General features: G+C 41.2%; 4 protein-coding genes and 1 long non-coding RNA gene across 5 annotated transcripts; 3 read left to right on the top strand and 2 right to left on the bottom strand.

The window, feature by feature from the left end:
- The first annotated feature begins 38,311 nt into the window (after positions 1-38,311).
- Positions 38,312-134,015, top strand: LOC130698743 (MOB-like protein phocein). Its single transcript, XM_057521432.2, has 6 exons — positions 38,312-38,418; positions 38,477-38,640; positions 38,698-38,907; positions 38,967-39,078; positions 39,141-39,296; positions 134,006-134,015. Exons 1-5 carry the CDS (start codon positions 38,362-38,364, stop codon positions 39,279-39,281), a joined length of 684 nt encoding a protein of 227 aa, XP_057377415.1. The 5' UTR covers positions 38,312-38,361; the 3' UTR covers positions 39,282-39,296; positions 134,006-134,015.
- Positions 39,382-40,106, bottom strand: LOC130698744 (ribonuclease P protein subunit p25-like protein). The gene is made up of 3 exons (XM_057521433.2): positions 39,778-40,106; positions 39,601-39,717; positions 39,382-39,526 (listed from the first exon to the last, which is right to left on the bottom strand). Exons 1-3 carry the CDS (start codon positions 40,050-40,052, stop codon positions 39,424-39,426), a joined length of 495 nt encoding a protein of 164 aa, XP_057377416.1. The 5' UTR covers positions 40,053-40,106; the 3' UTR covers positions 39,382-39,423.
- LOC130698748 (mitotic checkpoint protein BUB3-like) lies at positions 41,106-42,935 on the top strand. The gene is made up of 9 exons (XM_057521436.2): positions 41,106-41,278; positions 41,402-41,549; positions 41,606-41,675; positions 41,731-41,812; positions 41,893-42,146; positions 42,249-42,369; positions 42,428-42,488; positions 42,554-42,721; positions 42,789-42,935. Exons 1-9 carry the CDS (start codon positions 41,232-41,234, stop codon positions 42,816-42,818), a joined length of 981 nt encoding a protein of 326 aa, XP_057377419.1. The 5' UTR covers positions 41,106-41,231; the 3' UTR covers positions 42,819-42,935.
- LOC130698750 (uncharacterized) lies at positions 46,271-46,959 on the bottom strand. The gene is made up of 3 exons (XR_009003328.1): positions 46,845-46,959; positions 46,462-46,786; positions 46,271-46,392 (listed from the first exon to the last, which is right to left on the bottom strand). It is a non-coding gene; the product is annotated as an uncharacterized LOC130698750 (long non-coding RNA).
- On the top strand, positions 80,110-81,642 carry LOC130698742 (uncharacterized). Its single transcript, XM_057521431.2, has 5 exons — positions 80,110-80,429; positions 80,497-80,773; positions 80,840-80,998; positions 81,063-81,260; positions 81,324-81,642. Exons 1-5 carry the CDS (start codon positions 80,307-80,309, stop codon positions 81,542-81,544), a joined length of 978 nt encoding a protein of 325 aa, XP_057377414.1. The 5' UTR covers positions 80,110-80,306; the 3' UTR covers positions 81,545-81,642.
- Positions 134,016-144,179: the final 10,164 nt, after the last annotated feature.

Genomic DNA, 144,179 nt, shown 5'->3' with positions numbered 1-144,179 from the left:
AATAATAATGATTCTTTATTTTCAAATAGGTTTTATAAAAAGCTAAATGTCCGCCCATCGGTGCGTCATGTAATTCCTTGAGCACTAGATGGCGTAACGATGCAGGCAAGACTAACTGATGGTTAGTTTCATTTCTTTTGCTATCGGTAGGTGGCAGCACGTGCCGGTAAAGTGTACCATCAATAACTTCGAAATAATCAATTTCTTTAACCCAATCTGGCATAGATTGAAGAAAAGATTCTTCGAGTTCTCCGTTATCCAAATAATTACGAATGGCCATGAAAAGGTCGTCTTCCAATTTTTTCTCGCAAATTAAGGTAATTTTGCTTTCAGTTTGGATACTGGCTACTTTTAAGCGTGACAGGCAATCTGCGTTTTGGTGAACACGTCCCGGCCTATATTTTAATTCATAATTCGTTGCGGCCAATAGTATAGCCCATCTACCTAATCTACCATTATTATCTTTTTGTTCTTTAAGCCATTGCAAGGGACGGTGGTCACTAATAATTTCAAAAGGTTTATCCAATAGATAATGCCTAAAATGCTTAATGGCATCTACGACTGCTAAGGCTTCCTTCTCTGTCGTACTATAATTCGATTCTGCTTTTGTTAACTGTCTACTGGAGTAGGCTATGGGATGTTGCTGGCCATTTTGAATTTGGGATAGCACTGCTCCAATGCCGTAATCGCAGGCATCGGTGAAAAGGATAAATTTTTCATTGAAATTGGGGTAAGCAAGAACTGGTGGCGTTACTAGAGAATTGCGCAATTTCTCGAAAGCAACTTGTTCCTCAGGTCCCCAACTAAAAGGCTTCCTGCTAAGATCTTTATGAGTTAAACGAGTTAACGGTTTGGCAATCGATCCAAAATCTTTAATAAATCTTCTGTAGTATCCAGCTAATCCGAGAAATGATCTGATTTCGTCGACTGAAGTCGGTGTTTTATAATTGACTATTTTGTCAATTTTGCTCGGATCAGGCTTAATACCATCGGTCGATATTACGTGACCTAGATAATTTACTGAGCGTTTAATAAACTGGCATTTCTTGAGTTTCAATTTCAGATTGGCATCTCGTAATAATTCAAAAATTTCTCGAATATCACGTAAATGATCTTCGAAAGTGTCGGAAGAGATTATAACATCATCCAAATAAACTAATGCTTTACTTCCCAAAACGTCTTTCAGTACGTAATTCATTAGCCGTTGGAATGTGGCAGGTGCATTGCACAAGCCAAATGCCATACGTTTAAACTCGTAGAGGTTGGTTTCCACTACAAACGCTGTTTTCTCAATAGCTGGACCATCAATTTGAATTTGCCAATAGCCTGAAGCTAAGTCAAGAGTTGTGAAAAATTTCTTCCCATATAATTTGTCTAATGTTTCGTCTATTCTAGGCATAGGGAATGAATCTTTTTTCGTAATGCTATTCAATTTTCTATAATCAACACAAAATCTTACTTCTCCACACTTCTTTTCTACTAAAACCACGGGTGAAGCCCATGGGGAATGCGAATATTGAATTACATCTGCATCAAGCATTTCTTGAATTTTATCATCTAATAATTTCCTTTGGTTATTCGTTACTCTGTATGGGCGTTGTCGAATGGGGCCTCGTCCTTGTGTATCAATCGTATGTTTTATAAGGTTGGTGTTTCCTAATTCTGAATCTTTGGACGCGAACAAGTCGTGAAAGTCGATTAATAATTTTGAAAGCGGTTCTTGAAATTCGGAATCTACTTCTGTGAGTAAAATTGGCTCAATTACTGGTTTAGGATTATCTTCTAATTTCGCTAAAGAAATTTTTCCGATAACACTTCCAACTATTTCAATTATGCCTAATTTAGTGTTTCTAGGAATTTTGATTTGATGTAGTGAATGATTCTCGACCAAAATTTTATAAGTTCCATCTCCCGATACATTGCCGATAAATTCTTCGATATAAATGCCTGCTGGCAGATCTTTTGCTGGGGTAAATATAAACGCTGTATTTTGTTGGACATACGGAAATGAACCTTTCATTTCCGCTGCAATTACTATCGACGTCTGACGAAATAGCGTCGTCTTTTTGACCGTAGTAACTGCCATGTCGGGTACCTCAGACATGGCTGATCCCTGCTCATCCCTCGCTAGGTAAATGCTCCTGGCTTCTCCGTCAAGCCGAAATCCGTGCTTCTGGATTGCATCCCATCCAAGGATACAGTCCTCAGAAACACCATTAGTAACAATAAATTCTTGCTCAAAAACTGTTTCTCCGTATCGTACGGGTAAAATAACTCTGCGTATGTCTCTCCCAGCGTATGTAATTTTTTCTCCCCTACATCATATAAATCGAAGTCAAGCTGACTGCAGATCACCTGACCTCTAGGGGGTAACTTATTAAATAATCTCTCATGGATAATACTTTTAGACGCGCCTGTATCAAATAATGCTTGTAACGGGATCTGAAAAATTTTCAATGGAATTCTAGGGGTCGATTCATTCGTAATAGTGGTTAATTTTGCGACTTGTCGGGGTTTAATATAGGGCTCGTTATCAACTGACTCGAAGCTACAGTTGATAGCTACTGGTTTCCCTGGTGTTGAGGGGGCCCTGGAATATTAGGTCTTTGCGAATTCCTATATTTTGGACAAATATTAGACTTATGCCCAATTTCTCGACAGGAATAGCAGATTGGAGGCTGGGCTTGTTTCAGAGTGTGACGCTGAAATTGACGACAATTGGAGTGAGTGTGACCGCGGTAACCACAAAAATTACAAGTTATGATCTGCTAATCTGACCTGTTATTATTATTATCGCTAGGTGGCCTCGAGAAAGAGGACGCAACTGGCGTCGGTCTGTTTGGAAATCGAGAAGGTTGGTGTTGGTAAGGTTTAGGATTAAAATTATTATTATTATAATTGTTACTGGGACGATGCTGGGGAGGCCTCCAGTTTCTGTCTTGATTGGCGTTATTCGATTGGAATGAAACTTGTTTCCTAGAAGGAGTGCCTGGTGTAGCCGCAGAGTAATCTTTCCTATCTTGCTGGAGTCGATTAACAGCCTGTATGAGTTCGTGAAGAACATCCATAATCTCATCTTTGTCCGACTTTGAATTATCCCCTTGCTTATGGCTATGGTGAATATTGGCAACGGCACTGCTTACAATTTCTTTCTGGTCACTTAACATTTGCTTAAGTTCTTTTAATTCCGAATTTTTTGTGCTAAACGACTCGTCAATTGCCCTAACAAATTCATGTTTCTCATTGTCTGTTTCCAAGGCTTCCAGCCGAACGGCGTAAACGCGAGTTGCTGCTACGAGCTCGTGAAAATCTTTGAATTCCTTATATCTGACCTTAGCTTGCAATTTTGAATCCAATCCTTCGATAAATTTCTGCATGAGAATAACTGCGAAAGATTTTTCCATATAACCATCAGGGTATGCCTTTTTAAAAATTTCTTGTAGACGATGAGCATAATCTACAATTTTTTCCCCAGGTTTACGTTTAGCTTTATTGAATTTCTTAATGTATTCATCAACATTTTCATCCCCGTGAAAGTGATCGAGCAAAGCCGTTTTAATGGAGCCATAGTCGTATGGATGCTGTTTAATTAAGGTTTGTATGAGTGAAAAAGCTTTATCTGTTAATTTTGCTCGCATCATCTGAATAATCTTTCCTTCAGACCATCCTGCCCCATCAACTATACTCTCAAAAGATTCTAGCCAAGAGTCAAAGCGAGTAATTGGACTACCGGAAAAGGGAGGGAGTAATTGTAAGCGTGAAAAGGTATGCTGGTTGTTTTGTAAATCATTTAAATCGTTTACCGTAGCTGCCCTGGTAGGGGAATAAGAGTAAGCCATATTGTTGGTAAAAAAAGTTATAGGAGAGTTTGGAGCCCTGTGATGGCGAGATTGCGTGATGCCCGGAATGCGGTTCGAAACTGGCCGGAATTCGTCAATATTGTTGTCGGTCAGTGGTATCGACGGTTTCGGAATCGTAGTCGGTCTGTCTTGCGCTTGTCGTTCTGCTGCGATGATGTCGGACAAGTTGGGGTAATTTCCAGCTCTTCCTGGGTTTCCCGAATGGACGATAGCAACTGTTTCAATTGTTTGGCAGTCTGGGCGAGGAGGTCTTTGACGATGGCCGATAGCTGCTTGTGGCACGGTCTTGCCACTCTCCGGAAGTGGGTCAATCTGTTCCCGAGGAGTATCAGTTCGGGTAACAGTGATTCCAAGCTGGTGATTGATTGTAGTTTTCTTATGAACGAGAGTAGGTTTAGTATGGCCGTGAGAAGAGACAGCTGGAATTCCAACAAGGTTTTCTCTAGGTGGATCGAGAATTCGAACGTTTCCAGGATCAGAAACTCGTATCGCCTCTCCTCCTCGCTGATTTGCGTCGTCGCTCTCGGCACAAAGCCGAAGAGGGTCGTGTCCTTCGCTGGTACGAGCGTCTGTAGTTCCTCTATGCTGTACGTCTGTCCTAGCAGGAACGTCGTAAACTGCCTCGCATACGTCGTAAAGGACGTCGTCAACTCGGACGCCTGTTGATCCACCTTCCGCGTCGTCCGCTTTATCTGCCCGCTGGCCCTCACTTCTTGAATCGCAGCTAAGTATTTCAGGAATATTGTCGGCGTCTCCACGTCCGTCAGCAACTGCGGTTTGCCCAGGGGGCGGTCCCTCAGCCCGAAATCGTTCAGTAGCCGGTTCAGCTGGTCCCAAATTTTCGGGTCGTGTGACTGGAAGTCCAACACCCTCTCCTTCAGGCACTTGAGTGCTAATATCAGGGACGGAATTGGACTCGACGGCGTCGGAAATACTTTGGACGGATTGCTCTGGATCTCGTGGTATAGGTGATGGAGACTCAAGTTGAGGTGATCGTCCATTAACTGGGCTTTTCTTTTGAAAGAAGCTTAAAAGAGTACTCGAGAGGAGACTAGCCTTTGATTCGCTTTTCGTAGTTGATTTTGGAGGAGCAAGACGAGAAAAGAACTTAGCATAAACCTGTAACGAGCCCACAGGTTATCCGAAGACAGCCACACCCTCAACATCCCTCAAGCGTTTCACAAGTGAAAGTAAACGTGTCCCCTCCCTTTTTACCTTCATTTTGTATGTGTGTTAGTAGTATAAATACTGCATGATTGTAACATGTAATTCGGACTTGTTACGACAATCCACTGCAATACACGAGGTTTGAAACTTTACAATTGGAGGTCCCAACGAGACTCACACTTGTTGTCCAGTAAAAAGTTTCTACCCGTACCTTATTTCAGTGATTGTGCTCTACACTTCCCCGACGAGTCTCCAACAACTCTACCAGACCAAGGAACACCATCAAAGGTAAGCGAATGCCGCTTGATCATATTGTATCAGAGACTACTCGTAAGGAGAATACTTTGTATCCGAACATTGCTGACGACTATCTCCACCGTTGTACCCCGTATTTCCCGAGCCAGACACAACCAACCAAAATCCCAACTACTCTCGAGAAAAATTTTTAGACCACTGGAAAACTCTTGTGGACTTAGAATTTGAACAAGAAGTAGAACAAAACAAAACCTATCAGACTACCACGACAAAAGCAAAAATCCAACAAATAGAATCCAAAAAACAAGAAGTTATTAAAGAGACCCACAACGCATTACAATTGTATTCATATACGTTGTTAGAACCATCGTTGCAAGTACCAAGTGGTATAACAGCAGAAACTATTACAAACACCACAAAGACAGTCAAAAATTACGTAGAATCCCTTGGTGGCAACACCGAAAACCTTGACAGTTTATTACAGCAAATTAGCATTGTACATGGTAAAGAGAAAGAATTCTTATTAGGTACCAGCCGTATTTTACAAAGAGAAGTAGTACTTGCGCAGATTACAGAGAAAAAATGTTCGTCTGAACTCAATTTTGAGTTACAGAGCTTAAGAAAGCAGCTAGAGAGCAACAAGAAAAAGGCAAAGAGTTCCAAATACACCTTAAGTAGCTCCCTTGAACAACTCCAAGAAAGTAACGAAACTCTAAAAAACTCCCTTGAAAAAACTGCCAATCGAATAAGCGAATTAGAAACAAGCCTTGAAAGTGCCACAGCAACAGAAAACCAACTACAAAACCTGTTACGAAAAAAAGAAGCCAATATCATAGCAGTTGAGAGAGAAGGGCAAGAAATAATTAGCAAACTTGAAAGTGAAAGAAAACAACTGGTTACGAAGTTAGAAACCGCCGAGCAACAGATAAAAGCAGCTTTAGAAACAAACAAACAACTTCAGACAGAAACAAAAGAAACAAAAGAGATCCTTGAAAAAACCTTAACAGAAAAAGTCGCCTTACGAAGAAGTCTGATAGATATTACTACAAAGAATAAAAATCTTGAAACAGAATTACAAAAAATCAACGCGCAGACAATAAACCAAGAAGAAAAGATTAAGTATCTGGAAAACAGGATAAGAGAATATAGAAAGCAACAGGTAACATTCGCTGAAACCGAAGACTTAGACAATTCCAACGAACCAGGAGAGATAACGAAATTAGTAAGTGAGATAAACGACCTAACCTCAATAACAGAAGGAGACAAATCCCTTCACTTCGAGTTAGAATCTGAACAAGTTGAAAAACTACAGCAACTCAACAACGACCTACAAAACCAAATCGAGATCCAAAACGACAACCTTCTTCAACTAGAGCGAAAGTACCAAACTCTCAAAAACAAAATCGAAATGGGACTTTCACACAAAGAAGCTTCAAGAATTGACCGCGACACAACAGATACCGATAGCCTTGATACATCCACAACCCAACCAATTGTAAAAGCATTAGGAGAATTATTTTCCAGAGAAGACAAAAAGTCAATTCCAATCTTCAAAGGGAAAAGTACTGATAAACTAATAACAGAATGGCTGAAGGACGCCGAACATGTCGCACGCAACAACGACTGGGACGACAACCAAAAAATACGATTCTTCTCTGACAGACTAAAAGGCGATGCCTTAGAATGGCATGGAAACTACGTGGAAGAGCAAGGTGACGAATTAAGTTATGACGAATGGAAAACTGCCATTATTGCAAGATTCCAGGATGCATACGACTTAGCAGCACAAAGAAAAAAGTTATCCACGCTAAAACAAAAACCTGAAGAGAAATGCAAAGCCTTTATTTCAAGAATCAACAGTCTCTACGAGTCCATTGAAGGCAAAGAAGAAAAATCTGACCAAAACCAGACCATAGTTGAAGGTCGACTCATAAACACAGTCAAAAGAATGAGAGATTATACCAAAATCAAAATTCTGATGCAAGGCATTTTACCAAAATTCAGAGCAGAGCTCTATTTTCGAATGCCCGAAGACCCTGAGGATTTTGATCAGCTTTGTAAACAATTAATCATATCCGAAGGTATCTATATATCTATATAGCAAGGAAACTGCAGAAGATAAGGAAATAAATGCGGTGATAGCAGGGATAACGCACCACGAGAAACAACAAGACAACGAACTTTCACAACAAAAGACAGAAATTGAATTCTTAAAACAAAAAATTCAGGAACTGGAAAAAACTAATAAAAACCGTAACTTGGCACAGGATACTGATATAACCATAGCAGCAGCAGATCGATACGAACCAAGATCCTCACGATCAAGTGATCGGTACTCCAGATCACAAAATCCGCGAGTTCGATTCGACGAGAGATCAAATAGCAGAGGCCCCAGTAGTGACCGAAATTTCGGCCGTAGCAGGGAGAACAGCCCATACCGCAACAATTATACTTCACCACGAAGACAAGGTACTTCCCCAGGGTATCGACAACCCAATTACCCTTCATATCAACAAACACAGAGACCTTCATACAACAACGGACCGACCCATTACAATCAACCGCACTTTCAACCGAGCAACAATCAACAAGCGTATCACCAAAACCCAGGTTATCCACGACAATACCCGCAGCAACGACAAAACCAGCCGAACACCCACGACACTCTTGGAAATAAGATTATTATCTGTTACAAGTGCAATAAAAAAGGACACATTGCACGAGAATGTTGGACAGATATGGCACGTATCAACAACCCGAACCACCGTCCAATGCAGTAAACACAATATCCCTACCAACCAACCCTCTAACACAAAATTTAGAAATAGCGATACCCAAACTAATCCGTATACCAGTAAGAATTTTTGGACAAGAAATTAACGCTTTAGTAGACACAGGAGCAGCAGCCAGTTTAGTATCAGATAAAGTATTTTTTAAGAAAGGGGAAAAACTAGAAGAAATTAAAAATACCCCATCGCCGATATTTAGGACAGTATCAGGAGAAATATTAAACTCAAAAGGAAAATTTAGATTTTCAATTGTCATTAACAGCAGTCACGTCATTAAGCATGATTTCTTTATCATGGAAAACTTAAATGAAAATTGTATCTTAGGATTAGACTTCTTATCAAGCAACAATGTAAAAATTAATACCAAAAACAGGCAGATCAATTACGATCATTCCGGAGTAGAACATAACTTTAGAAATAACATACTCCCAGTATACAGCATAACATTTGGCAAAGTCGGCATTCATATTCCACTCCGCCCAAACCGTTCATCAGACTATAACGACAACCACGATTTAACAGAAGCAGATTATCGCAACCTAGAATCTTTCTCCCAATCAGAAACTGACAAGAAAAATAAGCGAATTGGACAAACCCAAGAAAGTACAGCGACTAACATTTCCGACGAGATACAAATTAAAATTGAAAATCTATTGAAAAAACACGAAACCCTATTTGCTGAAAGAGAATCAGATTTAGGTCTAGCAACTGATGTAAAACACTCCATTAACATAGGATACAACGCCCCAATTACGCAACGATTGCGCAGAACACCAGAAGCATTAAAACTAATCGTCAAGACAAAAATAGATGTAATGATGAGTAACAATATCATTAGAGAAAGTCACAGCCCATTTGCAGCAGCAATTGTAATGGTCCCCAAAAAAGATGGAGAAATGCGTATGTGTATTGACTATAGGGCACTTAACAAAATAACAGTAAAAGACAAATACCCATTACCAAGAATCGACGACACCATTGATGCATTGAGCGGATCGGTTTACTTCTCAACATTGGACTTACTGAGTGGCTACTGGCAGATCGAGATAGAAGAAAACGACAAACACAAAACCGCCTTCATTTGTGAACTTGGACAATACGAATTTAATAGAATGCCATTTGGACTAACAAATGCACCAAGCACTTTTCAACGAGCAATGAACAACATATTGAAATCAGTATTGTTCAGGTTCGCATTGGTTTACCTGGATGACATCATAGTGTTCAGTAATAATATTGCTGAACATGTGATACATCTAGAAGCAGTGTTTAAACTTCTTAAAGACGCAGGACTAAAATTAAAAAGAAAGAAATGCGAATTTTTCAAAGAAGAATTAGACTATTTAGGATATATTGTTTCGAAAAAAGGAATAACACCGAGTACAAAAAAGTTAGAAGCAATCATCAAATACCCAGCTCCCAAAAACGTGAAAGAATTGAGCTCATTTCTAGGTTTGGCTAGCTATTACAGAAAGTTCATCAGGGCTTTTGCTGATAAAGCCCACCCACTGACAGCGCTAACGAGAAAATCAGCCGAGTGGAAATGGGGAGAAGAACAAAGGGACGCCTTTGATTGTATCAAGAACTGTCTCATAACTAGACCTATCCTAGGGTATCCAGATTTCACGCGCGAATTTATCATCTACACAGATGCCTCAGGATACGGTATAGGAGCAGTCTTGGCTCAGATGCAAACTCTACCTCAATCAGCGGATTCAGCGGAGTCCGACGTACAGGAACCCCGTGAATCAGACGGCGCGGAAGTCGTCATAGCGTATAGCTCTAAACATCTGAACGACCGCGAAGCCAAGTGGTCAACCACAGAGAAAGAGGCTTACGCCATCATCCACGCAATTGACGTATTTAGAACGTATCTATACGGACGCAGATTCACCGTATTTACAGACCATAGACCTTTAGAATGGTTAATGAGCAAGACAGAACCCGCAGGAAGATTAGCTAGATGGGCACTAAAAATACAAGAATTCGACATCGTCATTGGGTACCGGCCTGGGAAGTCGCACCAAAATGCAGACACCCTAAGCCGTATTCCCATAGTGCCAATAGCACGAGTAGAAACAAGGGCAATGGAAAGAGGAACTGTCATAAGAGAGCTAGAAAATATTCGAAAAGAAGGTGAAAATCTAAAAGAAAAACTAAGGATTGAAAGATTAAAGAAACAAGAACAGCTGGAGAAAGAAAACGAAAGTATTCAAAAAGAAAACGAAAGTTTTGAGAGGGAAAGTCAAAGGAAGAGCGTAGGTTTCGAAAGAGAAATTGGAAGTGAAAGTAAAAGGTCTGAGAAAGAAGACAGATGGATAGAATTACAGCAAGCAGATAAATATTGTCAAAAACTAATGATGGAAATACAAGAAGATAGCCAGAAAAATAGAAATAAAAAATTCTCAAGCAACTTTATAATCAATGAAAAGGGTCTATTAACAGATAGACAAGGAAAATTAGTAGTCCCTGTACCGTTAATCGACGGAATTTTACGAGCAAATCATGATCACATGATGGCAGGGCATTTAGGAATCGAAAAAACAATAGCCAGACTTAGAGAACAATACTTCTTCCCATACATGCGACAAAACGTAACAGAACACATCAAAAATTGCCTTAAATGCGCAAAACGCAAGGCTGTGGGAGGAAGTAAAGCACCATTGCAACCTATGCCCCCAGCCGAAAGGGTGTGGGAAAGACTTGCGATGGATATTGTGGGTCCCGTTCAAGAAAGCGCAAAGGGACATAAGTATATTTTAGTCCTATCAGATTATGCCAGTCGTTTCGTCTTCACGGTTCCAATGAGAGATCAAACTGCCCAAACAATTGCTACAATACTGGTTAATGATATTTATACAAAATATGGATCCCCCGAAGTAGTACTAACAGATCAAGGAACTAATTTCCTGTCGAGCTTAATCCAAGATATTTGCAAATTATTTAAAATCAAACAAATCAGAACAACAGCATACCATCCCCAGACAGACGGATTAGTAGAACGATTTAACAGAACCCTATGTGACATGTTGGCTTGCTACGTAACGGATGAACCAGAAAATTGGGACAAATATCTACCATTTGTCACATTTGCTTACAACACAGCGAAGCAATCAACACTGCAACAAAACCCATTCTTTCTATTCTTCGGGAGACAACCAGTGCTCCCAAACGACATCAAAATAGACAGGCGATACGAAACATACGAGGATACCAGTGTAATGTACTCACACCAATGGAAGAAGGCTCAGCAACTAGCGAAGGAACACCTATTTCGGGCACAGACAAAACAAAAAAGATACTACGACAAAGGAACACAAGAGCGATCAAATATAACATTGGTGACTTTGTGCTACTGAAAGCTCCACCAACTGCCGGAAAATTCATCAACAGGTGGAATGGACCATTCAAAATCATCAGAAATTTCTCAAATCTCACTTATGAGATTCAACACGCGAGCAATGAAAAACTAAAATCAGTGGTACACGTCAACCGCCTAAAGCTCTACGTCCCGGCAAACCAAGAAACAGAAAAATTATCTAGTGTTCCACAACAACCAGGAAGTGAAACAGTGCGACGAGGACCAGGCAGACCAAGAAACAACTTCATCAACAACAAAAGAATACCTGTCCGTAGAGCGTGTTGGCATCCGCATCATCATGCAGCAGAAACGGAAAATTGTAAAATCATCGCACCAAATCTCCCCGGTCCTATACCAATTAATCCTGCACACACTAGAATGACGAATCCACGATACAACTTACGGCAACGCAACGAAGTCTCGAGATTCTAAAACGTCCAAATTTTCTTTTCGCAGATGGAACTGATACTATCACTCATCCAATTACTCACCATCATTCCATCCACATATCCCATCTATTCAACCGTATGCGACTGCCAGAACGTAAAGACCAGAGGAATTTTAGATATAGAGGCACCCTATTACTGCAATAACAAAGAATCAGATACAGCTCACTTACCCAGAATACCCACGTTGTACACTTTAAAAACAACACAAAAACCAGCAGCCTCTTGGAAAGGCTGGACCTGCAAGCAATGGATAAAAACGAAGAAAATAACTGGGTCATTCTGGATCGGATCTTTCGACACCATATATTCACAAGAAACTAAACTAATTTCCCCACTGGAATGCTGGAGAATGGTGAACGACAAGAAGTGTGGCGATAATAACATGCAGACCGGACCAGCGGGTCTGAGTTTCACAGCCACCCCGACAGGCGAAGGGCAATGGTATGCCATAAAAACATATCACACCCTCAACTGTGTTGCAGAACAAATCACCTTACGGCAGGAAAAACAAGACGACCCAATTGAAAGCCCATTTGGACCATTAAATACTACGCAGCAGGAAGGACACTTCATCCAAAATCAAAACACAATAGTATGGGGAGATAGGACAACAAATAATTCATATTCTCAAACCTTGATCAAAGGAAGCGGTTATCTGGAACTTCCGAGAATACCGGAACGCGAAAACACCAGCCGTCTTTACGACACCAATCGACAGATCGAGATTTCATTCTTCAACAAACCAGATCGGGACATAACACCACAAGGTTACAAAGTTGTGGGCGTACCGCTCACATACCTAATCTTTCCAACCGAAACAACGAGAAAATTGTACGAGATGTTCAAAACAACTATACATACATGTATACAAAATACTCACCTAGATACATCGGTGTGCAAGGACTACAGGGAACTCCAGTTAACCAAGCGGAAACGATCCATTCAACAGGAAGTTACATTGTTGCTCAACACTCCCTCGGAAGACTCAGAAAAACGTCTGTACAGCATTTCGTACGCCTGGGGGCCAATAAGAATGGGATATCAACAGGCAATCAGGATCAACGAGAAGGACCGGAGTGTAAATTACAACGCCACTATATACATAATATACAAACCAGACGAAAACACTCAGTTAACCGCCCACTTTCGTCTCAAAGACGATGATCCACTTCCTCAAGGATCAGAATTCGAATACATCGTTGACCAAACAATAAGAATCCAGAACAGTAATATCTGTATCACGGAAGGAGAAGCAGGCCGACTAATTGTTGCTAAATGCTCAGAATTTTCAACACGGTGGATTCTAGATCAACAAAACCATCAATTAATTTCACAAGAATTGTATCTCTGTATTACACTAGGAACATACCAAGCTATCATATTGACAGAATGCAGAGATGATAAGAACAGCGTAACACAAAAATGGATCTTTGAAACTGTCAACACCAATCCAGACATCATAGAAAATTTCCCAGACACAACTTTAGCAGAAATGCAGGAAATTCAACAAGAACAACGGAAGGCAATCACAACCACGATTAATTCGCCGCTATTTGGAGGAATTTTAAAAACTAATCACGGTAGCGGAAATATAATCTGGGATATGATTGCCTGGGGCCTATTGAAAAACGGAAAAACACCAAACGAAAAATGTCTAACACACCATGGAGTAAACAAGCAAAGCAACAGAACGAGGACAAGCTTTCGAATATACATCTGATTTCACCATCAGACCGTTCAACACAAACACCTGTATCAAAGCCAATACGACAATGCTAGTACTTCAAGAGTGCGCTACCACCAGCTCAATCTGGGGCACATTTGAGCACACAGGACAGCTCATGGCAACAGATAGAACTGGGCTACATTCACCCTCATCAGACAGGAAGTGTCTCACACAGAGAGTAGGACGGGTGACCCTGGGGCATTGTCACAGCTCCAGCCAAAAACAGCACTTTAACTTTGAATATCGCAACCCACACCAAATACGGACTCTCTCAGCGGCAGCCATCATAGCACTGCACACTAAACAGCCATTGGACGGGAAAACACTCCCAACCATACCACCACTAATGAAAAGAGAGGATAACAACCAATCAGAGAACAGCAAAACTTTGGCCACACCCCCTGCCACGCCCACAACAGAAAAACACACAACAACGACAAGCGTTACAACGACTACAAAGCCCACAATAAAAACCACATTGGGAACAACAGCAAAAACAACAGTAAAAAGCACTACGACAATTAAACCAGTTACAAGCACAGCAGCTAGCAAACCCACCACAACACAGAAAGTGACAACTAAACCCAGTATGACATCAACGTCAACAAAACCCACCACAACTACAAAACCAATAATCACATCGACAAGCACTAAACCCACCACTACTACTAGACCTACGGCAACTGCTAAGATAACTTCAACTTCAACAACCACTACAACTACAAAACTTACGACAACAACAATGGCCACTACAACAAGTTCCACAACAACAGAGAAAACAACAACGCCTACTACGACAAGTTCAACAACAACGAAGGAAACAACAACGCCTACTACGACAAGTTCCACAACAACAGCGACAACAACGACGCACCAGCCAAGCTCAATAACGCCGAGCACAAAAACAGTAATCGAAAGTTCGACGACCCAACAATCATCAACACATACTGCCGGAGTAACCCCTTTAGCACTAACGGGAACAACGTCTACAACAGAAGGAACTCAAATTCAGGCCATCGAAGAAAGCAGTATTCGAAACTTGCCGTTAGCTGATTCTTTGATAATTTCAATGGATCAAAAAGCTGAAGATACATCAAACAATGAAAATTTAGAAGCCGATTTACCCAAAAACATTGAAGAATTCAACGACAAAATTAAATACGAAATAAGTAAAATGCACGACCAATATAAGATAAGCATCGAAACTGAACACGAAAACAAGTTGGCAAAAGAAATTCGGGACGTTTATTGTCAACTATCAGCAATCAAAAGAACACAAGCAGTTATATTAGCCCAAACCAACGGAATTTTAGCAGCAGCAGCAGTAGGTTTACCAATCTGCACAAGACTACAAGGCTTCGGTCAAGCAATGACACTTCAACAATGCGAGGCAAAAAGAATTTTTATATCAGCAAACGAAACCAAATGTGGATTTCAGCCGTTTTTTACTTACGAAGGAAAAAACTGTACGATTGGAACAGATGGATGGTCAATTCATCCATATTCTGATTGTTTCTGGAAAACAGCTTTGGTAAATTTAAATGGAAATCCACACACATGGGAACACAATTCTACGACAGGAGATTGGATACGCCAGACACCTAGCATTCACATGCCTAATTTAGACCTCATTTCAGAATTTGAAGAACTCCATCTTAACGATTTCGACTTCGCGCTGAAAAGCCATCCAGCACACGAGACGAAGGAAATGGAACAATTAAATATTCTAAATGACCTAGTTGGCAGAATGCAAGAAGGCAACTCCAATTCTGTTGGAGACATTGTAATGTCAGAACAACAAGATAATCAAATAGGAAACATGTTCTCATGGTTCGACAAACTAAAAATAATTGGTCTATCAGCGATAGGATTTGTACTATTCCTCGTATGTTTACGAATCTTCATTATTTGCAACCCCATCTCGAAGATAAAAGAACATATCCGCAGAAAACGGAACTTTACAACCAGATACGATGATGGCGTAGAGGAAGAACACGAACTCGCATCAATGATACCGGCACGAGAAACAAATTACCATTCGGAAATAGCAATCGAACAACCGTTCCTAAGAACAACCGCCCCTGCACAACTAACAACAGAAAGACAAGGTCAAATGCGCCCTCCCCGACCAAGTGCACCAAATTCATTAATTTACCCCTCTATCGAAACAACTGACACAATCACACGATGTACAGGAAAACACACCATGTGCACTTACGTCGTCGGATATGGCATGGTTTGGGAAGACCTATGCCGTTGCATGTCAGAAACAGACAATAGTAATTCAGCCAGAAAGTAAAAGTCCCAAGGTCATTGAAATTAAAAGTAGCCACTAAACATAACCCCTGACAAATTTAATTAATTACAAAATAAATTAGCTCCCAGAAAATAACACACTTATCAGCATTTTTTTTTCTCTCGACCAATTAAGTGATTTTTAAAATATATCCCATACTCGTAACTTTATAGTAAAACAAAGAGTAGAGACAAACCCGAATAACAATTTTGTATTCCAAACTAACATTAACAAAAAAATTTCAAAATAGAAAACCTTTGGGATAGACAAAACAAAAATTACAAACCAAAATAACATTTTTTTGTTTCCTCAACTAAAACAAACAAAAAAAAAAAAAAAAAAAAAAAAAAAGTCAATAACAAAATAATCGAAAAAAAGCAGTGTAGTGTAACAAAGAACGACAGAAACTAACGCACGAAGAAAAAGAGACACAAGAACCTCTATAAGAAAAGACAATGACTTAAAAAGGAAAATAGAAAGTCAAAATATAACGATATATTCATCAATTCGCCCCACGGCGAAATAGAAGACGGAACACATTAAAGTAGAAGAAACTACCTGTTTTGAAATTAAGAAGAGGGGAACAAGAATTTATGAAAAACTCTGCAAAAGAAGACTTTTCAAAATATAAAAACTAACCTCTTCCCAGTGTCTCAACGACATAATTCAGACAAAGTTCTACAAAGAAAAGTGTCATCACAAGTCAACCTTTACTCTAAAAATGGAAAACAACAACATCACTCAGGATAACGCAATGGACGTAACCATCATCCCACAAGAAGAAAAAGAATACGAATTAATATTCATTAGTGATACTGAAAGTGAGAATAGCCAGCAAGAGTACAAAGAAAAGGAAAGTGCTAAAAGTGCAGATGTAAACAAGCTGATAGTGAAAAATATAGAATGGAACGGAATCAAAACCGAAAAGAACGATTTTTCTGAGCTAGAGAGAAAAAATAAAGACAGCAGTGAAGCGAGTGACGACGACACCAAGGAGATAAATGCATATAGTAAAATAGAACCCGACATGGAAAGTGCCTACAGTACCGAATATATATTGGAAAATAACAGTGACACCGGCTTCCAATATGACCCACCCCATGGTGCCGAATTAGAAAATAACAGTGACGCCGACATACAATGTGAGCCGCCCCAAAAACGGAGCAGGCCGAATGACGAACAAAGAGAAAAGAAAGCCTGCGAAAACTGTCGGATGAAAACGATAGCACCACTTTCAACGGAGCGAGCGGAAAAAATTCAGCTGCATCGACAGGCCACTATTGACCTAGAAGCCGGAAAACTTTGCTTATCCATGATGGAAGCTCCAGTACCAACTATAAGGAGGTGCATCCAAAGCAAATTAGAATCGCTAGGATGTTGGCCAAGGCAAAAAATGGCTATATTCCTAGATAAACGATACGACGAAGGACGTACCCTACTTCACACCAGTATAGAAAGGAACAGGTACGACATAACGGATGCCTTACTTTCCTACGGAGCGAATCCCGAGATAATGTATCAAGGGAACACAATCGGACATTGGGCAGCAACCAACAACGATTTATTCTTGATAAGAATATTAAAAGACAACAACTGCGAATTCACAAATCGCAATAAAGACGGAGAAACCCCACTGATGACGGCAATATCACACAAAAATGAAGAATGCGCAAGACTAATTTGTACCCCAACAAACATCAAGATAGCAACAAACGAGGGCAAAACCGCCTTACACTACCTCGCCAGGTACGGTCTCGAAGACTTGGCAACGCAAATCTGCACAAAAAGAATAATCGACGTCAACCAACAAGACGAAACGGGCACAACCGCCCTACACGATGCACTGAGATACAAACAATCAGACATGATCGAGTTACTGCTTCTACACGGAGCAGATACAAAAATAAAAGACAACCGTGGACATACAGCTATGTCAAACAATGACAGCACAAACGCACTATAATCAAGACGAAGATAGAACCGGTTTATTCAACCATAGCCATCATTAGTATTCATAGAAGCAGCTGTAGTTGGTGACAGAAAAAGAAGAAGGAGAACAATTTCTGCTAAAAATTCAGGTGAAGGAACAAGTTTTTTATATTATCCGTAAAACAATAGTCGGTGATGGAAACACACACATTGGAGGACCAATTCTTCTCATCGAAGAGGGGAAGGAATGTAACGAGCCCACAGGCTATCCGAAGACAGCCACACCCTCAACATCCCTCAAGCGTTTCACAAGTGAAAGTGAACGTGTCCTTCTCCGAACCCTTTTTACCTTCATTTTGTATGTGTGTTAGTAGTATAAATAATGCATGATTGTAACATGTAATTCGGACTTGTTACGACAATCCACTGCAATACACGAGGTTTGAAACTTTACAAACCGATCGTGGACGTTGAGTGGCTGCGGCAGTAGACTTAGCACGTGTACCAGTTTGTTTATTGGTGGGTTTAACGAACGGAGCGACTTCCTCATAAGCAGGATTCGACCGTAATTTACGTAACTGAGTATTATCTGTCTGCACTTCAGGTTTCAAAACAGGGGAAGCAGATTTCTTAACGGCCTCAGTGTCTGCTTCTGACGCTTTATATCCCTGAAACTTATCTAACGTGGACGAAGAACGACCTGGTAGTTTCTCAAAATCAATTAACTTAGCAACTGTTTCGTCGGTTATTTGTACCACTGGCGTTAGGGGAACAAGGGGGGTGCTTACAGGCGTGCGAGGTATCCTATGTCCGCCAGAAATAACATCATCCGTCATTGTGGTTGAGTTCGAGAAACCGCTGCCACCATAATGTAAAGCATCTTCCCGTGTGGGAAGATGAACTTTACGGAATTAAGACAATAAAATGATATTGAACTCAGAGGCGTTTTTACCCACAATGACGTCTGTGTTTATTATAGCTAAGATACAAGAACTAAAAAGATAAGAGAGTAACAGATAAGAAGGAACATTTGAGGAAACAGTTAAAAGAAAGAACAAATAACCAGGGGGTCTTACCGTGAACTCACGAGTGAAAGAATGGAAGAGAAACGACACAAGGCGAACTTGAAATTCGGCTTCTACACAAGCGGTACACGACAAGAGTTCAGACACTTTAGAGTGGACAACAATGTCCGAAAAAACTTGGGACGAGAACGAGATTTTACTCAAAGGTTTAAGTATGGAAACATTAACTAAGACACAATACTACTCAATAAGGCAAGGAAGATAGGCTTAAGGCAACTACTTATCTCGGCTGCAACTACTTGTCTGATCTTCATCAATAGCTGGGTTCATCACGAAACTTTGCATCTTGCAAAAGTGGCGTGATTGGGCGGAGCTTGTGTAACTCACGCGTGCAGCCAATCAGAGGAACACAAACACCAATCAGGCAACTTCTCTTCTTGGTGAAGTATAGTTGGTGCGGTATGGGCTGTTATCTCTGCTTCGATTGAAGTTTCGGTCACTACTGGAGCCTCTGCTATTCGGTCTCTCGTGAAATCGGACACGCGGATTTTGTGGTCTGGAGTAACGATCACTTGATCGCGAAGATCTTTGCTCGTATTGATCTGTGGCTGCTATGGTTATATCGGTATCCTGTGACAATTCACGATTTTTATTAGTATTTTCCAGTTCACGTATTTTTTTGTTTTAGGAATTCGATTTCTGTCTTTTGTTGTGAAAGTTCGTTATCTTGTTGTTTCTCGTGATGCATTATCCCTGCGATTACCGCGTTTATTTCTTTCTCTTCTGCAGTCTCCTTGCTATATAGGATGCCTTCGGATATGATAAGTTGTTTACATAACTGATCAAAATCTTCGGGGTCTTCGGGCATTCTGAAATAGAGTTCAGCTCTGAATTTTGGTAAAATGCCTTGCATCAGAATTTTGATTTTGTTATAATCTCTCATTCTTTTGACTGTGTTTATGAGTCGGCCTTCGATGATGGTTTGGTTTTGGTCAGATTTTTCTTCTTTGCCCTCAATGGACTCGTAGAGACTGTTGATTCTTGAGATAAGGCTTTGCATTTTTCTTCAGGTTTTTGTTTTAGTGTGGATAACTTTTTTCTTTGTGCTGCTAAGACGTATGCATCCTGGAATCTTGCAATAATGGCAGTTTTCCATTCGTCATAACTTAACTCGTCACCTTGCTCTTCTACGTAGTTTCCATGCCATTCTAGGGCGTCGCCTTTTAGTCTGTCAGAGAAGAATCGTATTTTTTGGTTGTCGTCCCAGTCGTTGTTGCGTGCTACATGTTCGGCGTCCTTCAGCCATTCTGTTATTAATTTATCAGTACTTTTCCCTTTGAAGATTGGAATTGACTTTTTGTCTTCTCTTGAAAATAATTCTCCTAATGCTTTTACAATTGGTTGGGTTGTGGATGTATCGAGGCTATCGGTATCTGTTGTGTCACGGTCAATTCTTGAAGTTTCTTTGTGTGAAAGTCCCATTTTGATTTAGTTTTTGAGTGTTTGGTACTTTCGTTCTAGTTGATGAAGGTTGTCGTTTTGAATCTCGATTTGGTTTTGTAGCTCGTTGTTGAGTTGCTGTAGTTTTTCGAATTGTTCAGTTTCTAACTCGAAGTGAAGGGATTTGTCTCCTTCTGTTATTGAGGTTAGGTCGTTTATCTCACTCACTAATTTTGTTATCTCTCCCGGTTCGTTGGAGTTGTCTAAGTCTTCAGTTTCAGCGAATGTTACCTGTTGCTTTCTATATTCTTTTATTCTGTTTTCCAGATACTTAATCTTTTCTTCCTGGTCTCCTATCTGTATGTTGGTTTTTTGTAATTCTGTTTCAAGATTTTTATTCTTTGTAGTAATATCTATCAGACTTCTTCGTAAGCCGGCTTTTTCTGCTAAGGTTTTTTCAAGGATCTCTTTTGTTTCTTTTGTTTTTGTCTGAAAGTGGTTGTTTGTCTCTAAAGCTGCTTTTATCTGTTGCTCGGTGGTTTCTAACTTCGTAACCAGTTGTTTTCTTTCACTTTCAAGTTTGCTAATTATTTCTTGCCCTTCTCTCTCAACAGGTATGAAATTGTCTTCCTTTTTTTCGTAAAAGGTTTTGTAGTTGGTTTTCTGTTGCTGTTGCACTTTCAAGGCTTGTTTCTAATTCACTGATTCGATTGGCAGATTTCTCAAGCGAGTTTTTTAGTGTTTCGTTACTTTCTTGGAGTTGTTCAAGGGAACTACTTAATGTGTATTTGGAACTCTTTGCCTTTTTCTTGTTGCTATCTAGCTGTTTTCGTAAGCTCTGTAGCTCAAAATTGAGGTCAGACGAATATTTTTTCTCTGTTATCTGCGCAAGTACTACTTCTCTTTGTAAAATACGGCTGATACCTAATAGGAATTCTTTTTCTTTACCATGTACAATGCTAATTTGCTGCAATAAACTGTCAAGGTTTTCGGTGTTGCCACCAAGGGATTCTACGTAATTTTTAAGTGTCTTTGCGGTGTTTGTAATAGTTTCTGCTGTTATACCATTTGGTACTTGCAACGATTGTTCTAACAACGTATATGAATACAATTGTAATGCGTTGTGGGTCTCTTTAATAATTTCTTGTTTCTAGGATTCTATTTGTTGGATTTTTCCTTTTGTCGTGGTAGTCTGATAGGTTTTGTTTTTTTCTAACTCTTGTTCAAATTCTAAGTCCACAAGAGTTTTCCAGTGGTCTAAAAATTTTTCTCGTTGATAGTTGGGATTTTGGTTGGTTGTGTCTGATTCGGGAAGTACAGGGTACAATGGTGGATATAATTTGTCGACAATGTTTGGATACAAGGTATTCTCTTTACGAGTAGTCTCTGGTACAATATGATCAAGCGGCATTCGCTTACCTTTGATGGTGTTCCTTTGTCTGGTAGAGTTGTTGGAGACTCGTCGGGGAAGTGTAGAGCACAATCACTGAAATAAGGTACGGGTAAGAAACTTTGTACTGGACAACAAGTGTGAGTCTCGTTGAGACCTCCAATTGTAAAGTTTCGAACCTCGTGTATTACAGTGGATTGTCGTAACAATTCCGCATTTCATGGTACATACATGCAGTATTTATACTACTTAAGAACACACAAATTGAAGGTAAAATGGGAGGGGATACGTTCACTTTCACTTGTGAAACGCTTGAGGGATGTAAAGGGTGTGGCTGTCTTTGGATAGCCTTTGGGCTCGTTACAAAATACTGAAGTGAATTTACTTACTTGCGAACGAAGATCTGGTGAGCTCAGTGAAGATATGCAGGAAGTTCAGAGATAAGCTGCGATGAGCGGTGGCGGCTCAGGCGGACTGTGGCGAGTAGCAGGGCGAGGGTGGGCGTCGATGGAAGCGGGTTTTCCGGCTCACAAACACAACAACTAAGCTAACTTCAAAATGAAGCAAAATTGTACCAAGATGAGGAGGAACCTTCCAGCTTTCGGTGCAAAAATGGTGTACGTATTTTTCAGGCCTAACCGGCCCTTATATACGCATGCAAAAACCCACCGTTGACACATCAATAATTTAACTAAACATAATCTTAAACGTTGGCCCAGAGGTCACCGCCGATCTTCTTTCTTCTAGCCGCGGGATGATCCCTTCCTGCTATATTCCAACCTTTCCTCTTCAAGCGCTCGAAGGGATTTGCCTGTGACTACCATCCTTCTTCCTCCCGCTGGTTTTTGACATCGTGATCGGTCTTCTATCGCTAGAGACCGTTCTATATAAATGTGGAAATAATTGTTATATTACAATATCATGGCCCGGGTTACCGGCCTTTCATTGTTCTGTTATGCGGCGCAGTCGCTCTTTCCCCCGGCCACGTTTAACCTAATGCCGTTATACGGCGTATCTGTCCTACGTCGTTGGACTTGGGCTGGGTTTCCCCGGTAGGAGTTTCGGTCTCGTCGTTCACGACTCCTCACTTTTGTGGCCCGTCATTTCTATTGTTACCACAGACCCAACCCTTGACTGTAGGCGTCGGAATTTCCGACATAGATAAAGGGCGGATGGCTCATGTCTGAGATAACCACTTTTTTGTTACCCGTGACAGGTCCCCTTCTGTTAAGACTGGTGACCCGACTGTACTAGTTTACCTTGGGTGACGGTGAGAAGGTCACCCTTGTTATCGGTATTTTTCACAAGGGAGTTACTATCAGCAAAGCTTACCTTTCCCGTACTAGCCCCGGTACCATCAGACCTGATCAACGAGATCAAGTTCTTCAACAGTTACCGGACCCAAAACCAGGCCCACCCAAAGAAGCGAACGGTCCCTCATCAAGGAAAACTAAGTTCGCAGCAGCCGAGATCCCTCTGAAGTGGAAATGAATCGTGGGAAAAGAGAAAATCAAGAAACAGCTAGCACGGAAATTTGCTAGAACGGGCTTGCTATCATCATCCGACGAAGAAGAAATCCTCAGATCGCCATATTCCGCTCAATAATATATCTTTTTCCTTCATACAACTATTAAGTGGGAAATAAATAATTTACAAGCCAAAATATGCAGAGTTCACTTTAAAAAAGAAAAGTTGTCCGTACCGCCAAAAACACAGGGCAAGCCGCAGCTTGCGCAGAATTCTCCGCATCATCGGACGATCACCAGTTCAAAAATAGAATTTTAACCATCGATAATGAAATCAGAGACGTTAGACCTGATTTTCTCCTTGGCGATCATCCACGGTAAGTCCTTTGGCGACTCGTCTTCCATCTTGAGAAGGAACTCGGGGCCTTCCATCCGGACCTTAGGTAGGACTTCTTCATCGATTGCTGAACGGGTTGTGGCATCAGCTGGGTTCAAGCGCCCGAGTACGAACCTCCATTCCCCTGCTCCGGTGATGGTTTGTATCTCATCCACTTTCTTGGCTACGAACACCTCACATGACGAGGCGGATGCTCTTTCTGCGGCGATCGGTCTGATATTCCGTTCAGAAATTCTCAGTATCGCAGAATCGGCATAACTTGTTTGCAATTTTCGTTAGCGAGCTACTACTGAAAACCTGATGTAAGGGAATGTGAAAATGGTAGGTTCAAACACTGATAATACCTGACACAAACCTAAGCAGGTACAGGATGCGCCAGTTTCATCTTCTTTGCCAACCTGGATTCTAGCGCTACGACCAGGTGACCATAATCCATTCCGAGTAGAATGTCTATTCTTCCACCAGTAGTTCCAATCGGTAGACCGGCCAAATGTGACCATCCTATCTTGAATTGAGCCCAGTCAATCACTGGCGTCGGGCTTGCCGCCGTTGAAAAGGGGGAGGCCTAGAGGTGAAATGTTTCACCGGAGTCAGCGCGGAGCTTAATGCCCGCTCTCTGTGATCGGTAGTGGTTCACCACATGGCCAGCTCCGTCAACCGCCAATATCTGCCGATCACCGCGCAATTTCAGACGGTGCGCGAAATCCTCCCTAATCAGAGTCGCGTCGCTCCCCTCATCCACAAAGACGTTGGCTGGAAATGTTGATCCATCTTCTGTGATGACGTTGAGTCACACATTCCCGTGACGACTTGGCGCCGTTTGAGTTGCTTGGACCGCAGGGTGTTGCTTCGAAAGCTATCAGTCACGTCCCAGGATGGATCATGTAGAAGGAGATGGTGCCATATCTTGCAGTTAGAGTAGCGGCAAGCTTTCTTGACTCGACAGTCTCTTGCAGAGTGCTTTCTACCGAAACAGATATAGCGTAAACGATGTCTGCCGCAAAAGCTGACTCCATCTCCCATAAGAAGTTTTTTGAATTCATTGCAGTCTTATTAACAAATGATTACCTTCGCATCTTAAAACAATACGGTTGAGTAGATCCTGGACAAGTCATCTTCTTGTCCACTTGGGACTTTGAGGAGCTTCGATGAGTGCGAGCTGGACGCTGCCTATAGTTGATACTTCCGGCGACTGATTGCAATTGGTCTGCTGCCAAACTGTACGCGTTCTGGTAGGCTGATGCGCGTAGGCAAAGCCAATTTCCAAAATCGTTAAGGCTTCTTTCATCTAAAGTTTCACTTCGATCGGCATTCCAGGCCAATTTATCCCGTAACAGGAGCTTGAGGCATATTCTCGCGATTACATCCGATTAAGATGTTTCACCAATACGAAGGGCAAAGACGTGGGTCGGGGCTTCTCGGAAAATCGTTTGAAGCTGGAAGGATCATTTTTTTAACTCCACCTGCAGATAGCTTGGAAGTGGGCTGCCCTCATAACGTCTCTTCTATCACAGTTTTGCCTTAGCCTCACCAATGCCTCGATGTATGCCGCTTCCCCTCCACCAAGACCATGAGCAATATCAACGCAGTCACATCTCGAACTGCGCTTCAATAACGCAAGCATTTCTCCTGGAGATTTTGGGGTTTCGTGGACGAGCGCTCGAAAGAGGTCTATCCAGCAAAACCATTCGAGTGCTTTCCCACTATAAGGTTCTAATTCAGCCTTTACAGAGGCATGAGCTCCTCTTCCGGTCCAAAAGTGAGGTGGCAGTTGTTTCACACTATAAAGATCGATCCAGACGTCGGGTGCTTGACCGTGATCTTTATAAAGCTCCTTTGTGGGCCATCTCAGGCGATCGGCACACCATCTTTGAACTTTTCTATTATTCGGGGTTCCAAGAGGAATCCCAGTTTCACGATTGGCATTTAAGCTTTGTGGGTTTAGTTCTACTTCTCTCAACTCTGCCTCTCGAGGATCGAATGAATTCCGGCGACCACGGTCGGAGATAGGAATCTGGATCAAGATTCTGAATTGATGTTCCAACGCTGCTACCGTGACTGTGGATTCGTGATAGGCCACCCAAAGCTCTTCGTTTAAAAGTGACCATCCTCTAGGTATTCGCTGATGGACTTTTTTCGCAAATCGCGTTGAATGGCGCCGACGAGACGATTTGGGGAGCTAAATATCGTTTACTAATAGGCTCAATCCTATGTTAAGGCTGTCGGGCAGTTGGTGTAACCCTTGTACGATTTTGTTCATTGCTTCGAATGGTATCGCCCAACTAGAAGAAGTACTAGAAGTGGTTTAAATCAAGTTCTTCTAGCTTCGCATTCTGTTCTAATAATATTGCTGTAATACTTTGTAGGGAAGCGAATTGGGCCTCGGAGCTCTCTAATCAACTAGACATTGGCTCTTGACTCCCACAACGATTCGTTCAGGTCAGTTTTGCCTGTTTGCCTATAATGTTGATCATTTCTTTTTGATTTAGTTTAACTTGTTGTGCTTGATTGTCTTGCTGTGTTGGACATCAAAAGCCATTTGATAGCTGATGCTCCTCCGTCAATAAGGCTACGTCGATTCCTATATTTGGTGTTGAAAGCTTCTTCAACAGTCGTGAAATGATCTGTCACGCTTTCTACCTCCTTGGAGAACCAACGTAGTGTAAAGCATCTTGTGGAAAGATTGACTTTACGAAGTTAAGACAAATAAAATATAATGAACTCCGAAGCGATTACCCGCAATGATGTATGTATTATTTCAAGCTAAGACATAAAAATTAAAAAGACAAGAGAACAAAGAAGAAGAAGAACATTCGGGAAACAAGGTAAAAGAGACAATTATAATTTGGTCTTACCGTGATCACACGTATAGAGAACGAGAAGAAAAACGACATGGGGCGAGCTTGATAACTCAACTTTCACACGAGCGATACACAACAAGAGTTCAAATAGTTAAGACTAGCCAATCGAATGTCGAAAATATTTCTAAATGTAAACGAGTTTCAAGTGAACTGACTTGGTTAACAAACATTAAGTAAGGCCCAATACTACTAATAAAGCGAGCGGAATGCCTTTAGGCGACTACTGGAATCGGCTGCAAGTTCTAGTCTGATCTTCCTCGGATGCTGGGTTAACTACGGAACTTTGCATATTGCAAAAGTGGCGTGATTGGGAGGAGCTTGTAGGCTGCACGCGGTAACCAATTAAAAGACGCGTTCAATATGGCGTGATATTGCTTACGTATCGTCTGCATGAATCAGCTTGCAGGTGTTTATCTAGGTCAGCCGAGCTGCGTACATGATGTTGTAATTTCCATGTCCAGACTTGCATGTACTACTGAAGCAAAGCGAGAGAAGTTAAAAAGTATTGTATTCGGCTTCGTTACATTACTCCCGGCGGCGTCACTAGAACATTCAATGCTCTGTATTTGTGGCGTAACGTTTATTCAGGTGGAGGATGTTCGTTTATCGCGGCGGCTATATCGGCCATAATGTTCATGTGATTGAGCATATTGTTGGTATATGCCGGGTTGCTTTGATGTTCGTAGTCGAAAAGCTCAACATTTTCATACCGAAAAGAATGCGCAAGCGTCTGTTCCGGTAACACGATATTGGCTTCGATTGGTTTCCAGGTGTCGTTACGATATGCATTAGGTTTGTCATTAAAGTTAACAAAACCATTAGTCCAATAACAAGTGGAATATTTCACAAGTTCCCATCCGTCAAGATTAATCGTGTAATTTTGAAATTTCGGTTGCGGTCCGTAAGACGTCAGTACAGTCTCAAATGTGACATTTAAAGCCTTACATTGAATCAGTATAGCCGTTTTCCCAAACGCTTGTAATTTCGTGTACTGTGGTAAATTTAACTGTGAAGCTGCTAACCATCCGTTATATTGGGCAGTTGTAACAGCCTTTTCGTGTTTGGCTTTGCGAGCGTCACATTGCATTAGTTTAATTTGTCTTGCTAATTCATTTTCATGATCAGTAAGGTCATGGTCTCGAATATATTGTATATTCGCGGGTACGTTTAAATTTTCGTCGGTAGGTGGCGCTGGAGTCTCCAAAATTGCTGTAAAATTTTCCATGATGGCCGCCGTCGAAACGGTGAGTTTTGATTGGCCAATGATCCCAAACGACGAAGTTCTATTGGTGCATTCGTTTTGTATGGAGGCACAGCGTTGAATAGGGGTTAAATGGAAATCAAGTTGTTTGGCATCGTCCTGTAGTCTGAAAGTTTTTTCATCTCCCGCTAGTTGAACCAATGTACCTATTCCATCTTCCACCAATCGGGTATTCAATTTAGTCTTTTGAGTATAGGTTTTGTCCCAAATCAGTGTTAAATGATTATGTGACAAATTTTCAGTGGTAGCAGAAGCTGTTCCGATAGGTGTTGCAAAGTCTACGTCTTCATTTTGTCGAAAAAGTTGGATTTTCTCGAGAACACAATTTATAATTTCGGAATCGATTGCTTGTAACCAATATCCAAAAATGTCATGGTTCGCGATCAAATACATATTTATCGTCGGAAACAGTCACACGATTATCATCACATCGCTTATGGCTTATCATTTCGTTGCACACGGCGGGTGCAGTATCAATAGAAATTTTATCTGGCACTATCACTAATTGACCGAAAAAGTTCATTGTGATGCGCCGTATATTCTTCCATCTTGCGCAAATGTATCCGGGAAATTTAGCCGCGGCACGTTCTTCACTATAGATCGCATATTTCACTGTAACGGCCTTGTTATCAGGGGTAATCGGTTGACAATTAGTATCGGAGAATTGTAGAATTCCCATCTTCGATGGCTATGAACAGGCGCATACGGTTGTTTCAAACGCCTGCGGGTGTAACCCGTAAAGGCATAACAACAGCATGAATGGAAACGGCGACATTTTCTATAGATGGAAACATATAGTGAGCATCACAATCAATGTTAAGCAGCGCAAAAAAAAGCATTTCGTGACATCATGTGGGTTTCTTAAAACTGGATAGAGTAATATAAAAGAAGGTAAAATAATAAGCAAGAGCGGAAAAGTATATATGACGGCAATTGGAAAGGTCAACGGTCTTCCGTAGGCTTTTCAACAGCTGCCGATGATAGCGAGCGAGTAAAAATACGTGTATAGGGCATGGAAAAACGTGTGTTATCTGGTATAAGGGTAAGTATTTTTATGTAGTGACTGGTGCCATTGGAAAGAAGAATGCACAATCTCAATGATGGAAAAGAAAAATTCAGAATCATTTAGGCAGGGGAATAAGAAGATACAAGTTACAATTTTAGCTACGGAAAGATGCACAGGGTTCGTTTTCATTTGAGTTACAACAAAGGGCGGATACAGATAGGGGAAAAAGGCATGTGAAACATGAGCAGGTAAAAAGGGCGCGCTTGGTGGGCTAAAGGGTGTATTACTCCTAAATCCTACGCAAGACGTAACATATTCGCTAATATCTAAATGACAGAGTGCTCAGCTGTGATGCGTGAGGTCTGAGTTTCGAATCCTCAGTACGACTAGATAACTCATTTTACCTTACGAGTGCTAAATTACGCAAAAGGGGACAAAATTATTTATGCAAAAGGTTAAAATAAGACGGAGCAAAATTAGTTTTTATTTCCAAAGTTAGTTTTTATTTCCAAGTCCAATACATGAGAAGAATAGGGAAAAGAAGAAAAATGGCGCGAGAAGGGAACGAGACATATGGCAGGAGAAAAAAACGGCTCATGTGAGACAAGGGAAATTTGTCCCAGACACGAGAGGTTGGGGAAAATAGGGGTATATTTTCTTGTCCTTGTTGGAAGGGCGGCTGGACTATATAGATATATATATATTGTCTTTAGTTTTAGTGTATACGAAGGAGGGTTTAAGAAGAGAGAAAGAAGAGAGAAAACAAAATTTGTTAAAAGGAGGGGGTGAACGGGTGCGCGACAGCAAAAGACATATTCAGAAGGAAAAGGGAAAACAAAGTTTAGAACGAACTTAGAAAAATGTTTCTTGTAGGAAAAGACTTAGCAATAACGCGGGGAAAATCCCTATTTCTACTTCGTTATCATTCGTTAGCTATAGGCATATCCCTCTATATTTAAGGTTTTACCTCCTTTTGAAGGTTACGTCCCTGCTTCCTATATTTTTCATATTTTTTATTTTCTCCTTTTTACCTTATGATGGTCATGGGGTGGTTTATCTATGTGTCTATATACCAGACGGGTGTGAATTGCCGCTCTAATTTCTATAACATATGGGTAGTCTTCGATTCCTTAGCGGGCGTCCGGTAGCATTTTGGGGTGTCAATTCTTCAGCTTGATCGATGGCGGGTGCCACCTGTCGAGTCTCAGATTCCAAATCTATGGCAACTACATTGTTTTCGGGAATCAGGGTAGTATTATGCTGATTTACCAACATGTCATCAACGATTGATTCATCACCGTCTGAATCATGTGTTTCTCCAGTTTCGTTTTCAAAGCATAAATGTTGTTTATCGTTTTGATCGGCGTCCATTTGCATTTCCCCCGGTTCCGATTCCACTGTTTCAAATTCCGCATTTTCCACATCCACTCTTTCTGGTTGCCTCTTTTCCTTTTCCACGTTTTCAGCTTCCATAGTTTCTAATTTCACACTTTCCGATTCACTCGTGTTCAGTTCACTCGTTTTCCATATTTTCCGCAATTTCCATCGTTTGGGTCGAAATCGATTTACGGAATCGATCCTCGAACTTCGATGGCGTCTCGATAGGGAGACAAGGCTCTTTTTTCATAGCATAGTTTCAAACAGGGGTTTAACCGGTTAACATGTGTACGTTGGGAAATATATGAATTATCGGCAATATCAACTGTATTGTTTGAATATACTTTTACAACTCTATAAGGGCCTCTATATTTGGAAGTAAATTTCCTACTATCGCCCTCTTTAACTACTCTAATGTTTAATAATACTCTATCTCCTACTAAATATTGTTTTTCATTTGCTCGGTTATTTATATTGTTCCCTCTGACGTTTTCTTGCTTTTTCACTCTCCTCACGGACGCGTTGGAAACTATAACGTAAGCGTTCTGTTAAGTTGCCTACGTAATCTGATGCAGAGATAAACGATTTTGGGGAAGCGTAAAGGAATTCATTAATGGGTATATTAGGATCTCTACCGTGCAATAAGTAATATGGGGTGTTCAATGTAGAAGAATGGACAGAACTACGATAAGCAAATAAAACATCAATCATAAATCATCCAGCATATCTTCCCAATTTGCATGCTTTCCATCTTTTAATTCATTTCTCAACATTGTGGTCAATGTTCGATGAAACCTTTCTGTTTCTCCGTTACTAGCTGGATTATAAGCATTTCAATGCAACAGCTTCCACACATCGGCTAAAATAATCTGTAATAACTAAAATATAACTGTTTCCATTGGGAGAAACTGGAGTAATAGGACCTAAAAAGTCCATTCGGATAACTTGAAAAGGTTATCGGCCTCTGCAATTTCATGAGGGTGCAATAATGCTCTATAAGTTGACGAAGTGTTGGCAATGCATACCTCACAAGCTTGACAATACTCTTTGATGTCCTTTCTCATACTTGGCCAATAATAATGATTCTTGACTTTCAAATAAGTTTTGTAAAAGGCTAATAATGTCCACCCATTGGCAGTGATCGCCCGAATCAATGTTGATTCCAATCAAATTTTGATTCGAATCAGTGATACCAATCAAATTTTTATTCGAATCAGTGATTCCAATCAATTTGGCTTGATTCTTACGATTTTTTATTTTCCCCAAAATTTGGTTTGATTTTTTATTCTGATTCTATGATTTTTTAACAAAGTTTATTCAAATCAATTATTTTTATTAGTTATTTTTGCAACCATGGAAACGTTTTATAATAATGTGGGCTACGTTACACAGCTGTCTGTTTACTCTGTTTCATAGCAGACGAATTATATTTTCAAACGCGGTACATTTGTACTCTGAACAACGTGACAATTTTGTCATATCATGACCAATTTGCAGTTCTTCAATCAAAGCATGGTCCTGTGGAAGAACATCTAGTTGTGATGTGGGGGTACCGGGTTCGATTCCAGCCATCATCTTTTATTTTTTATACATTAACTTATTTCAAACTTTGCCTTTGCTAAAAGCTAATGCTAATTAAGAAAATTTAGCTTTCATTTCACTTTCTGTCATATAACTACTCATACTAAATACAATTTTACACAGATAATTAACTTAAACAGTTTATACCTTAGTAACCAAGAACTCTGATTTTCATGCTGCTTCATTTTCATTCTGATTTTTGATCCTCATTTTTGATTCTGATTTTTGATTCTGGTTCAGTTTCATCGATTCTTATTCTTGATTCTTATTCTGAACCAAAAAAATTCTTTATCTATTCTGATTTTTTATTCTTGAAATTAATGGAAGCGTTATTCTATTCGGATTTGATTCCAATCCGATTTCAAATTGATTCGGCCGATCACTGCCCATCGGTGCGTCATGCAGTTCCTTGAGCACTAACTGGCGTAACGATGTAGGCAAGACTAACTGATGGTTAGTTTCGTTTCTTTTTCTGTCGGTAGATGGCGGCACGTGCCGGTAAAGTTTACCGTCAATAAGTTCAAAATAATCAATTTCTTTTACCCAATCTGGCTTAGATTGGGTTGGACACAAGTTAACAGGTAGATTGGATACAAGTTTCCTCAAGTTCTCCGTTATCTAAATAATTCCGAATGGCAATGCAAAGGTCGTCTTCCAATTGTTTTTCGCAAATTAACTTAATATTATTTTGTTCTGTTTCAATCCTAGCTACTTTTAAGCGTGACAAGCAATCTGCATTTTGGTGAATGCGTCCGGGTCTGTATTTTAATTCGTAATTTGTCGCTGCCAAAAGTATAGCCCATCTTCCTAATCTTCCATTATTATCTTTCTGATCTTTAAGCCACAAGGGTCGATGATCACTAATGATATCAAAAGTTTTATCCAACAAGTAATGCCTGAAATGTTTGATTGCATCAATGACCGCTAGAGCTTCTTTCTCCGTCATGCTATATTTTTTTCTGCTTTTGTTAACTGTCTACTGGAATATGCAATAGGATGCTCGTGGCCATTTTGAATTTGAGATAAGACTGCTCCAATGCCATAATCGCATGCATCGGTGAAAAGGATAAATTTTTCATTGAAATTGGGGTAAGCAAGAACTGGTGGTGTTACTAGAGAATCGTGCAATTTCTCAAAAGCAAATTGTTTTTCAGGTCCCCATTTAAAAGGCTTTTTGCTAAGATCTTTATGGGTTAATCGAGTTAACGGTTTAGCAATTGATCCGAAGTCCTTAATAAATCTTCTGTAATATCCAGCTAATCCGAGAAATGATCTGACTTCATCTACTGAACCAGGTGTTTTATAATTGACTATTTTATCTATTTTACTCGGATCAGGCTTAATACCATCGGTCGATATTACATGTCCGAGATAATTCAGTGTGCATTTGATGAACTGGCATTTCTTGAGCTTTAATTTAGATTAGCATTCCGTAATAAATTAAAAATTTCTCGAATATCACGTAAATGATCTTCAAAAGTGTCTGAAAAGATTATAACACCATCCAAATAAACTAATGCCTTACTTCCTAAAACGTCTTTCAGTACATAATTCATTAGTCGTTGGAAAGTGGCAGGTGCATTGCACAAGCCAAATGCCATACGTTTAAATTCGTAGAGATTCTTTTTTACCACAAACGCTGTTTTTTCGATAACTGGATCATCAATGTGAATTTGCCAATAGCCTGAAGCTAAATCGAGAGTTGTGAAAAATTTCTTCCCATATAATTTGTCCAATGTTTCGTGTATCCTAGGCATAGGGAATGAATCTTTTTTTGTAATACTATTTAATTTCCTGTAATCAACGCAAAATCTTACTTCTCCACCCTTCTCTTCTACTAAAACCACGGGTGAAGCCCATGGAGAAAGCTAGTATTGAATTACATCTGCATCAAGATTTCTTGTATTTTATCGTCTAAGAATTTCCTTTCGTTATTTGTTACTCTGTATGGGCGTTGTCTAATGGGGCCTCGTCCTTGTGTATCAAGCGTGTGTTTAATAAGGTTTGTGTTTCCTAATTCCGAATCTTTGGATACGAACAAGTCGTAGAAGTCATCTAATAATTTTGAGAGCGACTTCTGAAATTAAAACTGGCTCAGCTTCTGTTTTAGGGGGTAGCCGGTGAAATAGGACTGAAACGAAATAGGACTGGAGAAATAGGACTGAAAATTTCCAGTCCTATTTCTACCGGAGAAATAAGACTGGGAGAAATAGGACTGACTTTTAAAAACTTTTAGGACAGTCCAATTCTCCATGGCATCAGTCCTATTTCTCCTTAGAAATAGTCCTATTTCATTTACCTTGTTCCAAGGGGAACGATGGGCCTCCAATTCGGTAGGCAATGTATTACGTAAGACCGGCGGCTTACATCCATTTCCCTTTTTAAAAAACCGATGGTGTTAACTCATTAGATAAATGGTTCACAAAACTTTTTTTTCTTATCCTATTTTAATTTAAATTACAGGAGAACATGAACTATATTGTATTTAATAGAGTTCATTTAACAAACTACTATTAGACATACTATAGAAATATTTATTACTTATATCGCACATTATGTGGTCATAACCAACTTTTCCAATTGAACTAATGTTTTACTATTTCATACATCTTTCGTTTTATACAGCTCTTACATATTCTGATTTTGCTCTAATAATATTTTATTAAATGAACTCTATTGGATTCAAAATAATTCATGTTCCCCAGCAATTAAAATAAAAATAGGATAAGAGATAAAACATTTGTGAACCATTTAAATAATGAGTAAACGCCATTGGTTTTTGAAAAAGAGAAATGGATATAAGCCGGCGCTCTTGTGCAATACATTGCCTATCGGATTGGAGGCTCATCGTTCCCCTTAGAACAAGGTAAATGAAATAGAACTATTTCTAAGGAGAAATAGGACTGATGCGATGGAGAAATAGGACTGTCCTAAAAGTTTTTAAAAGTCAGTCCTATTTCTCCGGTAGAAATAGGACTGGAAATTTTCAGTCCTATATCTCCAGTCCTATTTCGTTTCAGTCCTATTTCACTGCCAATCGTTTTAGGGTTATCTTCCAATTCCGCCAGAGAAATTTTTCTGATAACGTTATCAATTATTTCAATTACGCCTCATGTAGGGTTTTTAGGAATTTTGACTTGATGTAATGAATGATTTACGACCATAATTTTATAAGCTCCATCTCCCGGTACATTTCCAATAAATTCTTCAATATAAATGCCTGCTGGCAAATCATCTGCTGGGGTAAATAGAAATGCTGTATTAGGGGGGACATACGGAAATGGACCTTTCATCTGCGCTGCAATTACTATCGACGTCTGACGAAATAACGTCGTCTTTTTGACCGTAGCAACTGCCATGTCCGGTACCCTAGAGATGGCTGATCCCAGCTCATCTCTTGCTAAATAAATGCTCCTGGCTTCTCCGTCAAGCCGAAACCCGTGCTTCTGGATTGCATTCCACCCAAGGATACAATCTTCAGAAACACCATTTGTAACAATAAACTCCTGTCTTACAACTGACTCTCCGTAACGTACGGGTAACGTAACTCTTCCCAGCGTGTGTAACTTTTTCTCCCCTACATCATATAAATCGAAATCAAGCTGACTGCAGATCGCCTGACCTCTCGGGGATAACATGTTAAATAGTCTCTCACGAATAATACTCTTAGAAGCGCCTGTATCAAATAATGCCTGTAACGGGATCTGAAAATTTTTAAATGCAATTATTGGGGTCGACCCATCCGTTATGCTGGTTAATTTTGCGACTTGTGGGGATTTAATATGAGGCTCGTTATCAACTGACCCGAAGCTACAGTTGATATCTATTGGTTTCCCTGACGTTGAGGGGGACCTGGAATATTAGGCCTTCGTAAGTTTCTATATTTCGGACAATTATTAGATTTATGCCCAATTTCGCGACAAGAATAGCAGATTGGAGGCTGAGCTTGTTCCAGGGTGTGACGCTGAAATTGACGACAATTGGACTGAGTGTGTCCGCGGTAACCACAAAAGTTACAAGTTACTATCTGTTGTTCTGATCTGTTATTATTATTATCATTAGGAGGCCTCGGGAAAGAGGCCTCGGGAAAGAGGCCTCCTAATAAGTTACTACTCCTATAAGTTCTTAAAATTTCAAATCTTTTGAGCCAACAGACTCGTCAATGGCTTAACAAATTCATGCTTTTCTCGATCTGTATCTCAAGCTTCCAACCGAACTGCATAAACTCGTGTTGCTGCTACGAGTCCGTTAAGTCTTTAAATTCCTTATATCGCACTTTAGCTTGTAATTTCGAATCTAATCCCTCAATAAATTTCTGCATGAGAATGACTGTGAAAGATTTTTCTGTATAACCATCAGGATATGCCCTTTTAAAAATTTCCTGTAAAGATGAGCATAATCTACGATCTTTTCTCCAGGTTTACGTTTGGCTTTATTGAATTTCTTAATGTAGACATCAACATTTTCGTCCCCATGCAAGTGATCGAGTAAGGCTTCTTTAATGGAATTATAGTCGTATGGATGTTTTTTGAGTATGGTTTGTATGGCTGAAAAAGCTTTATCCGTAAATTTTGCACGTAGCATCTGAACAATTTTACCCAATCTCGATATGACGTTAGCTGGAGCGAATGACAACAAATAAGGTCCCGAGCCAAATCCGCAACTTCCTGAATGCTGATTCTCTTGACGGGATTAAGATTCAGCCAATCTTAAATCTGTTTCCTAAAGCATATTTAAATGGATCAAAGACGGTGATGTCCAACGGCTGAAACGCATGAAAGCCGTGTGGTGGAAACGTCAACAAACGAATTCCGCTTTCCTTTGCGAAAAATATGACTTTGTAGTCCATGTGGCTGACGACGGTTGTCAAGTAGAAGGAGAGTAGGATTGTCGACGGAACAGTCAAACAACTTCTTGAAGTGCTGAAGTGCCATCAAAAAGGTGTCGGCGTTGATACAACCACAAGGATGGGCAATACCAATACAACCCAGTGGTCCATGAGAAGACATTGACGAAAGAAAGTTTTTATAAGGGAATATGTAGACGGTGGACAATGAGTTCCAGCATCACCATGGCCATGGCCAACCATGGTAGTGCTAACTCCACGCTCACTTGAATCCGTTTGTTGTACCTGCTTTACTCCCTTTGTAGCGACGACATTAGGAGGTGACAAGACAGTTGGAATGTCTGCCTCGTTTGTGTTCCAGATCCCGCCGGGTCGGATGCGATATTTTTGTCATTATTTCTATTAAATTATTTTAATACTTGGCTACAGCGAGTGTGTTAAACGCCCTAGCACGTGCCTGACTTCTCGCTTCAGGTGCGTGGATGGACAAAGACGGATTCCGATTTTTTTAAAATTTAAACCAATCTTCGGACGCCTTTTCTTTCTACATTCAGTTTTTTGGCACGGTTAAACCGTTAGCGATGGCAAATTTAAAGGCAAAGTACCGGGATTCTCTCGGAGTGAGGCCGTGGCTCATCAAACAGAAAGTCTTCAAATAATTTGCCAATTACGTCTCGAGACCAATCGGGATAATTTACGAGTGTGTTCCAGTCGCTGAACAGCCTGTGTTGAAAGCGGAGGGCCACTTTCGCGAAATTTCTTCTCGTACCTGCCCAATGTGGATTTCTTAACAATGAAAAAGGAACTAGCATGCCGGATCGAATGTCCTTCCGCTAACACAGAGACAGCGCGATGCATTATCTCTTCTTTTGGCGGAGAATCTGACCACATTCACTTATAATTACGAACCATCTAAATTAAATGAACCAAATAGAGCTGCGTATCAATCCAATATCCTTAACTATTTAAATCAAATGCACTTGTAATTGTACTTAATATTGTGTGTGTATTCCAATTATTTCAAAAGTCACAGTCATTTTTTGATTGAAGGATGAAAATAATTAAAATTTATCAAAAAGGGGTAGCCTCGAATTTTGATATTGGTGTTTCGCCAAACGCGATGGTTACCCACCCAATATCCTTAACTATTTAAATCGAATGTACTTGGTGCGGATGTCCTCGTTAAGGGCTGCTCGATAGCCATTTCCGGGTGACACACTGGTTCGGTTGTCTTGAAGTTAATTCGTGTTCTTCTTCCACGTTGTTTACACATTTGAAGTACTCCAATTTTTTACCCAAAACAGCTGTTCACCTGTACCGAACCCCCTCCCCAGAAAAATTATTTTCTGTAGCCTAGATAACTAGCTACAAAACTATATTTTTTTTTTGCTTAGTGTGACGATTTTTGTAATCGAGGGACAAAAATTATTTTTGTTTTCTGACCACTACCTCTCTCTTCTAACTCTATAACCGGCACGCCTTAATACATTGTGACGTTTCATACGAACTCACTTTTCTGAAAATGTAGGATAATAAAAGTACTCAAATAAGAATTGTTCGAATAAATATATTGATTTAAGCAGTTCCGTACAGTATTTGGAAATTTGTAGTCAATCAATAATGCGGATACAGTTACCGTACTTTCGAAGATTATTCCACGATATTTTGCCTAGGCTATTTCCACGACATTGTTAAGTACATTAGGCTTCTCCTTTTCCACGGTTAATTCCATGCAATACCGTTCCACTTTCCAAGTACATGAAACTGTTCACACACTGTACACTGTTCCTGATTTCACTGCAATTTTAACCGATCATATTGTTGTATAGGACAATATCGGTTTTTGTTTTGTCTGTGTAGTTATTTTAATTACGATAAAATGGCGGATGTTGAGTGTCGAACGGAGAGAAGAAATCGACCGGGAACGAAGACTGTTGTTAGTATTCGTTATTGGTACTGTATCCGACCATGTTTATTTTCATTTTACTCAAAAGGAATATTACCGTTGGCCCGAAGAACTGTTTGAAGAAATGGACAGTACCTTGGCCGTCCAGCAATACATTCAACAGCTTATTCGTAAGGATTTTACTGCAATCGATGAAATCCTTAAAGCCCCAGATTCTCAAGACGAAGGTGTTTGGAAATATGAACACCTAAGGTTAGTTATGATTTTGCGAAAGTAAACTAAACTGTAATATTATCTTACATACAATAGACAATTTTGTATGGAATTGAATGGAATAGCAGTCAAACTTCAAAATGAGTGCCATCCTGAATCTTGCACACAAATGACAGCAACTGACCAATGGATTTTTTTGTGTGCTGCACACAAAACTCCTAAAGAATGTCCTGCCATTGATTACACTAGGCATACATTAGATGGTGCTGCTTGTCTTCTTAACAGTAACAAGTATTTTCCAAGTCGGTAAGCCTCTTCATGATATGATAATCTATATTGTATTCGCTAACGCATAATTTGGTTAGCATAAGTATTAAAGAATCTTCAGTGGCAAAACTGGGATCGGTATGTCGTCGAGTCTACAGAATTTTTTCTCATGCGTATTTTCACCACCGTAATCTTTTTGATGAATTTGAGGTAATATTTTTAAATTCAGAGTCAAGACCATTACAATACATTTTCAGTTACTTTCGACGTAGAACGAGACTTTCCTTTGTCGGCGTTTTACCGAATTTGTAACAAAATATAACCTCATGTCGAAAGAAATATTGATTGTGCCGATTTTCGAGGAAGTTGATGCGAGTGGTTTTATAGGACATGCAGCAGAGTCTGAAGCATAAGCAAGAATGGACAAAGTTTCTAAGAGGTAGATATTGAATGCAGTAATGGAACTTATACTCCATGTTGTGTTTAATAAATTTGTGTTTTGATGTCAGTTCGGAATGTGTACTTGGTAATAGTTTATTTCCAGATTTTTTTTCGTTATGGTGCATTTGTTTCCTGTTTGTTTTTCAGTTTCCGTTTTGTAGTTGTTTTCTTTACATGCCGCAAAGTAGAATTCTGAGATGGCTGGGAAAACTGATATCTGAATCACGAAATAGAATAAAATACCCATTTCATGTTGCCCCAATAAAAAAACATGAAATCTTTAATTTTTACCCTGGCACAGTAGAATCCAATGGATCAGATGACAGCAATACATGCAAAACTGGAATATTGCGAACAATTCTGATTTGATCAAGTTCATCGTTCTTGGGGTTCCAATACTCTTCACATCTAAACAAAGATAAATAATGATGTAATAGGGTACTTTCATCTTTTCATCTTTAGCTCTACTTATGGTATGAAATTTTAGTAATCTGATGCAAATTTGGGATTTTTCTTTTCATGATTTCCACACAACTAATACATTTCCCAATTGCAGGTCCCACTCCTGTCCATACTTGGCTTCTACTCTCCTCAATAGATTTTAAGGCATATTCAATGAGGTTGGTCATCTTACTCCCTGGCCTTACTTTCATCCAAACTACGCCAGGGTGCAAATGATTGAAAGGTAATTCAGAAAGGTCCATTTCTGGATCTTTATTAACTCCTTTCACGTAATTTTCCATGTCGACAATTTAGAAAAACGGAAAAGGTAAAAACTATTAGTCTGTTATCTGGACTTCTCTATTGTCAATTTTGCTATTCCAATCCGGCGCAAGATGGTACTAGTGTTGCACCGCGTCCTACTTCTGTCATTGGTTTTCTTTACCATGCCTGAGAGTCTGTCAGCTTACACTGACAGTGACGAGATACCAACAAATACCCGAAGATTAATTGACTAAGAGAAGAAGGAAAATTCTTTGTATGAAGAAAAATGGCAATGGGAAATTAAAAACTAATGTGCTCATAGACCTCTTGCAGGGTGCGGATAGCAGGATGCTGGTTGGACGGCAATGGAGAAATCCGCTTTGTTCTTTTGAACGAACTCTTTTTGCTGTTCTGTGACTCTGATTGTACTTAAAAATCATACCATAGGTTTTATTCTTATCAATTTGTGAATCAGGTTCGCATTTCGTTTCAGAATTGATGGCAAGATCCCACTGATATTGATATTTCTAATTTTCAATGAAACTTTAGAAGATTAACGACTGGATTCGGCCACTGGTCCCGGGCCTATCGCAGCGCTTTTTTGTCAATCGCTGTAGGCATTTCGCGCGGGGTACAAAGAATTATTGTTTTTGTTCCGAATCCAATCGGGATTCGCAATCGGGAAGGCAACAAACGATTCTAACCAGTAGAATAATGTTAAGTCGTACAGATTTTTCATTTTTTAAATAAAATCGATGCGCTAGCTTTCCTCCGATTAGAACCCTGATTATGCCGCATTTTACCGTCCTATCCTGATTTCTAATCCAGAACTATTGAAGCCGCCATCTTTAGAAACTGGCTATGGGATTTCAGAGCACTCGTAATTTTTGCCTCATCCTCCCATCCTCCCCACGACTTTTTTTTTAAAGCGTAGCAGACAGTCCGACTGCAGCCAATTGAGGCTGATCGCCAGCACTAAATATATGCCATTAGCCTGACTAGAAGTGCAGTACTCAAAACCTTATATTTTGCCACTGTTTAGGAGGGGCCATTCCACATTTTCACAGTATAGTGGTACATAGTATGCGTACTCACTACACAATATGAAAGATTTAGCGGGACCTTAAGGCAATTCAAGTAACCATCCTCTGAACAGCAACGAGAAGTCAACGAATGTGTTTAGATTTGCCAATCTGTAGCCAATTTTCTTTGTAAAAATGGCAGAATCATCAGAAATCAAACTGAAGTCTACACCTGGAGACGGGTAAAAATAAACTGTCTTCGGTTTTGGCTTTATTGCTTGTCGGAAAATACAACAAAACCTATGAAGTGCTACAACATGCTGTGATCCTAATTTAACTATTGTTGAAATATGTGCTCTTTTAAGGATTTCTGCGGTTCGTTTTTGCCCTAACTCGACGCCGTACCTTATAGTGTCTTCATGGGATGGTTCTGTAAGGCTGTATGACTGCTTTGCTAATAGCCAAAGATTACGGTACAATCACGAACGTGCTGTCTTGGATGCATGCTTTCAGGTAACTTCAGTTAGATCCTTATGTGATGTAGGTAATACATTTTCAGTCTGATCTAGGACTCAACACATTCTCTTAGTGGTGGGCTAGATGGTATTTTGAAAATATGTGACCTTACCAACAACTCAGGTAGATTTTCTCTGTTTTGTTTTCATAATAACTGCTAAATCATTGTTTTATTCAGAGAGTGTTTTGGGTACCCATCAAGATGCAATCAGATGTGTTGAGTATTCATCAACTGTTAACCAAGTATTTAGTGGCAGCTGGTAAAGCTTTTTGTTTTAGCAAATTATTTAGGGTGCATTTATATTTTAGAGCAATTAAGTGCTATGTGTTCCATTAATAGGGATGCTTCTATCAAATTGTGGGATTTTCGATCAAAATCATGTGTTGGAACTCACATTCAAGGAGACAGTGTCTACACCATGGCACTGAATGAAGAAAAATTAGTTGTTGGTACTGCTGGAAGACGTACTTTAGTGTGGGATCTCAGAAATATGAGCACCCCTATCCAAAAGCGGGAATCTAGCTTAAAGTACCAGACAAGGTGTATCAAATGCTTTCCTAGTAGACAAGGATTTGTACTAAGTAGTATCGAAGGTATAATTTTACTTCACAAATTCTATAAAACTCATTCATTACGAAAACTATAGGTAAATATTTAAAAAGAACATCTAAAAAAACATTACAAACGTGTTGCAGGTCGTGTTGCTGTTGAATACTTTGACCCCAGTCCAGAAGTTCAAAAGAAGAAATATGCTTTTAAGTGCCATCGTATCAAAGAAGGTGACATTGAATGTTGTTACTCAGTCAATTCAATCAGGTAAAGGATATTAAAATAACGAATTTCTTAAATGGTGCTTAAGGTAATGGCTGTTTAGTTTTCATTGTGGCTTTAACACTTTTGCAACTGGAGGATCTGATGGCCATGTTAACATATGGGTGAGTTTCAAAACATATCTAGTTTGAAACACAAATTTTTTTAGTACCAAATTTCATTGGATTAGGATGGTTTTAATAAAAAGAGACTATGCCAATATCGCCGTTACCCAACTTCCATATCTTCCCTTTCATTCAGCTTCGATGGTTCCCTTTTAGCTATAGCTAGCTCATACATGTATGAACAAGGGGAACCACAGACAGGGATCCCAGAAGATGCCATTTATATACGCAAGGTGATAATTTTATTTTTATTATGCCTTCTAATCGATCAAACGGTTTCATTTCAATCCAATTTTGTAGGTTCAAGAGCATGAAGTTAAACCGAAATAGACGTATTTCCTTGGCTTCCATGACATCATTATTTTGTAATTTTTTTCTGAATTCAGTTTCGTGATGCTGTTAGATGTAATGGTCAATCATTTTGACAAATACAAGGCCAACGAATTATCCCGGAACCCAAAATGATTCTGAAAATCCGATAGTAAAACAAAAGTGATCGGTATGGCGATCATGGAAAAGTCTATTGGCTATCGGATCCAGATGACACTCGTTAGTGGGACGCTTGTCCTTCTCATCGTCTGTTATTATCTGATGCCTCCGTGTAGTCTTTCCACTGATATTCCGGCATTTTAAAAAGCTATGTTATTGAGGTATCCTTCAGTGGTCAACACATTTATTTGTTCAAAAGACGATTAACAGGTATCAACAAGAACTGACAAAACCATTTATTGAACTTATATCAGACATTTCATTGAGTACGAGCATTTTTACTTCCATCGGTAATAGGTTCTTCGATTAATGCTAACTCCAGATTTAGAAATAGATTATTATTTTTTTTTACTGACCAATGAAAAAGAAGTGTTGGAGTCTTCTAGGCAAAAAAAAGGAGAGAAAAAAACTAACTCCCTTTCCCGGAGCAGCCATTGTGGACGGCGGGGGAAGAACGGACAACACGGATAGTGCAAAGAAAGAGAAAAAAATTACTAAATAAACAAGGCGAAGCAAAGTTACACCTGCCAACTACGTGTAAGCCAAGCCGGGTTCAGTGTCGCGCGTAGCCGTTGGTCCAGCGGGGTGGACTACTCTGCCTCCCGGCTCTTGTTTCCACAACCTCTTCCGGCTGGATTTGTGGTGTACCTTCCACAGTTCCAGCGACAGCAAGCGGCGGCATATTTTTCGGCGACTCTTGCAAGTTATCTAAAGGCATTTCCGTCTCCTCGTCACTCGCATCATATCTTCTTTATTGTGATGAGGACACATCTCAAAGAGCGCCACAAATCAACAAGACTAACTGATAACCATCAGATGCCAACCTTTGTGCGCTTGCCGCCGCTGACATTGTTGCGAGGATAGTTATAACGAATACTCCAACTCCACATCGGCATCACGTGATAAACCGGTAGTCGTCACCTCGTTGTCACTCCATCATCACGTGATTACTTCTAGAAAGTTACCCCTTCATGTCCGCGGTGACATTGTCTTACAATTATAAAAGACGAGACCGCAAGTGTCTCGTGAGGGAGTTTTATACCGTCAGCATATGTGTAACATCAGTGTAGTAGCTAAATACACCTCATCATAATAACTTAATGTATTCATTAGTTACGCGTAGTAGGCTATACGAACATTACATTTGGTGAACGTGCCCATTTTTGAACTTTGTTCAAATTCGACCATCCCGGACTCCTGCCAAGCAGTATACCAGCAGGCCTACCGAACCTAACCGAACATCGCAGCCGACCAACAATCGTCTAGAAACTCCCCGCGACAAGGGTAAGTCACTTAAATGTCATCTGACGATTTAACAATAGATGTATATACACCATCCGCCCCAGTAGAAGAACCAGTAGAAGCAAAAGAGCGTCCTAAAAGACGAAGCATAGGTAGACTCTAAGCGAACAGCACAAAGAGTATACCCAACATTAGAAACCGAACAAAAGAGCGAGAGATTGCCGGAGAAATAGGACCTTGAGAAATAGGACCCGGAGATTTAGGACCTCAAAATAGGACCTGGAGAATTAGGACCCGGAGAAATAGGACCAATTTTCAACAATTTTTTGAAGGGTCCCATTTTTCCATCATAAGGGTCCTATTTCTCCTTGCTATTGGCCCTATTTCTCCTTCTTAAACATCCTAAATGTTCGCTGGTGGGGAAGAAGAACCGGACGGCTTATGTAGTCTTCCGCACTCCAAACACCGTTATCAATTGCTCGTGTAACTTCCATCATACTCTCCATCATAACTTTTTTGTTTGAATTCATATTTGTATTTTTTTTGCACGATTACATGTATTATCTATTGCTTTATACAGCTCATGTATAAAAGTTATATCTATTTTTACACAGTGTTTGGTTTTTTGCCCTTGACCTTTCGTTAGTGGCGTTTCCAGTCCTAGTATCGCCCTCCCCCTGGCTGATCCTTATTCTATGCGAGTTCCCGGAGGCGAGGGGCATGCTTTCCCGTAAGTACCCCTTAATACACTGATAGATAGGAAAAAAATTATATATATATAATTTAAGACAAGTACGTTTTGTAATAAAAAAACACTATTTGCCGCAAAACCATAGATAAAGACCTACGTGGCAAGAACGAAAATAATGAGTTCCGCTCGGCTTTAGGTGGGTGCTGGAAACGAATATGTTAACATGAATACTAGTTTATTATTATTAACATTTGATAAATAATGTTTATAGGACCAATATTACAATCTTTAACTAAATATCATCTGAAGAAAAGACAAAATATAAACTATAATTCACTCTTGATTCAAATACCCTTTATTTCTTCATCACATATTCAATTCTTTTCACAGTTACAAAGATTCGAATAATTATATGAAAATCAAACCCTACTGCTATAACTATGCCAGGCGGTGAAAGCTGTCTGTTGTGTAGGGTAGGAGCGCTTTCCACCAAAGGAATAAATTGTTTAAGCAAAACTGAAATGTACAACTTGCGTAGAAGCATCTATGAGTAAAATTTCAATAGTTATGGCGTGGCTTTTGTTGAAGAGGAAGATGAACTAATAACCTCACCTTTACTCCGAAAGGAGCACCTACATCTCTGGCAAGAATTCGCATTTTCCCCGCATTTATAAAGGATTTTTGACGTCCTCCGTGTCTTGTTTTCCACCTCACGCACATTTCCAAGGAGCCATTGATTACCTAATTAAACATCACATTCAACACTGAAAAGTTTAAGGAAGCTTTGCACTTGGCGTTACCAAATCTACTAATAATGGCAAATCCATTTTAATTATTTTCGACCAGGAACGACCTTTTTTTTTGTACGTCAGTGATAAACGAAGTCACTAATCCTTTTATAAATGAATATAAGATTTTTTTTTAAATTTTCAACGATCATGGAAGGCATGCCAGTGTATTGTTATACAAAACTATCATGACACGGCTGGTAAATAATGGAACACAAGTCAGCTCATCCATGTCAATATTGGCAATTCAATACGAAGTTTTTTTTTTCGCTAGTTTATTCAGATTATGCTTTTTTTCATTTTTCGTTTTCTTAATGCTGATTTATCCCTTTCCTGTTGTTGTTCCTTTCTCTTTTCCTGTTCTTCGGTGCGTTCAACCAACTTCTTTCTCGTTTGTGATGTTGATTTTATTCTCTTTCTTAATTGGTTTGGCAAGCTCGCAAGCAATTCCACATTGTTTTTTGAACCTATTGCTCTTAGTATTCTTTTACCTGTTATAATACAGAAAAGTAAAATTATTTGAAGATCTAAAATGTTTTTTGTCAAATTCAAAGTTTATCTTAGCATCTGTTATTTTTCCTGTTTAGTTTCTTCTTCTCCAACTTATCTAACTTCTGTTTAAGTTGGGTTTTCATTTTATCAGAAAAGTCCTGCTTTTCCCCTGAAATTAGATGGCATAAGCTGGCTTGCCTTCCTTAAACAAAAAGATTAGCACATACATATGAATTGTGAGTATACTTGCAGTACTTTCACTTTCTCTTACTTTAGGAAAAAAAGGAAATTTAATCATGAAAGCTTAGCTGCTAGGCACTCTTTCAGATCTTCAGGATTGGCAGAACGATTTCTGGTGTAAATTTTTTTGTTAGAACTATTGCAGTCACCACCAACCATGTTACTATCGAGATCTTGAACTGTAGAAACTGTAAGTTGGAATATTGGTCAATAAGCAAGAATAGTAAAGGTCTTCAGAAGAGAGTTTGATCCTCGCTTTTTATCAGGCTCTTGATTTTTTGGTTCCATTTTCTTAAAACTTTATTTAGACGATACTTTCAAGTACTTGTTTTCCGCTTTACCATTTACCAAACTGCCTGTTAAATGATAACCATTAAAATCAATCATTATATACCTTGGTGCCTTATAACGTACCTTGCTACTCCTTCAACATTATCACACATCACTCCGTAGATAAAACTATACAAATCTAGCATATTTTTATTTTCGTTAGGCAACTACATTTTCAATCATAATCTACACGCCAAAAAATGCCACAAACAATGGCGTCTACTGGAAAGCTGTTGTTTAAGCTCAAGTAGTGATCAAAACCTCCACCTGGGGGCAGTATAAGTAGAATAAGTATCCAAAAAATCATAGGAAGGGTAGTACAAATTTCTGCTTCAGCAGCTCATGTTATTTTTCTTATGGGGATAACGAACCAGTGGTATTTATCTATGGCAAAATATTGTGTGCATGTTGTACAAGAAGGGCGACACAACTCTCCATTTTAAGGCCTAACTCGAATGAAGCCTGTTTCCAGAGGAGGTGGGTGTGGCCTAATTGAGGAGACTTATAGCCAACGCCACCATTGGAACTATTTAGGAATTAGATCATTCGCCAACGGTTTTCCATTTTATTAGCACGACGTCAATGGCGTCGTGTAGTAAACGCTGTGATAGCGTTCTTCGAAAAATGGCGAGTAAATTGTGCCCCGTCGAAGGTTGTTAAACTCGGGGTAATCAAGTAAATAGCTCTGCAACGCGCTTCCATCCATAAAGGACAATTTCGATTAGTAGGAAACAATTTTCCTGAAGAAAAACCCTTCTAGCTATATTTAGGTTATGTTGTCGCTGTGTACTTTCTTATCATTATTATTTTTTACTCACAGACCCTGCTCCAAAAGTCAGAATATTCCTCAACCACTGACAACTTTTGAGTACTAATCCAGGTAAGCTACATAAATGATGAATGTAATACTTCTTCTCATGCCTGTACGATTTGCTAAAATTCTTATTTGCATTCTCTCCCTCAGTTAGGAAGACAAGCTTTCTTCCAAGATTGAATATCATGTGTTCCATTTTGGGCTCACCGTTTATGTTACCACCCACTGATATTGTAAGGACTTAAAGTTAAAAATAAGTTAGTTAAGTATTTCGCATATTGTTCATGTTATTTTTCCCACTTTCGTTGACCTCCTTTAACTCGAATTTCCCTTTTATTACCTTTTTCCGTTTGACCGAGGTGTCAACGACACCAACTTTATCAGTTGACCTCGCTTCCCCTCTTCACACTCTTTTCTGTTTTATTACCCCACGCTAACTTTAGCGTCCCCACGCTAACTTTAGCATCACCAAGCCAAAGTGTGGTATAAAACCCACGCCTGAGCTGTGCCGTTTTTTAATCTCTTTCCACCCTGCCGTTCGTGTAGTCGTATAGTAGCGTAGCAGCATTTTAGCCACGTTCGAGTGTGTCGCTTGCCTTGTGTTAGAGTGTATTAGATACCTTTTGCGAGTGTCGTGTAATCTTGACCGTGAGAGTGAATACACTGTGACCCAACACCCATCCACCGTGTTCCTTATTCTACCGCTACGAGTGTCTGGCCGAGACGCTGCTCCCACTCTTCCTGACGCCGCCCCCCGTGCTTCCCGACATCGCCATCCGTTCACCCGATGCCGCGTCGCGTCGCAACATCCCCGCTAGAGCTATGTCCCCTATGTAAGTATCCTCACACCCCCATCCTTCCTAACTTTCTACTATTGTTCTTTTCATATCCGTGCAGCCGACGTGACTGGCTGACGGATCCTAACAAACCTAATTATGCACCACACACCAAATGCTGACCAGAATATTAAATTAAGAAATTAACCTAACCGTTGTCAGTATTGTGTGTGTGCTATTATCCCCCAGTTGCGTCAGACGTGACTGGGTCTTGATTATTGCATCTGGTGGCAGCGAAGTCGAACCGTGACCTCGCCGCTCGAAAACCGACGTGCCCGCTACCAACGATCTGCCCTTCCGGAGCGTGCCGCGAACGTTACACAGTGCATGCGACTCTAAAGACGAAACGTGCGGTAGGTATCAGACGCTAAACGTGACTGAACGCGCGGGTCGTTTAATTTGTAGAAAAAAAAACACCCCTACCCTTACCTGTCCCCATCACCCGTGCACCCGCAATACGTCACGAAGACCTCACGCTGACGCCCGAGACTTACGCCGACCCCCGAGAGACTCACGCCGACTCCCGGAGAATCACGCCGACTCCCAGAGAATCAGGTCGACTCCCAGAATCACGCCGACTCCCGAAGAATCACGCCGACTCCCAGAGACTCACGCCGGCCCGGTAAGGAAAACCGGCGACCTCAGGAGGACCCCCCACTGCCCCAACCCCTCCGCTACAACATCCGAAGATATGTCAAAAGGAGTGTCAAATTTGGAGAAAAGGATTCCGCTCTTCAAAAGCCGGGGAAAGTCCTTCCGCCAAAACTTCCCCTCCTTTAGGAGAGGGGCAGGACAAAATCAGTCCGCTACAGACCAACAATACATTGAAAACCAACTAAAGGATTTCGTCGCAAGCTGCAGGACTGATACGCACCCAGAGACCGACTACTTCACTTCGCAAGAAGTACAGGAGCACGCAAACGAAGCCGCGTGGGAACGCCTAGCAGCCCGACTCAAGACTCCACACCCACAGCCGTCCGCGCGCACCCAACAGCCTGACATCCCCGAAGACCGCGCCGGAGAAGAAACCTTAAACATTCTAAGAAAAAATAGACTTTTGGATGTCGCCCGGCCCCTACTGAAGGACGCATCGGATACCGAAGAAGAACGAAGAGAATTGCTACGTCAGGCAATCACCCTCTTACAAGAGGAAGACCCTTCACTGTTACCAAGTGACGCCCCGAGAGCTTCGTTTTACAGTCAATATTGGAACACACCAATAGAAGACATCCCGGAGGAAGAAATCATCTTCGAGCTTCAGCATCACCTGGAAAGAAATTAGTTCACCAAATTAGTCCACCTTTCGGAGGCCAACTCCCCTTGAACCGGCTCCCCAGGAACGTTGTACCACAACCTCGAGCCGCTGACGCGCAGACAAGCGAACCACACCACGAAACCCTTCACCTCTATCATCGTTGGAGAAAAGACCGTACAACCCACGTCCACTAGCACCCCTATCTTATCTCCCACTATGCCACATCACCACGCCCTACATCCAACCCCCATGAACACCCTGTCTGATCCTTCATGGGGAAAGACGCCATCCAACCGGAAGGTATCATTCACGCCGGTATTGCCCACGTACAGGCCTGCGATGGACCCACGGTCGACGGAATTTCAAGGAAGTTTGGTGGACACGTGTGAGAAGGAATTGACCCGACTCCTAGAGGCAGGCGTCGAAATCTACACTCCGGTCAACACCGCTTTATCTCGAACCCGAATAACGCAGGGTAATTGCACCGCACCAGTACAACCAACAACGAACGAGCATTTGAAACCGCCCGGAGTCACATCACTACCGTCACCGCAGCCGGGACACAGTGCCCTCTACACTCAAGCCACGACGCCACCCATGACATCAGCACTACCCCCACGAACGTACCTCCGCCAGGGTATCGTAACGTCAACTCCATTGAACGCCCAATCGGCGACAGACGGGCCATCTCACCCGCACTGGAGAGGTGTTCAAGAACCCTCGACGTACGTACCGAACCAGAGCCACCCCCAGTCGTCAATCGCGCCCAGCATAACCATCGAAGACCAGCTTAGGTTAGCCCAGCAAGAGCAGGCCATGCAGGCGTTCAGCTCGGTAGCCATCTTTTGCGACAGACAAAGATCCGGTCGTTTCGACGATTGGGTGGCTCACCTCGAGGCCACCCTCGACTTGGGCAATTTTGAAGAGGCGAGGAAACTCCGCCTCATGCGGTCCAAACTCTACGGAGAAGCCGCCGAAGAATTCGACAATTTCGAACTAGACAACCCCATCCGCTCTCAGGATTACGCAGCCGTCAAAGAAAGGCTTCTCAAACTTTTCCAGTCGACCGAGACAAGGTCACAGAGGAGCGTAGAATTTCACAACATGAAACGAGAACCCGAAGAAAACATGCGACGTTACGCTAACCGTATAAGGAAGGCGTTTTACAAGGCCTATCCTATGGAAGGTGTCCTCGATGCCGCCACTGCAGCATCACGAACACAGATGATGATGGAAAAATTCATCGAAGGCCTCCAATACGACCTTTAACCAAGACTAAAACACAAGGAGTTTCACTCCTTCGAAACGCTAATCGACAAAGCCGAGTTGGCAGCGATGGCTATCGAAGAAGGTCAGGCAAGGGTGCACATACAGGCTGCGTATGCGTCACCTAACATCCCAAGCAACCACAACGCCGAGCTAGCAGGAGTACTGGAGGCTTTAGAAAAGCTGAACACAAAAAATTGAAAGAAACGCCTCCGACCAGAATCTAGAGTTACAACATCGTTTGACCAATTTGCAACGCCAGTTGACACAACAACAACAAACAGCTAAATCGCGAGACCCCATCGCCTCGCAGGCCGAAGCTTTCCGAAGAACAGCGGTGTTGTGTGAATTTCACAACCCGTACGGAGGTCATACCACGGAGAACTGCTTCGCCAAATTTCAACAGCGAAACGACAAAGTGCAGCCGATGCAACGAAGTTGGGCATCGCCACAGTTTTTGCCCCACGATCAAAAATCCTCCACCTCCACCACCATCGCATACTTCAGAATCGCCCTCAGCGCGACCGGGTATTCTGCGATCGCGGGCGGAAAACTAGACGCCACCGATCAGCATGTTGGGCCCCTCGGTGGATACCCTAAGCCCCAACAATTCGTCAAGGCCGTATCCGACACCCCAGCCACCCCCAGACTTAATCTATATGTAGGAGACTGCTCACTCCGAGCACTAGTTGATAGCGGAGCAGTAAAGAGTCTCGTCAGCAGCACACTCTTCAACAAACTCCTGAAGCAAGGAATCGATCTGGAACATTCAAAGGAGGTAGCCGTCGACCTCTTTGACATAAACAACAGGCCCCTGATCTGCCAGGGAACAGTAGTATTTAACCTTCTCGTCGAGGACGAGAGACCCTTCCAGCAAGAGTTCATCGTCGTTCAAGGGATTATGGAAGATTGCGTTCTAGATTTAGACGCTCTTTATAAACATAAGTTCATGACCGACGGTCGTGAGAGGCGTGTCTATCGTGTGAAGGAGTCTGATCAACTTTAGACCGAAGACCAGCCGACTATGATGGCGGCCCATCGAATAAAAGTACCTCCATCATCTGCGTGCGTGGTGGAGAACGAGAATAGTGACTTCAAGCTATCTCTCGACAATGCCTGTTTCTTCGTCAAAGACTCCCGTCTACCCCCCGGACTACGATTGGAACCTTTCGTTTCGACACCGTTGAAAAATGGGTTGTTTCGCATCGTGTTAATCAACGAGACCAACTGCACCATCAACCTGCCTCGCTCCACCACTCTAGGGCACGTGACTGTCAAACCACGTACCTACGTGGCTTCTTGCTCCACCGAAGCCCCTATCTTTCACCCTGCCGTTGTCGAAGCCGCCCTGCCAGATGTCGCCGAAGACGTCAAGAACAGTCTGCGCAACCTGCTCTTGGCGAACCAGCACATCTTCGCATTCAAAACCAGCGATTTAGGCAACACATGGTTAGTAAAACATGTGATCGACACGCAAGGACAAGGACCCATCCGCCAGAGGCCTTACCGAGCATCACCCCGTCAAAAGGAAGTGTCGAAGAAGATCATCGAAGAATTACTGGAGAATGACATCATACGACCGTCACTCTCTCCTTGGGCCGCTCCAGTTGTACTTGTGAAAAAGAAGACAGGAGACGACCGACTATGTATAGACTACCGGAAGCTGAACTCGGTTACAAAGAAAGACTCATTCCCCTTACCAAGAATCGACGACGTGCTAGACCTGTTACACGGCCAGAAATGCTTTTCCACCCTGGATTTAGCCTCCGGCTACTGGCAGACAGAGATGGAGGAAGCTTCAAAAGAGAAGACCGCCTTCAGTGGAGAACAACCCCGGTCGCTAACCTCACCGGAGAAATTGGAATCCCCCAGTCCCAGCCGACGAGGAGCACACTGACCTCGAGGAAACGGACCCCATAGACTTCCACGGGTGGTCCCAGCCCATAGGAGGAGCCAGAGAAGAAATCTCAGTCCACGAGATAGTGCCAGCGTTGAAATCACCCAACCTTTCCACCCTACCCATCCCCGCCACACCCCCTTACCCGAACGCCACCCCGGCCTCCGACCACGAAACGTCCTTAGACCCCCGCCCCTCTTTGAATGATCGAAATTACGGTAGCATTAGAGTAGTAAACGTAGCATCCCCAATCTCGTGTATACCTTCGTAGAAATCCAATTGTGTTCCCATTATTTCATTGCCCCTTTTGATTAAGTAGTGTAGGAATTCTTTTTTTATGTTTTGTGTTCTCAAACCTTGTTATGTCTTGTACCCCTAGATTTTTTGTGATGACTTTACTCGCCCTTTCGTCCCTTATCCCCGCGGCTGCTTTCAACGTCACCGTATGCAACTGCGACAACGCGATAAATCTAGGGTTCCTCAAAATGGAAGAGTAGGAGTGTGCATACGAAGCGGCACCTGCACCACCAACGCCGGTGGCGTACGCTATCTACTCCTCACTTCCAGAAGTCAAACGGTTGGCCGGACACACATGCAGCATGTGGGAAGTGACCACAACGGTTTACAAAGACTTCCTGCATTGGAACCGAGTGTCACACAGCCGCAGGCCCATCGAAGTAGACGCAGCAACATGCCGACGGATGAGAGACTCGCAACAGTGCCGGGGAAAGGCCATGGACATCGTCGGTCCAAACGCTTTTGCCCTGGAAGGTTACCCGTTCGTAGAGACGAGTTGGCTACAGACCACAACAGAAAAGATGACTAACTGCCGCCTCGAAGAAGTAACCCTACAATAGGAGTGTCCAAACTGTACCATCAGTTCCCCGCTTGGAGATGTTCCTGGAGCAATGAGCGGCTCCCTCCAGCACAACCTAGTGACACTCGTATGGGAAGACTCCTGGAAAGAATCGAAACCATGCGAACTAAGAATGATAGAGCACGGACTCGGCGTTAGATACACAACGGATAACAACACCATTTTTCGCGTACGCGACCCAGCAAGACAACTAGATTTCGTGTACTCAATGGAGAACCGCTCCGCCTGCGATAACCAGACCTTGTCTACGCTTCACCTTGCCCTGGGCATGGACAAAGTCGTCATCGCAGTACGAGAGAGCCCAAAATAGAAGAAAAGACCGAAGTAACAACCAATCAGACGAACGATGCGGTAGGCCTCGCGCTCTTGTTACTGACGCGGTCGGAGATCGAGTATGCAAGTCACACCCAATACATCAGGGACATCGCGATGGAAATCTCCAACCAGTTAGCCCGAGAGATACGTAATCTCCAATGCGAGAGCCGCAAAGCAGCCTATCACGCCGCTACGACAACAGCCCAATATGATAGCTGGCTAGCAGCCACCCACCTGGACCTTCCCCTATGTACCAAGCTGACAACTATAGGTGCCTCCGTATCCGTGTTGCAATGTGAACCCCAAAACCTCACCTTCGAAACCGTTTTCACACCGTGCGGTGCCCAACCGAAGGCCGGAAACAGTACGATCAGCGTGGACGGATGGGAACTCACGAAGTTCTCTGAGTGCTACTGGCACGCGAACTTCGTCAACTTTAACGGCAAAGCACACACCTTCCGGAACCACACTTGGACGCCCGTGAACCCCAGCTTGGCTACGCATGGACACACCACTTGAGATCGACAACTCTCTAGGGATGATAATGCAACTACACCCCACCATAGCTTCACACCCCCTGGGTGCCTCCAAGAACATGGCCGACATCTTGGCGTACATCCAAATGGGCTACGTCACCGAGATGTCGGGCGAACGACACACGGATATCATCCTCGTCCATCCAGGCCAAGCAAGAGAGATCTCCCTTATGGAAAGACTCGGATCCTGGCTGCGGAGTTTTGGAATCCTATCAGGAGTCGGAATGGCAATCGCCTTAGCCTTCCGGTTCTGTGGATTGGGTTCGGTCTTAGGACTCTACATCCCATGCTGTAGGTTAACGCCACCGCAAACCCACCATCGAGACATCGAGATGGGACCCCCAGCAGTCGCAAAACCAACACCGAGTGCCCCAGTGACCATCGTCAATATACCAACTCCACCAGCAACGGGACCAAACGGCGCGAAGAGACCCCCTTGAACCAACAGTACCTGGGACAATCGACCGCCTACCCTCCCCACTTGTCACAACGACGAGAAGCAGCCGCCCTCCTTTCCAATCCCTAACCTAACCCTACCCCCTCTAGCACTGTAGACCCTTAGGGTAACCATGAATAGTATTTGAAAAAGCCGTAATGTTATGTATACAATATTCCCCTTCCATACCACGGCATATACCACACCCCACGACCACCCCACTACCAACATATCCTTAATCCTACCTGAATCTACCCTAGGACCCCAACCTCGTCGATCGAAGCCTCTGACCACAGCGACATGCAGTACGTCACCGACGACGACGAGATCTTATACTACGCGGACTACCCCTCCAACAACAGCGACATGCAGTACGTCACCGACGACGACGAGATCCTATATTGTGCGGACTACCCCTCCGACGACAGCGACATGCAGTACGTCACCGACGACGACGAAATGCTATATTGCGTGGACTACCCTCACGACGACGAAGTCTCGTACGGATCCGACGCCGCGGACGACACGGACGAGTCCTCTCTGCTTGTCGAAGACGTGTCTTGGGAGGACGACTCGTTCTCCTCAGGTACGTCGACCGTGATTCTATATCAGGCTGAGGGTGCGGTCGCCTACCCCCAGGGATCGCCATACTGTCTGACGCCAAACAGCGATATCCAGCAAAAAGGGCTGGACGTCGCGGCGTTAAACGACAGCATCGCCAGGATGCGAGGCGAAGATCACAACGTCAGCGTCGTGAGCAGCCACTACTCCTTGGATTCCGACGAAGAAGATTTCGCCGCAGCGCGGTACGTCGAGCGCCAGTACCGGGTCCCCTCCCAAAGGAAGGACGAAGACGACTGGGCAACTACCAGTTGGGAGGATTTAGGAACCAGTCCATGGAACGTCATGGAGGAACCGGGACCGCGAGCATCCACGCCGATGAGCGGCGACCAATAAGGAAACCGACCGTAGGTGACTAGTGACTGGCGGGCGGAATCGATTGCGGGACGCAATCTTCCTAGGAGAGGAGTCATGTAAGGACTTAAAGTTAAAAATAAGTTAGTTAAGTATTTCGCATATTGTTCATGTTATTTTTCTCACCCTCGTTGATCTCCTTTAACTCGAATTTCCCTTTTATTACCTTTTTCCGTTTGACCGAGGTGTCAACGACACCAACCTTAGCAGTTGACCTCGCTTCCCCTCTTGACACTCTTTTCTGTTTTATTACCCCACGCTAACTTTAGCGTCCTCACGCTAACTTTAGCATCACCAAGCCAAAGTGTGGTATAAAACCCACGCCTGAGCTGTGCCTTTTTTTAGTGTCTTTCCACCCTGCCATTCGTGTAGTCGTATAGTAGCGTAGCAGCATTTTAGCCACGTTCGAGTGTGTCGGAGTAACCTACCTTGTGTTAGAGTGTATTAGATACCTTGTGCGAGTGTCGTGTAATCTTGACCTTGAGAGTGAATACACTGTGACCCAACACCCATCCACCGTGTTCCTTAATCTACCGCTACGAGTGTCTGGCCGAGACGCTGCTCCCACTCTTCCCGATGCCGCCCTCCGTGCTTCCCGACACCGCCGCCGTTCTTCCCGACGCCGCTCTACGCCCTTCCCGACGCCGCGTCGCAACATCCCCGCTAGAGGAATGGCCCTCATGTAAGTATCCTCACACCCCCATCCTTCTTAACTTTCTACCATTGTTGTTTTCATATCCGTGCAGCTGACGTAACTGGCTGACGGATCCTAACAAACCTAATTATGGACCACGCACCAAATGCTGGCCAGAATATTAAATTAAGAAATTAACCTGACCGTTTCAGTATTGTGTGTTTGCTATAATCCCCCAGTTGCGTCAGACGTGACTGGGTCTTGATTATTGCAATATCTAAAAGAATAAGACCACACAGTAGCTCGAATCTGATTGAGGTGATGGGCTATACACCAGCTTTTATTTCTTTGGATTGGGAAAGACGTGCTCGTCCTACGGATCAGTTGTGTGGATTGGTATACAATTCTGTGAAATTTTAGCATATTGTTTACAAATTGTCTAATGATGCCCTTGCCCAACATCTAGAAACAATCGGTAATTACCATTGACTCACAAATGTTTCTATCCATTCTAAGATGGAAACCCAAAGCTTGATCCCAACCTCAAGGATAACGGTTTGGTGAGCCACGAAGGCAAAATAAATTAAGATTTTAAAATCCTATTGAATCCAATTTGATAATTGATTGCGATTTAGACGCAATACAATTGAATACAAGCACGGACTCCACGCCACGTAGCCGAAATCCGATGGAAATCATAGGCCTTACACTAATTGATTTTGCTTCAGATGAGACAACTTAACTTGACTGAGACTTCATTATGATTGTGGTGATGGTTACTTGTAATTGTTGTTTTTTTAATATCATAAACTAGATAATTCCAAAAATGTCCCTGACAATACATGAATCTGTCTGAACAGAATGCGAAATTTAAAAAAAAATTCATTTTATTTCGTTATTGAGCGTCAAGAAGTAATGTGGTACATCTTTCGAGTTGGAGTTGTACGCGATGAAATTTCTATCGCGTAACGTATGGCATTTTTTAAACACCTACAAAAAAAAATTAATGGAAGAACGAAAAACTTTTATACCATGAAAATGAAAATAATTCAGATTCAATTACACATACCTTACCATTCATAACTGGGTGCGTAGTTGGTTTTCACCTCAACAATAGAATTGGATGGCGTGCTGCTGTAAATTGAATTCCGTTAAACCTCAGTACTTCCATCTTGAGATGAATGTCTTGATGTAACTCAAACAGCTGAATTGCTTTTTTATTTCATCTGAACGATAAGAATAATGATTACATAAATTTCACGAACAAAGAATCTGTGAACATCTAGATTACCAGAAGGATGATAGTTAAAAGGCAGCTCACAAGCTGGTTCCCAAATGGTTCATGATAAGTGATGCTGTAATTTCATGATTCTCCTTGAAAGTAAGCACCTAAGAAGCATTTCCTATTAGTATTCTATGTCAAATTTCCAACTGCAATTAATAAAATTTTGTCTACACTTTTCATACCTTTCCTTCCAAGTAATTTTTTTCTTCTGTGGTGCTAATTCCAACATGAATTTAAAATGTGCCAAAACTGCCAAACCTAGGAAATAGAAAATTTTTAATTTGACTGAAACTAGCCACTTGCCTGTCAAACGAACACCGCTTTCAATAAGCAACTTCAACGATTCATAGAATAGTAGGATGTTGACACTTCGAGCTTACAACAGTCGTCTGCTTGTAGTACAACGTTGCCATATACATCGTAAAAAACAATATTTTGCGCAAGCGCAAACAGTGTTTTATTATTAAATTATTTTTATGTAATAATTTTCTTAGTTATCTGTGTATTAAGAGGTACTTATGCGCCCTCCCAAGAATCCACATTGAGGCACGAAGAAAAAAAAATTGAATAGTGGCATTAGTAAAAGGCGGGTGATTTTAGGCCTGAAAACACCAATAAGAAAATGTAAAACGGGAAAATTCAAATACTGTGTAAACAAAATTACTTTTCTATTAAATGAGCTCTAAAAAGCAATAGCTAAAGCATATAATCCTGCAAAAATATTATGAATAATAATTAAAAAAAGTTATAATGGAGTGAAAAGGCGTCATATTGCGAGATAGCGAAAGTACGTATAGTTCCTTTCAAGCGCTCCGAAAGTGCTGAAGGCAGTCCGAGAGAGAGTGAAGAAGAGAAACAATTAACGAAATAGCATTCAAGAGAAAACCTACCCAGCAGGAAGAAAAACAAGCTAATAGAATAAAGAGATTTCCTCAAATCTGCATTAATAGGGATCAATCAGACGATAAATCAGTATAAATTGGAATAAGAAGCAGCTAAAGATAAGACAACAACTAAACAACTAAAGACGCGTCTGAAAGATAAGGATTTATAATACAAATTAATCTCAGAAAACTAATCGCAGTTGAAGCAAAAATACAAGAACTTGAAAACCAAGGCTTGGCTTTAATGCAGACAGCTACAATCCAGCAACAGGCAATCGAATATCAAGCAAGCAGCTTAACCCACCAGTTAGAGCAGACGCACGAAGAAAAAAACTAACCTAATACAGTAGCGGTCCACAAAGTGGGAGGCCTGGAAAGTGGGAATTCCTGCAAAGTGGGAAGGGGCGGTGCTTGCACAGAAATGAACCCTCAGGGTCTGAGTAATCCACCAAAGCGCGGTAGGTTTGAAACTAAGCATTTTTTTAAACAATTCTGATGTTTCTGCCGCCGGGGCTTGTTTAGATAGCTCTACAACTATAACAATTTCTAGTTTTAAAATGTTTTTAGAAACAGATGAAATATTTTGTCGAAAATATCCCTATTTTACGAATTTAGTCAGTTTGCTTTAGTCTTTGTACCTAGTCACTTGTTCTCTCATTCCTAGTGTTTTGAAAAATGTCAAAAAGCATGCAAAAAAAAAAAATAAGGGAAGTGATAGTTTTAAAAACCTAAAATCTATTGAATTGGTTCAGCAACTCATTTGTTTGGCGAAGCGTAATTCTGATAGTCCTCGCTGAGCCTAGCCGGGTTGCTTAACCTCATCCATGTATTAATATGGGGACCCGCAAAGTGGAACAAACCCGCAAAGTGGGAAGGGTGTGCCCTTGCACAGCATGTCCCACTTTGTGGACCGCTGCTGTATCCACATTAGTAAAAAAGACCCAGGACGTCCAAATCTTACAAACAACTGTACGCAAGGTAGAAACAGAGTATACATCAGTTAAAGCCAAATCAATTAAAGACAAATCTAAACTTCAACAAGAAATAGAGAAACTAAAACAACTAAAAGGAAAGCTCAACTCCTCGAGGAAGGAACCACTTTATTAAACAAATATAGCATCACCCAAACTGAACTAGAGAAAACACAGCTAAGTTACAAAGCTCTTGAGACGAAAAGTATAGACCAGGTAAAAGAAATTCACACCTCACAATTGAAATATAAAAAGCTAATTATAAATATACAAAATAAAAACCAGGAAATATCGCATCTGAACGATACTATTAAAGTAAAGCAGGCAGAATTAGAATTAAGGAATTCTAATTCTAAGCAGGAACAATTAGACCAAACAAGCAAGTTTGCTAAATTGCAATCAGAAAATAATCAACTTAAACACAACCTGAACATAAGTCAAATTAAAGAAACAGCCCTACGGCAAAATCAAACCAGACAAACAGAAGAAATATCATTTCTACAGACTAGTAACCAGTCTTTGGAGGACAAGCTAAGGATACTACAGCAAAATATTGCGGTCGCCGCAAGCACAAACGAATTAGAAGTAGCACCACATAACTTAGCCTTACAGAATCGGAAAATTGTGTCACTAGAAAGCGAAATAACAGCACTAGGACAAGTACTCCAGTTAGAACGGCAAACAGCCGAAAGAGCAGCTAACCTAGATACCGAAAACAGTCAGCTAAAGGAAAACAAAGAAACGTTGATTAGAAACAGCCAGGCACTAAGAGAGCAGGGAGAGCCAGTAATCGACGAAACCGACAGAGACCAGGCAACGCCGAGAATGACGGCTAACGACGATATCAGGGCGCTAGCAGCAGCCATTAGTCGTAGGGACGAAACTCAGAATATACCAATCTATAGTGGAAATGTAAACGACCAACCGATAGGGGTATGGTTACGAGATACAAAGGCGATAGCAACGATACACGAATGGCCGAGAGAAGCCACAAAAAAATCCTAGCCACCCGTTTAAAGGCCAGAGCATTACAGTGGCACATAGATAAAACCACGCAAGCATATAACGCAATTTATAAGGAAGGGGATGAGGAGCAAGTTATTGACAGCTCTTAAAGATGATGCCCTAATTAAAATGCTACTAGATGGACTACTTCCACCCATCAAAACTATACCATTCCACAACAAATATCCCAACACCCCAAACTGGCAAATTTGAAGCAAGCAGCCCTCAAAGCGGAAGAAATTGCTTATAACACACAGGCGCTAGAACTCAAACCAGTATTCATGCTAGAAACACAGAAACTGCCTAGAGACGTAGAAGCAGAATTAACCCAAACAAAATTGGAACTCGAAGAACTAAAAAACAATCTAAGAAAATTAGATCTATGAGGTACGACACCGAAAGCAGGAAAAGAACGGTCGTTGAACAATATCGACACCTATCGACGAGGTAGGACTTCGTCCAGATACAATACCGTAACGTGGGAAGATAGACAACAGTCAAGGGATAACTCGTATAATATAGACCGTCGAGATCACTCGGACGACCGACACAGATCTTCGACAGAAACCGCTCTGAGTCACTAGATAGATCCTACAGTCGAGGAAGATACCAAGGCAGAAGATACCAGGATAGAGATAGAAACGACTCTTGAACAAGACGTTACGGCGAACGCCCAAGATCTAAGAGCCCCCATCCCTCAGCGGATCTCAAAAGGAAGCAGAGAGTAGGAGGTATTAACAAGGAAAACCCTATTACTTGCCATAGATGCCTCAACACAGGGCATATAGCGAAAGACTGTCGGACCAAAAATCCGAAAAGATTACAACCAAAAACGGAATAGGAAAGAAAGAACAACCATGTAGATTAATTAGAATACCTGTAGAATTTAGCAATCAGAAAGCGCAAGCCTTAATAGACACAGGAGCAGCAGCTAGTATAATTTCATCAGAAAGATTCGCCGTATTACCCCATAAGGCGATCCTAACCGAATTAGATACCAAAACTAACCAGTCATTTGTATCGGCATCAGGAAACATAATGTACCCATTAGGATGTTTCAAACTAAGAATCAAGCTAACACCGAATTGTAGCTTAGAACACGACTTCTTTGTGTTACGTGAAACACAGCAAGGTTGTATCTTGGGATGAGATTTTTTCAAAAAATACAAAACAAAAACAGATATAGATAATAAAACACTAACATTATTATTAAATGGAGTAGAATCCGTGATTAGTCTTAGAAAAATAAAAATTCCTATGTATAACATTAAAGAGAGTTCAACTGTAACCTTTGAACTGTCGCACCTAAAAGGAACGGATAGACTAGAAATGGAACAAGCCTTAAATAATCACAAATTGGTTTTCACGTCTCAGCTAATAGAGTTAGAATGCACTAAGGTCCTCAAACATAGGATAATAACGACAGGAAACCCGAGATGGAGAGGAGCATATAGGATGCCAGAAGCTATTAAACCAATAGCACGACAGCAGATAGAAGAGATGTTAAAGTACAACATGATTAGAGAAAGTCATAGCGCTTTCAGGGCATACATAGTGATGGTAAAAAAGAAATCGGGGGAATTTTGATTTTGTGTAGAATACAGGGACTTAAACGCAGTCACTGTAAAGGACCATTATCCTCTACCAGGAACAGAAGATACATTGAATCTTTTGCACGGAGTCAAATTGTTTTCAATCCTCGATTTGTTCAGTGGATACTGGAAAATTGAGATAGCCGAGGAGGATATTTACAAAACCGCATTCACGGCAGAGGCGGGACATTTCGAGTACACTAGGATGCCGTTCGGACTATGCAATGCGCCAAGCACGTTTCAAAGGACAATGGAAATCGTCCTTAAAACCTTGATTGGCAAGTGCGTAATGGTATACATAAACGATATTATTGTATACAGTAAAAGTATAGTCGAACACGTGCAACATCTAGCCTTAACGTTTCTTCAGGCGAACGGCCTCAAAGTCAAGATACAGAAGTGTAAATTCGCGGCCAATGCGGTCGAATATCTTAGACACATAGTCTCGGAAAAAGGGGCATGGTAGATCCCAACAAAATAAAAGCGGTGAAAAAGCATCCGGCACCCAAAAATCCGGATCAGGTGAGGTTTCTTAGGCCTCGCGAATTACTATAGACGTTTCATAGATCAGTTCGCCGACAAAGTCCATGTACTGACGCGGGTCACGAGGAGCACAGTACCATGGCAATGGGGGCAGGAGGAAATAAGCGCTTTCGAAGGCATAAAGGAATGTCTATGTTCCGCTTTTACCCTCGCGTATCCGGATTTCGCGCGCCCTTTCATCCTACACACGGATGCGTGTGGGTATGGAGAAGGCGGAATCCTTTCTCAAATGTCCCATCCAAACGCCAACCCAGGGCCCGATGAGGAGTCAGTTACTGACTCGAGAACAGTCGAAGGACCGACAGAAGATTGGAATAAGTCTCTAGAATATCCCATTGCCTACACCTCCAAACATCTAACAGATGTCCAACTAAAATGGTGTACTACAGGGAAAGAAGCATACGCAATAATCCATTCGTTAAAAGTGTTTTTTCACTACCTATACGGCACTAACTTAGTGATAGTGACCGACCATAGGCCTCTGCAATACATCCAAAATATAAGGGAGCCGACAGGAAGATTGGCTAGATGGTTTCCATTTTTACAACAATTTGAAATGGAAATCCAATATAGACCCGGAAAACTACATCAAAACTCAGACGCACTAAGTAGAATACCCGTGAATGTCGTGGTGTCACAAAAAATTGTGGCGGAAGACTGGCAACAGAAAGATACTTTTTGCAAAGAAGTAGCAAGGAATTTAGAAACAAAACCCTATGACGCAGAAGATGAATTTCAACACTTATCTAGCGGAATTTTGACAACCGCTAGAGGAAGAATCGTAGTACCGACGACGCTACGAATACAGATTATGGAACTCCATCATGACCACAAAGTGGCAGGTCACTTAGGAATAGCCAAAACAACCACTAATATCAGTAGTAAATATTTTGGGCCAAAGATGGCTAATGATATCAAAACACATGTACTCAACTGTTTAACCTGTGCGAAGAGAAAAGTTTCAGGTTCATGCAAAGCCGCACTCCAACCAATCCCTGTAGTAGACCATGTCTGGCAGCGACTGGCCATGGATATCGTAGGCCCAGGACCAGAAAGTAAAAAAGGAAACAAATATATTCTAGTAATAATGGAGTATACGACTAGATATATAATAGCTCTCGCACTAAAGGAAATCTCTGCTCAGATGATCATCCGGAAATTTATCAAGCACATTGTTAATAATGAAGGGTTACCCTCTCAAATCTAACGGATAGAGGTTCTAATTTCCAATCACTAGCAATTTCAGAATTATGTAAGCAATTAGGAGTAAAACAGTTGAGAACAACAGCCTATCACCCGCAAACGAATGGTGCTGTAGAACGATTTAATCGGACCCTAGGAGATATGTTAACCGCCCATGTCGCTCATAACCCATCCCTGTGGGATGAGCACTTAGACTATGTAGTCGCGGCCTATAACCGGACGCCTCACTCCAGCACCGGTGAAACCCCCTTCTATCTCCTAAAAGGCAGAGATGCCTTAGAACCAACGGACCTGAGACCTCCGATGAGGAATCGGCTTGTAGAGGATAATAATAACATCTATCCAAAACAATGGCATGAAGCATTAGAGCTAGCTAAAAGCAAATTAATCATTGCGCAGTCACGAGAGAAATACAATTACGATCGCCCATTGAAAGAATGCTCGTTCGAGCCAGGAGATTTAGTTTTATTAAAGGAAATGAAGCCACAAACGGGAAAGTTTTATATGCGTTGGGATGGACCTTTTATTATCGTAGATAAATTATCCGACCGGAATTATTTAATAAGAAAAACAACAGAGAATCATACAATGGTTGTACACGTAAATCGCCTAAGGAAATGGAAAAGTAAGAAGGACGCAGAAAAAGAAGCACAAGGAGTAGAAGAAAACAACAGCAATAAGGAAGACAGAGAAGAAGCAGAGAACGAATGTAGCCCCAGGGCAGGAGCAACAGAAAAAAAAGATAGAAAGTCAAGACTGGGAAACAAGAAAGGAAGGTGAAGAAGCCAGCGAAGAAAGGGAACGGAGAACCCAAACTGAATGGGAAACAAGGGCATCGCCCACAGGGCAAACTACAGACGAAGAAGATTGTAACCGACATGTAGCGACACAGTTACCTACAGAAAGTGAAAATGTACAGATCAGACAACCTAGAGTAAGACGTAAAAGACAGACTAATGTCGAAATACACGTTAGGAGATCGTTAAGACAAACTGTTAAATAGCCACAAAGATTAGTAACAGAAATGTAACTGCAGATCAGAAACGTAATCGGAAGCCTCGTCTTCGTTATAGCCGTAAGACTAGCCCAATTACTAACCATCAACACCTGCAACTGCTCACAACCCGTATTTAAAGGTATCTTAGATTTAGAAGACCCTGATTACTGTTCACATCCTGAACCAAGTAAAGTTATTTACCGACTTTTAACAAAAAACAAAGAGCCTATAACGTGGGAAGGGTATGCCTGTACCCAGTGGTTATCAACTAAACAAATGTCCACCAATTTTCTACTAAGCCACGACACTATTTTTAAGAAACAAATTTTAAAGGTCAGTGCTAACGAATGTTGGGCTACCGCACAATATGCGAACACGTGCATTAACAGTCCAGTGGTGAAGGACGGAAAGACATATAGATATCTTCAAGAACCTGAGGAAGAGGGTTACTGGATGACGACGCAAGCTTATACGACGAAGAACTGCGTAACCCTAACCATTCAGTTGTCCAAAGATTGCCATGACTGTCCTGTCAGGTCACCATTCGGAATAATAGCAGATTCAAGTAAGGAAGAATTTTCGAATCACAACGAGCTAACAATAGTATGGAAAGCACCAGACCCGAAAGAACCAACCTTTGAAATAAATTCGGTATTCCAAGGTCGGGGAAATCTAACAAAAAGTAAAAAACAAAGTAGAATAGAAGATCATGCAGCCCAGTTGGAATTCATTATCTCCAGTAATAAAACGCAAATTTGCACAAACATAACTGTCTACCCAGTAATCGGTCTACCCGATACGAATCACAATTGGCCAACGAAGTTCACCAGTTGTATTGTAAAATTACCTCGCTACAGCGGAATCAAGCAATGATTCTAGCGCAAACAAATGGACTGCTCGCAGCCCGTGTGTTGAACCAAGAAACATACAGCAGAATAACTGGAAACGGTAAAAGCCTAGTTTTACAGAAATGTGAAACTGCAAATTAAGATAACAGCCGTACAGATACAATGCGGCTATCAACCATTTTTTCAAACGGATCCTATACTAATTTCACTGTTGGAAAGGATGGTTGGGCACAACATCCATTTCAAGATTGTTTCTGGAATGGACAGTATGTCAATTTAAATGACAAAACATATACTTGGATAAACGGTGAATGGAAAATCCAGGAGCCATCTATCCATGTCGTAAAATTATAATTGATAAAAGCCTTTGAAGAATTACCTCCAAAAACCTACGATTATTTGCCCCAACATCACTCGATGTACGAGGCGATTAACGTTGAACAATTAAATGTTTTAACTGAATTATTCAGCGGAATCCAACAATCTAACAATAGTTCGCTTTCAGGGTTAGTTTTGGATAAGAAAGCCCAAGTAAATTGCTGGGATATGACAAATTGGATATCCATATTTAAATATGGAATATTAGCAGTATATGTAATAGCAATAACCATACTAATCGGATGTATTTGTATCGCATTCATTCCATTTACTACCATTGTTAATTCCTGTAGAAGAAAGAAAAAGCCCCAAAATTCAGAAGAATAAATTCCAATGATCACACATAGAACTTGCAGCAATGTCCATAACGACACACGTATCATCCCAGGCAAAGGACTCTGTTGGAATGACGGATGTTTAATTGCACCCCAAAAATAAAACCTTGTTGTGACAACTGAAATCGAAATCACAGATCGTGAAACTGTTAAACGTAATCTGTTGTTTCAACTGTGTAACTAACAAACCTACCTTTATCCAAACCGATCTAAACCTAAAAAAAAATTTAAAAAAGGGGGGGGGGGGAAGGAAGTAAAGAAATAAAAAAAAACTTCAATGGATAACCGACCTTAGAGAAAGTGTATTCTAGTGAAAGTACAAGAAACTAGCCAGTATGTAGTCGCTGCCCACCATTACGACGGTAAAAAAAACGAAGTTACCTCGTGTGACGTTGCTAGTAGTTGCAGCGCAAATGAAAGGTTCATTTCCGTTTGTTTCCCCTAATATAGCTTTCATATTTATCCCACCACAAGATTTGCCGGCCGGCGTTTTTATTGAAGAGTTCGTAGATTAAATTATCGGGAGATATATCGGATAACATTATGGTTGAAAACCATTCGTTAAATCAAGTCAAAGTTCCTAGGAATACTAAGTCATTGAAATTACTAACCAAGTGATTGGGAAAATTGCTTTAAGTAAAGTTGAAGACAAGCCTAATGCAGTACGGGAGCCTATTGTAATTCCGGAAGTCGACCCTGAATTTCAAACACAACTCGCTAAGTTATTAAATGATTTTTATGACTGGTTCGCGTCAAAAGACTCAGAATTAGGCAACACGGACCTTATAAAACATATAATCGATACATAGGGATGGAGCCCTATTCGACAACGTCCCTATACAGAAACGAATAATCAAAGGAAATTATTGGAGGACAAGGTACAAGAAATGCTGAATACAGATGTAATTCAGTGTTCACATTCCCCATGGGCTTGACCTTTGGTTTTGGTTGAGAAGAAAAATGCAGAAATCAAATTTTGCGTCGATTATCGAAAATTAAATGGTATTACAAAAAAAGATTTATTTCCTATGCCAAGGACAGATGAAACATTAGATAAATTGTATGGGAAGAAATTTTTCACCACCCTCGATTTAGCTTCTGGCTATTGGCAATTTAGGTAGATGAGCCAGCAATTGTCGTAGAAAACAATGTCTATGAATTTAAGCGTATGGCATTCGGCTTGTGCAATGCACCTGCCACATTACAACGACTAATGAATTATCTACTGAAAGATGTTTTCGGAAATTAAGCATTAGTTTATTTGGACGACGTCATATACTTTTCGGATACTTTTGATGACCATTTGCATTATATTCGTGAAATGTTTAACTTACTAAGAAACCCTAATTTAAAATTAAAACTTTAAAAAATGCCAGTTTATTATATGCTCGGTAAATTATTTAAGGCATGTCATTTCGACTAAAGGAATTAAGCCAGATCCGGGAAAAATCGATAAAATACTAAATTTTAAAACGTCGTTTTCTGTGCATAAAGTGAGGTCATTTTTGAGATTAGCCGGATGCTATAGAAGATTTATCAAAAACTTTGGACCAATAGCTAAACCGTTAACCGATTAACTGATTTAAATTTTAGCCGAAAACGTATTGTTTGGGGTTGCCTCATGTGTTAGTTTATCCCAATGTCAATGAGAAATTTCTACTTTTCACAAACGCGTGTGATTATGGGATAGGAGCGGTAATTTCACAGAAACAAAATGGTCATGAACATCCGACAGCATATTCTAGTAGACCATTAACGAAAGCTGAGATGTAATACTGTAGCAAGCCCAAAGGCTAACCAAAAAGGAGCCACACCTATTACATCCCTCAAGCGTTTCACAAGTGAAAGTGAACGTATCTCCTCCCTCTTCACCTTCAATATTTGTGTTCTGTAGTAGTATAAATACTGCACATTTTGTAGCTTATATTTCGGAGTTGTTTCGGCAACTTACTGCAAATACACGGGATCTGGGAACTTTACAATTGGAGGTCCCAACGAGACTAACACTTGTTGTCCAGTACAAAGTTTCTTACCCGTAACTTATTTCAGTGATTGTGCTCTACATTTCCCCGACGAGTCTCCAACAGCTCTACCAGACCAAGGAACAGCATCAAAAGGTAAGCGAATGCCGCTTGATCATATCGTACCAGAGACTACTCGTAAAGAGAATACTTTGTACCCAAACGTTGTCGACAAATTATCCCCACCTTTGTACCCCGTACTCCCTAAATCAGACACAACCAGCCCAAATCCCAACCGCTCCGAGAAAATTTTTTGGACCACTGGAAAACTCTTGTGGACTTAGAATTTGAACAAGAGTCAGAACAAAACAAAACCTATCAGACCATTACGACAAAAGCACATATACAACAAATAGAATCTAAGAAACAAGAAGTTAGCAAAGAGACACACAACGCATTGCAATTATATTCATATTCATTGTTAGAACAAATGTTGCAAGCACCAAGTGGTATAACAGCAGAAACTATTACAAACACCACAAAGACATTTTAAAATCACGTAGAATCCCTCGGTAGCAACACTGAAAACCTTGACAGTATATTGCAACAGATTAGCATTGTTCGTGGTAAAGAAAAAGAATTCCTATTCGGTACAATCAGAGTCCTCCAAAAAGAAGTAATACTTGCGCAGATAGCTGAGATGAAATATTCATCTGACTTAATCTACGAGTTACAAAGCATACGAAAACAGCTAGATAGCAACAAGAAAAAGGCAACAAGTTCCAAATACACACTAAGTAGTTCCCTTGATCAACTCCAAGAAAGTAACGAAGCACTCAAAAACGCCCTTGAAAAGTCTGCCAATCGAATCAGCGAATTAGAAACCAGCCTTGAAACTGCCACAGCAACAGAGAACCAATTGCAAAACCTTTTACGAAAAAAGGACGAAAACAATATAGCTGTTGAGGGAGAAGGGCAAGAAATAATTAGCAAACTTGAAGGTGAAAGAAAACAACTGGTTACGAGAGGTTAGAAAACGCCGAACAACGGATAAAAGCAGCTTTAGAAGAAAAACAAACAACTCCAGACAGAAACAAAAGAAACAAAAGAGATCCTTGAAAAAACCTTAGCAGAAAAAGCAGGTTTACGAAGAAGTCTGATAGATAGTACTACAAAGAATAAAAATCTCGAAACGGAATTACAAAAGACCAACATACAGGCAGGAAACCGAGAAGAAAAAATTTGGTATCTGGAGAATAGAATAAAAGAATATAGAAAGCAATAGGTAACAGTCGCTGAAACCGAAGACTTAGACGCCTCCAACGAACCAGGAGAAATAACGAAACTAGTGAGTGAGATAAACGACCTAACCTCAATAACAGAAGGAGACAAATCCCTTCACTTCGAGCTAGAATCAGAACAAGTCGAAAAGTTACAACAACTTAACGACGACCTAAAAAACCAAATCGAGATCCTAAACGATAACCTCCTTCAACTAAAGCAAAAGTATCGGATTCTCAAAGAAAAAGTCAAAATGGGACTTTCACACAAAGAAACTTCGAGAATTGACCGCGACACAACGGATAGCGATAGCATCGATACATCCACAACCCAACCGATTGTGAAAGCATTAGGAGAATTATTTTCGAGAGAAGACAAAAAGTCAATTCCAATTTTCAAAGGGAAAAGTACTGATAAATTAATAACAGAATGGCTAACGGACGCAGAACATGTAGCACGCAACAACGACTGGGACGACAATAAAAAAATAAGATTCTTCTCCGACAGATTAAAAAGTGATGCCCTAGAATGGCATGGAAATTACGTAGAGGAGCAAGGTGATGAGTTAAGTTATGAGGAGTGGAAAACCGCCCTCATTGCAAGATTCCAGGATGCATACGACTTAGCAGCACAAAGAAAAAAGTTATCCACACTAAAACAAAAACCCGAAGAAAAATGCAAAGCCCTTATCTCAAGAATCAACAGTCTCTACGAGTCCATTGAAGGCAAGGAAGAAAAATCAGACCAAAACCAAACCATCGTCGAAGGTCGACTCATCAACACAGCTCAGATGCAGACTCTACCCCAATCAGCGGATTCAGCGGAGTCCGACGTACAGGAACCCCGTGAATCAGACGGCGCGGAAGTCGTCATCGCGTATAGCTCTAAACATCTGAACGATCGCGAGGCCAAGTGGTCAACCACAGAGAAAGAGGTTTACGCAATCATCCACGCAATTGACGTATTTAGGACATATCTATACGGACGTAGATTTACCGTATTTACCGACCATAGACCTTTAGAATGGTTAATGAGCAAGACAAAACCCGAAGGAAGATTAGCTAGATGGGCACTCAAACTACAAGAATTCGACATCGCCATTGGATACCGGCCTGGGAAATCGCACCAAAATGCTCACACCCTAAGCCGTATTCCTATAGTGCCGCTAGCAAGAGTAGAAACAAGGGCAAGGGAAAAAGAAATTGTCATAAAAGAGCATGAAAGAGATCGAAAAGAAATTGAAAGATTGAAAATCAAACTACAAATGGAAAGTTTAAGGAAACTGGAGAGAGAAAGCGAAAGTAGTCTGACCGAAAGCGAAAGTTTCGAAAGGGAAAATCATAAAACAGAAAACAAAGGTTTTGAAAGAGAAATTGGAAGTGACATAAAAGGTCTTGGCGAGAAGACAAATGGCTAGAAGGGCAGCAAGCAGATCAATAATGCCAAAAACTAATGATAAAGATACAAGAAGTTGAGAAAAGTAACAGATCTAGAAGCAACTTTCTAATCAACGAGAAAGGTTTATTAACAGATAGGCAAGGAAAGTTAGTAGTCCCAAGGGAATCAGTCGGAAGGATCTTACGAGCAAATCATGACCACATGTTAGCAGGACATTTAGGAATAGAAAAAACAATAGCCAGACTACGAGAGCAATAGTTCTTCCCACACATGCGACAAAACGTAACAGAACACATCAAAAATTGCCTTAAATGCGCAAAACGCAAGGCTGCGGGAGGGAGTAAAGCACCATTGTAACCTATGCCCCCAGCCGAAAGGGTGTGGGAAGGACTTGCGATGGATATTGTGGGTCCCGTTCAAGAAAGCGCAAAGGGACATAAGTATATTTTAGTACTATCAGATTACGCCAGTCGTTTCGTTTTTACAGTACCAATGGGAGATCAGACTGCCCAAACAATTGCTAACATCTTGGTTAATGATATTTACACAAAATATGGATCCCCCGAAGTCGTACTAACAGATGAAGGGACTAACATCCTGTCGAGCTTAATCCAAGATATTTGCAAATTATTCAAAATCAAACAAATCAGAACAACAGCATACCACCCTCAAACAGACGGATTAGTAGAACGATTTAACAGAACCCTATGTGACATGCTAGCTTGCTACGTAACGGACGAACCAGAAAATTGGGACAAATATCTACCATTTGTCACCTTTGCTTACAACACAGCGAAGCAATCAACACTGCAGCAAAACCCATTCTTTCTATTCTTCGGGAGACCGAGAAACGGTGCTCTCAAACGACATCAAAATAGATAGACGGTACGAAACATACGAAGACACCAGTGTAATGTAATCACATCAATGGAAAAAGGCTCAGCAACTAGCGAAGGAACACCTATTTCGGGCGCAGACAAAACAAAAAAGATATTACGACAAAGGAACAAAAGCAATCAAATACAACATCGGTGACTTTGTGCTATTGAAAGCCCCACCAACTGCCGGAAAATTCATCAACAGGTGGAATGGGCCATTCAAAATCATCAGAAATTTCTCAGATCTCACTTACGAGATTAAGAACGCAGACAATGCAAGACTAAAATCGATAGTACACGTCAACCGCCTAAAACTTTACGTCCCCGGAAACCAAGCATCAGAAAGAATATGTTGTGCACCACACCAACCGAGTAATGAAACAGTAAGACGAGGACCAGGAAGGCCAAGAAAAAACTTCAGTAATAACGTAAGAAGGCCTGTCCCTAGAGCGCGTATACGTCAAACAGCAGAGACGGAGAATTGTGTTATCATCGCACCAAATATCCCCGGTCCCATACCAGATAATCCTGCACGCACTAGAATGACGAATCCACGATACAACTTACGGCAACGCCACGAAGTATCGAGATACTAAACATACAAATTTTCTTTTCGCAGATGGAACTGATACTATTACTCATCCAATTACTCACCATCACTCCATTCACATATCCCATCTATTCAACCGTATGCGAATGCAAGAACGTAAAGACCAGAGTAATTTTAGATATACCCACATAGCACAATTCGGTCCCACGGACATCCGTGGTATATCCTAGTTGGATAACGGCGACATCTTACGGACATCCGTGGAACTGCCTGACCTCCGAGTTGGATGTCCTTCGGATCTCGACTGAATATTGGAAGACCTCCCGAGAATATGCCGATTGATATCCGAGGGACGTCCTGCTGGGCGGGAAAAGGACATGCTCTGAACATGTGAGAATTATGTTAATACCTTTTTTTAAGCATTTCTGGCTACCGTAAAAAAATGAATAATAAATAATATAACACAAATTATGGTGAGAAATTTCTTTGTATTCACATTTGCCACAACATACAACACGTAACTGTCAAGTTTAGAAGACAAATAAAAAAACTGATCTTAAGTTAAACCCCCCTCACATTATTATTTTTTTCCTTATCCTTACAATGGCGCAGCAAAGCTTGGACCACCTTGATGGCATCTTGCTCGGTAATCATTGGTTGAGTCCTTTTCGCGGCCACTATAATTGAAAATATTACATACTATTAAAATTAATTACTTTAATTTTTTATACTTATAATGGATTTTCCGATATTCGTAGCGGAGAGGCATTCATTTCCTCTCTGTCCAAACCAACTGAAGTGCTTCCCAACATCCTTTGTGAATAAGCGCCGTGTAATAAGCCGAACGATGGTTTTTGCGTCGTGACCACCAATCCCGATAAGATGAATGTTCTAAAAAATAAAATTGCCATAATTAAACGTATGTATTACTTATAATTATAAATAAACTTACCAAGCATTTTTTAATACAGGGTTTGTTGAGTTCTTCGTTAAACTTCTTAAACTCCTCCATTGTGGTTAGAGGCAGCGTTTCCAAAAATTCTTCGTTTTGGTCAGTTTCGATATCCTTTTGTTTCAGAGCCGACTCTATATTGTTGAGTCGGTCTAGAACGGCCATTCCTACGGAGCTTTGGTCTCGCATTTCATGTGAAAGAGACACTATCCCGCGATGAACAAATTCATCGCGAGATTCTACATTACAAAAAAGTTGCTTTAAAGTAACGGACGGAATTAAAAATTTAAAAAACATATACCACCATGAGTTTTAGCAATTCGGTGCCGTCGGTTGTTGGCTCCGTTTCCAGTGGGCATCAATAAGGGGCTGTTTGAAGTTGTTGACATGTAATTTCCAGACGTGTTCGAAACGTCTGAAGAATTACCATTTCCCCTGCAGCCTACATAATAAACAACAAAACAAATATTGAAATCCCAAACAAAAACAGAATGTATAAGTTAGGATAGTTAATATTACCTTTATTATTTCTCAACTCTTTTTCCTGACTACTATAGAAATCCCTGTCATTATCATCAACTACGAAAGGTGTAAATTCGTGTAATGAGGATGCAGGTCGCCTAACTGGGGTGCCTTATTCAAAAATAAACAAAGTAAGTCTAATACTGAAGCGGAACTGGGGGGAAAACTGATTAAAAAGATTATTTGTTTTCTTATTTATGTGAATTTTATTTAATAATTACCTATAGAAGATGAAAGACAAAAAGAAGATGGAGGAGGAGGAGGTGGTGGGGACTCGTCTTCGGACTCATCACTCAATATTGGAACGGAAGTTCTTTTCAAGGGGGGTTTTGTTCGGGCTAAACTGCTGTTGTCAAAAATTTGTTTAGCTTTCCTGGCGCTCCTACTGCGCTTGTCCTTCTCCGAATCAGTAGTTATAATTTCTTCCATTTCTAAGGCCTTTTTCTCATTGCGCCGTGCTTCTTGATATGTATCTAAAGGACATGTTACGTTTAAAAATCAATAATAATTGAAAAAAAGGATCGCTATGTAATCTAGAACAGAATACCCATACCGAAGCCTTTTCTAACACGGGCAGGGTGCTTTTCCCATTTCTCCCTATCTGGTTCATACCCTAACTCAATGAACTTTGTTAAGTCTTTGCACTTTGGAGGCCACCAACAAACTTCGCCGTCAAACCACGATATGGGCACCGTTGTAACCCATGGTTCTTCGGTGCCTTCCAAAATAAGGAACTTCCCCTACAAAAACAAACATTTGCATTTTGGCTGAAAAAAACTATACTACGATTCATATGTAAACCTATATTGTAACATTTAGAACATACGTTTGTAATCGAATACAAACTTAAGAATTAATCAAGTAAAAAAGAAAATCTCGCAAATGTACTAATGAAGAAAAAAAAAATTGCGGAAACTGAAAGATGCCATGCTGAAGAAGCGAGATTAAGCATGTTCTTCCATGGCAAGTGGAAAAACTGCAAAAGAATTCTCAATATCTATCCCATTGCCTTTAAAAGTCGGCAATCTTACTGCTTTAAATTTAATTTGATTCAAAGGCAATGCTTTTGACCTTGGGCAAGGATCTCCGACGATAAAAATGTTATATGAAGAAGAAGCTAAAGGATACGAAAACAAATCAATTTTACGGCGAAATTTTCTTCCCACAATGAAATCCCCTTCCTGGTTTCTTATTATATTGTCAATCAGGACGAGAGACAAATCTTTAAGAAAGACACAATTATCTGGTGCCTTGCAGCTAAGAAACCAGGGGCCTAACCGCATTTCTTTGTATTCTACGGTTACTTTAAAATTATGTGGTACAGGGCCGCTATCGTGTTGTACTCGAAAACAACGGTGACGGAGATCGAATTCCAGTTTCTGGGGGTTGAATTTACATTTACAATTTCAAGTAGGCGCTTTACTACTTGCTGTAAAGCTTGATTAGACTTACGCAAAAGTTTTTTTAATTTTTGAAGAAAATTTTCAAATGGATAGGCTGAAAAATTTGGTAACGATCCAAAGCGCAACACATCGTCGCACAGGTGTACCAAATTGTGAACATTAAAAGACAGAAAATACGCCCCATAAACTTCTTTACATTCATTAACGAATAAATGTAGAAGTTGCCTAGCATATTCATTATGCAAAACGCACAGACTGTTTGAAGAAAGAATTCGCACGGCGACATGGAAAACAAGGAAGTTGTTGAAGGACCGAATTGGCAAAATACCAGCAAGGACAACAGGGCCGACATAACTGTTGAAAAGTCCGAATTCCGTGGCCTTCCATCTATCTATAAATTTTAAAGATCTGGCTTTTCTAGCGAATTCCCTAGGTATATATTCTCTTGTTGCTTCTAATCTATAGCTAATGGATTCAAGCAAAATTCTAGACAGCCTAGTTTCCAATGGACCACGAATCCAAGTCAGAAGCAATTTCCGAGTTACACCTAAATCTATTAAATGCATCGGATCATTCGGGAAATCAAAAACCATGTCAATCTCAATATTTTCTAAAATTGAATCACCATTGTGATGCTCCTCGTGAATGCGGTTGCGAAAAGAATAATTAGTTCGAAGATCCGAGTCATTTTCCAAAAAAACCACCCTTCCTTCATAATCGCCCTGTTGGATACACTTTGAACACCCAAAATACGCCGTGTGACTTTTAATATTTAATATGTATGAACGCGCAGGTGTGTCGCATATGAAAGATGACACGCGAAAGCTATGATGACGGTCCTTTAATGAAAATCCACTTTCCATAAGCGTTCCTGTTTCGGCAACAAAATCAGCAAGATACTCATTACAAAAAAGAGGCTTTGCGCTTCCATGGTAAAGACCAATTAAAAACACACGCCTGCATTTTACGTTATTAATCATTCCCAGAATAGGCCAAAATTGATCCCCACTACTTTTGGAAATAGGAAGCCCATCTATATTTACAAAAATTTCAACTGTTTCTGGAATGTGTCTTGCATTAACGCAAAGTAGAACCATTTCAATACCTTTTTGTATTCCAAAGTGGTAATAATTTCCTGGAGTAAGATTTTTTACCGGAACCTTACGAGGTGTCTTTATCAAAGTTCGGCAAGATTTCGGAAAGTTCATACCCCATGAAAACAAACGAAAAATTGCTAAAAGAGCATCAACTGCATTTTGATTAATTCCCCAGGTAACTGCCCATAAAGCAAATAATTCGCGAAAGTTGGGAACCCCTTCTTCCTCACTACTTTCTTCCACCTCGTCAGCGCTAGATATGCCTACAATCTCAATGTCATCATCACTGAAACCGTCTTCAGCGTCCGTCGATAACGGTGAACCGTCACTAAAAATTTCATTTACATTTAAATTTTCATCCCCTACGCAACTGACAAAATCTTCAGCTTCCTCTGTATCACCGCTATTATCGTTAAAGTCAACGACATCAGAAGAACTACTTGAATAGGCAGCATCAAAATCTGCATCATCATTAAGTTCCCGGATGTATTCCATATCTTCGCGTACTCTTTTCCTCTTATATCTAGCACTATATGGTCGATAACGGGAATTCATTTTAATATAAAACGATTTTATATTAAAATAATTCTAACAAAAGCTTGGTACTGAAGGAAAGCATCGATAATGTACGGAAGTATTAAAAATAACAAAAAGCCTAACTGTGAAAAGGCAAAGGAGACAAAAACAATAATCAATTGGAAAAAGAATAAGAAATAACCAAAGCGTAAAAGCGGCCTGACGAAGCCGTTTAAAGAATGGTTTGAAAAAATACCCCAATCAACACCCACGAGAAAAGAAAAAAAAATTAATTTCGCATAAGCAGAAATCAATTGCCAAAAAGAGTTGTAAGGGAATAGCAATCTGAAGCGGATTGAAGAAAAATTAAAAGGCGCTTGGTAAAGCACCGTGAGAACACCCGCAAAAAAAGAGAAAAAAATGATTAACTGATCTTGCATAAGCAAAGATCAATTGCCAAAAAAGTAGTAATAAACAGCAAAGATTGAAGCCGTCGGAAAAAAAGGTTTCAAAAATGTAAAAACGAAAAGAAAAGGAAACAAAAAAATTTATCTAATCACGCAAAAGCAAAATCATTTGCCAAAAGAGTGATAAAAAACGGAAAAGCATTTCAAGCGCCATAAGAAAAACTGTTAAAAACTTCGTTGTTAAAAGCGCCCTACCAGCACCAGCGAAAAAAAAAAAAGAAATTTAAGTAAAGAATAAGGAGAAAAAATTAAGAAAGAACTAAAGCATTAGAACGGCCTGAGGAAACAATTTAAAAAATTGCCAGGCAAAGCCCCCTGCCAAAATCGACAAAGAAGAAAAAAAAAGAAAAAATTTAATTAGTAAGACGTAAGTTAAGTCCAGTTGAAAAACCATAAAAAGAATGAACAAAAGCATTAAGTTGTGTGAAGAAAGAAGGCAATTCATTGCATTTGAAAAAGTAGCATACATAATTTCCATATATAATTAAATAACTACCGCAATTATTTCTAATCCTAGTCGGCCTATGTCCCGACTAAGATATTCATCTAACTGAAGGTCCACTGACCATGGCCAGACAATTGGTTTCACGACGACACTGTGAAACCAATCCCGATACCTGTGCCCATTGAGGTGACAAGTCTCAATGCCCTTAAACTTATAGTAACAATGTCAGCACTCGGACCGTTGCCTATCCGTCCCGAGCCTGATACACTGTGTCTGGGATCGGCCCAGCACTAGTAAAATGAATAATTACTTACGGTTTGAGATTCCATATGAATAATCCAAAATGTGAAGGGGCCTCAGTAGGAACAGAGGCGGGCAGCTAGGCAGGAACAGCGCGGGCAGCTAGGCAGGAACAGCGCGGGCAGCTAGGCAGGAACAGCGCGGGCAGCTAGGCAGGAACAGCGCGGGCAGCTAGGCAGGAACAGCGCGGGCAGCTAGGCAGGAACAGCGCGGGACGCTGGGCAGGAACCAAACGGGCAGCCGGCCAGGAACAGGGGGGACCGCTGGACAGGTCCGACAGAAGCACTTACGCAGAGAAAACAATCGGGATCGACACTGTTAACACTAATTCGTAAGACGGCAGTAGCCCACAGTTAACAGAAGCACTAAATCAGTCGCTAACGAGAAAAGTTTCTAACGCGATGAAGTTCACTAAGTGTTACACAAAAAAATCCTGAAACAGCACACGCACGGCACGAACAATAACCTTCACCATAAACAACTCAACAATGACTGGCTGAAATTCTGAATCCGCATGCGAAAATTTGGAAGTCGAAACTACCATTATTTGCCATTTTAGTAGTCTTTCCCTAAACACTGGTGAATAGTTTCTTCTCAAAAATCCTTTTATAGAACAACTTCCTTTATTGAAACAGTTTTTTACACGGAGATAGTTTAAATATTACTGTAAGTTTGTAAAGTCTGTTTCAAATAATAATTGCGAATTACTTAAAAAAACAACAAAAAAAATATGGCAAACATTGGGTAACCTGTCGATGCTAAACTTCGATTCAGTTGACGAATGGCGAGTGTTAACGATACGTCTGCGCTAGTGAAACAGCAAAAGGATACCAGGCAAGTTAACATTTACAGTAGTTTATTTCGCTTAACGTAACATTTTTCTTATATTTAGATATCAGAGGTCGACAGTATATACTTAGAGATGAATGGGATTATTTACAACTGCTCCCTTCCAAATGATGAAGAAGTTCACTTCAGAATTGCCATTGAAAAAGTATTTTTAAACATTGTGCATTATTTGGAGGTAACGTTCCATTCAATATGCCTGTATTAATATCATTTAAAAATACCTTTTAAAGCTGTTTGGTTTAATTAGGGCCCAAAAGATATTTTGTATTCCTATTATTGATGTTGTGGCTCCCCGAGCCAAAATAATCCCAAAATGAAGCAGAAATTTGCACTCCACACAATTGGTGAGTTCAACGAACAGTTTCATTAACATATACGTTTCAGTAAATACTTACTTGTTCTTTTTTAAGGTATCGATGGGATTCTTGGTGGTAAATGGTTACCTAATATTCCTCGTTTTCATCAAACAACTCAAACAATTCTTGGAACAACTCAAACAACCACACGATCACTGTGTAAAACCGCTAATGACTGAGGTTGCTACAATTAATAAAAAATTTCTCTAGTTTTATCCTTTAAATTTTTAAAATATTCTACAGTTGCTGAAACGGATCCTGAATGGCAACAAGCAAGTTAAACAGGCAGCTTGTTCAGCTTTTTCCACTCTTGAGGAAGAAGCATGCACAGAATTAGTACCTTACTTGGGCTTTATTCTGGAAACGGTTGTCTACGCTTTTAGCAAATATCAGCATAAGAACTTACTGATTATTTACGGCGCTATCCGCTATCCGATTTCAGCTGGAAAAAGAAAGAAAAACGTTAAAAAAATGAATTTTTGGCCATGACCATGGACACCCCGACTTCTTTCGTTACAGAGGCCAGTAGCGTCAGCAACGATTCGGCTTTTGTATCGCCGCTCAATACGCCGATATCGGTTAACCGATCGCGCCATAATTCAGCCTCTAATCTGCTGGTCAATCGAGTTCGTCACTGATCCGGAGCCTCAATTACAGTCCGTCACACGCCATATGCAACGCCTTCTCTGATGAATCACGGTCAAGATGGACTGTTTAATGCCTCTGTGCGCTCACGTCACAGTTCCTGTGGATCACCTTCATTGCCTCGATCCGCACCTCTGTCGCTTCTCGTTCAATCCTTCCCGCAACAGGTAAAAAAAACAAAACACGTTTATTCATATATGACGTCATACCTAAAATTGCTCCCCCACATATTAGACGGAACCAAGAGGAAGTGAGCGCATCTGCAAAGATTTGCGTCAACGCCATGTTTCGGCCAGCGTAGTTCTGGGTTTGAGTCCTCACCAAATATCCGCTTCCGGCCTAGTCCAGACCACGCTTAACAATGCTGTGCCACATCTATGGGGTAGCGACCCACTCGCCCAAGAGATCGAGGGTCTTCTAGATTCAGCTCCGAGCATTGTCAATGACTCGGTCATGAATCGCTCACAGTCTGTCCCGCCTCACCGCATGTTCCAGCAATTCCAGTCTCAAGGTATCACCAGATATGAAACTGATCGCAACCCCACTGTAAGTCATGTCTCGTACGGTCGTATGGTAGTTGGACAAGGCTATGCGACCGCGTCGCAACCCAGCACGCCCTTCGCTTGCGGCAGCAGGAATTCCACGTACAACGCATCCGCCACCAGCAGCCCGTACAGCTACACGGCCACGCCCGTACCCGCCGAATGGAACGATTTCAATTCGAATGCCAACAATGGTGAATTCAAATCAAAAGAGAATTGTATTTTTTTTTTACGTAACTGATCCTCTTGTACCCAAAGGCGATGCAGGAACGGAGGGCTTCGTTCAGCTCGATGCTGCCCAACAGGAGTTGGAAAACTTCCACGAGATCATTAGCGAAGTCTACGCCAACAATCATCAGGAATTGGCTCCGTGCCTCGATGGATTGGGTGCGGAAGCCTTGCAAGATCCTTCTTCCGCCAATTTTTCCCAAATTAATTTTCAAGGATCTAATTCTGGTATGTTTATCTGACCTTCTTTGGATTGGAAGTGTTATTGTAATTAATTTATTTTGAATGCAGCCGTAACCAATATGGATTCCGATCTTTCGTTCAGTTGTTCGGACAATGGCGATGGCTACCCTTTGTCGGCGTTGAGCGATTCCGTGACACTACCGGGATTGTTGGATCCAGAAGATTTGGCCGCAACTCTGGTAGCTTTGAAAGAAGCTCCCGAATTGAATCGACTGGTCCAGGATGTGGCCGATGGGCAGCAGTCTGTCGCTTTACCACAAGGCATGTGAATCAACGCACCTATACTGAAGATCCCCTAGTCCAGTCAGCCGCTCTCTCTCCTGCTCAACTCTTGATTTACTCTTTTTTTCATTCTCTATTTTTTTTAATGAGTTTAATCCATTGCATCCCAACGCATTGAAAAAAGAAACTAAAAAAAACAACTAATTCTTACAGTAGTAATACTAACTTAACAATTATTATTTTGTCAATAAATTAACAGGCTAGTATGCAGCAATCCGATCAAAAACAATGTGTTACGTAATGTGTTTAACATTTTATCATGTCATTTGCCGTGGTCTAATTTTTAATAAAAAAATTTTTTCTACGAGAGTTCAATTTTATAACGGACATTTTTATTACATTATATATTAAATCCTTTTCGAAAACGATTTAAAACATGGTTTAAATTTTTTTTAACAACGTTTATTTAGAAAAAAGAAAAAATATTTGAACTCCTATTTGCTGTTGTAGGGACGTCCTCAGGATTTTGTTTTGGCACCTCCACCGGGCTTCAAATTCTAATAGCCGACGGACATCCATGGAACAACCCGATATGGCACAGGATATCTAACGGATGTTCGGATCCCAGTCGGACATCCGACGGCAGAGATGTGCTATGTGGGTAGAGGCACCATATTACTGCAACAACAAAGAATCAGATACAGCTCACTTACCCAGAATACCCACGTTGTACACTTTAAAAACGACACAGAAACCAGCAGCTTCTTCGAAAGGCTGGACCTGCAAGCAATGGATAAAAACGAAGAAAATAACGGGACCATTTTGGATCGGATCTTTCGACACAATATATTCACAAGAAACTAAACTAATTACCCCACTGGAATGCTGGAGAATGGTAAACGACAAGAAGTGTGGCGATAACAACATGCAGACCGGACCAGCAGGACTGAGTTTCACAGCCACTCCGACAGGCGAAGGGCAATGGTATGCCATAAAACAATACCATACCCTCAGCTGTGTAGCAGAACGAAACACGCTACGACAAGAAAAACCAGACGATCCAATTGAAAGCCCTTTCGGACCTTTGAACACAACACAACAAGAAGGACACTTCAACCAGAATCAGAATGCAATTGTGTGGCGAGATAGAACAACAAACAATTCGTACACACAAACACTGCTTAAAGGAGATGGATACTTAGAACTTCCTAGAATGCCTGAACACGAAAATACCAGCCGTCTCTACGAGACCAATCGACAGATCGAGATTTCATTCCTCAACAAACCAGATCGGGACATAACACCACAAGGATACAAAGTTGTGGCTATACCGCTCACATACCTAATCTTTCCAACCGAAACTACGAGAAAACTGTACGAGATGTTCAAAACAACTATAAATACATGCATGCAGAATACTCATCTGGATACATCGGTGTGCAAGGACTACAGGGAACTCCAGTTAACCAAACGGAAACGATCCATTCAGCAAGAAGTTACATTCTTGTTTAAAACACCTCTCGAAGATTCAGATATCGCTAAACGTTTATACAGCATCTCGTACGCCTGGGGACCAATAAAAATGAGACGTCAACAACCAATCAAAAAAGACGAAAAAGGACAGTACATAATTTATAACGCCACAATACATATAACCTACAAACCCGGAGAGAGCAACCCGATGAAAGCTCACTTTCGTTTTAAAAACGATGACCCATTTCCATTGGGGTCAGAATTTGAATACATCGTTGACCAAACAATACGAATGCAAAACAGCGATATTTGCATCACCGAAGGAGAAACAAATCGACTGGTTGCAGCCACTTGTTCCGAATATTCTACACGGTGGATATTAGCGAGCAAAATTACCGATTAATCGCACATGAATCACATCTTTGCATAACGCTTGGATCATCCCAAAACATCATACTAACGGAATTTAGGGATGATGAAAATGGTACAACACAACAATGGATTTTCGAAACTGTGAATACTAATCCTGAAATCCAAGAAAACTTCCCGGATACAACGTTAGCGGAAATGCAGGAGATACAACAAGAACAGCGAAAAGCGATCACAACAACAATTAATTCGCCGATATTCGGAGGAATTTTAAAAACTAACCACGGCAGCGGAAATATAATCTGGGACATGATTGCCTGGGGATTATTGAAAAATGGGAAAGCATCGAGTGAAAAGTGTTTGACTCATCACGGAATAAACAAACAGATGGCACTAGAAGAATGCGACGCGGATATTGGACCAAATGTCAAGAAGAACTAAGAACTCTGGTAACCAGTAATGACCCATTGGTGCGATCACAAACTACAGTTGCTAACTGCAGCAGAACAACAGAACGAGGACGAGCTTTCGAATATACCTCTGATTTCACCATCAGACCGTTCAAAACGAACAACTGTGTAAAAGCCAACACAACAATGCTCGCCCTCCAGGAATGCGCCAACACAAGCTCAATCTGGGGCACATACGAACACACAGGACAACTCATGGCAACAGATAGAACTGGATTATACTCACCATCATCAGATTGGAAATGTCTAACACAAAGAGTAGGACGTGTGAGTCTGCGGCATTGTCACAGCTCCAGTAAAAAACAACACTTTAGCTTTGAATATCGCAACCCACATCAAATAAGGACACTTTCAGCGGCAGCCATTATAGCGCTACATACTCAACAGCCATTGGACGGGAAAACACTCCCATCTATACCGCCACTAATGCAAAGGGAGATCAACAACCAATCAGAAAAGAACAAAACGTTGGCCACTCCCCCTGCCACGCCCACAACAGAAAAATCCTCAACAACGAATAGCAATACGACGACTACAAAGCCCACAATAAAAACAACCGTGGGAACAACGACAAAAACAACGGTAAAAACCACGACAACAATTAAGCCAGCTACAAGCACAGCAGCCAACAAACCGACAATAACACATAAAATACCAGCGAAACCAAGTATAACAACATCAACAAAACCATCCACAACTACAAAACCAATAATCACGTCAACAAGCACTAAACCTACCACTACTACTAGGCCTACGACAACTATTAAAATATCTTCAACTTCGACAACCACTACAACCACGAAACCTACGTCAACAACAACAACGGCTATTATGACAAGCTCCACAACAGCAACAAGAACAACGCACCAACCAAGCACAACTACGCAAAGTACGACGACAGTAAAAGAGAGTCCAATGACCCCACAAACGTCAAAACAGACAGTCAGAATGACCCCATTAACTACAACAGAAACAACGCCTACAACAGAAGAAAATTCGGGCCATCGAGGAGAACAACTTTCCAACTTTACCGTCAGCAGAGTCCCTGTTAATGGATCAGAAAACTGAAGAGTCATTAATTAATGATAATGTAGAAAGAGGTCTACCTAAAAACATCGAAGAATTCAACGACAAGATTAAATACGAAATAAGTAAAATGCACGACCAATATAAAATCAGCGTTGAAACAGAACACGAGAACAAACTCGCAAAAGAAATTCGAGATGTTTATTGCCAACTATCGGCAATCAAAAGAACACAGGCCGTTATTTTAGCTCAAACCAACGGAATTTTGGCGGCAGCAGCAATAGGTTTACCTATATGTACGAGACTACAAGGCTTTGGTCAAGCAATGACACTTCAACAATGCGAAGCCAAAAGAATTTTTATATCGGCAAATGAAACAAAATGCGGATTTCAACCGTTCTTTACTTATGAAGGAAAGAATTGTACGATCGGAACAGATGGATGGTCAATTCACCCATATTCCGATTGTTTCTGGAAAACACCGTTAGTAAATTTAAATGGAAATCCACACATCTGGGAACACAACGCTACTACAGGAGATTGGATACGCCAGAAACCAAGCATTCACATGCCAAATTTTTACCTCATTACGGAATTTGAAGAACTACATCTTAATGATTTCGATTTCGCGCTGGAAAATCATCCAGCACATGAAACAATGGAGATGGAACAATTAAATATATTAAATGACTTGGTAGGCAGAATGCAAGAGGGAAATTCCAATTCTGTTGGAGATATTGTGATGTCAGAACAACAAGATAATCAGATAGATCATATGTTCTCATGGTTTGACAAATTGAAAATAATAGGTCTTTCAGCAATTGGATTCGTACTATTTCTCGTATGCTTACGGATCTTCATAATTTGCAACCCTATCTCAAAGATTAAAAATCATATCCGCAGAAACCAGAAACATACAAGAAATTACGACGATGGCATAGAGGAAGAACACGAACTCGCATCAATGCTACCAGCACGAGAAACAAATTACCATTCAGACTTAGCAATCGAACAACCGTTCATAAGAACGTCCGCCCCAGCACAACTGACAACAGAAAGACAAGGACAAATGCGCTCTCCATGGCCAAGCGCACCAAATTCATTAATCTACCCATCTATCGAAGATACTGACACACCCAAACGGTGTACAGGAAAACGCACCACGTGCACTTTTGTCGTCGGGTATGGCATGGTCTGGGAAGACCTATGTCGTTGCATGCCAGAAACAGACAGCAGTAATTCAGCCAAAAAATAAAAATCCCCAAGGTCATGGAAAGTGAAAGTCCATTAACAATCATCCGCTAGCAAGTTAGGCAATTCCACAATAAAGTAGCACCTTCCAAGTAAATATCGCACTTACCAGAATTTAAAAACTTTAACAATTAAGTTGTTTATCATTTAAAAAAAAAAAAATTTTCCAGCAACAACCTCGATTACAATTATCCACAACTTCAAAAACTTTATAGTAAAACAAACAAACAAACAAACTCAAAATAACAATTATTGTATTTCCAAGTAACACCTTATCTCCAAAATCAAAAATTGAACAAGCAAACTAACAAACTCGAATAACAACGTCAAAATCCCAATTAACAGCCTAACTACAAAATCAATAACAAAACTAAATAATAATACAAAAGAACATCATCCGTCAGTGTCACCACTATTGGGAAGAGGAACACCATAAGCAAAATAGCTGCGGAGTTGCGATGCACTTGCGTAGGCCGGGCGATAGTCACTTTGTTCTTCAAGACGCTCTTGTATAAAACGTGAAGATGTTGGGGAGGGATGATAAATATCATTACCTGACTCTAGCCACCAAAGAAACGAGCGAATTTGAGTGGGTAAATGTCGTGATAGAACGCGTACCCTAAATAATTCCTTTAAAAAAAAAAATAAATAATAAAAAGGAAAACAGAAGAATTAAAAAAAAAAAAAAAAAAAAAAAACACAACAATTTTTTTTTTAAAGCAAAACAACACTTACGAATAATAGTAATCGTTGTGCGCCGGAAGTTTGTACCCGAAATCCAGTGTCATCAAGCCCGGCACTTTAAAAGCCAGTCGAAACACACCGAAAAAAGGCTCCGATCATCTTCGTGGAATCTCCAGAAAAGACTCGTTGGAGTAGAAAAAATCGCGTCATCAAGCCCACGCAAGGCCATATCAATCTGTTGTCGATAATCAAACACGTACACGTTGAGAAACACCCCACTGGAAAACGAAGGAACAAACATAACGCCGGCACAAGCAGCGTAATCTTCAAAGTAACGACGAAAACTAACTCGCACAGATGAATAAGAACAGAAGGACCCCTATAAGAAAATGACAAAGACTAAAAAAGAAAGTTTGTTACGAACAGGATCGCCCTGCGGCAAATCCACATGTCAGCGCGACACAAGACTCAGACAACATATTAAATGCACGAAAACCTGTTATTAAAATAAGAACATAGAAACAAGAACTTAAAGGGAAAAAAAAAGCAATGCGACAAACTTTGAAAGATTTGCAAAAATGCGAAACTCTTCCCAGTGTTTCAACGGCATAAATCCAACAAAGTTTTACAATTCAGAGTGTGCATCACATTAACTCATCTCAAAATGGCAAACAATTTCATCACCAAAATTTACGACTGTAAAGGTACCATCATCCCCAGGAAAATGGAAAAAGTACACGAACTGATCACCATTGAGGACACCAAAAGTGAGGATAGCCAACCGGACTGCAGAGCAAAAGAAAGTCCGAAAAATACGGATGAAAACAAGCAACTAGTACAATACATGGGATGGAATGGAATAGAAACAGAAAAGAACGACTTTTACGGAAATAAAGAGAAAGTGAATAACAGCAGTGAATCAAGTGATGATGAAAACGAGGGATTAACGGCGTATAGTGGAATGGAACCCGATATGGAAAGTGATCAAAGTGTTGATTTTATATTAGGATATGACAGTGACACCTACCTTCAATGTAAGCCTCCCCAAAAAAGGAACAAGCCGGACGACCAACAGAGGGAAACGGAATCATGCAAAAACTGTCGGATGAAAACAATGGCATCCATATCAGCGGAGCGAGCAGAAAAAATCCAACTACGAAGACAAGCCATGATAGACTTAGAAAACGGAAAACTTTCATTAACAATGATGGGAGCTCCAATGCAGGTAGTAAGAAGGTGCATCCAAAACAAATTCAAAACACAACAGGGTTTGCCAAGACAGAAGATGGCCACATTTATCAATAAAAGATTCGAAGAGGAACAGACATTACTCCACACCAGCGTACGAAGATGTAGGTAAGACATCACCGATCTTCTACTATCCTTCGGAGCAGACCCAGAAATACTCTATCACGGCAAAACAATTGCAGCGGCCGAAAATGATCTACTGTTACTGAGGATCCTAAAACATAACAACTGCGAATTTACAGCTCGCAACTACAACGGAGAAACTCCCTTAATGTTGGCAATCTCACACAAATACCGAGAATGTGCAAAGTTAATATGGACCCAACTAACATCAACATTGCAACACCTGAGGGCAGATCCGTTCTGCATTATTAAGCCATGTATGGCCTAGAAGATCTGGTCATCCAAATTTGCGCAAAGAGAATCATCAATATCAACCAACAAGACGACTCAGGCGAAACCGCCTTACACGTAGCAACCGGATTGAACCGAATCGACATGATCAAGATTTTACTGCTACACGGAGCAGACGCAAGGATAAAAGACTCCCATGGACACGTGGCTGGATCAGAAACATGCAGCACAAGAGTGCAAACCATATTCCAAAAATGGGAACTAAAACATAACAGTAGTTCCCTGACTAGAAATAAAAGAAAAGAACACCAACAATACAGCCGCGAGGAAAATGAACAAGCCATAATCAACATAGCAGAAATACCGGGTAGAAAGAAAAGCAAGAATCAAAGAAGAAAAGAAAGGAGACACTACGCCAGCAATCTTTTAAAAAAACACAAATAACTCTTTTTATAAATTTTGGTGAAGGAACAAGTTTTATTATTCAACCATAGCAACAACTGTAGCCGGTGACGGAAAATGCAAATAGGAGGACCAATTCTTATTTTCGAAGAGGGTAAGGAATGTAACAAGCCCAAAGGCTAAACAAAAAGGAGCCACACCTATTACATCCCTCAAGCGTTTCACAAGTGAAAGTGAACGTATCTCCTCCCTCTTCACCTTCAATATTTGTGTTCTGTAGTAGTATAAATACTGCATATTTTGTAGCTTATATTTCGGAGTTGTTTCGGCAACTCACTGCAAATACACGGGAAATCTGGAAACTTTACAATACGGTACTATAGATGTCACCTACGGTGCTGCCATCGCGGGCAGGGCTGTAGAGGGCACGGGCCTACACATTTAGTGAGGCTTCTTTGTTTTCTTTGTCTGCCTTTTTTTTGGGGGGGGGCGGGGCTGAAAGGACGAGTCGCATTGAAGTATACCCCCAGATCAGTCATAATTTCAGTCTGCTGTAAACCGGTTTTTTTCTTGTTGCACTCTACGCAAAAGAGTCTGCAACAACAGAAAAAGAGTTCTTAGCTGTAACTGATGCAATTAAACATTTTCGACATTATCTTTTAGATAAGCCATTTGAATTATTAGTGATCATCGTCCATTATAGTGGCTTAAAAATCATAAGAAGAATAATGGAAGATTAGGATGATGGGCTATACTTGTTGTGTTTCTCGAAAGAATAGCAAAGGCTTTACAGACCGACAGTCTTAAAGCCCCCGGTTCCCTTGTCTTGTAGAAAAAAGAATACTAACTAAGGTTTTAAGTATTCTGTATTACCAGAAGAAATACACTTTAGTTTAATTCTGACAAGTTTGAGGGGGGGGGGGGGTTCGACCACTATGTGTCGAAATAGAACAAAAAAGAACACTGGTCTGGATCGACCTACACATACCCTCACTACTCTTGCCCTTATCGATCAAATCGGTGACAGTGGGCCCTTGTTCGTTGCTTCAACGAACAATATTTAATTGAGAAAAAGAACATAGCATGAAACAAAAAAGGGGGGAATTTCTGGATCAGAAAAACGCGAAGCAAAGGATGTCGACCACAAAGCACACTACTGGTCACTTTGACGAGTGAGTGTGGAGGCGAGGTTTCGATGTGATCCACAAAGCACGGCACCGGCGGCGTAAAGCGTGGGAGTGGATGGTGGATCGACTTGCCTAAGGGAATCGCGTGGTGGGATGGTCGCCATGATTTCTTCGCACAGTAATTTTTCTATGTAGTTTCGGCTGGAATTTGAGCCATGATAGTTTGTGGCACGACATGACGTCTAATGGACGATGAGCCAGCAAAATCCAGGCCTTTTGTTCTTCGCAATCAACGTTTTGCACTATACTTTTGAGTTACAATAATAGTTTCTTTTGACAATTATTGATCTTTTCCATTTTCACGACTTTAAGTGCCACTATCACAATGTTCGATCTTCGATAAAGGTTGGTCACTAGCACTTTTAGTTCGACACGAGTTTATTTAACACAATTCAAGGCACTGAGGAAGTCGACTGTAACTGATGGCTAAAAATTTCCTAATGATCGTAGGTCAGTGCGGCACATTATGTAAGGCGACATTCGAAAGAGTAAATTGCCGAGCGGTTTAATAGAAGGCGGTTCTAGACAACGTCACGTGTATTGTCAACTACGGTAATTGGATGGGTTTTTTTCTTCTTCTTTAGGCGAGTCTGGCATTGTGGGTGTCTGGCTCGTTTCAGGTGCGATTTCGTTACGCGTTGAAAGCACGCATAATCTTGTCACAGGACGAGTAAAGGTATTTTTTGCGCTGGAAATTTTCACTTTAGCTACGCGCACGACATTGTCGTACACGCTCGGTAAAATTTCTACTACCCTTCGCAATGGCCACTGACCTTGAGAAGTTAATGGGTCGAAAACGAGTACAATATCGTTCACTTCGATGTTTTTGTGACTCTTGTCCCATTTTTTCCTTTCGGTGAGGTACGGTAGACATTCTTTTCCAATAGTGGTTGACAATGAGCTGACTTTGGGTCAACTGATTTTTTGAGATGCTCATATTGTCGAGATCGACGAATGCCAGCGGGATATACGGCATTGGTCTGGCGTGTAAAAAATGGTTTGGAGTGAGAGGGTCAGGATCTTCGGAGTTGAGATGGGTTAGCGGTCGAGCGTTAAGCAATGCCCCGATCTCTACCACAACAGTATTTAAGACCTGATTACTAACAACACTATTTCCAAGGGTCACTTTCATAGCTCTTTTGCAAGATTGCACGAGCCTCTCCCAAACTCCCCCGAAGTGAGGTCCACTTGGCGAAGAAAAGCACCATTCGATGTGTCGACAAGTGAATTGTGCTTCCAGGTAGTCTTTGCTATTGTGTAGTTCTTTGACTGCCTCGTTCAACTTCTTTTCTCCAGCTACAAAATTTGTGCCATTGTCGCTATACACAACGACTGGCTTTCCCCTTATGCTGGAGAATCGAGAAAAGGCCAATAAAAATGCCTCTGCACTGAGGCTGGCAGTTACTTCTAGGTGCACTGCTCGTGTTGTAAGGCACGTAAAAAGGCAGATCCATCTTTTTTAGTGCCGTCGCCCTCTCCCTCCTAGTTTGACAGTCAGTGGACCAAAGTAGTCGATTCCTGTATGAGCGAACGGAGGCAAGAAAGGCGTTATGCGATGAACTGGTAGCTGAGCCATGAGTGGTGCGGCTGATTGTTAATTTCTTCGTTTACAGGGAATACACTTATTGAGTAGAGATTTAATTACCCTCCGTCCAGCGGTTATCCAGTACATCGTTCGAAGTTCGCACAATAAGCGGTCGGCCTTAATGTGGTAATTTCGAACGTGAGCATCCCAGACTATTAGACTTGTGATACGTTCCTGTGGAGGCAAAATCACTTGATGTCTATAGTTACATAGTCGACGGGTGCTTGACCAATTCGACCGCCCACTCGCAGTAGGTATTGTTCATCGATAAATGCCGGTCGAAACTTAAGCAGTTTCGACAGGTTTGGCAGTTCCTTTCCCCTTTGTAAAAAGAACACATCTTCTGGGTATGCCACTTCTTGTGCACGTTGCATGCACATTGTCAGAGCTGTTTCAGTTTTGACTGGCGTCAGTTCTCCTGTCAAGTCTTCAATTTCAAAGTCAAAGTCACCTTCAATTTCTTTACTTTGGCACAACAGTTTGCAATGAACCGCAAACACCACGCAAGCACTCGCTCCAGGCGCACTTTGCTTGAATAATACGCACTGGTCAATTACGATATCACTGGGCTCGGTTTCCGTTGTGTAGACATGAATGGCTTCTTGGATCTTGATGGTCGTTTTGTTCGATCTGAACCCACTTTGGCCATAATGGAGGTTCCAACAACAGAAAGGCTGGTCCTTGATGGAACTGCTGTAGCTCTTTGAGATTGTCGGGATACAGTCCTCTACTGCAAACGTCTGCTGGATTCATGATTCCTGGTACGTGGCGCCATTGTCGACAATCGGTGTTCATTAAAATCTTTCCAATTCTATTGCCCACAAACACTTCGTATTTGACGTTGGCAGAATAGATCTATCTCAGAACTGTCTGGGAGTCGACGTGAAACGTGGTTTGACGCTCCTTGAAGTTCGAGCCGAGGGACCGAGAGTTGTTTTAGCGGTGCGACATGCGTTTTGGCCATGATGAGAAATATGTCGACACTTTCACTGGCGTACGTTGTTCGCGCGTATGCGACTGCTCCAAACCCTAGTTGACTGGCGTCGGCGAAGATGTGTATCCGTTGAGTTGTTAGATGCTCTTCGTTTACTAGGTATTGTGGAACTGTGATGCGTGCTAGGTTTGACAAACTTTGACACCATTTTTGAAATCGACCTTTCAAGGGTACGGGTAGCTCTTCGTCCCAATCCAACTTGGCTCGCCATACTTCTTGCGTCAACATCTTCATGGCGAACACCACTGGAGCGACGAACCCACGGATCGTATACAGTGGCCACCACACTTACGAGATTTCTTTTAGTAGGTGTGGCGTGCAATTGAATTATCTCTCCCACCTTGAAAGTGAACGCATCTATTTCACTGTCCCAAAGAATCCCTAGGGCGCGATCCATGGACAATTTTTCCAAGCCTAAGTCCAGTTTTCGATTGGCTAGTCCTAATGGTTTATGCGCTGTGAGGACCCTTCTTGACGACGACCACTTGGTGAGATTAAGACCCCTCAGCTGCAACAGTTCCTTTAGCTGGCGGGCCCGTTTGATTGCTTCTTCTTCCGACTTGAATGAATCCAAATAGTAGTCGACGTAGGAACTCGTTGTTACGCTGGCTGCTGCGTCTGGAAATTTCATTTTGTTGTCTTCAGCCGTTTTGGTTAAAGCGAACAGGCAAGTCGACGGCGACGAAACGGCCCCAAAGACCGGAACTGTCATTCTGTAAGTAAGCGGTGACGACGTGCTATTTGGCGACCGGTATAAAAATCGAAAGGTATCTTGATCCTCCTCTGGAACTAAAACTTGATGATACACCTTTTCGATGTCACTACTGATGGGAATTTGGTGCTTGCGAAAGTGCAAGATTATTCCAAGTAGATTCAAAAGATAGTTCGGTCCAAGAAGAAGATTTTTTTTAAGGAGGTACCTTCACACTCTGCTGAACAGTCGAACACTCACCTTTTTAACACCATGATAAGGCATATAGTTTGTCTTTAGTGTTCTCCGCTTAGCTTCTTCGGTGGACAAGAGACGAGCATGGCCAAGTTTTATGCATTCTTGGATGACGTCATCGTACCGTTTGGCGTAGCTGGGGTCTCTCTTGAATCACCGTTCGATTTGGAAAAGGCGGCTAAGCGCAATACTGCGATTGTCCGGCAATTCAGGATTGTCGGTTCTCCACATCAAACCGGCTTGATCGTGATTCTCTATGTATCTGGTGGTCCTTTTCAGAATCTCCTCTCCCCGACGATCTTTTGCTGACATGAGTGTGGGAGATTGCAAAGAGTCTTTCGCCTCTAGCCTCCAAAACCGCTCGACAAGTTCGGAGAGGCTCCTTTCTCCTTCCTTCGATGTGATGTGAGCTACATAATGGCTTGTTTGCTCATGTTCGCCTTGCGGGCCCACTTTGCTTCCCAAGCACCATCCAAACGGCATGTTGAAAGCTACCGGTCCAGTCGACCCATTCATTGGTTTACGCGATTCGCTGTGGTCGTGAGCGTCTGCTACATCGAGGCCAATTAGAACCGCTACTTGGTTGGATTGGACTTCTGGGAGCTTCAGGCCTTGCAGATGAGGGAATGCCTTTGCTTGTAAGCCCGAAAAGGTTGGATTTTGAGCAACCTGTTGATTATCTACTGCATAAGTTCTTCTTGTTTTGAACGAAGTCGACCGGTTCTGGACACATCACTTCGGATTAAGATGGAGTCGCTTCCGCTGTCTAGAAATCCAAAGGTATCGAAGACTTTCTCTCCTCTCCCTGTTGTAGACGAACAGGAACAATTTTAAAAAGTACTCGACGTGGTGTGTTCGACCCGGTGCGTGATACTGCACCTAGGAAGGCTTCGTCGACTTTATTGTCGAAAGTCACCCGACGTGGTGGTTCCGATTCTGGTATGGTCTTGTAGTCTCTGGAGGTGCTTGCATTGTTTTTTATGGAAAACTTGGAACCATGAAGCAACGTCGAGTGCCCCGGATTCTTGCATCCTTCGACCGTACATCGAATCGATTTCAGTCTGCAGAATCGGCTGGTGTGTTTTCCTGTGAGACATCGGAGACACTGGCCTTCTTTGAAGACTGTCTCTGCTCTTTGTGTTGGAGACATCTGCCTTAAGGTGTTGCATTCTTCAATTCTGTGGATTGGCTCTTTGCAGACAAAGCACGTTGGGCTGCCTTTGGTTTGGCTAAACGAGGTTGGATTGGGTGAGTTCACCCGCACACTTCCTCCTTTTTTTGCAGCGAGTTTGTTTAAGACGTTGAGGTAGTTACGTGGTTGATGGTAGAAACATAGGGTTGGAAGTTGGATATCCCTTCCCATTTTTCTTGGGCTTGACTGGTGGAGTCGTTGGATGTGCTGAAGGACCTGCCATTAGTTTTGCAAAATCTGAACCCTTCGCCTGGAGGGTTAACCAGTTGTCCAGATCGATTATTGAAGGCACAACAGGATGCATCTTCATCACCTATCCCCCCCATCTTTCCCTCAAGGTCTTCGGAAATTTGGGGACTACGTGCATCAAGTTGCCTAACGATTCTAATTCGCTCGCAAGGCCAGTGTTTGACAGGGCGGAAACGGCTCCATGAAGCTTGTTGGAGAATGTTTTCAGACTGGCGCTGTCATTTGGCTGCACGGATGGAAGTCAAAGGAGATTGTTTAGGTGTGTCTGAGCCATGATAGTAGTGTGGCCATATTCTTGATCGAGTCGATGACAGACTACATCGTATTTGCTCGGGTCATGCACACAATCAGCTACCGAGTTGAGAACCTGCGTGGCAAGCAGCTCCTGCAGATGCGCTAGCCGAATTCCATTGTCGTTGAACCGGTTGTGATACAGCGTCATAAACTTCGACTTGAACATTTGGTAGTTTAACGGGTTACCGTCGAACTTGGTGATGGTGAGAGGTGGAAGTGCTGACATATTCAGAGAATCGACAAGTTGGCAGATGAGACTAGAATCTGATTTCGGATCGCTCTTCGACTGTTGCTGGCAGCTAAACGATGGGTCGTTAGACATGTAGATAGTTGCCTCCATGTTATCTATTTGCTCGCCCGTTGTCCCCGCTCCGCTGCATTGTTCCAAGAGGCTAACTGCCTGTTGCGGTGAGGATGGGATACTGCCTTGAGGCCATCCTAAAGCTACGCGACGCTGAGACAACATCCCTTGTATCGATGTGTCCAGCCTAACTTGGGATGGTACATTTTCACCCTCGAGGCATTGTCTAGACATTTTTGTACATGTCTGTTGTACAAGGTATTTTAACCTTTCAAGTTCTTTGGACTGCGATTCGCTGGTTTTCTGGATGGCTTCTAGTCTCTCTTCAACTTTCTTCGAACTAGACTCGTTCTCCTCCACCATTTGGCCCATCGCAGACTTGTGTCGAATGTCCATGTTCTTTTCGACAGTTGCTAAAGATTTTTCATTAACCTCATGGATCGATTGTAGAATTTTTTCGATCGCGTTTAACGAGTCACTCTGTCGTCTGGCTTGCACGGATGACTTCTTAATGTCGTTGACGATGTCTGGCAAAAGCTCCCCATGTCGATTTAAGACGTCTTGCTTTTGGCGAGCTTGGGTTTCGAGCTGTTGAATCTTTGCAGATACAGTCGAATTTTCCTTTAGGCTTGCTTTTGTCACTGTTGAGTTAATAGTGACTGACGATGCACGTGACGATACAGTCGACCGTGATGCTAGATGTTGGTCGATCTCTGACAGTACACTCTGGTGGTCTGTCATGAACTGTACTTAACAGCGTTCGCATTCGGCTCGACGTTTACCTGGTAGATTGGTAACTGTTTCCACATATTTCTCGTGAAGCTCCATGGTCTTGTCGAACAGGCGTATGAGTTCGATACGCCAGATGCTCAATTGGCCCTTGCTGAGGCGAATGCCTTGACGATGTTGGCGGATACAATCGTTGACCCTGGTCGACAGCGTGGTATGGGCCTCGTGTTTGAGTAAGACTGGGAATTGATAAGTCGTGACTCATGTTTCCACCATGGTGATCGTTCCCCGACTCGGCGATTTTTAAGGCCATTTCAGATTCTTCCTTGGTGGGTTTTGAGATGACTCCTATACTTCCTCCATGGTGAACCGGCCCCGACTCAGCGATTTTTAAGGCCACTGTAGATTCTTCCTTGGTGAGATTCATTGCAATTCCTTGGGTCTCACTCATCTTGTAATTGAGTGAGGAAAGTGAGGAAGCACTAATGTAGCAAATGCTTTAACAGACACAGGATGTAGACGATATCAACGGATACAGTTCGAACGGTTAGTCGACTAATGTGAACACGAAGCGTGGACACAACAAGGTCGATACAGTACAAAGTTGGACAGCTGGAAATGGAGGTTTACACTATTCGACTTCGGGGTTTCGGTACCATTTGTTGCGTCTCTCGAAAGCAATGGCTTTACAGACCGACAGTCTTAATGCCCCTGGTTCCCCTGTCTTGTAGAAATAAGAATACTAACTAAGGTTTTAATTATTCTGTATTACCAGAAGAAGACACACTTTAGTTTAATTCTGACAAGTTTGAGGGGGGGTTTCGACCACTATCTGTCGAAATAGAACAAAAAAGAACACTGGTCTGGATCGACCTACACATAGCCCCAAGAAAAAACAGAAGCTAGTCAAACATATAAGGGAACCCTCTAGGGAGTCTTGCCCTTACCGATCAAATCGGTGACAATACTATTAGCAGCGACGGATTATGAATTAAAGTATAGGCCTGGACGTATTCACCGGAATGCTGATTGTTTGTCACGTTTAAAGATAGCTAGTATCCAGACAGGACCAAATATTAAGTTTATTTGTGGAAAGCAGTTAGAAGATGAACTTTGTGCAGCTATTACGAATTATTTAGAGGAAGGAGAACTGGATGAAATTTTTCAACAATGTAGGCCAGATTGGGCAAAAGAAATCGATTATTGAAGATCATTGAAGGTAGCCTTTATTGGCATGAGTTGCCTTTTTCCAATAGCAAACGCAGCGAAATAAATTATCAGTTGGTGTTGCCTGTATCGTTTCGCCATGTATTGCTTAAGGAATTACATGATGCACTGATGGGAGGTCATTTAGCTTTTTACAAAACTTATTTGAAAGTTAAAAACCATTATTATTGGCCTCATATGAGGAGTGATATTAAAGAATATTGCCAAGCTGTGAAATATGTATAGCTAACACTTCGTCCACGTATAGAGACCTTTTGCACCCCCACGAAGTTGGCAAAGCCCCTTTTCAAGGAATCGGAATGGACCTATTACACCAATTTTGCCTAACGGAAATAGTTACATTTTAGTTATTACCGATTATTTTAGCCGATGGGTAGAAACTGTTGCCTTGAAAGATCAAACTGCGCACACGACAGCTGATTGTGTATATAAAACTATTGTTGTACGTCATGGGATGCCGAAAGCCATTCTCTCTGATCATGGAACAAATTTTACGTCAAAGTTATTTCGATATTTTTGTAAGAAATTAAAGATTGATCAGCGATTGACTACTGCGTATAATCCAGCCAGTAATGGGGAAATAGAAAGATTTAGTAGGACGTTGATGCTAATATTAAGGAAATAATTAAAGGATGGAGAGCATTCCAATTGGGAAGATATGTTAGACGATGTATTATTTGTTTATCGTAGCTTAGTTCACGCTTCGACACTCGACACCCCTTATTATTTACTTCACAGAAGGGATCCGCATATTCCAATTACTGAATTTCTCGATGCGTAGGAAATTTACTTCTAAATATAAAGGGCCGTATAGGATAATAAAGGTTATTCTAATAATACAGTAGGTAGCGGATAACTCGGCGGATATATTTGTCAACGTATTCACGTTAGCAGATTAAAACCTTTGTATGAAACAATGCTTTGGAAGACCGAACATTGTTCCCCATTTGAGACTCCGTTGCAGTTTACAGTCGATTTCACAAGACGATTTCCACTCAAACAATTGATTTGTCGGAAAATGATGATGGCCTTAAATAAGGATATGATGATGAATTTAATGAAATCAAATAAATTGTAAACCCATCTGTTTTTCACATCTCACTTCTTGAAGACGACTTGTACAAAGTGCACACCAGAAAAGAATTTGAAACACGACAGCAATCTCGGCGGACGGAGAATAATAAAAAATTCTATTGAAACACCAATGGAGACAAATTTCGTTCACCTTAATCCACACGATTCTGGGAATTGCACGCAGGACACGCCAGAAATGTGTCCCACTATCGAAACAAAACCTGAAAATTTCCATGAAAATATTGGAAAAGCAGTCTCCCAACCCAGTCGTGAACAGAAGACATCCACAAAGAAATTGCAGGAAGCTTATTCGAAACACCGCTGTATTTATAATTGAAAAATTTTCCGTTTTTATTATCAACACGGAACGGACTGACTATATAAGTTTGCGACACACTGTAGTCGACATTCAGCAGTTTGAGTACGTCGCCACATTATTTGTTAAGATGGAATCAGGAGCTGGCTTAAAGATTGACGAATGGGGGTTCGCCCAGACAATGGAAGTGTCAACATCTACGCCGAGGTCGAAAGAAGGGGAACCGAAGTAAAAGCGTTTTAAGGGCAACGAAGACGACGAAAACCGGATCGACGACGAAGAGGAACGAAAAAGACAGGGAACCATCGACGAGTGGGTGAACAAACCTACGATGACGGAAGAGGAAAAAAGAAGCAGATAGAAGACACACAGAAATGGAACGAGTACTGGGACAACTGCAGGTGCCCATTCGCCGGAACTCCGGAAGCAGACGGAAATTAAATCGAAAAAGATTTTGGATCTCGACCGGTAAAATAGGAGCCCGCCGCTATTTGGATGGTTCCGATAACGATGAGCTAGAAAAAGAAGAGAAAAAATAATAAAAATCTAAAATATATATAAAATAACATAACAGTAGTATATAATATGGATACTGCAATGATAAACAAACAATCAAGGCTGGGCCAATGAAAAAAAAAAGAAAAGAAAAAGGATAAGAAACCAGTCAACATATTTATCTGTAACTATTTTACGTTGTTTATCTCTGTATTACCAACCTCTCATTTCTTGTCTTCATGTCATATACTCTGACGTAATAGAAATGCTTTACAATTTTTTAAAATTATATCTCTATTGTACAATGCTATAAATATGGTAGTCTTATTTTAACACATCAACAAGTAGAGAATTTGTCAATAACCAGTAACAAAGTAGTTAATTTCATATAAAACGTTTTAGTTTACATCATTTCACTAACAACTCTAACACAATACATGAAAAGTGTCAATATTGGAGAACGGAAACTGCTTCCTCTAGACGCACACAAACTGTTCTTGATGAATAAAACTCCGTATTTTTTCACACTCCAATTCCCTTCTCCCATATTCCCTTCACTAGTTGTAGCTCCAACGCTCTGACTTTTATCAGCTCCTTCTCACACTACTTTTGACTTTTCCTTTTTCTCGCATACTGAAGCCCTCCAACACTTGAACGCAAGTGGAGAAAATATTCTCACCACCTCTTCTTGCCAGAGGGCAACTAACACCGTCTCCCAACCACGAATTTTCGTATTTTGAAAACCTCCTTGTCCCACCCCAAGCGAGTTAGCTCCGTAAACTCGTCCATATTTCACATTCTTTCCCCTCCGCTTCTAGTCAAGTCCCTATTTCCCTGTTTTGGACTTAGGGCGCATTTTTTTGTCTACTTTTAGTTCACCTTTTCCAGTGAACTTGCGTTTTTGCGTCAACTGTCCGGCAGATGGTCGAACCGGTTGACCGTTTTGGCGCCAACTGCAATGGTAAGTTGAACTGAAAAAGCTGAACTTCTTCAACAGTGGTCCAGGCTACCGTTGAGCTCTAGCTCAACAGTGCTGGAGCTAATTTCTTTTACGCATTTTTTTTTCTTGTAGTCAAAGTATTGCAAGCTTGTTAATTGCAGACGTTGTTGGTGTTTGTAAAGTTGATTTTCTTTTAAATTTTTTCGAAGTTGTATGACTTTTCAATTTCAATCAAAATGGAAGGTCATTTTGATGAAAGTGAAATAGAACCAGTTATTCCAAAGAAAGAATGTTGGAATGGAAAGGAAACTGCCACACAAGTAGCCATTGATGCTGAGGCTACCGAAATTTTTTTGGGTAAGTTATTTAATACTTAGTTGATTTTAAATTTATAATTTGAAATATCAACCCATTTACATTTAGGTTTATTAAAAGATAATTGGGCACTGATCTAAGAGAAGCAGGATTTTCTATCCGAGGTAGTGACAAAACTCAAACGTGTAAGACCAAATTGGAAATTCTACGTGAAGGATACAGAGGCTATATTTCGAAGTTCCAACAAACTGGAAGTGGTGCTACCGACACAAAAAAAACCTACGCTCTTTGATTCAATTGAAGAAGTCCTAGGTAATTGAATGGCTGAATGTATTTCATATTAAGCTTACACATATTTTTACTTACATTTATCATTTTTGTTATTTTTAGGCTCCAGCAACCATTCCTATAGACCTCCTTATGTGAGTGGATCGCTGAATTATAACCAAAACCACACAAGTTTCAACAACTTATTGGAGGCAATGGTAATGTATTCGATAGGTGTATTTATACTACAATGTTATCTAACCATTATTCTTGTTACAGAAGATAAAGTGAAACAAACGAACGAGAATAAAACAGCTGTTACGTCAGCGTGTCCATCTGTTTCTATATCCGATGATGAAATATTCATGGATAGCCTGGATGAGACATCACCTACCGGAACACCTAACACTAAAAAGAAGAGACCCAGCAAAGCTTCAAAAACCGACAAAGTTTTGGAAGTGTTCGGTGACATGCGACAAGAAAGACACTGCCGTCCTTTGGTGGAGAGGTAGCAGGTGAAATAGGACTGAAGCGAAATAGGACTGGAGAAATAGGACTGCCTTTAAAAATATTTTTGGACAGTCCTATTTCTTCATAGCATCAGTCCTATTTCTCCACGGCATTAGTCCTATTTCTCCTTAGAGATAGTCCTATTTCTTTTACTTTGTTCCAATAGAAACGATGAGCCTCCAATCCGGTATGCAACATATTGCGTAAGAGCGTCGACTTATATCTATTTTCCTTTTTGAAAAACCGATGATGCTAACTCATTATTCAAATGGTTCACAAAACATTCATCTCTTATCCTATTTTACCCACACGGCACGATGGGCCCCTCGGTACCTCTGCAGAACTGCCTGCTTTCCTCCTCAGTCTTCTCCATAACCATCCTAAATTTCTCTTAGAACCTTCTTTTTGGGCTCCTGGTAGCTGCCTGACAGGCTCTTCAGTCCGTCTTACATCCTCCTCAGCTAGTACCTAGAACCTCCCATGATGAAAAAATTGTGTAACATGTCTTCGATATACTCAGCGGCTTTATATACAGTACCCACCATGGATACAGGTAGATTTTATTTTTTATTTTTGCTGATCAGATTAGGTCGTGATCTACAATTCACTAACACTTAGTTTTTTTGTAGAACTTACTGCTAAGGCTCTAGGTCCTCGTTCACGAAATAGGCACATCCGGTTTTTCCCCATAAGCGTAATGCTAAGACTAGGTTTTTAAAAATTTTAAATAAAATACTTAGAGTTGAGCTAAAAAAATTCTATTTTCCCAAAATATATAGCATTCCTTACTTAATATAGATGTCATGTTATTTTTTCAAAAATAATTTTTCTCAATACCCCTCCCTATCCCTTGAAGTTAACTCCCTTCTAAGTTTTTGGGCGGAAAGTGTACTTTCACACTTGGTCACCAGAGGCGGTGCAATCCAGCTTTTTGCCTTTAATGTGTGCAATTGGGGAGGGGGGTTTAAAAAACATAATGGCTATCAATCAGAGCAGACATAGTTTTATTCACTCTTTGTACTGTTTATTAATAATTCTTATAAATAAAAAAGAATATCACAAACACTTTAAGATCCAGTGTTACATGCATGGTGTTGAAACAATAAAAAAATTGATATCTAGTATGGCCACCCTTGGCTAAAATGACGATCTTGCATTGTTTCGATGTATTTCTGCAAAAACTCAGGTGTTACTTGATGCCACGTGTTTTCTAATTCTCTCCATATCGTACGCTTGGTTATTTTATGAGATTCTTCTAATCTTAATTTTACGAAATCCCAAACTTGCTCAGTGGGGTTAAGGTCCGGGCTTTGTGGTGGCCAAATCATTCTTTTTAAAACTCCTTTTTAACGAAACTTTATAATAGTCAATTTTTATACCAAAAATACGAAAGAATCAATGAATACCTAATTTTTCTTTTTTGTCTAGATAAGAGCGACACAAAATAGAAGAATGCTTGGGATCATTATCTTCCTGAAAGGTGGACCTTTCTCCTAGCAAATAGACACCACCGGGAACTGCCTAATAATTTAAAAATGAGATAACTGTCACAGTAATATTTAACTTCGTAAATACTTCAAGGGGAGGGAGGGGTATTGAGAAAAATTATTTTTGAAAAAATAACATTACATCTATATTAAGTAAGAAATGCTATATATTTTGGGAAAAAAGAATTTTTTTAGCTCAACTCTAAGTATTTTATATAAAATATAAAAAACCTAGTCTTAGCATTACGCTTATGGGGAAAAAACCGGGTGTGCCTATTTCGTGAACAAGGACCTAAAGCCTTAGCGGTAAGTTCTACAAAAAAACTAAGTGTTAGTGAATTGTAGATCACGACTATTTCGTTTCAGTCCTATTTCACGGCAATCGTCTTGTTCCTCCTTCAAAAAAAAGGAAAAGAAAAAGAAGCCTAACGGAAACAAAAAGTCTTACAACAAGGAAAAGAAAGCGATCGCATTCCGATTCAAAATCAGCTTCTTCCTCTGATGAATTTAATTCTTCATCATCATAAGTGGTAAATTCGTTATATGATTTATTGTGTCCTAAATATTGATAAATTTTTTGTTTCTGATAAAAATAACAACCTTTGGTTGTGCAAGATACCATGTCGCGCTTATGCTGCCCAGATTTTTGTTTTTGTTTTTTAAAAATCGCATATGCCTGTTATCGAAGAAACCGGATTTAATTATTGAATCAAGAATCAACTGCCATGTTAAAACTAAGCATATAATGGTAGGTTAAATATTATACATCTAACCAATTTTTGGTATCTCATATGCAACTATACCTGTTAATTAACCTACTTAATTCTCTCGTTTTCCTTTTTCATTTCTTTTTTAGGCAAGTTCCTTATATTGTTTAAGGACTTGCTCAGTGCGATGGGATAAAATGCAATGTTCTATGGCCTAATAAAAATACAAAAAATTAGCTCAACGTGATGTAAACAAAATTAGATCTACGGTACTGCGTCAAAAAGGTAAGCAAATGGCAAATTTTTATAGCAGCTTTTCGTGATTAAATGTTAACATTCCAACAAAAATCCGTTGGCAAAAGTTCCTTAAACTCGTACCTTCTATTTCTTAGACTGAGTCATGATTACTGCGATAGTATCGCACCTATAGTAGTATAGTATCGAACGTCTATGGGTTCTTCAATACCAAGTATTGCATTCATTACAGCATCGAGCGCTTTCACTCGCCGATCAGCCTGGATAAACACAAGTTTTCATTATTTTATGCCTTAATACACAAATAGTAAGAAGAAAAACAAACAAGAACTCGTACATGAAGTGAGATTCCGTTGGTGACAGTCTCAAAAATAATGACAATGTTCCTGCTGCCATTCATGAAACGTTCTTTCCCGTACCAGTTGATCTTTTCTAACGACACGCCATTCCACGAACGAGATCCGTACTGTAGCTGAAAGTAACCGGAAGGATAAGTGAACTCTAAATATTTTCTCGTTAGCATTTGGAGATACCAAGCCATCATCTTTTTGAAAGACACGGCCTTTTCGTTCAGTAATGTCTGTCACGTTTTCAGTAGTTGCTCCTTAATCCAAGACGTTTTTTCATGCAAACTCATAGGATCTATATCTTTCGGGTCATCCAGATTTTCGAGCTCTTCGTCTATTTCATGTCCTGTTCACTCATTTTATAATCTGAAGTATGGTCGGCTGGATTGGCTTTCTTCTTTATTTCACTCTTGTCGGTGCGCCGGATCCCACCATTCCTTTTTGTTCCGCAATGTCCTAAATTGAAGATTCGAAATATTACCAGGAGGGGGCGCCGAACTAAAACACAATTCCAGATAACTATGAGTCATGCGCTCACCCCTCTGAATACCAAGAAATTATTGGTTAGCCCCTCTAACTAAGAAACGTTGTATTGTAACTGTACGTAATGCGCTAGTATATAAACTGATCGTTTTTGAGGTAAAATTAATAAGTCTTCTTCAGGTCATCCAGATCACCACAACTATACTCGGCTGTATTATCCTGTTAATATTAATGGTAAATAAAAGCCCTTTTTCCGTGTTTCCTTTTGTTAGTATTCATTTGAATCGAGTTGGTTTTTATCGACCTACGGTTCGCCAAAGCCTCAATAATTGAAAAGGCTACCCGTTATCGAAATCACAGTGAAGCAATTGCCATCCAGCTTCACATAGATATTAAATATTTACATTAATTAGCGAAACAAGCTGCTTATTTTTTTAATAAATGTTATTTACCATAGTCTCCTTTCTGGCATGTTAGGCTTACATCCAGTACATATCTTAAAGTGGTACTTCTACTTGACACGCATTTTTGGAGCTGGGAAATACCTCTGGATTAACGACAGCAAGATCCCTTCCGTGGGTGAAACAAACTCCGATAGTTCACCTTGGCTATCGATCTGCTTAAGTGTGCGTGCTTCTTCCATTGAATGGAGCCAATCGCGACGCAACGACATTTAATAATAATAATACATTTAATAGTAATCAACAATTTTGAATGATAAACAATGAGCAGTTTATTTCAGTTTCTTCATTAGTAATCAAATTTTATTATTTCATTGTATGGAATCGCAGACATGTTGACGTTTTATTTCAGCGAAGCGATCAACAATACCACGGTTGTATGGTAAGTTATTAACATTGCAATTAAGGGCGTCCTCGTCTAGCTTTCCCCCGTAGAAAAGTCTCCTTGTTGAATACAGATACTATGCAAAATACACGCAAGTTCAATAACCATTCTCTTATTAAAATGCTTCTTATTGAAAATCTTTTTTGACCTAGGTAGCTGACCATTAATGATTTTATATGGAGTTATTAACCATAGTTTTAAGGGAAACGAGGAATCCGCAATGATGTGGTAGGAGCTCTTATTTAAAAAGCGGTGACATTCGGTATCTAGTTGATGGAATAAGGAACTATTTTGGAATAAAGTAGAATCATGGATACTGCCCGGGAACCCACAAAAGACATATGAAAATGATCGGTCAGGTAAGGCAGCAGCCATAAGATTGAAACTACAAATTTTTTTGTAGTTTCGATATGGTACCTGATTTGGGGGTTTTGGATGAAAGGGTATGTGGCAACCATCAAGAGCAAATACCGCTCCAGGAAAACTAGCCTTCATGCGAAACGTACTCGAGACTCCAGGTATTTCCTGTATGCTTGGCCACTGGAAGAGAAATCTACAAAACTGGGCAACTATATTACAAATTGAAGAGTCAGTTATATTGAACTTATCAGCCAACAGTCTAAGGGAACCTTGATTTCCTAAGTACTGAAGGTTTATTTACAATGTTTCATAGAGAGACATGCGTTCACATCCTCCATGAAATATGATATCAGAAGAGAAGTTGCTGAATTGTATATAAGCCAATATGTACAGGAAGGTTGTTCTCGTCACCCTAACGTGTTTGAAGAAATCTGCATCTGAGTAAACAGCTATCACATTTAGGTAGTCCACTTGACGAGGATGACGCTCCATTCCAGTGGATCCGATAAAAGGTAAAAATTCCTTACCCTCCGATTCGGAATCATTTTCCTCACTGGATGGTTGAACGCTATTGTAGATATGTTGCGACAGAAGAAGACATAATGTTCTTTTATCTGTCATTTTACCTATATTTATATAAATGTTATAATACATAGTTACTTCAATGAATAGTATAATGCTTACAAATATTTAGGGTGCAGTTTTTAGATAATAAAATGGTTGTCTTAATTATAACTTTGACACTTATAAAAACCGTACAATTTGACACAGGAATTAACCAAAAACAAAGCAACCATGGATGTAGCAGACAGCCATCTGGCGGATGTCAATTGACATTAACTGTCATTTTACCGTCACCTAGTAGTTCAGCTGGACAGTTCAACCTCAGGCCATTTCAACGTCAACCACTCACAATTGTTGAACCAAAAAGGTTGAACTAAAGGTAGAGGGCGCAGCTACGGAAAGCCGACGGGAAACCGTTGACCTTTCAAGAGCCGTCGGATATTTTTCACTTTTCTTTTCTTTTCTCTTCTCTGTTTGCTTTTATTCTATTTCACTTGTAGATATATATACATGTAAACATGTATTTATACATATATATAAAATCCCAATGTCGATGTAGAATATTTTTTGGCTATTACTCTATTTAAATGTTCTCGTAGTATTGTTTTTCTATATTTTAACATATGCAGAAATGTCGCCATTTCCAATTGTCTTACTGCTATGCCTTTGGGGACTAAACACACAAGCCTTTGAAACGAACGTATGCGATTGCACTGAATCATCGAAAATGGGAATAATTCATTTTTCGGATACCGATTGTCATCCGTAAATAAATGATAAACATTCCGTTGACGTGCAATATTCAGTGTATAGTGAAGTACGTGCTGCAGTCCAATTTCCTGGATATATTTGGGCGAGGTGGAAACAAATACGACATATCACCATGAATGTTTTCGGACAATTAGTGATTGTGCCCGATTAAATCCCACTTCACATGTGTTTAGTGTATTTGGATGATGTATAGGGTTTGGCAGGACGTTCGAAGAACATTTAGCACGTTTAGAATTAGTTTTGACTGCCTTAGAGCGCGCTAACCTAACGTTGGATGCGGAGAAATGCGTTTTCGGAGCAACTGTTGTGTCTCATTTGGGTCACGTAATCGACGCTGAGGGCATTCGCCCAGAAACAGGGAAAATTCAACCGTTAACTAGCATGCCGGTGACGAATTTGAAATCGGTACGAAGTTTTCACGGTCTTGCATCTTACTTCCGTCATTTCATTCTTGACTTTGCACAATTAGCTCAACCTCTGTATGTCCTTAAAAAATGCGGAATGCAAATGGACGAAGCGGCAAGAAGAAGCAAAAAACATTATCATTGAGCGTCTCACCTCTGCTCCTGTTTTGGCACACTTCGACGACGCACTAGAAGTCACTATATAGACAGATGCTAGTCAGATAGGACTCGGGGCCGTTCTGTCACAAGACTCAAGGGATGGGCATCGACCAGTAGCTTATATAAGCAGGAAGTTGCCGAATGCAGAGACGCGCTATCATGCTAACGAACTAGAATGCTTAGCAGTTGCTTGGGCCTTGAAAAAACTTCGCGCAGCAATAAAATGGATGTTCGGGAAGAGGGAATTAAAGCGAAAGTTTGCAAAGTGGGTTTTAGAATTACAAGAGTTTACCTTCACTGTTCAACATGTAAAGGGAGTAGATAATCAGGTCGCGGATGCAGTGTCTCGCAACCCAGCCGATACAACTGCAGAAGTCGACGACTGACACCAAACAATGAAGTCTGTGCCGTGATAAGTTCGCCCGAAAGAGGCTATGCTTCCAATGAACTTGCTCTCTTGCAACAGCAAGACGGCCAGCTCCGACCAATTTTCTTGTCTCTGAACTACCAAGTCCCCAGTAAGTGTCCTATATAAGAAAAACAAACATTCTGTAGAAAATTCCTTCTTGTAGTGCCCTCTATCCTTCGTCGTAAAATTCTTGAATCCTGCCACGATGCTCCCTCAGCTGGACATCAGGGAATTGAAAAAACAACGTGTAGAATTAAGAATAGATTTTGGTGGCCAGGTCAAATTAAAAGTGTTAAATTATATGTACAATCTTGCCTTTTTTGTCAAAAACACAAGCACCAAGTCAATCAAGTGGTCGGCAAACTTCGTCCAATCGAGCCAACAGTTGCGCCTTTTCAACTAATCGGTATCGACCATCTAGGCCCTTTTAAGGAAACCGCATCCGGAAATCGCCACATTATAGTTGCAATTGACTACCTGACAAAATGGATTGAGGTAGCAGCCGTACCAGACACCTCCAGCAAGTTTGCAACAGCTTTTTTAGACAACCAGATTGTCTTTCGGCACAGAACACCCCAGCGTCTCATAAGTGACCAAGGCACGGCTTTTAGCTCACAGTTGTTCTCCGAATGGAGCACAAGGTGGAATATATGCCATATTTTTGCCACTGCAGAACATCCTGAAACAAACGGGCTCGTGCAACTCGTCAATCGAAGCCTAACGCTTGCGTTTTGTACTTTTGTAAACGTATCACACAACGACTGGGATAGGTATCTGGCGGCTGCAGCGTATGCCATTAATACGGCGAAACAATCTAAAACAGAAATTACACCGTTCGAACTCGTGAATGGTCGTCCCCCGGTTCTTCAAATTCAAAATGTCTTTCCGTGGCCAGCAGAAGAAAAGGAGACGCACGGTAACTTCATCGCTCGAATTACAAACATGTGAAAAAATGGCAAGAATGACGATCTTAAGGAAGCAACGTATTACGAAAGAAAGAGTTGACAGAAGTAGAAGAAAGGAACCTGAACTTTTTCCAGGTGATTTTGTCCTCGTCCGTCGTCGTCCACAAAAAAAGGGTTAACTCGGAAGCTACAGCCAAAATTCATCGGACCATTTCAAATCGTCAAAAAAGTCACAACAACAACGTACTACAATGCACATGTTTGTCAAATCCGGCGCTTCCATACGAGATTCGACAACCAGTGGGACCAATCCGAAAAAGTACGGGTGGAAGAGTCATCGTCTTCATCGCCGTCCAGCACATCAAACTCAGAAGAAGCAGAAGAAGAGCAGCAGAGACCTACCGCATTGGTAAAAACTAGAGCTGGACGAAAATAAAACGGCTGACGTGGATGAAGGACTACGGCCACTGACCAAACACGCTTTCTTTTGCTATCATTACGAGCCGCGTTTTGTTTTTTTGTTATTTTTTTTTCTCTTCTCTCGTGTTTTTTTTTGGGGGAGGGGCTAGGGCTGTTGTTTACGTTGAGGCGGTAGAGGTAACAAACTATGCATTTTTTTGCTTTGGTTTTGGGTTCGGGTTTTGTTTTGGGGAAGGGGTAGGGTTGTCTTACAATAGCTGTAAAGTTAAGATGTCATTAGTTACTTATTTATTTTATTTTCTTTTCCCTCTCTCATCTCATCCATCTCTCTCTTTCCATTGTCATCAGTATATATTTTTTTTTGTTTCGAAGTTTCTCGAATACCCTGTAGTGATGTAGATCTTCTCGTAACTTCGACTCAGGAAGGGCCGAATGTTACGAACATCCCAATATCATGTCATATACCCCCATCTAGTGTCCTGATTCCACCTCCCCTTGACAGATGGCAGAACGAAAGGTATGCGACGGAGTCCTCTGCTGTCAGTGAGGCAAGTAGTCAGTTACCTCGCCGTCTACCGAGTGGTCTCAAGAAGGAGCTCCACACTACTGCTGGCTTCCCTTCGCGTACCCCTAAGTGAAGTGTATTGTATCGAAGTGTCTTGCTAAATATATCTGTCTCGGCTATCCATCAGAGTATTTTAATCCTCATATCCCCAACTACGCGCCCCATCGTTACCTGCTTCTCACGATCTGGGTCCGTCACCGGTAACATCCGCAACACAAGTTTGGTCGTTGACTTGCGAATGAGAATGTATCAGAGCCAGCCACAAAAGGAACATTCGCGTAGGCCCACGGGTTCGGGTACGGGAAGGCAATTCTAGTACATTCTTTCTTAAATTCTTCCTTTACCGCATCGTTAGCCGATTTTACGGCGTTTTCTGCAATGGCCTGTAGCTCGTTTTCCGCCACAAACTTTTCCCCAGTCGACCATCTTTTAAATGATATCTCGCCTCGCCGTACTGAATAACAGGGTAGGCCATCTGTCTCAACTTCTGAGGTTTCTAGGGTTCGTTTGTGATCTTTCCAGCGATTGTTCTTTACATCTCCTGGTATTGCCAGACTTGGTGGTAAAAATTCTCGGTTGTATACCCCGTCGATCGTACCAGCGGGTAAAACAAATTATAAGACTCTTCGTGCAATCCGCGAAAAAAGTAAAGAAGCTTGTCGCTCTCGGCTTACCACCTCATGGAAATAATTCAAAATCGACTCGCCCGGTTCCCTCACGCGGCTATTCAACTTGTTCATCAGACCATGACGATAGTCTTCAGGACGAAAATGTACTAAAAACTCATTCTTTAACTGTTCCCAAGTCTGAGGGTCGTCAGCACGAAAACAAAACGATTTGTACCAGTACCTGGCTGGCTTACGCAAAAACATAAAGAAGCTACGCAACTTATCTTAGTCATTCAAGTCGTTTAGGGAAGCGTGACCCTAATATAGAGCCATCCACTCCACCCGGTCTTCATGCGGTTCGCCAGCAAATGCTGGTGGCAAATGTCTGTTGTTTTCGAGCGGCGTGTTTCCCGAAACTGTTCTCCCGTCGCACACACTCTACGCTCGCCAGCAGTGGCCTCACCACTACCACCGGCCTCGTGGTCACTCATCGCGTCTATTCTTGATAGGTCACTCATTACTGAGGCATTTGCACTGTGCTTCAACCGCCTTTACCTGCATCTCCACCAATAAATGTAGCAGTAACATTGGACACTCAAGCACCATTAACACTGTACCACCGGTTGGTCCTAGTAGTTAGCCCTCGGTCTGGCTATGCACCAACACAGATCCGTAGGCTAACGCGTCAGGGTGGCGGGCCGAGGCACAATCACTAGCCCAATCCCACTCATACAGGGCACTAGAGTTAGGTTATTTCTTCCCACTCCGTCACCACCGAATAATTACAACCACCACAACCCTTTTTTCCACAATAGGTTTAGAATACACTTCACAAGTAACTCGCTAGCTGACCTACTGACTGGTTAATTGACTTACTAACTAACTGACTTACACTGCTACCCCCTTTTATCTTGTAGTACTTAATGTCGTAAGACTCACGATTGGCTGATGCAAGAATCAACCCTGCACCAGTCTCTTGTAGGTCATTCAAGAACAGTCTCGTCTAGTCTCGGGGGTTTTAGGGCGACATACGAGCAAAGTCATTCCTTTAATTTATTTATTTATCCTTTCTCGGTTATGTAATTTAACATCGTTACAATATGAACGGTTGACGGTGAAATAGGACTGGAGAAATAGGACTGGAAATTTTCAGTCCTATTTCTACCGGAGAAATAGGACTGGGAGAAGTAGGACTGACTTTTAAAAACTTTTAGGACAGTCCTATTTCTCCATGGCATCAGTCCTATTTCTCCTCGGCCTCAGTTCTATTTCTGCTTAGAAATACTTCTATTTCATTCACCTTGTTCCAAGGAGAACGATGAGCATCTAATCCGGTATGCAATATATTGCGTAAGTGCGCCGGCTTATATCCATTTCTCTTTTTCAAAAACCGATGGCGTTTACTCATTATTTAAATGGTTCACAAATTTTTTATCTCTTATCCTATTTTAATTTTAATTGCTGGGGAACATGAATTATTTTGAATCTAATAGAGTTCATTTAATAAAATATTATTAGAGCAAAATCAGAATATGTAAGAGCTGTATATAACGAAAGATGTATGAAATAGTAAAACATTAGTTCAATGGGAAAAGTTGGTTATGACCAACTAATGTGCCATATAAGTAATAAATATTTCTGTAGTATGTCTAATAGTAGTTTGTTAAAAGAACTCTATTAAATACAATATAGTTCATGATCTCCTGTAATTTAAATTAAAATAGGATAAGAAAAAAAAGTTTTGTGAACCATTTATCTAATGAGTTAATACCATCGGTTTTTTTAAAAGGGAAATGGATATAAGCCGCCGGTCTTACGTAATACATTGCCTACCGGGTTGGAGGCTCATCTTTCACCTTGGAACAAGGTATATGAAATAGTACTATTTCTAGGGAGAAATAGGACTGATGCCGAGGAGATATAGGACTGTCCTAAAAGTTATTAAAAGTCAGTCCTATTTCTCCCAGTCCTATTTCTCCGGTAGAAATAGGACTGGAAATTTTCAGTCCTATTTCGTTTCAGTCCTATTTCACCGGCTACCATATGAACCGATGCGAAAAGGTTTTTGAACACCTTGATTGAACTTGTTCCGCTTGATATTATTTCTCCTTCACAGACAACGTTCAAATAGATCGGAATTTTCAGTGAATTTACATAACACATAAAAGGCGACTCCTTGAGATGGAGCCTTTTCTGGATAATTGATAAAACGTCTTTGTTAGCCTATTTGAGAACAAGGGATGAATTTGTGAAGCAATTATACAAAATACTATGTGTATTCTTTGACGAAATAAACAACTCTTTCAATTATTGAATCCTGGCTTACGACGCGAATCTTTTTGAAAGATGGAATCAGTCCCAATACCAGAAACAATAGTTTTAGGCATTCTGAATTAAATTTCATTAAATTGCTGACCTTCAGTGAAATTTAAAAAACATTACCATCTGCAGTGTCTGGAATGGGAACATTTGATGTCCAGGCATATTTTGTAATCAATGGTCCATACGCAAAAACAAAAGTCTCTTCATGTGTCCTGCTTACGGGAATGCCAGTAGGAAATCACGGAAAATCTAAGGTGTTAGGATGTATAAAAAAAAGGTACTTAGAAAAGGCATAAATGCATTGGTCTATATACCAAATCTTGGCAATTGCTGAAGCGAGGATACTCCGCAATTATCTGGGTAGTGGTCCATTGCCCTACTTAAATTTGATGCTGTTTGTTGCTATATGTAGACGCCATAGGCTCTTTAACTGTGGCTTCATTAGAACCTTGTTCGGGTAAATGTATCTTCATTCATTCATCATCCATCTTTGTACCATTCATCGTCTAAAAATGAGAGCCATATAATTTTGAATGATGAATGAAATTTTCAATGTTATAAAAAATGAAATAACCTTCAATTTATCTTCCTCTTCATCCAAAGCGGGGTCTCTATCACCATGAAGCTCATTGTCGGCCTACGATTCGACTTTGTCTTTTCAGCCGGGCAGCAGCAATCTTTGTTTTCCTTAATTTTTTCCCCCAACAGTTTCCGACTTTCGCGAGTGTCGATGAAACCGTTAGATAATTTTGTATTAAAATAGTGAGTATAGTTGGTCAGGTTAGAACCGTCATAACAAGGGACAGCAAAACATGGAAAATTTTAACAATTGCCTTTGCAAATTCTTCTTTGAGGCTGCTCGGTGGACAAAAATCTTCGTTCCCAGAAAGCATGCATATATGGGTCACCAGTATTCGCGTCAAAGTTTTTTCTTCATCTACTTCTAAATAGCTTCGCTGCGATCCACAAATGATTGAATAATTTTTCTACCTTCTGACGTCTCCTTCAAAATTGAAATAACTGGATATTCCTCCTGAAACCCATAAAAAAAATGAGTTACATCTTATTCTTGCTAATAAATATGTTTGACTATGTGTAGGTTACATCATACTTGTTGATAGGATCTCGCTGTGTATCAGTAATGTTTTCACTTACGTAGGCTACGTCGCCATTATCTCGAAGTTCGATTACGGTGTCATTGGCACATAAGTCAAGAAAGATGTCATTTTTCCTTGATGAAGCAGAAACATTTTCAGCGATGAGATTCTTTACAAGTTTTTGTAATTTGAATCTGTAGCCGAGGGACAAACTTAAGCCCTCGATCTGTTTTTCAATCAGTGAAAGAAGTCATTTTCCATCCATGTCTTCTCTGATGAAAAAAATATCATTAGAAAATAATGATACAAACCCAGTTTTAGTTCCACTTAGTACAGTCACAGTTTTAGAAAATAAAATAGAAGAAGACGACTAAATAGAAATTAATACACAAGCAGATTTCAAACTCAGTGCAGCGGTGAAACAAAACTTATTCCATCGTTTCCTTTTAAATTTTTGAGTACCCATAGAGGATCGCAATCAGGCAGGGTTTGAAATTCTACTAGGGCAAGGCGTTCAAAAGGGGAAAATTTTTCAACTCTAAAGGAATGGAAATGATCGTCAAAGCAGACTGTTTTGAATGGCATTACAGCAACTATAATACGCTGTCTTTGACGGCCATTTTATTGGCAAGTCCAAATGGATATGCGCTGATTTCCGCTGTCGGTTTTTTTACTAGAATGAAGCAAAATAACGGATCCTGTGTGACACTACCCACCCTCTTTTCGAGTAAGCCCATTTGGGAACTTTAAAATCGCATTGAAACTTGTCATGTTTCGATAAATGATTTTTGCTCTTCGACTTTGATCGCAAGGATAACATAAAAACTCCTCAAAATAAAAAAATTTAGGGTTCAAAATTCCAGCACAAGACATGGTCTGGGGATGGTAGGCAATGAATTTTTTACAACTTTGAAAACACTGCAATTGTAATGCGCAAGTCGTTTGCATATGTTGTGGTACGCTTCAAAACCCGCACACCAATATCGCACCGGTGGACCATTCTACCATATGACGGCTAGATAATGAACTAAATGATGAAATTTATTAATTGGTTTAATGTCGTTGAATAGTTTATTAAAACAGGAAAAAATTTTATTAATCAAGTCCTCCAGTATCCCAATATGTTCCAAAGCAATACTTGGGGCAAAAATAATATCCATTATTCCGGTGAACATAAAAATTAGCTCAAAGTAAGGATTGCCAGCTTCAATTAAATCTCTGATGATTAACTGAAACATTGGGATCGAGCACCAGTTTTCCGACGCGTGCTGTTTTGAACTATAGTTTCCCCTTTTTCGAGTTAAAACATCTGTGAATTTTGGTGAAGGCTTGTTCTTCTTATCATAATAATATAATATAAATAATATTTAGCTATAACTAAGGCGCTTTAAACGATTAATCAATTATTCAGCTACGGAAAACTTTTCCGTGTTTTTCGAAGATTCCCGAAACACAAGCAAAGTAATAAATGGAACTATGCCTTCAAGAAATCATTCGTACAGCTCAGAATAAAATTATTTGTTACGTGAAAAAACGACTTTTGTTCAAGTGGCAATTAAATTTAATTCCAACAAGGGGAGTTGTTTGACCGTTTGCCAACTTTGCCTCTCTTACAGCAATATCATAATTATCTTAGGTTCGCATTTCTAAGCCACAAGAATTATAGTTACTTCTTATTTCATCCCTGCTAAAAAGGCACAGTCGGCAAAATTTCGTAGTAGATGGTGATGAAAACCCAAACAATTCATGAATACCCTTTGAATCGCCGCTAACAGAAGAAATTGTACAGTGGATACGACCTTCCGGTACGTAGTAGTAACATCTAATAAAATATCTTTGTCAAATTCAAGAATTCTTTTTGTACTTCATCAACGATAAATTTGTCGCTGTTTTTCAAATTACTAAATGAAGGACGAATGATTAAAAGAAGCGAATTTCCTAATGGAGCCAAATTTTCAATTTGAAAGCAAAACATACCCAACTCATGCTTTTTTATTTTGCTCCCAAGCGGATATGTTACTTCAGTTTCATAGAAAAAAGTTGAAAGTAGAAAGGAAAAGGAAAAACATAAAAAAAGAAATATTTTTGAACTGTTGCCGTCCCGACGGCTTCTAATGAACCATCTCCACTTGCTACTCTTCTGAAACATCTCGTTCGGAATTTTTTGTCTGAAAAATAATCTACGCCAAGTTTCCCGCTAAGAAAAATACTGCAAAATTTTTTTTTGCTTTTGGAAATGATTGTACTTTAGAATCGATTCGAACAGAATGACTACTTTCGTTTGATATAAGCACCGTCTTAGGCTCTACATAAGCGAAATGTCTTTTGAAATAGCTTAATCGCTTTTTTTAGAACTGAAGTTCCTTAGAATCGACGTCAGGGATCCGTTTTTTTTTCACGTTCTTCGCCATCTTGTTCGAAAATGGCGCCCAAATTATTTGCGATATAATCTAATGCGGTGTTGGGAACTAAATGTTCTGATCTTAAGTTTAACATAAACCTCGCTAAATCGCTTACAACTTGTTTTGATGCTTAATTATCTTCAATAACCACAGTAGTTGCACTTGGCATTTCAATGTCATTTTCCTTGGCTGTTACATCAAACACACGAACATGGTCGTCGGAATTTGGAAACATGATATCTTGTCTAAACTCTGCCCAATTTTACGTCGACGAGTTTCATAACACCGCATTAAATGATTTCTAAAAGTAGAAAAGGAATTAATAGTCTACGGACATCCGCATGGCATGAATAGCTCGAAGGTAAAATTTTTTAATTCCCCTTCGACAAAAGTATGGGAGATTTTTTTTTAAATGCACAGAAAACGAAAAAAACCCTCAATATTCGACACCGAAGAATGAAATGTGATAATTGGAACAACTTAAAAGCTAATAAAAGGCTTGAATATTTATACTGTACCTTTAAGTTTTGCACCAATACAAGAATCGAAGTTGATCGTGATCAAGAATGATTCTAAATCAAGCGCATTAAGCTCTGAAACGTCAGTGAGGTTCGGAGCACAACTTGCATAATTCGACGGAATGCGGAAAAAACTGAGAAACGCACCTACAACGGCCAAAGAATCAAAGTTAATACTAAACAAAAAAAAACTCGACCCTTAATGTGACTATAGATAGAAATCTCTCCATAAAATAGTAAAATGTATCTACTGTTGGCTAAAATGGTCCATTCTAAAGTAGGCAAAAAACTCTTGCAACCGATAAGACTCGGCGAAGATCGTGAAATCTTGCGAGCGCCCCGTGACAATAACGTTCGTGAATTTGACAGCCTGAAGAAGTGCCATGATCGATATGTTCATTGTAACGCACTCAACTGCAGCGCAGGTGATTTGGAGAGCGAGAGACATTGGATAAAAGCTGTCATTTATGACCACCAATCGGTTTTAGCCGACTGTGACGATTATGTGGTCTGTGCAAAGCCAAACTCGAGTTCTTCTGTAGGTTCGAGAGTATTGTCTCGATATTCCAGCGTATCATTCCGGCATGCCAAAATTCACGAAGTAGAACAAAGAGAGAAGGAAGCCGAATTGATACTTCAGCAAAGCATGGAAGAGAAAATGCGTAGGGAAGAGAAAGCAAAAGAAGGTAGCGAGAGCTGCGAAACGAAATGGATCGATAGCGATGAAGCGGTGCCATCATGCGACTACAATTAGCCGAATTCATTGCAGACGAGCAGACTGGACTGACACTAGCTTCTTCCATCGCGAGCACTATGTCAAGAGTAAGCGGTTCGTTGTCACGTTCAGCTACTCCAGCTGTAAGACTAACGAGTATTGCTACGACCTTCGCCACTGGTCAAGCTACGGTGATCACGCCGCTAGTAGGATCTACTTCTAAGATAGCTACACCGACAAGACTCATTGCTCAACCGACGGTGACAACACAGCCCATTCCATAAGTAGGATTTTTGGGCAAGGTACGCAACCTCGCCAGTAAGTAAGTCTTTACGCGCGGCTGCTCCTTATCGCGCTCAACATCTATGCCACATTTTCCCACCAACGCCACCGGTACCGCAAACCAGATGATTCCTGCTCAAGCGCCGGCCAAATTTCCACATGGGAACTAAACAACCGCCACAACCGGGTTCACTTGGAAGAAAATCAATCAGTCGAATTTCCTGGGATCAGTGCCGCCTTCGCAATCTCAAACACGATTGTCAGCCTCGAGTACCAAGCGCAAGCGAGTGGACTACGTACGCACCATCTAACAGCGAAAGTTTTGGGTCAGTCAAACTAGGTCCGTCGCACGGTCCGGATTTGTCCACGCGCGCTCCAACAGCAACTACACTCCCGGGTGGATCCGGCTGGATACACGGGACCGGCCGCAAAATCTCCAATCTCTATGACGCGCTAACACCGACCATTAGGAAGGACATCGGAGGGGCACTTCTCAACCCAAGCCTCGATCAGAATGCACTCAACGAACTCCAGAGGAGATACGGAAACCCGCAGATAGTCTCCAAAACCTCCACTTCATTTACTTCTCAAGCTACGGCCGTTTAGAGAAAACTATTTCAGTGCCCTTCGGGCTTACTCTGCCGATCTCCACTCCGTGGTAGCGACCCTAAAACAAAGAGGATATGGGATGGAACTTTAAAGCCACACTACTTTTTCGCAGTTGATCTCTGAGCTCCTTCCAGCATTGCATGCATCAGCGATGCCACAGCAAGCATCAGCGCCGATTGAGAGATTGCAGGAAATTTAAGGACATCCCCGTTGAAAAAAGAGCCGAAATTGAGGGAAACCAACCTGTTGCCTTCGTTGTTTAGGCAACGATCATCTTAGCAGATCGTGTACCCGTACTGAACGTTGCTCAAAGCTCGACTGCGATGGCGTCCATCATCTAGTTTTACATGGCGCCCCACGGCTCTACCTTCAAAGGACGCGTCAAGGATCGACGATCACAAATTTTTCTGGTTCTGTCACAACCAAATCAGCAGGTAGCCGCACTCCACTGCCGATTGTTCCGGTTAACGAGCAACCACTCTTTGCGCTCCTTGATCCCGGTGACATATCCGTTATAAAGGGAAAAACAGCGGCTCTTGTCTATCTGCGAAGCAAGGTTGTCGAGTGGCAACGAGAACTATCAACGGCGAAACTAAATCGGTCGATCGTGACATCGTCAATTTCAGCGTCGCTTCCATAGACGACTGTTTCTCTTTCGACATCTCCAATGGCCACGTAATGGACACCTTCGAACTCAGCAAACATCCAATCAACCTCGCAGTCCAGCAAGCAGTAGCCTCACCTAGCCCATGTTCCCGTTCTCTCTACTACGCAAGAGGACGTCGCGATCCTGATCGGTCATAACCACCCGTCAGCAATCGAAATCTTTGAAACGTGTAAGGACCCTTTCGACCAACAAGAGCCTCAAGACTCAAACGGGAAACTCAACGATACACTCGTGGTTGCTTCCATTCACACCCCGGAGAAATGACATGTGATGTCTTACTGCAACACTTCGTTGAAGCTGACACATTCAGCACGACCGCGTGTGTAGTAGTGAATCTGATTATCTTTGAAATGCCATTTTAAGGCATTTTTCAAGTAACGGTGAATGATATGTGTTTAATTGACTGCCAAAAGACGGCGAGAGAACGGGATTCAGCATAAGCATTAGGAAGAATATTGTGTTGTGTGTCTTTAAGGATGGCATGAAGCCCTTGTTTCTCTATTGAAAAGATTCGCGTCGGTTTCAGGAAAAAAAGTTTCTTGAAAGCTGTTGGAATCTTTATTTGAATGTTCATGTAGTTTCGTAGCATACAGTCTCGCTCCGATTCGGGTCCTAAACTTCCCGAGATACCTGCTGTGTTTTCGTATGACTGGACGTATTTGCATTGGAAACAAAAATAGTCTTCCTTAAGCTGAAAAAGCTTATTCAGTGCTCCGTCCCACGGAGATGAGATCTGATTCATCCACTTGTCCTGGTCGATGATTACCACTTGAGGATTGCAATTTGGGTTGGTGTTTCTTCTGTCTTTATCTACTACGTAGGCGTGGTCTCCTTTGTGTCCAGAGCCTGCATAGCATTGTTCGACCAAGTGTCGAAATGAAGATCGACAAAAAGCATCAGATGTAGGGTATTCGAATACTTTGCTCACGTTTTGCTACGCCCCGAAGATAAAGTTTTATCTTGGGATACATTTGTCTTTTAAAATTGATGCTTTTAATCTTGACTTCCATGAACAGACGTCCTTGTAGATAAATGATTTTTATTTCAATCGATTAGCTTCATAGCTCATTTTTTCCCGACGGTTTGTCCTGCAATGGAGCGTGAATTGATTTCAGATAGTCTTTAGTAATAAAACCGTAAAGGTCGCGAAGAACGGCTGATTTAATGGATTTTAAAATTGCTAGCTTATCAGATCCACTTAAATAGCTTCGTATCTTTTCGCAAATGAAAATTGTTGGAATAAAAGGAATACTGAGTTGATTGGTAACACTGTTTAATATTAGATATTACACTTATGTAATATACGAAGTAATGTTTAAAGCACATGTGACAGTCAGACGAGTAAGATCGGTGAGATAAGCAGACGATGGAAACTGGCTTCATATATGTAGCAGGCCGATTACACAGGACAAGTCGCTCGTACTTCCTACAGGTAAAGTCCTTTAGCTAGTGCCACCTATGTGTAGAAAACAGAGGATATTAAGTTTTGTTGATTATACTCTCCAATACTCCCCCTCAAACCTTTGGACTCTACACATATATATATTTATATGTATAATCAATTAGTAGAAAGAATGAACTATCTACTTACAGTTCCAGTTACCCTAATTGAGTCCATAATTCCTGAAAACGTTGACGTGGTAGTCCCTTGGTAAGTCCATCAGCTAGCGGATTTCTTGTTCCTATGTACGTAACGTTTATGCACCCCTTTTGTTGTTGTTCTCTGACATAGTGGAATTTGACTTCAATATGTTTTGTTCTTTGATGGTTTTCGGGACTGTGTACTAGGCGAATAGCTCCCTGGTTATCACACCGTATTTTAACCGGTTTGATATTGCTAGGGTCGAGTTCCTCCAATATACGTTTTAGCCATACTGCTTCTCTGCTTGCTTCATTTAAACAAACAAATTCTGCTTCTGTAGTGACTGGGACATGCTGCGTTGTAGTTTTGATGACCATGCGAAAGGCGCGCCGCACATAGTAAAGATATATCCAGAGGTAGATTTCCGTCGTCCAAATCCCCCGCAAAGTCTGCGTCTGGGTAGCCCAAAAGGTTGTTGGGTTCGCTGGTATCAAAACAGATACCATTAAGGGCTGTTCGTTTTAAGTAGGCCAGCAGATGTTTTACGGCATTCAGGTACTCCTTTTGAGGATTATCAAAAAATCGGGCAAGCACATTTAGAGCTTGGGCTACATCTGGTCTAGTAGACATAGCCAAATGCATGATCCCTCCTATTATTTCCCTGTAGCGAGTAAGAAAGGTACACTGGTTTCCTGAGGTCGAGTCCCTCTTGTAACATGAACATTCGGGTCACTTGGGGTGAGTTTTGGATTGCAATTGTTCATTTTTAGTTGGCCAAGTAACCTTTCAGTGTAGCAACTTTGATGAAGTAGGATGCGGTTGTGCACAGGATCTCTTGTTATGTCAATTCTAACGAATCTTGTGGCGGGCAAGACTCGTATTTCAAATCGTTGTTCCAAGTGAAGAGTAAGATCTACAAAAGAAGTTTTTTTATTAAAGAATACCAAAGTGTCGTCAACCTAGATAATAACTATCAATGTCTCCCCCTGTTGACGACGAATAAAAAGACAGGGATCCGATTTACATTGACTGACACCAAATTCTAGCAGGGCCGGCGTAAATTTTTCATGTCATGCACGAGGAGCCTGTTTCAACCCGTAGATGCATTTCTTTAGAAGACATTTCTAATCAGGTTTTTGTGGATCAGCATATCCTCTGGGTTGATCCATATAGATCTCTTATTGTAAGTCACCATTCAGGAATGCCACCAAGACCTCCAACGATGATATTTCTAATTTTTCCTTAACCGCAAAGGCAACTACAACCCTAAAGGTTTCCATTTTCACACCAGGCCCTTGTGAATACCCGTTGGCAACTAATCGCACTTTTCTTCTGGTTTTTACTCCCTTGTAGCCTGGTTTGTATTTGTAGACTAACATGCACTTGATGGCTCTTCGGTCTGGGGGCAACGGTGCCAATATCCACGTTTTCTTTGATGTCAGGACTTGAAATTCTTTGTCCATCTTTTCTATCCAGAGTGGTGCATCTTTGCATAATATGGCGGCTTGATAGTCCTGCGGTTCATATATATCTCCCGAGGATTCTGTTAGAGATCATGCTCTAAATGATTTTGGGAATTCGGCCTCGAACAGACCTTCGTGGAGTAGTTGTGGGTATTTGGATTTGAGTGTCAATTGTATCACATCCGTTAGTTTTAGTAGTATTTTCGCTGGTATGAGTAGTAGATGTCTCATCAGGAACTAACTCATAGGTAGGTTTTTCAACTTCAATCGGTATTGGTGGTGGTGTTTGGAGTGTTTGGAGCTTCATATTATCCCCCTTTTTCAATAGATGTGATGTCATCTAGATGGATATCTGTTGAGAAATACAAAGTGGCGCTACTGTACACCAGTACAGGTGGCGAACCATGCCATAAATTTACCTCTACCTATCATCTGACTTTTCTTGTCATCTCAAAGCTTCCTTTCCATCAGGTTATGGGCCCAGAGCAGTCTACGCTACTATTGTGTGAGTCTCGTTTTCCCCCTTTTGTGTCTCCTGTTTAATAGGGCGCGCGAAATTACACTGTCACAATGGCAAAATACCACATTGAGCCACTTAGCAAAGACAATTTCGACACGTGGAAGGTACAAATGCAAGCGTTGCTTATCAAAACAGACGGATGGCAATATGTAAGCGGCTCGGCCATAAAACCGGAGCCTATTGCTTCACCTGATAACTCCGCCACTGTGAGAAAGTGGGAATCTGACGATCAAAAGGCGAAGTCCGACATAATTTTGTCGATGTGTCCCTCCCTGAATTAAAGCAGATAAAAGAGTGCAAAACGTCACGGGAGGTGTGGTTGAAGCTGGAGTCCTCTATCTACCAGTCACAAGGCCCAGCAAAGAAAACGACGCTGTTGAAACGTTTGACCCTGTCCCGACTAAAAGAAGGCGACGACATCAGACAGCACCTCGACCAGTTTTTTGATGCGGTCGACAAACTTCGCGAAATGAAGCTCGAAATAAACGGCGACCTGTTAGCAATCATGCTGCTTTACAGCCTCCCGACGAGCTTCGAAAACTTTCGATGTGCTATCGAGTCACGTGATGACCTCCCAATGCCGGACGCTCTGAAAGTGAAAGTCCTCGAGGAAGCCGAGGCACGCGAAAGCAACAACCCCGACCGCTCTGAAGGCGCCCTTATTGCGAGAAGGCCGCTCCCCTCAAAAGAAAAAAGGATGGAGAAAAAGCGATTACCATCAAGACTCCAATGTCATCGTTGCCAAAAAGTCGGCCATTAGGCCTCTGTGTGCCGCGCGTCCAAACCAAACGCACTGACCGTGGGGAGCGCTGCACACCACGCTAACGGTCGCCAAACTACGCGCGCTGATGAGTACACTTTCATCAGCACGGACAGCAAGTCCAGCCGAAATAAATGGTGCCTAGACAGTGGCGCCACATCGCACATGTCGGCTACAGAAGAAAAATTTGAAAAAATCGAAGCCGTCTCAATATCGCTCAACCTGGCAAGCAACCAAGCGTCGACGATTACAGGAATGGGAGATCTTCGAGTGAAGCTGAACGACGGAAATGACGGAAGGGAGACTACCCTTCTCCAGGCATTACTGATACCTGATCTACGTACCAATTTGCTTTCAGTGGCTAAAATTACCGACACGGGTAACGAAATAATTTTCCGTCGAGACGCAGCTTACGTGTTTAGCCCAAGCCGTGAGATCCTGGCAGTCGCCCTGAGAGAAGGAGACCTCTATTTCGTGCATGAAATTTCCTAAAGGACTAACATCGCGGAAACCAGCAAAAACTCCAACATTACGAAGTGGCACGAAAGACTTGACCACTTAAATGAAGCAAGCCTAAAGCGAACGTTGGTGCGAAGTCTACTTCTTACATAAGCGGTCTGAAATCTTGGATGCTTAGAAAATGTCAAGGCACAGACTGAAAACATCACGGGCCAAAGGATCAAGTACCTTCAAACGGATAACGGTACCGAGTACCTAACGAAGGAATTCAACGAGTTCCTTGAATCGAGCGGCATTAAGCGGCGCTTGACAGTCCCTCATACCCCTGAACAGAACGGCGTGTCTGAAAAGAAGAACAGGACTCTAATCGAAACCGCGCGATGCCTAATGTTGCAGTCTAAGCTTCCACGGAGCTTCTGGGCAGAGGCTGTGAATACTGCAAACTATCTGCGAAATCGATGCCCCTCACGCGCCGTTAATTGAGATAGCCCCTTTAAACTATGGACGGGTAGAAGTCCCAACCTCATCCACTGCAGGCCCTTCGGAATGAAAGACCTTGCTCTCAACAAGGATACGAAGAGGGACAAGTTTGAAAGCCGATCGAAGGAATGTTTCCTGGTCGGATATTGCGACGACTCAAAGGCCTATCGCCTGTGGTCAACATCGGAAGGAAAAATAATCAAAAGTCGAGACGTCAAGTTCTTGAACGCTTTCTCCACTAGTGATAAAAGCCAAGATGACCCTTTTTCAAGTGACTCGCAAGTCAGCGAGTGGGAAGTCTTCCAGCAAGGGGAGGGCTTCGACGAGGAACCTCCAACCGTAGAAGAGGCGATCACCGTCTCACCGTCCAAGGGGATAGCGAACCCGACATCGACGCGTCAAACTTGAGGAGAGGACCCGGAAGACCCAAATTATTCAAAACAGGTAGACCGGGACGCCCCAAGAAGCAGTTCCATCTAAAGGATGCGCAACCCACCGTCCTTATGGACCTGACGTAATTGAAGGGGAACATGCAGCAAATTTAGCGGATTCCTTGGATCCCCAGAGCCTCCAGGAAGCACTGCGAAGCAACCAAGCGGATAGTTGGAGAGTCGCCATCATGGACGAATATTTGGCGCACCTCTCCAATCAAACATGGGACGTCGTGAACCTCCCTCCGAATCGCAAGCCGATAGGGACACGTTTCGTGTTGAAAACTAAACTAAACCGACACGGCGAGGTCGAACGGAAGAAAGCTAGACTGGTCGCAAAGGGTTACGCTCCGTGACCTGGCACAGACTTCATCGACACATTTGCGCCTGTAGCGAGAGCTACCTCAATTCGCCTATTAATGGCATTGTCCGCAAAACTACAGTTGAACGTCCACCAGATGGACGTTGTCACAGCCTACCTAAACGGTAACATCGAGGAAGAGCTCTACCTGGATTTCCCGAAGGCATAGAAGGAGCACTGAACGCGATAGTGAGCGGTGACGTCAAAAACGTTAGCCAAACTCAAGTAGATACGGCTCAACGGTGGCTGAGCACCATCCGAAGCGGCGGTAGGAAGGCGTGCCGCGTCTTGAAAGCCATATATGGGCTCCGCCAAGCCGGACGTCAGTGGCTCAGAAAATTAGATGCTGAACTGAGAAACTTATGCCTGGCGCAAAACCAGTCTGACCCGTGTTTCTACTTCCGATCCAATAGTGGGATCACCGTGATGGTGATCGTATATGTCGACGACATCTTCGCAGCATCCAACGACGAGCGCGATCTGCAGAGCCTCAAGAAGACCCTAATGAGCGTCTTCAGCATGAAAGACATGGGGCCTATCAGTTTCTATCTCAGGATTGAATTCAAACAAAGCCTGGATGGATCCATCGTGATGCATCAAAGGAGATACGTCATGGACATTCTCTCCCGGTTTAATATGGACGATTGCAACCCAGTGAACACCCCAATGGATGGCTATTCAAAGCTGAAAAGGACGAGCGTACCAGACGTCGTAGCGGTTGACTACCCCTACCAGAACCTGATCGGGTCGTTGATGTACTTGGCGGTCTCTACAAGACCAAACATCGCTTATGCCGTAATCGCGCTTAGCCAATTCAACACCAACTTCGGACAGGAACACTGGAACGCTGCCAAACGCATACTGAGTTACCTCAAGGGAACATCCTCCTACGGTCTCACATTCAGGCAATACCCTGTGCGGCTACATCGACGCCGATTGGGCAGGATGCATCGATGACCGACGATCTTACACCGGTTACGCATTCATCTTATCTGGTGCGGCCATCAGCTGGGAATCGAGGAAACAAAGAACCGTGGCCCTGTCCAGCACTGCAGCTGAGTACATGGCCGACGGAACGAGCAGGCAATCTATCTGCAAAACGTCTTCAAAGAGCTCGGATTGAAAACGGCCCCCATCGAAGTCTTCAAGACAACCATAACCGAAGCACATCGACACCAGGCACCATTTCATCCGTGAAGCATAGGAACACAACAAGATCCAGCCAAAATACACCCCTACAGAAAAAATGGCAGCTGACATTCTCACCAAAGCCCTTTTTGGAACAAAGCACAATGTCTGCACTAAATTACTTGGTTTGGATATGGTAAAGTGGAAATCTTAGCCTCACTTTGAGGGGGGGGGGTGTTGAGAAATACAAAGTGGCGCTACTGTACACCAGTACAGGTGGCGAACCATGCCATAAATGTACCCCTACCTGTCATCTGACTTTTCTTGTAAACACAACAACACAATGACAATAAAGTCAGTCATCTCAAAGCTTCCTTTCCATCAACATCCCTTTCAGTCCGACGTAGATTAGTTGGAGTCATTCCAAGTCTTTCTTGTAAGTGTTATCCATCTGTTGGAAGGTTTCTTTCGGTAGTATAACATCTTGGAATTTTTCAAATCAGCTTATGTTAGTTGTCATTGGAGATGGAAGGTTAGCTCATCTATGCAAACTTGTCTGCTGATTTGGATCTTCTTATCTTTGGGGTCCCAGATTCTGTAGGCTTTAGTAGTGTCACACACAACAACAACTAGTCCAACTTTGCATTTCGAGTCTAGTTTTTGGCGTAGTTCTTTTGGGACATGAAAGTAGGCTTTTGAACCAAAGATAAAAAGGTTGGAAATGTCAGGTTTAACATTAAAGTATGTCTCATACAGTGTAACCACATTTCCCTTTATCACGAGTTCTGTTTAACGCATAGTTGGCATGGTGCATCGCTTCCGCCCAGAGGAATAGTGGGACTGAATTCCATCACAGTACGGTTATATCTTTCCGCAACCCCATTTTGCTGTAAGGTGTATTGGGCTGCAATTTGATGAATCGTTCCTTCATTATGCAGCCAGTGTTGAAAGTCAATACTGCTCCATTCACCTCCTCCATCAGTGTGAAAAATTTCAACACCTTGATTAAATCTTGTTCGTAGATAAGCAGTCAAGCCCTTGAATTTTGATATAGCTTCGTCTTTTGATCGCAAGAAGTACAATTCTGTATAACAGGATGCATCGTTCTTGCATGTCCGAAAATATCACATTCCTCCTGGCGACATAATTTGCATCGGGTCACAGAGATCCGCATGAATTAGTTCGTCAACTCTCTTTGCTCGTTTTCTTCCCTTTGGAAAGGATATTCTGTGTATCTTGCCATACATGCAGCCATTACACAGTGAGATACTGGATGTATCGTTCAGATGAAGTCCATCCACCTGGTTTCTGTTTGCCATGGTCTGAATTGTTTTAGTGGCAACATGTCCAAGTCGCTCGTGCCTCGTGGATAGTGACTCCGTCTGCCTAATTGCTAAGTTGTTGTATTCGGTTTGCACGATTCTTCCCTTTAATCGATAGTCGTCCATTTTTCGAAAAGAATACCTCGTTTTCGAAGAAGAGAATTTGTACCTTGTCTTTTTCCGTCGCGGACCCAATAGAGATAAGATTTACACCAAGATCTGGTACATATAGTACATCTTTCAGTGTTCCAGTCAGGAATTTGTCGTTAACTTCTGCGCTGTCAAACACTTCTCCAATGCCCTGTACTTGGAAACGTTTTTCTCCAACTCCTTTCACAACCCAGTTTTTGTTTACTTCTTTAAGTTGGCTGAAAAACTTTACATCACCCGACATATGGCGTGTAGCCTGTAGCTCCTGAGTCTGCGTACCAGTATCCGCTTGTCTCTGTAGTATAATTTGAATCTCCCGATATCGTGAAGGTATGCTCGACTTCTTTTTGCTAGGGTACCTATTTTGGTATGGTGATCAGTTCTTTGTTTTTTTTTTTGATGGTTTCTACATTCTTCGGCGGAATGCGTGGAGCTGTTGTAAAAATCGCAGAATACAATCTGTCTTTTTTTCCAGTTGTTTCTCTGCATTTGAGGTTGCCATCTATTGTTTGAGTTACGATATCTACCGCGAAAGTTTCCTCTTGGATTTTGATAAGTGGCCATAAAAGCTTCAGTAGGTTTGCTAGTATTGGTTTCTTGTTTAGCGCAATCTATTCTGCGTTCTTCTGTCAGTAGTCGGAGTGTGAGAAGATCCATAGTATGCTCAGATTCCTTGTAGGTGTCCCACAGAACTCTGAAGTGTTGGAATTGATATGGTAGAATACCCACAATCTTGTTTGTGATTTGTACTTCCGAGACGTTTTCTTCTAGATCTTTTAACTGTCTGGTTAGACTTTCAACTGATGTTATATTGGCAAGCATGTCTTGGGCTTAGTTGAACTTATGTTCGTAAAATTGAGACCATAGTTGACCTTTGTTTGCAACAGTTACAACTATGTACAAATTTTGCAGATAATCTCGTCCACATGGCTGCTGATGCCTCACAATTAATGAGATATTCCCTTATTTTTTCTGTGGTTATAGCATAAATGTAGTGCTTGCTAACGTATCTCGTTGGTGCCAAAGTTTTATGTAATTGCTGTTGGTTATGACATTTCCAGTGTTTTTTATCCGGTAAATAGATAGACATCGGTTAACTCATCAACATATGAGTGAAAAGAGAAGGTTGAAATTCATGTTATTGGCTTCAGTTGCTATAAAAGGATAAGAAAAGGTTCAAACTGGACTTATAAGTTCATCAACAGATGTAAAGATGTGAAAATAATTTACATTGTTGGCATGAGTTTACAAGTGATTAAACTGGATAAACAAAGAATTCATCGACAACAGCCAGTGTAGAATACTTAACATTGTCAGCTTCAGTTTGCAAGTAATGAAACTGGGTATAAATTCATCAAATAGTAAACAATGTGAAATAGTTTACATTGTTGGCTTCAGTTTAGGTGAGCTGGATACGTTTAAATTACTCATCAACCCATATTGCAAAGATTAGGAACCAAATTCCATTTCCCAGTTCGTTACCCAAGCTTTTGATTTAAGTCTACTGATAGCATATTTGTACATGTACATTACCTCAGTTGGCAATTTTTCAACATCCAGAACAATGTGCTGTAAATTTTGGTTGCGAAGCAACAACGTTAGCCCAAACTTACATGTGTGAAAATTGAATCAATCAGATTTTGGAAGGTGACCAGTATCTCTTGAGACATTATTCTCGTTTGCCATATTAAGAAAGTAAATGTGTTAATGAGGAATACTTAGCGTGAAGTTGGGCCCATAACCTGTTGGAATAAAAGGAATACTGAGTTGATTGGCAACACTGTTTAATATTAGATATTACACATATCTAATATACAAAGTAATGTGTAAAGCACATGTGACAGTCAGACAAGTGAGTGAGATCGGTGAGATAAGCAGACGATAGAAGCTGGCTTCATATATGTGGCAGGCTGATTACACAGGACAAGTTGCTCGTACTTCCTACAGGTTAGGTCATTTAGCTAGTGCCACCTATGTGTAGAAAATAGAATATATTAGGTTTGGTTGATTATACTTTCCAATAAAAATGTCAAAATATAAGAGCATCTCCATGCAAGGGATGTCGTGCGATAACTACACAGCAGTGACCGTATACTTGATTAAGGGTCTTTTAGTAGGGAAAAGCTATTGAAAAAAAACAAACAAAATATTTCAATATGACACTTCGAAATACATATACTTAAAATTTGGTCTGCCCTACTGAAACCAAATTTTGTACGTTTTCCGTCTATTTAAAGTATGGAAAAATCTTTTTAAGCACTACATGCTGCTTTTGAAGGCAACAAAAATTGGTTTAAGTGCTTAAAAAATTTAATTATCCTGCAAGGCAAATAATAATATACAACGACATCAGGAACAATATAATATTATGATATTATAGACATGATAACCATAGTGATTACCGATTATTACCATATGCTGTAGAGATGTTCATCTAAGATAAATACGTACAAATACCAGATGAAAAAAGGGAAAATGTTGTAGTTATTGGTAATAGAGTAGTTATTATTACGTGGCAACGCTTAAAAATTCTAGTGTTTGATGACAAATTCCATTACTGTTCAAAAGGCATGGAAAAATGTTGTCTATTTTGAAAATCGAATGAACATAAGTTAAAAGTGGTCGTCTATTTCAAAGACATCACGATCAACAAAAAAAAATGCTTGTGTTGCCGTCGCCTAAATGACAAACAGGGAGTAAGACTGAGTGCTACTTGAAAGCATGGTCTTCAAATGGCTGGGGGAAAGTGAACGTTAAATAAAATTTCTATGGTAGCTACCATACAAAAGTGCACGACGTTAAAGCCTTAATTTTTAATGAGAATTTCCAGTTAAATTTTGAAGTAGGAAACTGCGAAATCACACAACACCTGCAGAAAAATCTCATAGCCAGGTTGAATAAGTCTGAAACAGTAAAATAGGGTAAGATAAACAAAATTTTCTCTGTTACAATAGTTTTAAACTAATTAACCAATCATTTGTCTTTTCTGGGAAACTCAAATGATAACTGGGACTAAGCTTCGAACAAATCTAATGTTATTAACCTCTCCATTATTGGTAATATCAATTGCATATTGTCTAGTGAGCGTAATAATTTTTCTTCTCAAATGTCTAATAGATTCGAGCAGGTACTATCACCAATCACATTCCTTTCCTAGAGAAAAATGATGATGATGTAGCAAAAAATATAGATCAAGGTAAGGTAAGTTTCTATAAATAACATTGTTACGAATACCAATTAACATTTTATTGTCATCTAGTAGGAGTCCCTGGCATCACAGAAGATAATCATGGCATAGTTTTTGTTGTTGCAGAACAGGAAGCTGAGAAGGGTAGTGTTGGCCAAATTCAAATTGGTTAACAATAATTTTAATTTTTTTTTTATTATAGGGTGTATTTTCGTTATCAATGATTGCTGAAGTCCATCAAGAAGTTTTTGTAAATAACGGATCAGAACATCTCTACCTGCAAAAGGAGGGTGACGCCGATTTAAAATTGGGACCGGTACTTCTTAATGCAATATGATGGAATAAATTTGTATTGTATTTAGACTACTTCATCAGAACGTGCAGCAAAAACTTTGCCTTTCCCATCCACAAAGATCAAAGGAAATCTACTGCAAATATGCTCAAATCTGTGTTTTGTTTTGTTTTTGTTCCCACCTGATTGTAAACACATTTGTGATTAGAGAAACAATAACAATTGTCGTTCAAGTGGCTTGACATGGATCTATAAGGTGTTAACCTTGTATTACCCAGCTGATTTTTTCAAAGTACAAAAAAAAAAAGAAGTCACCTCAGGCCATTAGGACTAGCGCCCCTTCAGACCTTTTTCAAATGACAACATGTCTTCTTCGTCTAGTATTTCGTCAAGTATTTCAAGATCCGATTCCGATTCAAGAGCAGCAAGCTACCGTCATCGCAGCTAGTGTGGTTACCCACGGGCCGAGAAAGGAAAGAGGGAGGTGGAACGAGACTTGGACCGTCGGGGGAAACGCCGGGATCGAAGCGAGAGCCACTGTCGCTCGCGTAGCCACTCGATGGTACAGTACGTGGTCGAGAGATCTCAGCTGGCTGTCGCTCATCAGATCACGGCTGCAGTAGCAGCCGCTCGGTCGATCGCTCTCGTAACCATCATCAAGTGACAAAGGACGGAAGTGCCGGAAACATTCACCCTGCTCAGGAGCAAGAACCCCTTCTCCCGCTGGGCTTTCAGCTCGACAAGGCCCGTTCAAAGGAGCTTCGAAGCTGTGGATGACTTCTATTCTGAAACCGGCGTAGTTCAGGCAACTACGGGAGAATTTCGTGCCCTGGATTGATAAAAGTTCTTTCGACTTACAGGTCCCGAAGCTGGACCCTTCTATGGCACGTAGACTCAAGGAGGTAAGAGGAAGGGAAGCTAGCAAGGCGGAGGTAAAAGAGAAGGCCCTCGTGGTCTCTCAGTTTAAGATTTTAGAAATTGCCAAATCACTTCTGTACTTGTGTGAAAGCGCCACTTCCAATGCAGCTGGTATCGACCCGCTTCTTGTCAACGCGGCCGAGTCAGCCCTGCAGTCATGGGGCCATGCCTTCCACAGTATCACGGCCCAGAGGAGAGAAAATATGCTGCGCCAGATGGACCCTCGTTTCGAATCCTTGCTATCCGAATCGAGTCGATTTAGACCAAAGAATGTGCACTTCTTTTCGGCCGTACTTTTCTCAGGAGTATGGTTAGAGATGCGTCGGATGACCAAAAACTGAAATCTTTAGGTCAACCTGGAGGAAGGCGGTCGAATCTCGCTTCGTCCTATAGGCCTAGCAGAATCAGCAGTAGCAAACGTAGCTCGAAGAGATGGAGATCAGGATCCGGGTTTAACTTACAGGGCAACTTCAACAAACGAGGCTCGAAACGCGGCTCGTACAACCGCAGTTCCAGGTTAGTTTCTCCGGTTGTATTTATTTTTCCGACTACTGTGTCTCCGCCAATATCAGGTAACGTTGTTGAGGGGAAGGTGCGAGATTTCGCTTCCTTTTGGCCATCCCTTACAGCCGATAGATGGATTCTGGAATCGGTTTCTGTAGGAGTAAAAATTCCCTTTACCAATTTACCGTCTCAGTTTACTCCCGGTGTTAATATGCGTTTCAGTCCAGAGACGAGGGCAATCTGTAAGCGGAGATAGTATCCTTTTGGCAAAAAAACCCGTGGAAAGGATCCCGTTCGAGTGCATGGGCTTTGTGAGCGGTATTTTTGTAATCCCTAAAAGCTCGAGCGGGTATAGACCGATCATAAATTTTAAAAGCCTTAACAAATTTTTGCAACATTTTTATATAAAAATGGAAGGAGTAAGTGTGGTGAAAGGATTGGTAAGAAAGGTAGATTTTTTTACGAAGATCGATCTCCGGGACGTCTACCTTACCATTCCCATCCACTCAGACCACAAAGGTGAGGTGTCTGATGAAGATAATGAAGGAGCGGGCGGAGCTGACGTTAGTGGCTCCATATTGGCCACTCCCAGTTGTGGTTCCCGTCACTACTGGAACTGGCTTGCGAACCGGCAGTGATACTTCCGAAGGAGAAGCTGCTGTGGGGACCGGCGGGCCACCAACACCCGCTGTCGGAGTCACTGCTGCTAATCTGATCTGATCTTCTCTTGGGGGAGCCCGTAGGACTACATCAACTACTTACCAGTCGGCATGGAACAGTTGACATAGTTGGTGTGTTCGAGAGGACGCTGATCCCGTGTTTCCGCCGCTAGCTAAGGTACTAGAATTCTTATCATCGTTGGTGGACGAAGGGAAAGTGTATAGGACGATACATGTCGCCCGTTCGATGCTATCTTCGACGTTGGGCAGGATTGACGATGTCGACATCGGCAAGCACCCTCTCGTGGTAAAGCTGATGAAAGTAGCGTATGTAACCCCCGATCCCAAAGTATACAGGGTTCTGGGACGTAAATCTCGTGGTAAGCTATTTAATTTTAGAAAAGCTATTATCTTTAGGGCCTAACAGCGAGCTGTCGTTTTCAGGATTGTGAAGAAATTTGCCGTTTTGTTAGCCCTCTCAACTGTATGCAGAGTGTCTGAGCTGGCTAGCATCGTCAAGGATTCCATCGCAATCGAAGATAATCAAGTTAGATTCGCCTTAGCCAAACCAAAAAAGTCCAACGCGACACTTTCCTGGCTTGGTTGGATTAAACACCGGATGATGTGGGTTGTAAGCACGTTCTTCTTGAAGGTCCATCGTCAATTTCTTTCTTCGATAATTTCCGGTAGTGTTTAGAATTGACGTAAGTGTGGATGACGCCTTTATATGTATCGGCTAGTTTCTTGTCTTTCAAGAGTTTTCTTTCGAGGCTGAGAAAACGTCGTTGGGCTGATGGGGGATGATCCTGACCAATCAGGATAGCGACGTCTTCCTCGGGTATTGAGCTAACTGGCACATGGGCACGATGTGGCCTTTTTTGGCGAGGTCTCTCAGGTCTACGGGTTCTTGCTAAGTTGGAAGTTGTCCATTATATGCACGTTCATGATTCTAAATGTGTGGACACCATCAAGCGAGCTTAAGTCGAAATTGACTGTCGTGCAATCCGTCGGTCGGCCTCTTCCGTCGACCGTACTTGTGACCATTCGTTTCACGCGGCCTTCTAATCCTAGGAGGGTTGCAGTCCGTTTTTTCATGACAGATATCTCACTGCCACTGTCGAAGAGAACGTATAGACGGTTCTCTTTCCCATTGGTACGTAAAACCACTGGGACTACCGGTAACAGGGTTTTTGTGGTTGAACTGGTAGCTATCGACCCGGAAAATTCAGTTGTCTTTGATGGTGCCGTCTTGGGGTACATCCTTGGAGCCCCATGTAGCAATGGGTGATGTGCACCGTCACAATTCGGCTGGCTGCACCTTTCCGTTCGGCTGCATTCCCGGCTCAGATGGTCACGGCCTAGGCAGCGGAAACAGGCGTTACACTGCTTGATAATTATAGCCCTCTTCTCAACCGGGACTGCTTTGAACTGCCTGCATTCCTTTAGATGATGATAATGCACAGATTTACACCCTGGGCATTTGAATGGTTGCGTGGTTTTGACAACAGTGGTATTAAAGACGTTAGGACCAGTTTGGCCACGATGTTTTTCTTCACCAGCCTTCTTGTAAGGTTTTTGCTGATAGGCTCCAAACGATCCAGCTCGTATAGAATGTTCGGCCATAGCGACCCCGTCTAGCCATTGATCCAAGTCCTCCACAGTAGACAATTGCGGCTGCATGGACCAGCTCTTCTCTCCCCATCGGCTTCTCAACGCGGGGGGGGGGGTTGGATACGAGTTGCGATGGAGGGGCATGGCTGTTGTAACTAGCCCAAAGGCTATCCAAAGGAAGCCACACCTTCTACATCCCTCAAGCGTTCCACAAGTGAAAGTGAACGTATCTCCTCCCACTTTACCTTCATAATTTGTGTTCTGTAGTAGTATAAATACTGCATGTTTTGTAACTTGTAATTCGGAATTGTTTCAGCAATCCACTGACAATACACGAGGTTTAGGAAACTTTACAATTGGAGGTCCCCACGAGACAAACACTTGTTGTCCAGTACAAAGTTTCTTACCCGTACCTTATTTTAGTGATTGTGCTCTACACTTCCCCGACGAGTCTCCAACAACTCTACCAGAACAAGGGAACACCATCAAAGGTAAGAGAATGCCGCTTGATCATATTGTACCAGAGACTACTCGTAAAGAGAATACCTTGTATCCAAACATTGTCGACGAACTATCCCCAACGTTGTACCCTGTACTTCCCGAATCAGACACAACCAACCAAAATCCCAACTGTCACCGAGAAAAATTTTGTGGACTGGAGAATTTGAACAAGAGTCAGAACGAAACAAAACCTATCAGACCACCACGACAAAAGCGAATATCCAACAAATAGATTCCAAGAAACAAGAAGTTAGTAAAGAGACCCACAACGCATGTGGTATAAGCAGTGGTATAACAGCAGAAACTATTACAAACACCACAAAGACACTTAAAGATTACGTAGAATCCCTCGGTGGCAACACCGAAAACCTTGACAGTTTATTGCAGCAGATTAGCATTGTACATGGTAAAGAGAAAGAATTCCAGTTCGGTACCATCCGTGTTTTGCAAAAAAAAGTAGTACTTGCGCAGATGCAGATAAAAAATATTCGTCTGACCTCAATTCCGAGTTACAGAGCTTGTGAAAACAGCTAGATAGCAACAAGAAAAAGGCAAAGAGTTCCAAATACACCTTAAGTAGTTCCCTTGAGCAACTCCAAGAAAGTAACGAAACACTCAAAAAATCCCTTGAAAAATCTGCACATTGGAATCAGCGAATTAGAAACAAGCCTTGAAACTGCCACAGCAACAGAAAGCCAACTACAAGACCTTTTACGGAAAAAGGAAGAAAATAACATAGCTGTTGAGAGACAAGGGCAAGAAATAATTAGCAAACTTGAAGGTGAAAGAAAACAACTGGTTACGAAGTTAGAAACCCGCCGAGCAACAGATAAAAGCAGCTTTGGAAACGAACAAACAACTTCACACAGAAACAAAAGAAAAAAAAGAGATCCTTGAAAAAACCTTAGCAGAAAAAGCCGGTTTACGAAGAATTCTGATAGACCGGCTTACAAGGAATAAAAATCTTGAAACGGAATTACAAAAAACCAACATACAGGCAGGAGACCGAGAAGAAAAAATTAGGTATCTGGAAAACAGAATAAAAGAATATAGGAAGCAACAAGTAACATTCGCCGAAACCAAAGACTTAGACGCGTCCAACGAACCAGGAGAGATAACGAAACTAGTGAGTAAGATAAACGACCTAACCTCAATAACAGAAGGAGACAAATCCCTTCACCACGAATTAGAATCAGAACAAGTCGCCGAGCTCAGCAACTTAACGACGACCCAAAAAGAGATCCAAAACAATAACCTCCTTCAACTAAAACAAAAGTATCAGACTCTCAAACAAAAAATCGAAATGGGACTTTCACACAAAGAAACTTCGAGAATTGACCGCGACACAACCGATAGCGATAGCATCGATACATCCACAACCCAACCGATTGTGAAAGCATTAGGAGAATTGTTTTCGGGGGAAGACAAAAAGTCAATTACAATTTTCAAAGGGAAAAGTACTGATAAATTAATAACAGAATGCCTAAAGGTCGCAGAACATGTAGCACGCAACAACGACTGGGACGACAACCAAAAAATACGATTCTTCTCCAACAGACTAAAAGGCGATGCCCTAGAATGGCACGGAAACTACGTAGAAGAGCAAGGTGACGAGTTACGTTACGACGAGTGGAAAACCGCCATCATTGCAAGGTTCCAGGATGCATATGACTTAGCAGCACAAAGAAAAAAGTTGTCCAACGCTAAAACAAAAACCTGAAGAGAAATGCAAAGCCTTTATTTCAAGAATCAACAGTCTCTACGATTCCATCGAAGGCAAAGAAGAGAAATCGGACCAAAACCAAACTATTGTCGAAGGTCGACTCATAAACACAAAGAATGAGAGATTATACCAAAATCAAACTTCTGATGCAAGGCATTTTATCAAAATTCAGAGCTGAACTCTGTTTCAGAATGCCCGAAGAACCCGAAGATTTTGATCAGTTATGTAAACAACTAATCATATCTGAAGGCATCCTATATAGCAAGGAGACTGCAGAAGACAAAGAAATAAACGCGGTAATCGCAGGGATAACGCATCACAAGAAACAACAAGATAACGAACTTTCACAACAAAAGACTTAAATCGAATTCCTAAAACAAAAAATACGTAAACTGGAAAATACTAATTAAAATCGTGAATTATCACAGGATACCGATATAACCATAGGAGCAGCAGATCTACGAGCAAAGATCTTCGCGATCAAGTGATCGATATTTCAGACTACAAAATCCGCGAGTTCGATTTCACAAGAGACCGAATAGCAGAGGCTCCAGTAGTGACCGAAACTTCAATCGTAGCAGAGAAAACAGTTCATACCGCAACAACTATACTTCACCACGCAGAGAAGTTACCTCCACGGGGTATAGACAATCCCATTTCCCAACTTACCAACAAACACCCCAGAGACCTCCGTACAGCAACAGACCGATACAATACAATCGACCGAACTTTCAACCACACAACAATCAACAGGTGTATCATCAAAACCCATCCTATTCACATCAATACTCACAGCCACGACAAAACCAACCAAACACCACCGACACGATTGGAAATAGAACTATCATCTGCCACAAGTGCAATAAAAGAGGACACATTGCGCGAGAATGTTGGATAGATATCGCACGTATCAACAATCCGAACCGCCGTCCGATGCAGTAAACACAATATCCCTACCAAACAACCCCCCAACTCCCCTCCCCTCCCCTCCCAATTTAAAATCAGCAATACCCAAACTAATACGGATACCCATTAGAATTTTTGAAAAGAAATTAACGCTTTATTAGACACAGGAGCCGTAGCCAGTTTAGTTTCAGACAACATATTTTTTAATCCAAAGAAGAGGGAAGAACTTAAACAAATTAGAAACATCCCCTCGCCAATATTCAGAACGGTGTCAGGAGAAATACTAAAATCAATGGAAAAATTTGGATTTTTAATTTTCATTAACGACAATCACGTCATTAACCATGATTTCTTTATCATGGAAAACTTAAACGAAACTTGCATCTTAGTATTAGACTTTTTATCGAGCAGCAATGTAAAAATTAATACCAGAAACAGGCAGATCAATTACGACCATTTTGGAATAGAACATAGCTTTGGAAACAACATACACCCAATATACAGCCTAACATTTGGCAAAGCAGGCATACACATCCCACTCCTCCCAGACCATTCAACAGAAAATAACGACAACAATGACCTTACCGAAGCAGATTACCGCAGCCTAGAATCTTTCTCCCAATCAGACAATAACAAGAAATCCAAGCGGATTAGACAAATCCAAGAAAGTGAAGTGACTAACATCTCTGACGAGATACGCATCAAAATCGAAATTCTATTGAAAAAGCACGAAGCTCTATTTGCAGAAAAGGAATCAGATTTGGGTTTAGCAACTGATGTAAAGCATCCCATTAACATAGGATACAACGACCAAATTACTCAACGAATGCGCAGAACACCAGAAGCATTAAAACTTATTGTCAAAACAAAAATTGAAGTGATGTTACGGAACAAGATCATTAGAGAAAGTCACAGCCCATTTGCAGCAGCAATTGTAATGGTACCCAAAAAAGATGGAGAAATGCGCATGTGTATTGACTATAGGGCATTAAACAAAATAACCGTTAAAGACAAATATCCATTACCAAGAATTGACGACATCATTGATGCATTGAGCGGATCAATCTACTTCTCAACATTGGACTTACTAAGCGGCTACTGGCAGATCGAGATAGAAGAAGGCGACAAACACAAACCCGCTTTCATCTGTGAATTTGGACAATACGAATTTAATAGAATGCCATTTGGATTAACAAATGCACCAAGCACTTTTCAACGAGCAATGAATAACATCTTGAAATCAGTATTGTTCAAATTCGCATTAGTTTATCTAGATGACATCATAGTGTTCAGTAATAATATTGCAGATCATGTGACACATCTACAAACAGTGTTTAAGCTTCTTAAAGACGCAGGACTAAAATTAAAAAGAAAGAAATGTGAATTTTTCAAAGAAGAACTAGATTATTTAGGATACATTGTTTCGAAAAAAGGAATAACACCGAGTACGAAAAAGCTACTTTATAATCAACGAAAAAGGTCTATTAACGGATAGACAAGGAAAATTAGTAGTCCCTATACCGTTAATCACAGAGATTTTACATGCAAACCATGATCACATGTTGGCAGGACATTTAGGAATCGAAAAAACAATAGCCAGACTTCGAGAGCAATACTTCTTCCCACACATGCGACAAAACGTAACAGAACACATCAAAAATTGCCTTAAATGCGCCAAACGCAAGGCTGTGGGAGGAAGTAAAGCACCATTGCAACCTATGGCCCCAGCCGAAAGGGTGTGGGAAAGACTTGCGATGGATATCGTGGGTCCAGTTCAAGAAAGCGCAAAGGAACATAGGTATATTTTAGTCCTATCATATTACGCCAGTCGTTTCGTTTTTTCAGTACCAATGAGAGATCAAACTGCCCAAACAATTAAGGCTAACATTTTGGTTAATTAAGGTAACATCTTGGTTAATGATATTTTTACCAAATATGGACCCCCCCGAAGTAGTCCTAACAGATCAAGGAACTAACTTCCTGTCGAGCTTAATCTAAGAAATTAGCAAATTATTCAAAATCAAACAAATCAGAACAACAGCATACCATCCCCTAACGGACGGATTAGTAGAACGATTTAACAGAACCATATGTGACATGCTAGCTTGCTACATGACGGATGAACCAGAAAATTGGGACAAATATCTTCCATTCGTCACATTTGCTTACAACAAAACGAAGCAATCAACAGTGCAACAAAACCAATTCTTTCTATTCTTCGGGAGACAACCGGTGCTCCCAAATGAGATCAAAATAGATAGACGGTACGAAACATACGAAGACACCAGTGTAATGTACTCACATCAATGGAAGAAGGCTCAGTAACTAGCGTAGGAACACATATTTCGGGCGCAGACAAAACAAAAAAGATATTACGACAAAGGAACAAAAGCAACCAAATACAACATCGGTGACTTTGTGCTACTGAAAGCCCCACCAACTGCCGGAAAATTCATCAACAGGTGGAACGGACCATTCAAAATCATCAGAAGCTTCTTAGATCTCACTTACGAGATTCAACACGCGAACAATGAAAAACTAAAATCGGTAGTACACGTCAACCGCCTAAAACTTTACGTCTCAGGAAACCAAGGAACAGAAAGAAGGTTTTGTGCGCCACACCAACCGAGAAATGAAACCGTACGATGAGGACCAGGAAGGCCAAGAAAACACTTCAGTAACAACGAAAGAAGACCTCATCCTAAAACGCCTATACTTCGAGCAACAGAGGAGGAGCATCGTATTATCGTCGCACCGAATATTCCCGGTCGTATACCAAATAATCCTGCGCGCACTAGAATGACGAATCCACGATACAACTTACGGCAACGCCACGAAGTATCGAGATTATAAAACCTTAAAATTTTCTTTTCACAGATGGAACTGATACTATTATTCATCCACTTACTCACCATCATTCCATCCACGTATCCCATATATTCAACCGTATGCGACTGCAACAACGTGAAGACCAGACGAATTTTAGATATAGAGGCACCATATGACTGTGCAACAACAAGGAAACAGATACAGCACACTTACCCAGAATACCCACGTTGTACACTTTAAAAACGACGCAGAAACCAGCATCTTCTTGGAAAGGCTGGACCTGCAAGCAATGGATAAAAACGAAGAAAATAACTGGATCATTTTGGATCGGATCCTTCGACACAATATATTCACAAGAAACTAAACTAATAACCCCACTGGAATGCTGGAAAATGGTGAACGACAAGAAGTGTGGCGATAACAATATGCAGACCGGACCAGCAGGACTGAGTTTCACAGCCACCCCGACAGGTGAAGGGCAATGGTATGCCATTAAGCAATATCATACCCTCAACTGTGTAGCAGAACAAATCAGGCTACGACAAGAAAAACAGACGACCCAATTGAAAGCCCTTTCGGACCTTTGAACACCACCCAACAAGAGGGACACTTCATCCAGAATCAGAATACAATTGTGTAGGGGGATAGAACAACAAACAATTCGTACACACAAACGTTGTTTAAAGGAGACGGATACTTAGAACTTCCAAGAATGCCTGAACACGAAAACATCAGTCGTCTCTACGACACATATCGACAGATTGAGATTTCGTTCCTCAACAAACCAGATCGAGACATCACACCACAAGGTTACAAAGTTGTTTGTATACCACTCACATACCTAATTTTTCCAACGGAAACTACAAGAAAACTGTACGAGATGTTTAAAACAACTATAAAAACATCCATACATAATACTCACCTGGATACATCGGTGTGCAAGGATTATAGAGAAATCCAATTAGCCAAACAGAAACGATCCATTCAGCAGGAAAAAAAACGCTCCTCTCGAAGATTCAGGCAAACGTCTTTATAGCATTTCGTACGCCTGGGGATCAATAAGAATGGGATATCCACAATCAATTAGAATCGGGGAGAAAGACCAGCTCGTGAATTACAACGCCACGATATACATAATATACAAACCTGACGAAAGTAACGAGTTAAATGCCCACTTTCGTCTCAAAAACGATGATCCACTTCCACAAGGATCAGAATTCGAATACATTGTTGACCAAACAATCCGAGTACAGAACGGTGATATATGTATCACAGAGGGAGAAGCAGGCCGACTGATTGTAGCCAAAGGTACGGAATATTCAACAGGATGGATCCTAGATCAACAAAATTATCAATTAATTTCACAAGAACCGTATCTATGTATTACATTAGCATCATACCAAGCTATCATACTAACAGAGTGCAGGGAGAACAAAAACAGCGTAACACAACAATGGATCTTCGAAACTGTAAACGCCAATCGTGATATCCTAGAAAATTTTCCGGATACAACATTAGCACAAATGCAGGTAATTCAGCAAGAACAACGAAAGGCAATCACAACCACGATTAATTCGCCACTATTCGGAGGAATTTTAAAAACTAATCACGGAAGCGGAAATATAATCTGGGACATGATTGCCTGGGGATTATTGAAAAATGGGACACACCACGGAGTAAACAAACAAATGACGTTAGAAGAATGTTACAAAGAGTGGCCGCGATGTAAAGAAGAACTAAGAAAACTGGTAAGCAGCAACGATCCGTTAGTACAATCACAAACTGCGGTAGCCAACTGTAGCAAAGCAGCAGAAAGAGGACAAGCTTTCGAATATACATCTGACTTTACCATCAGACCTTTCACATGCGCCAACCAAGCTGAACTACGCAAAGTACGACGGCAGTGAAAGATAGTCCAACGACCCCACAATCGTCAACACAGACATCCAGAATGACCCCATTAGATACAACAGAAACAACGTCTACAAGAGAAGAAAATCTAATTCAGGCCATGAAGAGAACAATATTCAAAATTTACCGCCAGCAGAGTCCCTGTTAATGGATCAGAAAACTGAAGAGTCACTAATTAATGAAAATTTGGAAAGCGGTTTACCTAAAAATATCGAAGAATTCAACGACAAGATTAAATACGAAATAAATAAGATGCACGACCAATATAAAATCAGCATTGAAACGGAACACGAGAACAAACTCGCAAAAGAAATTCGAGATGTTTATTGTCAATTATCGGCAATCAAAAGAACACAGGCTGTTATATTAGTTAAAACTAACGGAATTTTGGCCGCAGCAGCAGTAGGTTTGCCTATCTGCACGAGACTACAAGGCTTCCGTCAAGCAATGACACTTCAACAATGCGAAGCCAAAAGAATTTTTATATCAGCAAATGAAACAAAATGTGGATTTCAACCGCTTTACTTACGAAGGAAAGAACTGTACGATCGGAACAGATGGATGGTCAATTCATCCATTTTCCGATTGTTTTTGGAAAACACTGCTAGTGAATTTAAATGGAAATCCACACACATGGGAACACAACTCTACAACAGGAGATTGGATACGCCAGAAACCTAGCATTCACATGCCTAATCTAGACCTCATTACAGAATTTGAAGAACTCCACCTTAATGATTTCGACTTCTCGCTGAAAAGTCATCCAGCACACGAGACAATGGAGATGGAACAATTAAATATCCTGAGTGACCTAGTAGGCGGAATGCAAGAAGGAAATTCCAATTCTGTTGGAGATATTGTGATGTCAGAACAACAAGATAATCAAATAGGCCACATGTTCTCATGGTTCGACAAATTGAAAATAATAGGTCTATCAGCGATTGGGTTTGTGCTATTCCTCGTATGCTTACGGATCTTCATCATTTGCAACCCCATCTCGAAGATTAAAGAACATATCCGCAGAAATCAGTTTACAAGAAGATACGACGATGGCATAGAGGAAGAACACGAACTCGCATCAATGATACCAGCACGGGAAACAAATTACCATTCAGACATAGCCATCGAACAACCGTTCATAAGAACACCCGCCCCTGCACAACTGACAATAGAAAGACAAGGTCA

This window comes from Daphnia carinata, chromosome 7 (genome assembly GCF_022539665.2).
Source record: "Daphnia carinata strain CSIRO-1 chromosome 7, CSIRO_AGI_Dcar_HiC_V3, whole genome shotgun sequence".
NCBI lineage: Eukaryota > Metazoa > Arthropoda > Branchiopoda > Diplostraca > Daphniidae > Daphnia > Daphnia carinata.
The sequence above is the reverse complement of the archived record's forward strand: the minus strand, read 5'-3'. Positions and strand labels throughout refer to the sequence as shown.

Excerpts from the sequence above, each read along its gene's own strand:
- LOC130698743 (XM_057521432.2), top strand. The coding sequence starts at position 38,362 with ATGGCGGATGTTGAGTGTCGAACGGAGAGAAGAAATCGACCGGGAACG. Across the intron at positions 38,908-38,966 it reads AACAAGTATTTTCCAAGTCG|CATAAGTATTAAAGAATCTT; the intron begins GTAAGCCTCTTC and ends TAATTTGGTTAG. Across the intron at positions 39,079-39,140 it reads ATCTTTTTGATGAATTTGAG|AACGAGACTTTCCTTTGTCG; the intron begins GTAATATTTTTA and ends CTTTCGACGTAG.
- LOC130698744 (XM_057521433.2), bottom strand. The coding sequence starts at position 40,052 with ATGGAAAATTACGTGAAAGGAGTTAATAAAGATCCAGAAATGGACCTT. Across the intron at positions 39,718-39,777 it reads ACTAAAATTTCATACCATAA|ATGTGAAGAGTATTGGAACC; the intron begins GTAGAGCTAAAG and ends ATCTTTGTTTAG. Across the intron at positions 39,527-39,600 it reads TTGGATTCTACTGTGCCAGG|ATATCAGTTTTCCCAGCCAT; the intron begins GTAAAAATTAAA and ends TTCGTGATTCAG.
- LOC130698748 (XM_057521436.2), top strand. The coding sequence starts at position 41,232 with ATGGCAGAATCATCAGAAATCAAACTGAAGTCTACACCTGGAGACGG. Across the intron at positions 42,147-42,248 it reads TGTACTAAGTAGTATCGAAG|GTCGTGTTGCTGTTGAATAC; the intron begins GTATAATTTTAC and ends AACGTGTTGCAG. Across the intron at positions 42,370-42,427 it reads TACTCAGTCAATTCAATCAG|TTTTCATTGTGGCTTTAACA; the intron begins GTAAAGGATATT and ends ATGGCTGTTTAG.
- LOC130698742 (XM_057521431.2), top strand. The coding sequence starts at position 80,307 with ATGAATCACGGTCAAGATGGACTGTTTAATGCCTCTGTGCGCTCACGT. Across the intron at positions 80,430-80,496 it reads TTCAATCCTTCCCGCAACAG|ACGGAACCAAGAGGAAGTGA; the intron begins GTAAAAAAAACA and ends CCCACATATTAG. Across the intron at positions 80,999-81,062 it reads CAATTCGAATGCCAACAATG|GCGATGCAGGAACGGAGGGC; the intron begins GTGAATTCAAAT and ends TTGTACCCAAAG.